The 113,347-nt window shown below is 33.2% G+C and overlaps 8 protein-coding genes across 11 annotated transcripts; 6 read left to right on the top strand and 2 right to left on the bottom strand.

The window, feature by feature from the left end:
- Positions 1–13,217: 13,217 nt before the first annotated feature.
- LOC143144920 (amine oxidase [flavin-containing] A-like) lies at positions 13,218–17,031 on the top strand. The gene is made up of 7 exons (XM_076307802.1): positions 13,218–13,364; positions 14,032–14,188; positions 14,442–14,560; positions 15,219–15,358; positions 15,837–16,301; positions 16,486–16,629; positions 16,750–17,031. The coding sequence occupies exons 1-7, from the start codon at positions 13,218–13,220 to the stop codon at positions 16,832–16,834; spliced, it is 1,257 nt and encodes a 418-aa protein (XP_076163917.1). The 3' UTR covers positions 16,835–17,031.
- A 431-nt stretch (positions 17,032–17,462) lies between these two features.
- On the top strand, positions 17,463–27,689 carry LOC143144174 (P protein). Of its 2 annotated transcripts, none has more exons than XM_076306293.1 (18): positions 17,463–17,592; positions 18,663–18,773; positions 19,330–19,486; positions 19,684–19,758; positions 20,032–20,164; positions 20,446–20,518; positions 20,674–20,861; positions 21,311–21,423; positions 21,662–21,821; positions 22,093–22,164; positions 22,270–22,401; positions 22,789–23,043; positions 23,314–23,448; positions 24,278–24,472; positions 24,696–24,929; positions 25,815–26,073; positions 26,661–26,754; positions 27,344–27,689. In XM_076306293.1, the coding sequence occupies exons 2-18, from the start codon at positions 18,680–18,682 to the stop codon at positions 27,429–27,431; spliced, it is 2,457 nt and encodes an 818-aa protein (XP_076162408.1). In that variant the 5' UTR covers positions 17,463–17,592; positions 18,663–18,679; the 3' UTR covers positions 27,432–27,689. The 2 variants fall into 2 exon arrangements, with proteins under 2 accessions (XP_076162408.1, XP_076162409.1); XM_076306294.1 differs by having other exon boundaries at positions 19,371–19,486.
- A 3,803-nt stretch (positions 27,690–31,492) lies between these two features.
- Positions 31,493–37,474, bottom strand: Eloa (transcription elongation factor elongin A). Its single transcript, XM_076306350.1, has 9 exons — positions 36,985–37,474; positions 36,262–36,530; positions 34,903–35,885; positions 34,459–34,631; positions 34,140–34,309; positions 33,991–34,082; positions 33,608–33,807; positions 32,524–32,803; positions 31,493–32,264 (listed from the first exon to the last, which is right to left on the bottom strand). The coding sequence occupies exons 1-9, from the start codon at positions 37,051–37,053 to the stop codon at positions 32,185–32,187; spliced, it is 2,316 nt and encodes a 771-aa protein (XP_076162465.1). The 5' UTR covers positions 37,054–37,474; the 3' UTR covers positions 31,493–32,184.
- A 10,079-nt stretch (positions 37,475–47,553) lies between these two features.
- LOC143144921 (uncharacterized) lies at positions 47,554–64,745 on the top strand. The gene is made up of 3 exons (XM_076307803.1): positions 47,554–47,797; positions 48,603–48,942; positions 64,604–64,745. Exons 1-3 carry the CDS (start codon positions 47,554–47,556, stop codon positions 64,626–64,628), a joined length of 609 nt encoding a protein of 202 aa, XP_076163918.1. The 3' UTR covers positions 64,629–64,745.
- Positions 64,746–65,168: 423 nt separating this feature from the next.
- On the top strand, positions 65,169–92,250 carry Dsb (scavenger receptor class B member debris buster). The gene is made up of 9 exons (XM_076307179.1): positions 65,169–65,362; positions 85,478–85,569; positions 87,054–87,214; positions 87,929–88,067; positions 88,211–88,414; positions 89,310–89,454; positions 90,044–90,298; positions 90,423–90,541; positions 90,701–92,250. The coding sequence occupies exons 1-9, from the start codon at positions 65,182–65,184 to the stop codon at positions 91,130–91,132; spliced, it is 1,728 nt and encodes a 575-aa protein (XP_076163294.1). The 5' UTR covers positions 65,169–65,181; the 3' UTR covers positions 91,133–92,250.
- A 2,063-nt stretch (positions 92,251–94,313) lies between these two features.
- Rab14 (RAS oncogene family member Rab14) lies at positions 94,314–97,297 on the top strand. The gene is made up of 7 exons (XM_076306033.1): positions 94,314–94,856; positions 95,598–95,710; positions 96,063–96,189; positions 96,309–96,426; positions 96,580–96,698; positions 96,892–96,960; positions 97,070–97,297. Exons 2-7 carry the CDS (start codon positions 95,605–95,607, stop codon positions 97,212–97,214), a joined length of 684 nt encoding a protein of 227 aa, XP_076162148.1. The 5' UTR covers positions 94,314–94,856; positions 95,598–95,604; the 3' UTR covers positions 97,215–97,297.
- Positions 97,298–99,232: 1,935 nt separating this feature from the next.
- Positions 99,233–101,986, top strand: LOC143144390 (uncharacterized). Of its 3 annotated transcripts, none has more exons than XM_076306740.1 (5): positions 99,233–99,251; positions 99,612–99,687; positions 99,844–100,166; positions 100,229–100,428; positions 100,533–101,986. In XM_076306740.1, exons 2-5 carry the CDS (start codon positions 99,614–99,616, stop codon positions 100,632–100,634), a joined length of 699 nt encoding a protein of 232 aa, XP_076162855.1. In that variant the 5' UTR covers positions 99,233–99,251; positions 99,612–99,613; the 3' UTR covers positions 100,635–101,986. The 3 variants fall into 3 exon arrangements, with proteins under 3 accessions (XP_076162855.1, XP_076162854.1, XP_076162853.1); XM_076306739.1 differs by lacking the exon at positions 99,233–99,251 and adding an exon at positions 99,354–99,440; XM_076306738.1 differs by lacking the exon at positions 99,233–99,251 and having other exon boundaries at positions 99,459–99,687.
- A 493-nt stretch (positions 101,987–102,479) lies between these two features.
- LOC143144922 (uncharacterized) lies at positions 102,480–105,309 on the bottom strand (the record flags this gene model as incomplete). Its single annotated transcript, XM_076307804.1, has 4 exons — positions 102,480–102,586; positions 103,435–103,780; positions 104,149–104,180; positions 104,229–105,309. Coding segments are annotated over 4 exons (1,566 nt in total), but the record flags the coding sequence as incomplete, so codon positions are not given.
- Between the last annotated feature and the right edge of the window lie 8,038 nt (positions 105,310–113,347).

A 113,347-nucleotide genomic window follows, 5' to 3' on the forward strand; every position in this document is an offset into this window, starting at 1 on the left:
TTTCACGCTATTCTTCACTCTCAGATTCCAATCCAACTGACCAACACAGAAGTTGAGTTTGCCATTCTTTTATCTCGGCCTGTGTACAGTACAACTTTCTAAATACAATAAATACAAATCAGATCTACAAATATCACGCGCAACTCTTGCAACGGTTGCTTTTAGAAATTCATCGTATCTTTTTCCTTTCGCTCATCTTAATTGCAAATATTAATTTATTTAATTTTACAAATACTTTTCCTCGACGACACGTATTAGATCTATTTTGAAACCAACATAGACAAACAAGTAACGTTGTAACGTATTTGTAACATTTTGAATATCTAACAATGATGTAATTATCGTGACAATAAAAATAATTGCTTTTTGGTACTCGGAAATTGCAATTTTCAGAGTTGCTGTAAACTTTATTCGGAATAAATTCGACAGATTAATCTTTACTGAGGTATACTTTTCTCGTAAATGTCTGTAAATAAATAATCGTTGCTACAGTTAAAAATTTATTTCACGCAAGATTAACATTTTCAAATTACCGAAGAGAAAGAAAATTAAGTTACTCGTTACAGTAAATTGACGATGGTTGGACATTTTTACAAAATTTGTTACAACTTAGAATAAAGGAGAACTAGACAAAATGTAAATTCGTTTTTTGAAATTTTATTTACTTTACGAGGGAACGAAGTAATCGAGATGAATTATCTACTCGAAAATAAAAATTTCTATTTTACATTTTTAATTGCATCGTCGTAAGATTATTATCTACGAATTGGCAAGGTTTTTCTAATGGAAACGAGCCCAAACTCGATCTCGTTCGGGCTAATTTACATACTTCGAACGACCGTATCGTGAGTACCGGCGCATCAAACATGTGTAATTAGAAATCATCCGAATGAAAGCGTGTTTGGACTCATTTTCATCGGAAAAACATCGAGAATCCATTGATAATTGTCATGAAGATACAATGAAAAGTATAAAAATACAAGTTTTAATTATTCGAGTACACGTGTACAGACTGAAAAAAAAACAAATTAAAATGTGTTATCACGTGTTTCGCTTCTTTCTCGTCAAAAAAAAGATCCTTCATTTCACCTAACACCCTCTGACCCTCATTGATTCGCATCGCTGTACAATCGTTCGATAGTGCAAAACATTCCAAATATTCTAACAAATCTATACCTCATTAGAATCATACCTCGATTCGAATTCGAACAATTTGTTTAAACCAGAATTACAAAGTTTCTCGAACCTCGACAAACTCCTGTCATCTACCAAAGGAAATGGTATAAGTTGTTGGAACAAACGACACAATCGCGACATCTTTACTTTATCATTTATACTATTTACGTACGTAAGATAAGTAGGTATATGCATGTACGTATGCGTATGTTAATTAACCTTACCGAGAGCATTTTTATCAGCAGGTCACTTCTTCCGTGTTGTGAATCGAACATCAGCTTAACAATACAAATATAAAACACAATCAAACAGTGACGAACCACTGGCAAATGATCTGAAACCAAACACAAGTAAATAAATATCTGAACAAGATCCACCCTACGTTGCTTAAACGCAAGAATCATCCGTTCGATCCAATAGTCGCAACATCGAATCAGATTCGTGTCGATTCTTCGAATCGTGTTCTCGAATCGTCGTTTACCTCTCGTAACGCGTTACATTTACGAACGTTTCGTCCACTGCTTCTGAAACGCGCAATTTCGGTCACGTAGTCGTCGGTTACATTCCAGCTAGATAAAGGCACGAAATTGAAGAAAGAAGGGACAGTTGGAAGGAGGACAGGTGCAACCAGAGCATCCTAACGGTATAAGTAGCGATAACTTTATTTATCGGGCGGGAAGGACACGGACAATCGTTCATTCGAGGGAAAAAGAAGAAGCGGCGGAAGAGTGACGGTGGTGTGGTTTGCGCGACTAGACGGGTCAGCGGAGGGAAGGCAGAAAGGACAGGGCAACGGTACACGAGACAGAGCGTGCACGATGGAAGAGGAAGCGACGAGAGAGCGGTGAGACGCGAAGCGGCGAGAGATGCGGGCTGGTGGGGCCAGGGGCCAGCGAGTTTGGCGGCAGTCGTTTTCCGAGGGATGTTGGGCGGAAGGTTCCCGCGGGGCCTGTGTTATCGCCTCGGCAGGATGACCAGCCCGCGGTATCAAATATTAAACCTACTTGCACCGGCAGCCTATCCTCGACAAGGTATCCAAACCTTCCCTCCGACCCGAACCCCCGACTTCCCCTCGTCCACGGTCCACCACCGACTCGCCACCGCTGTCTGCCATCAAAACCTACGCCTAGTAGGTTTACTGCCGCGTCTCGATCTCTCCGGTTCTCTCCGTGATGCCTAGGCCGTTTCTGCGCTTCGCTTCGAACGACGGAACGTGGTGATCCACCTCGACGAGAGGACTGTTCCTACGTCTCGGACCAAATTGATTCCCCGAGCTTAAGGAAGAATGCTAACACGTATCCAGGATTCACCGAGCTTAAGGAAGAATGCTAACACGTCCACGGGATTACCCGGGACCGGTTCCACCGAACCAAGGAACGATGGGAACGGAGTACGTCGACGCCACGAATAACACCGTTCTCGATTTCTTTTCCATCGTTGCGAGAGTTTTGAAATTTTACAGCCGGATATCCATCGCTGAGATTCACCGAGCAACGATGCAACTCGTCGTTCACTTTCCCTTCTTCGATCCGGCTGACTCGTCTTTGGAATCTTATTGGAAGAGTTCCTCGATGGGGGATGGTATCGCACTGACACTGTCGCGAAAGTGACGTTGCTATTGTATTATGGTGAAAGTATATTCGAAAAACTCAATTGGAAAATATTGTGGGAACGTAACGAAATTCATGGACGAAGTAACTCGTCACTCGTCGTTCACTTTCGCTTCTTCGATCCGGGCGAGGCGTCTTTGGAATCTTATTGGAAGAGTTCCTCGATGGACGTGAGAATGGTATTGTATTGCTATTATTGAAAAAGTGACGTTGCTATTGCATTATGACGATTAGAAAAATTCAATTGCAAAGTATTGGGAGAATGTAACGAAATACGTATGATTCTGAGAAAATGTGAAGCGTGTTTGGGATGGACGAGCGAGTGAAGTGTTTTCGAGGCGCGAAAGAAGAGTGCTTGAACAGAATTACAGAATGTACGAACTAAGATGCGAAAGACGAGCAATTAAGATGGCGCCAGATTAAGGAATTTTGGGTGACCAGATGCATGGAGTGAGAAAGATTAAGGATTGCAAGGTGCGCGAGAAGCGCGATTAGAACACTTGTTAGAGATGAGTCGAAGAAAGTCGAAGAAAGTCCAGCGAGAGTTACTGCGAGCGAGTATTTTCTTTTTAAATAAACATAAGTAGAAATATTAAAGGAGTTTCTTTGCTCTTCGAACCTCTGAACCTTAGTCACACGTTATTTAATAAAGACAATCCCTATATATTTTAGTATTTGTAAAAAATACTGTATCATGGCGAGTTAGCTCACTCGATTGGGACACTTGTTAGAGATTTGTCGAAGTGAGTCGAAGTCGAAGAAAGTCCAGCGAGAGTTACTGCGAGCGAGCCTTTTCTTTTTAAATAAACATAAGTAGTATTATTAAAGGAGTTTCTTTGCTCCTCGAACATCTGAACCTTAACCACGTGTGATTTAATAAAGACAATCCCTATATATTTTAGTATTTGAAAAAAAAAACTGTATGATAGTGAATTGTACAAAAACTGTATGGTACTCAGTTGACACTGGGAGTACCGCGCGTTTCGCGTGAAAGGGAACGAATTGGAACTCGAATGTATATAATCAGGCCCGGCTGTCGACTGCGAGCTGCGGTTCATAATTTCGTTCGAAGGCAACAATTACACTAGAATAGCTGACCGCCGCAGTTGTTCAAAAATGGGGTAAATGAGAACGAACGTGAAATTACGCGACCGTGACATATTATTTTTCTAATTGACAATACAACGCACGGCTGAAACCTCGAAGATTATACACGCAACCATCATTTCGCATGAAATATCTCGTGTGGGGATAGCTATAGGTGTACATACGAGAGTAACGTTACGTGTCCTTGTGTATTGCTAGTTTATTTATTGGCAAGCATTGTTGCTACAACTGAAAAGTGAAGTTAATGCTAACACATCGCTGGCTGAACTGTACCGTGTTAACGGTAGATTGTGGCAAATAAATGGAAAATCGAAATTACATCGAGGAACGACCGTTTAGTATGTGCCTGTGGTTAAGTTTGACGTATACTATCGACAATTAAACTGCTCAGCAACGTCCATTATTTCTTCTCGATTGAACAATTTACTCGAGGATGACGATCGATCGACATCTTCCGCTGGAATAATACATCGGAAATAAATGTTCTTATTTGTACTCTGATGAACTGAGAAAGTGAACAGAACAAAGGAATAGGCGTGTTTTATTCGTCGTTAAAAAGATAAATAAGTTGCAAGAGTCATTCCACGAGATATAAAAAATAAATCGTATCGTACGGAAAAAAATTCATTTCACGAAGCAAGTGAATAAAATTGTTGAACATACTGAAAATATCTAATAAAAATATTTAAATGTGAACTAAAGATATAATAACCCAATTGAACGTGAATGTACGAAAAAATATAAATAAAATTTTTCCACGTCGATTAATAATATTGTACACAAATTTCTATTCTGTACTAGAAATATTGAATTTCTTCAAACGATCTCGTCTAAATTATTAATATTTCTAAAAGTAAGAATACACTTATAATAAGAAAGTAGGTACCGAGTCTTCGTAGCTTAATATTGTGTATTTAAGAATTTTGTACTTCCAACTAGAATACTCGATTCGTTGCAATCTATATTGTATCGGTTTTATAACAATTTACGTAAATTTGAAGAATATCGATTATTTCAAATAGTTGAAAAGCACCTGTTAAGTAAATTCGACTCCGAGACTGTCATGAAATATAAATGTTAAAACCAGCGCGTATGTTTGAAAATGAGTGAATTTCGAACGTTTTCATGCGTGAATCAAGAGATTGTGGAATTAAGCATCGAGAAGCAAAATGATTGAACATTATCGGGAATGTATACTGTTTCATTGGATAATATAATTTGAACGTACTATCGATACGCTCGAATCAAAATTTTCACCATATTCGATAATCGCAGTAAGATTTGTTCTCGATTTAAAGCACACGACGCGACAGCTCATACGACTGTCATTTCTTCCGCGCTTAAACAGTTTTTCACGCACAGCATTCCCTCGTTCTCGCTCACAGGATTTCTCATTTATTCAAGCGTCGTTCGTTCACTTGCTCGTGAATAAAAACGTCGAGTAAAGAGTTTCGTGCCACTTGGGCCAACGACACCTTACATTTGTTGCACAAATCCCTAAAAATCTTTAACGTTCGACATAAAAACAGAGAGTGGCCTGAAATATCTTGAAAATGATTTGTCAAACGATTATAAAAACGAGCAGTAAATGAACTTGAAAAATAATCGAAATTACATTATTTTTCTCGATGGTTTATGCATCAGCTAATATAATAACTTTTCACACGGAAGAGAAACTTCCGTTTGGATTGTTTTATGATTCTCCCGCAAAATTCTATAGAATTTATTTTTGCCCATATATGTATGATGATTCAAATTACATCATTGCGTTAATGAAAATATATTATCCCATTAAAGAGGAACATGGATGGCTTCGATACGCTTAACAGAATTATTTTCCCCTTCAAAATAACAATCTTCTTTCGTATTTTCAAAAAGAAACAAACGTATTTCAGAACCTGCGTTAAACCAAACACTCTCTATAGATAAATAATACACTATGTGTAAATAATACACTATATATAAACAATAGTTTCATCGTTTCATTGATAATCCATATTAAACTTAAAATATTGCGAAGCTATCGGTAATTATTATTTTATAGCGATTCGTGCGACTCGTCGAAAGTAAGTGGATCAGTCCCGTGTATGTCAGACGTTTCCAAGGTTTGATCCGTTTCATCATGCGGTCAGCGACATAATGATTCTGCGCAGCTACGTAGCGCAACCATCAAACGCCTTAAGGTCCGATTTCGCGTAACGTAAAATCACGACTTTTAATGCCAATTGCACCACAATATTGAATGTCACGACATTTGTCATCGTAAAAACTTTAAATGTCACGTTAAAAGTAACTTCCTGTCAGGTGAAATCGAACTTCATATGTCGAGAGGCAGAAGAAATGGCATTAATATTTCCTTAATTTAGCATAAATTTCTGTAACGGGGTATATATACATAATCTAATTAACTTGTCACCAAGCAATTTTAGACAATTAGCACCTGAAAGGTGTGTTTCTTGATATGTACGTAAATATGTCACTCGCACAGTACAGAATGTAGTTTTCTAACCAAAGGTGTAAACATTGAGTGTTCACAGTACAATAAAGCACATTGTCTGGGTTAGGGCTCACTTTAAAGCTAATTAAAATCAAGAAGCTAAAATATCCCTTTGTATATTTGAATTTCTTATTCTAACATCGCTAACATAAATGAAACGTATCTCTTCTATAATCGAGAAGTGAAATAAACTTTGTGTTCGTTTAATTGGTCCAACTTCGTATTACAATATCAATATTTTAAGTTTAATACCGTATTATAATTGTTAACATTGCAAGCTAATGTTACAAGTTCCAGCTAGTATTATAGATCGATACAAATATTAATTTATCATAGATCCTCTTCTAAGGTCTTTCTTATAGGTTAATTTCGTTCAGACAGTTGCATTATATCTATTGCACGAAAACGTAGAAACAGAAACGATCATGTACTAAATAATAACAATTACGACTGTGTTGTACGCAAGACGAAACAGTTCTAGTAAAGCAGGAACGGTATAAATCGAGCAAAGAGGAAACAAGTGATCAGAACAGGTACAATAATTGACAGCAGTGAGAAAATGTTTCTTAATTTTTTTAATTACGATTTACCTCGATCGAGCGATCGCTCGCGTGCGGTAAACGCCCGCGAGCGTTCAGAATGCACGTACGCTCTATGAGCGAGAAGATCTCCCGCACACAGCTCGTGTTTTGCCTCGAAGTCATCCGTGGTCAAAAGGTTAATAAACAGAGAAGCTTGAAGCTTGCTTGCAACGTGCGACAAGAAGTTACACAAGAAATTGAAAGTATTGCAGGGGAGTTGGAAAGACGAGCCTTGGAAGAAATTGCGGGTCGTACTGGGTCAGACGTTCTACTCAGCCTTCGTAAGGCCTGCAACTAACAAAAATGAGCCGCACTGTCCACATTCCCCTTGCGCATGGACCATATTCCCCTTAGCACAGGCCTTATCTCGTGCGCGTTCTTCAACGCTAAACAGTTTGAGAGACGACTGAGCTCGAGACAAGGATATGGTTCATTTTTACAACAGAGACAGCGACACACCGTTAGAAAATAGAACAGGTAAGATGGAAACGACGATTTAGCACCAGAACCGCTGTATTCCTATTTGTATCACAGCATGCATGTACCTTCGAAGTTAAACGAGGAAAGGACAAATTAATTTACGAGCACCGTTAGTCGTCTATTTCGATAATTGTTCACGAACATTGTAGGCAAAGACACTGTTAATAATTGAGTGATTTTGAAAAGAAGTTTGAAACAAGTGAAATTGATCCCTTTGGTAATTCTAGTGTTAATAGAAGTTGTAACTACTTTATTATTACCTATGTTCTGTTACAACGATCACCATGTGGTGTATTGCATCTCCATACGATGAAAATGAATGGAAATTTTTTCTTCTACAGTCCATTAAATATTAATATGTCTTCGCTTGTTAATTAAGTTTGCTAAATTTTAATTATAACTCAAGTAAAACTTAATACATAATTTTTAATCCAATAATTAACTCAATGATCGATCCATGATGTGACCTCAACCTCGTCTTTTTATTTTCCATTCAAGTGTTCCATTTGTTTCTCCTTGTCACCTTTAAGATGTCTTACGTTCATTGCAAACGCAATATTAGAGCAAAGTTCTTATTTGTGCAGTAACCAAACCACGAAATAGTGATCGCCGAAATTGATAAGAAACGGAGTAACACCCTACGATGTAGCCGACGAGTAATCGATATTTATTATTTCGCAATCGTCGACTTTATCCTCGAATCGATTTACAAGTCGTTCGCGTCCGAGCGTCGAACCGGAAAGAAAAAGTATAAAAAAAAATCCGTTACATCTGTACGAACGAGAGACCGCGTTTCATAGACCTCCGCCGGTCCCCGTACGATGTTCATATCCCATAGAGCAAACGTAACGCGTAACGGTAACAAGCATGTAAAATATGTTGCAGATACTCGTAACACCGTGACCTTTCGCAGAAACTCGATTTCCACGTTCGCGGAAGCTCGTAAATATTTCATAAACGCCGCCGATTTTCGACCATCAAGATCCGCAGAACCGGGCTCGCGGAAATTGGTTTACAAGACACCGTTGAACCGATATCTTGGCTGCCCGTGTACGTATAATCATCCGGGCGTCGTTGAAAATCTATGAAAACCCATGGCCAAGTTCCATCCCCGATACCGTGCAATATTAATAAACCATACAAATCACCGTGGTTCAATTCCACGGTTAAATCCACGAGCATAGGCCATAGATTACAGCAATTGGTGCCGGAAGGTAGAACCGGAGTAGCGGTGGAGCGAGAGGGCCGCGGAGCAGGGGCGAAGTGAGGGGGAGAGGGACAGAGAGAGAAAGAGAGAGAGAGAGAGCAAGGCGGTAGACTTCACCGGTGGCATGAAGGGTAGCCGGCGGAAGTCGGGAGCAAGGAGAAAGAGTCTAGCAGGTTCGAAACACGAAAAGAATCCACGGGAGAAAACGGGCAGATCGTGGGGCGGTTGGAACACGGCGAGAGGAAACGTAGGACCACGTTTCACCATACAATACATACACGTGGAGGGCGCGGGCGCGATCGCGTGTACGCGGCCCACCCATACATCGTATCGCGTGGCACACGGAACCCCTACTGCTTTCACATGTACGATCACGCAGACAGGGATACGGTCACACCGACGCATAGATTGCATACTTATGCCGGCACTGTGCACATAAAGTTAGGGCGGCGCGCGCTCTCCTTCGCTGCCGCACAAGAATAAGAAACACGGTAGCATACATAAACAAGGAGGTTGGGGATGCAGCAATTTAAAACGTACCCCGGAATTCCTCCCAGCGGGGTCGTAGAGCGGCCCTCTATATTACGAATTCCTCCCACCTCTCTCTCTCTCTGTACCTCGCTACGGCCCTCTCCTACGCCACCTTTGCTTCTTCCTTCTGCCAGTGTCCTCTTGCATCTTACTGGGAATTTCGGTTGTATAAAGTGGGACCATAAGCGCGACAACCGGCGTGTATTAGCGAGCACCGGCACCGGGAATCGAGGCGCACGAACGGAATGTAGACTTCGATGATACGTGGCGATCTGTGGCCAGGGACGACTCACTTCCGGTGCCGAGGTGACGATATGGTGACCGGGGCGCACCGCGACCACCTGGTAAACCTCTCGCTCGGGTTTCTAGGATTTTTGAATTTCGAGCGAACTATTATATTTACCAACGAAATGATTTGCGATTAACCTAACTTGGAACGGTCTAATACACACGGGGCTGATTCACTTATAGTCGACGAGTCGTATGAATTGCTATGAAGTTTTATGTTTAACGTAGACTATTATTTATATATTGAGAGCGTTTGGTTTAGCGAGAGTATCTAGGGTATATTAATTTTTCTTTTTTTTTTAAGATACGAAACGTAAAAGAACGCAAAAACACGTGGATGACACGACACGTCCCTTATCGAACTTGAGAGATTAATAAAAACACGGGAATGTGATCTGGCTTTAATACTTGCGAGCATTTTGTCTTGCACGCGTGTGTTCAGTCCTTAAATTATTTTAAACATTGAAACGCGAACAGATTATGAATAGATTTCCACGTTTTCTCTTTTACTGCACCGATTTACATCCAAATGAGAAGAAAAGGGAAATCTAACGGTTGTATGTATAATTACTATTGTTGAATTTTTCTCGGTTTCTTTTCTAAATTACTTCGATATTTATAACCAAAAGAGAAGTAAAACTCTTCTTAGTTACAAACGCATACCACTTTTTCTTCATTCTTGTCCCGAAAATGGTGTACTCAATCGATTCAAATTCGATAAAAAAATAGTCAATCTGTACAATGCACTCCAGTGAGAGAGTCTACAAGATCCCCGCGCGGTTACGCAACGATCAACGTAAACCGATTTCATCGTGTGAAATTAATCAGCCAAGTCGCCGACACGTATTCAACGAGTAAAAGGTGCATCGAATGCACGTTTCACCGGTGAAGATTTTCTTAAAGTTCTCGCGGAATGGTTAATTACTTCCTCTTGTACGTAAATAACAATGTGTCCTAAAGTTTCAAGGGGAGTGGGTGCGTGTGTGTGTGTGTTGTATGTATGTGCAAGAGGTGGAGTCTTAAATCAGGCTAGCTCGAGAAGTTATTCCGACAGGGTTGAAGCTTGAATCTTTTCGGGTTAATACCTATTATGCAGATCAGCGCGGCCAATGCGCGGCAAAGTCAAATAACGTTAACAATGGAGAATTTGCAAGTTGCTTCATCGTTATGAATCGAGCGATTGGGTGTTTGAACGGCGGTGTCGCCTCGGGCGGCTCTGTTTGCAGACACAAGGGAGTCGGGCCTGGCTCTCGGCAAGTCGGGGGAGTTCAATTGGTGGCGGCAATCCTAGTAATGTACCCGTGGGGCACTGTCAAAGTGCTTTCTGGAAGAGAACGATGTTGCATTCAGCATTCGGAAAGTTCATTCTTGGCGAAAGTGCTGTCGTGCGTCCAAATAGCTGCTGCACTCCTCTAGCGTCGCTGGCTCTCGATTGGAGCTTCTTCGATTTCTTCTTGCGAGTTCGCAATCGTCGGGAATAAGCGAGAAGAAAATCACTACCGAAGAACGAAAACGACGATATTTTTAAATTTCTTCGATACGAATGCACGTTCCCGAACCTTCGCCACCCAATGAACTTAGGGTGTTGTTTTTGAAAACTGGCCATTTAATATTCAATAAGAGTGCAAGGTGAAATTTTATTAAAACTTTTATCGAAGGGAGCAATTTGGTTTATTTTGAACCGATAATTGAGGATTCTTTATTATTTTCAGTTTGTGCGAAGAAGTAACTGTATTGGAATGAAAATTAGTAGATATATAGTATGCCTTGTATAATGTAGTTTAACGGGAACAAAAATTGTTTCGGCAAAATGGTATACGTGTGTGTATATCGAAGCTCGAGAAAGTTATTAATAAAGTGTGAAATAAAAATTTCAAAAATTATGAAACTATTAGTTCGATTGGAAATTTGTTCTTTCTCTTGGGTCGATTAGAGTGCTTCAGTCTTTAAATAAATATTTTTATTGTAATATATTCAAATTTTAAGTTGATCAGTATCCAAGTATAAACAGAGTTCGATTCAAAATATTATAACATTGCCTTTATACGTACAATTCCAGTAACACTGTTGGCTGGAGTGACAATAACAGGATCCATGTTTACTCACTCGTTTCTCGCACACATTTGAACAAAAAGGACTGTGGGTTGACGTTTAGCGAGATAACGAGACTTTACGGATTGTCACGACTAATATGTGGTGTCATTATGGTAACCGAATCATTTTTACTGACTGCGGTAACCCAATTGGTTATCCGAGATTGATTATGTAATAGTCCTCGTGTAAAAAATATACACGAATGCTTTCAACGATTAATTTAAATCGAAAACGGAACACCTTTTCGACCATACATTGAAAAGCTACGTATACACGTACACGACACAATGTATCCATTAACGTAAGACGAGAAACAACATTACTTCAACGACGTAGCAACCGCGAACGCAAACAAGTAATATTCCGCTTCTAAAAACGATAAAACGACGTTAATTAAATTACAGAAGATGTAAGAAAGTAGCCTTCGGTGAACTGTACGTTTCCTCTTACCGGGAAAAAGCATAAAACTGCTCGTTAGTTTAAAGAAGAAAAAAAAGAAAAGAAAAAAGAAAAGTTGGACGAAAGTTACAGCGCAAAGTACCAAACACGTGTTCACCGAACGATAAAAGTTTCAGAACTTGACCTTAATCCGATGAATTTGCGGCGAGTTAAAATACGAAATCTAATCGCTTCCTTGTTGAAACGGAGCCCGCGACACCGGTGCCACGTACGTAAGAAAATTGGATTAACGAGGAACGGAATCGTGTTCCGCGCATCTATCACGGAAGCGGATGCATCCTCAATAGTTGTTCAGGCTTTTCACACCTCCACGTCCAGGGACTTAAGTTTAAAAACCGGCGGCTAAATTATGTATATCACAGCGGCAACAGCGGGCGGTAAAACAGTTATAAAAACGCCGGCAACTACGTTAAGATCAATTATTTAAGATATACAGCTCCGTAAAGAGAGAGTAGACCAGTCGTAAAGGGGGCGGAAGAAAGTAACGCTTCTAGGACGAACCGGAAGGGTAGGGAAGAGAAGGAGGCCATCGCGGGAGTTATAAAGGTTGCAGTTAAAAGTTGCTTGAATTATCAAGGGACTAACTGTTTCCAGACGATGGCAACCGTTATTTTTCTGATGTTACGTATTTGAATTTATACGTGAAAGTCGATGTCGTTCTGTCACCGTGACGAAACTGTTGGATCGTGGTGTACCTATGCGGTTTCTGTACGGTGTCACATTTCCACCGACAGCTCAAAACTATTGGTACGTTGCGTTGTTTTCGTTTCACGAAAAGTCACGTTACTTTGGTACACGGGATACTGTATTGTGTTTATTAACACTGGAACTACCGGCTTCCCCTTAGCACAGGCATTATCCTGTGCGTGTTCTTCAACGCCAAACAGTTTGAGAGACGACTGAGCTCGAGACAAGGATACGGTTCATCTTTACAGCAAGGACAACGACAAATCGCAAATTATTTTCCAGGGATCAATTATAAATAGCTGAATCTACTATTGGAGGTACGGTACTGTTCTGCTCATCGTATTCTAATAATTTTCACTTATTTGTATCGCAAAACAGTTTTCCCCTTCTTTAACCGCGTTTGTTAAATTGTCAACTTCAAGTCGAACAACGAAAATTATCGAAATGTTTATCGTGAATCAATTTGGACGGAAATAAACGTTGAAATAATAATAATAAGTATGGCTGCCGATTTTGTCGATGATGAATTCGTTACGGAAGATTACAACGACTTTGACATTATAATAATAGGAGCTGGATTGACCGGTCTGACTTGCGCATATCATATTCTAAGAAGACAGGCTGGGTTAAACGTATTAATCATCGAGGCAAATAGTAATTAGTGTGCTTTGTACTAACATAGGATTGAATTAATAACACCTCTAATTGTATTTAAATTTTACAATATCAAACACTTATAACATAGATACGTCCTTTTTGTTTGAAACCCATACACTTATTTCCATTGAACTAATTTAAGCTTAAAAATTGCAAATACCTTTAATTGCAGTATTACACAATATATTAACTTTAATGGAAACGTGTCGATTACATGTACCTGAAAATAGAAGAGATAGGAGGCCGCATATTAAAAGATTGTAGTGAAACATTTCACGTCAATTACTTGCAAAAAAATGTCACTAGATTGCTCGATACACTCCAAATACAGATCAATCAGGAGCACAATATCGATATTAAGAAAAGATTACTGTACACAAAAGATGGACCCTTACGAAACTTATCTTCGTTTAATGGAGCAGATGTTTACAGTTCCCTCCAAACGGTAATATAAATTAACTTCTGAATCCAGCTTCTGGGTACAAATTTAATAACGGCTGCATGAGAAAATTTAAAATAAAATATAAATTTGAATTAAAAAAAACCCCGTTCAAAATATTTTAATTGCCATATAATAAAATCATCAGAATGTATGAACTTATTGTTTCGAGTAATATATTAGGCATTATAAATATTAATTATAGTTTATTGTTTTAGATTGAAGGCATTGTTTCAGATCCTAGATTTAGTAGTTATACTAGTCACGAAGATGCAAAATACCTTGCAGAAATAAGTGTTGAGCAGTTATTACGTAGCATCATTTATATTCCTTACACGCGTACATTATGTCGAGCATTTATTTGCAGCACATGTGGTAAATCCATTTAATATTACTTGGCCCCTAACAATAGTTATATTCGTTGTTAAATCAAACGGAATTAAATATAATGAAATTTACGTGTTTGAAATTTATAAGCTGAGCAAACGAAACAAAATTTTCTAATATATCGTGTACAACAAAATTCGATTTCTTACAATTGATAAATATATTGAAAATATTCAATAGTAAACATAACATTTGAAAAGTCGAAATAGAATAATTATACTTAATGTATTATTTTTTACAGCTATGAGAAATCTCAATAATGTTTCGGCTCTTTGGCTGCTTGTTATGTTAAACGGTGCGTCCGGTCTTTTAAATCGATTGAAAGTTACAACGGGTGATAGTAATCAATATTTTGTAGAAGTACGTGCAAAATTTCCTACATTAGATTTATTCCTTTGACGACTGAATATTTCAAGTATTTAATACACGAAAACATTTGAATATACTTTTATATATTTTAACATTCCTTCTTTCATTACCATCGCAATTAAAGAATTTTAATTGCAAACAAAATTTTGTAGAAATATTATACTCTGACTACCATATTTAAAATCATCAATTAACGGATTGTGTTTGAAATAATATCTTAATATTCATAATAATATAATAATGTTGAGGATAAGTTAAAAAAGAAGAATAATTTATTTTGCTACATTGGTTTTACAGACCAATTTAATTTAATCTAAAATAAACAGGTTAAAAAAAATTGTTCCAAATTTAACTTCAGCTGAATAACATCGACATGAGATTTTTACCAATATACATCTAGCTATTCTTGCACGCTTATCTATTTTTATCCTTCCACAACGGTGCTCCATAACATCAAAATTGAACGAAAAATAATTAATGAAAATACTGTTATATGTTACTGCTATTTCTTATCATTATCTGTGTAACATTTTTATCGATATTTGATGTGAAACTATAAATAGATGTTTACGTACTAATTGTATCTGAGCAATGTTAAACAATTTCTATAAGCCTGGGAGTTAATTCGAATCATTTGATTCATTCGCAGGGTGGCATGACGAAACTTGTGCAAGCATTATTAAAAGAAATTTTAAAAGAAGATGGAAAAATAAAATACGTAGAAACTGTTAATGAGATCAGATTTAACGACGATCGAATTTATGTGCTGACAGAGAAAAATAATCTCAAGTAATATTTCTAATTTAATACTCTTCAATTGTAATTATACAATTTTTGTTAGTTACACTACAATTTGCTCGAAATAAATAACATGTCGTTAACAAACTGATTATTAAATCTTTTTCTACATGTAAGCTAAAAATCGTGGAATGTTCTAAAATATTTCAAAAACATAAAGAAAGTACACTTGCCTCTTTGATACCCTATTAATCGTTGAGGTCTGAAATACCTTTAAAAATACAAAAAATCAAAGATTTCGTTAAATAATAATATTTTATGTGAAGTAAAGTTATGTAAAGATTAATATATTATTCTTTATCTTAATATGCACCATTTGGTGACTATTAAGAAGGAAACACCATGGTTCACACGTAGTCAAAAAGGTAGTCAAAAAGGTGGTTCAATAAACGATACCATAACTGAATCTTTCACTACAGCGTTAATTAATACAAACCGTATCATACAAAGACGCCATTTTCTTTTGCAGATGCGAGTACGTAGTCGTAACAGTACCCCCGCCATTGCAAAATCGTATTGTCATCGAACCACCGTCATCGTATACGACTTCACTTCAAAACCTGTACGCGGCTGGGGAAAACGTATTTTTTAACATTATTTACAAAACACCACCATGGAATAACGACCAAAGAGAAAACATTATAACCACGTGGGATGCCAGTACCAATTTAAATATCGCTTATCATGCAACGCACGGTGATACAACATTTGTGCTCGCTGGATTTCTTGCTGATTTTAATACCACTTATAAGAAAAATCTGTTCGACGTGCTCGACGAATGTTTTGGAAACACTCAAGCTCGAAATAATGTGAAATACGACGAATGGAGTCCTACATTTCCAAACGTGGAACAAACAGTTAGTAGCCCTATGAGTGTAATGAAGCCAACTTCCATCTCTAATCACATCAACTACATCGGTAATTCTCATAACAGGTACGTAAATATTTTAAATATTTGTGCAGAGAACGCAAGTATTTAAAAATACGTTCATAGGATATGAGACAAGTTTTGAATGCTAATATAAAGAATTGTTTATACATAGAATGATCATTAATATCAAATAAATAATAATAATAATTAATATATATATTTCTTAATAATGAATCTATTTTACAAGGATTTTCTTTGCCTCGAGTGAATACGCAGCCAATTGGCCAGGAACATTGGATGGTGCAGTCGAAGCTGGTGAAATCACTGCCTACTCGATTTTATCCAGAATTAGACCACAAGCACTTACTTTTCATGAAATAAGCTCTCTTACGTACGTATCTTAAACAGCACTAATAAAATATTACGGTAGAAAAACTAGAGAAAAAAATGTTCGTGATATTTACATATTATATTCTGTGTTCATAATAATTCATTTTTTTTTTTTTTTTAGTCAAATTGATTTTAGGTTGAAGACGCAAATATTTTATATAGTACTTTCTATCATTTTCATTTGCACGATATATATATGTATATAATCTAATAAAAGAATATCGTGTTAGGGCGAGATCGAAAACAATAAAACGAGAAACTTCTTTCAAGATGTTTGCTATTCAATACCTAGGATTGGCTCTTCATATAGGTGTTTTCGTGTCTTTTCTAAGAAGTGCTTACGATTACGTATAATTTACTTTGTAAAATGCATAAATGTCCGTTAAATACTTGGAATACAATATTTATTACCGTATACAATATTACTTGATTAGATAACTTTTTTTCATTTATTTATCTTAAATTAAAAAGATTATCCGAACACCTTATAACTGGTAGACATAAATGACACTTTTATAGCTTTGAACAAACAATTATATCGATTATAAAAATTGTAGCAATAATAACACAGTGGAATGAAAAAAATGTCAAAATATGTACTTGGTAACGCCAAAATATGTACTAACATATGTACAAAATATTATTTTAAAATAAATATTATTTTAAATTATATATTTTATATTCTATTTTAGTATCATGTCCAACTAAATATTCAACTAAATTTTAAACACTAAGTACATCAAGCATGTAAACACGTGAATGTGATTTTGACCGCTATAATGAAGAGGAAAGTTAAATTCATAGAATATCGAACACAGTTCCATGTTCGTACGCTTCCTGTTAACACCTGAATAGATCAGTTCTCATCTACAATAATCAAAATTCTTTGAAAATTCACCGATTGCAGTGCAACTGTGTTGTCAAGAAATTGAAACTGTTCTGTTTAACTGTTCACTTCTTCACCGTAAGTAATATTAAAAATCATTTATTCAAAAATGTCTACCTTTCAAATATTGCCGAGTCTTGATTCGTACAAATTATAATAATAACGAATATCGTTAAATTTATATTTCGGAATTAAACGATACAAGTTTCAACGCTATTAAAATTACGTTACTATAAATTTCTCCTTTTTAATAAATCGTAACACTTATTCTGTGGAGAATATATGTACATAATGTACAAAATGGTAGTTGAAATAATTTATTCTACAATTTTCCGTTAATCGATACTTTTGTTATCGGTTCTCGAACTATGTAATGACTAAAATTTAATAGTTGAAAACTAAATCGTAACAAGAAAACATTGTAGGTTTGAATGATTTTCATGTGCTGTGAAATATCTGCAGAAGTAAAATTTAATTGACTATTATTATACGCATAAATTTTTTAAGATTTATCGAAAAATTAGTATTTCAGAAAATTATATTATTTTATTTATATTTTCGTGTTACGTAAATACACTTCGTGTTTTAAACAACTCCTTAGGTAAACATTTAATGAAATTGTATGAAATGAACGGTTAAGGGCAAACGATTTGTCTTCGTAAATTTCATTCAAATATTTGTTTACGGTTGATCGCGTAAACAAATTAAGAATAATTGTACAAATATTAGTGCCAGACAACTTAATAATAATGGTAACGTAAATAATTCTAACTTTTGTTGTGACAAATTTTTCTGGTGATATATTAATTTTTCAACAACTATATACCATAATTTATATTATACATTTAATATATAACCGTATGATATATATACCATAATAATTTTGTATACAGAATAAAGAGCAGGGTTATTATATCTGCATTGTTGCACCCAAGATAAACATTTCCTTAAAGATAGTTTTCTTTAATTAAATGTTATCGTCTACAAACTTTCTTTATTTTGTTCGAGGAAATAATTTCTTTCTTAACTGTTAATTACCGAGATGACTCAATATTGAACGATAATGAAAAGGAAACAGTTTTCATGTTTAATTAAACATCTAGTGAACAACTTTCACTACTGACTAACGAAAGAAAACGAATAATTAGAAACAACCAACATCGAAATGTCGCAAAACGACACGACCGAAGATGACATTACACTACTACGAACGCCGATGTTTCTCAGGAAGGGATCTCGGTGCAGTCGTGGAACACCAGGTACGTAAAATATTTATAATTTGTCTAATTATGCATTAACGTCACCCTAGTCGCTCATTTTATCTCCATTCGTACATTTCTTTCTTAAAGTCTTTCACAGAAAACAAGGTAAATGTGATGCACATTTTAGATCTTTGCTTTTGTTACTATAATCAATTTCCTATATCTTTCGATCCTCTATATGTAATTTGAACTTTTTCCCGTTTTCGTAGAGCTATTTGCTCGTAATGTTTCACGTTTATTCATTTGTTTGGAGTTTTAATCCTATAGTTTAAAGTTTAAGTGACACGTGGTTTCTTTGCATCTAGTTTGCAATATTCTCGCCTTCACCGTTTATGATACAACGATAATAAAGTACCGATCCGTACGTTTGTTCACGACAACGGTTCGTGACAGAACCTTAAATATTTAACGCAAAGTGTTTGGTAACTGATTTAACGCTACATCTAGAGCGATTCAACTTCTAAGATTCACCCTGGTTGGAGTGCAGAACGAGATGCAATGTGCGTAGAGCGATTTAATCTCTTCCTTTAACGTTTCATTCGTTTCACTACAGAAACTCCGTCATCTATATCGAGTTCGATAATGTTCGGTCAGATTCCAGAAGAGGTACTCCGTGCTTGGAGTCAACTACCAGAAGCAGTGCGTTTGGATCCTAGCTTGGCAGTTTTTCAAAGAGAATACGACCGAGTTCATCAAACTGCGGAAGGACAGTTGGTATTTTGTTCGCTAGATTCGTTATATGAAATGGAGTAGAGAAAACTGACTCCTAGAGTTCTCAATTAAGAAATTTCAGGGACCTTTCCTGTTCAATTAATTTAAATAAATACCTGTACCGACTTTGTGAACGTTATGTCGGATTGAACGAAGGTATAATGTAATTGTTCCAAATTTTTTTTCTCCTCTGTAGGTTTCCGGATGAAATAAAAAAAGATTGTTTGATAGTGAACATGTCTTTCGAAACACAGCCTGCATTTCAACAGAAGTGAGTACACATTCTTGGTCTCTGTTTTCGTAATTACCATAAAAGGTACGAGAAATGTGTGACATTTCACGTGTGAAATTTTATTTCTGTAAATTGTTCAGTCGATAATTGCAGTAACGTTCTTTTTCCAAGCCAAGGCAAAGTTCATTCTTCGAAGTTTATCTTATTGAATGTTTAATGTTAATTATATATTACCGAATCTATATGGAGCGAAATTTAATTCACGTATAAGGTCTCTTAATCTTATACTACTTTAATGTTACATATCGATAGTGCAATAAAAGATCCACTTCCCGATGAAGATGGACATCATGATATTATGCCCGAGTCTCAGGAAACTAAACAGAAGCCATTTTATCGTTACTTGAAGTTCGTTGTATTGTGTTGTTGTTGGCTCGTATTTACTGTAAGTGTATTTTTGTTTAATTTATACCTACATTATTTTTCGCTTGGATTTCTTTCATTCGTAGAATAAATTAATTAGAATGCACGAAATAAGTGCACGCATCGTATACTAATACTCTCGGTGCATTTTATTCGCTTTCCTCGACAAAATATTCGCGAAAGCCAAGTCTCAGTTATCTATTCCGATTTCAAGTAAATTAACGATCGTGATTATGTCACTCGAAAGCAGGAAACCATTTCGTACACGCGATGATAATGTATTTTCGAATTTTGTACTTTCAGTTGCTACTGATGCTCAAGAGCGAAAAGATCGAAACGATGCATCAAATTTCAATACCCAAAGGGCAAATAAGACGTATCCTTTTTTTCATTAATAAGATAATATTTGAATACATGTGTGCCTGTAACATTTCGTTCCGCAACGTTAAATGTTTTGTCAAGAATGCACACATTCAATCACAATTTATTTACATAAAGTTTCATTCCTTGTATTTTCATAAATTTTCATAGATTACAAAATTCACGGTGATATTTCTAGCAAACAAATCACCGTAATGATTGAAGGCTCTTTACTTCCACCAACTAATATTACGGAATATAAAAATGTATCTGAAAAATATTTAATGGTGTGGTTAGAAGTAAAACTTTTCGAAGAAAACTATACGAATCCGTTGTTTCAGCATTCTGAACAAATTAAGGTAATCCACTTATAAGAAAAAATAAAGTAGACCACAAAATGCAAACTTAATAGAAAAATAATACACGATGAAGAAAGAGAACGTTATTTAAATTATTACCAATTATCCATATGTCTGATGTTGGTTATTTAAGAAACTATCGAACAAAGGTTCAACATTAAGATCTTCTATAATTGTTAATAATTATTAATAACGGTAAAGAAACACTTTCAATCGTTTCAAAGTTGCACTTTGAAACACGGTAAAGAAACACTTTCAATACTTGCTACTGAAAATATGTTGCTCTGATTTTTACTGTTCATTTTGAATAAGCTTTATAAATAAGAAAAGCTTAAAGAACCGCTTTTTTTCTTTTTATTTTTTTATTGTTCACGAAAAAGATTGCGTTTTCAGAATTTAAAAAAATCAAAGTAAATATTTTTATTCGTATCTCTTGTTTTATATTTTAGATACAAAACATAAGCGATATGTGGATGTTACCAGTTCTCCCGGAAAATCTAATGGATATTTTTCCTGGGCAAAGGCATCAAAAGTCTTTTGATTTGGAAAATCTCGATAAAATGTACGTACAAATGACAATGTCCTTTCTGCTCTGTGATTACCAAATTTTTAATACGAAAAAGATACAACTTGAGTGACTGTAAATATTGAATTAACTCTTTGTACGAATAGTTAACATTTATCATTTCTTAACGCAGTGCTAATCTAATGAACCATATTCGTATATTACTTTTTCAAATATCAGATACGGATCATGTAACGTGTTACTTTTTCAAACATTTTGATACTTTATTTGTCAGGGCTTTAGAACGCGGCATGATGTCTATCAACTTCAAAACAAACCTGGAATCCAGTTTGCCAGTTTCTATGAAATACGATTTGTCATTAATAGACAAAACTGACGGTATAATATACGCCGTGATCATTTTACTCGGATTGTACATCTTAATAATATTCGATGTAATTATCTCCACCAGGTCGAACACTGTTTGTCCGAGTTTTTTAACAATGAAAACAACAATTTTTACGTTAACGAAATATCAAAGTGACCCCAAAGATAGCAGAAAGTTCTAAAGCGGGTGTATCATTTTTTGGATACTGTACTTGTGAAGCAAAAATGAGTTAAAAAATGTTTTGTTTGTTTTTGAAAAATCCGGACAAACTTATCACTTAACCTTGGTATAATACATTATGAAATGGGAAAATTTCTCTCGTGTTGAAATAATTTTAGGTCGTGCACAGAACCCTTGCTGCCATGCTGGCGTCCACTATGTCTATTGCAATACTAGCAGCCTTGAACGAGGTATTTTAACTAGAAATAAATAACAGAAAAGCGGAACGAGAATGTAATATGGATTATTCGTTAAATACGATTAATTCGCTGGAATGAAACATTTTTTTATTACAGAGACCAAGTATGCGTGAATTGATTTCCTGGATAGACGCCGATACACTGCTGTTATTGTTTTCTATGATGATACTTGTCGCTGTTGTCGGTGAAACAGGAATATTTGACTGGCTGGCAGTGTACGCGTATAAGGTGAATTTCAGTTCATTCGGAACAAAATTCATAAATTAAAATTAAGTTAATTGTTCGCAATAAAGGTCGTGATAAATTCATTAATTGAATAAAAAGCTTTTAATTATGACACTCCTACATATTTCGAAAGTTATTCTCGGTAATTCGAGTTAAATATTAACGCACCAACGATAAATAAAATTTTACAGTAACCCGAAAATGTTACTCGTATTTAAAAAAATATAAAACATATATTTTATTCTAAAAAATAAAATCGACCTTAAAATCTCTATCGTGTATCCATTTGCAAATAAAACTATTGCACAAACATTATATAATTTATATAATTTCAACTTTATTTCTATTATTTATTAATAGAATATATATTAATAGAATTCTTATTTTCAGATAACTGGAGGAAAATTATGGCCGCTCATGCATACACTATGTTTGTTCACAATCTTCGCCTCGTCCTTTTTAGATAACGTTACAACGGTACTTTTAATAACACCGGTAACAATCAGATTATGTGAAGTAATGGAATTAAATCCAGTACCAATACTGACAGCGATAATTGTTTATTCTAACATCGGTGGTGCCATAACACCAGTAGGTGACCCGCCCAACGTAATTATCGCGTCCCATCGTGAAGTTATAGAAAATGTAAGTACTTTTTTGGATACTGATAAACATTTCCACCGATAATTTCGAATAAAAATTGTCTATTATCCCAATCGATCACATTCAAGTGTAGAATTGAAAGTAACAGAGAATAATGACGAATTACTGAAATATTAACATCTCGAGAAACATTATGTAATACTTAAGTAAATATCATCGAAGTTCTAATTGCATTACACCATTTTCGAAATGTTATCTATTTATAATACATTTACATATACGTGTACGAGTTGTATGTTGTGTTTCATTTAGGGCATCGATTTTAGTACATTCACGTTGCATATGAGTATCGGTGTTACATTCGTAATAATCGTGGTCTATGTTCAGCTACGGTTCATCTTTCGTGACGTGGCTGTTCTTAGATTTGACGAGCCACAAGATGTACAGGTATGTATATTTCTAACTGTTCATTCAATCTCTCGTATTAAGTCTTCTAAAAATGGACGAGTATCGCTTAAATTACCTCTCTTACACAATCTTCTTTTTGTGTGTAATTTTGTATGTTCAATCCTCGAGACACGTTACGATTAAAATATAGATTTTAGAATCGAAAGCACCAATTATAGAGACCACAGACGTAACGCTTCATCGTAAGATGAGTCTACAGGACCAAGTGCAACAGTAGTTGTACCGACCTGTCGTACACTCGGTTACAGAAATTCGTGTTGCATCAGGGGAATATGATCAGCTTGACGTTAACCCTTCTCTTTCCCGATTCGTGTCTCGGTCCCGCGTATAAGATGCGTGGGGGCTGCGTAACACAGATGCGCAGAATCATTACGCTGTCGACCGCCCTACAGAGCGGCTCGAGCCTCCCATTAGCATGCGAAATTAAGACAAGAAGAAGGGATAACGTCAACTTGGCCATATTCCCTTAATTTAACATGAATTTCCATAACTGATTGTACATACCTTCGAAAAATCTCATCGAAAAGTGGTAGATTGGAACATCGATTATTGCAGGAGCTAGTATTTCTGCAATAATCGAAAGTTCGATGCAACAAAATAACCAATCCAATTCGGAAGGGTCCGGTTTGACTCTTTTATTTCAGATACACGTACACACGTCCCAATCTGTCATTCGTCGATTGATAATAATTTATTTACACGATCTAACAATACAAAAATACGTTGAAATCTTTGTATGTACTTTCTGTAATTATTTTGAATTTAACAAATGTATCTAATAAATAATTGTTATCTCGTTATTATGTAGGAATTAAGGCATGAAATTGTCATTTGGCAAAGAGCTGCGGCAAGTTTATCGAGTTACAGCAAGGACGAAAATTTAGTAAGGGAAACCTTGATGAAGAAAGTTCAACGGTTACTCTCGCAATTAAAAAAGAAATTGCTAACAGGTAGCGTAGCGCTTGAGAGATACAAAACTACACTCGAGGAACTTCAAGAAAAGGTAGGTGATAAATGTATACATACATGTTTAGATATATGTGTTCAAATTACCAAATACATTCTTCTATTATGTGAATCAATTGTATATTAATATTATTCTTGCCTCTCTTTAAATTTAAATGTACGTACTGTTATTAAGATCCTTCAAACATTTTTCCATACAAAGGACATTGATTATGAAATCAAAAAACATAATTTTAATTCAATTATATTTCATTTTGCAGTATCCTATTCGAGATAAATGGTTGCTAGTGAAGTCCGGGTTCACGTTGATCTTCGTGATCACCTTGTTCTTTTTGCACAGTATTCCTAATCTGCATTTATCGCTAGGTTGGACCGCCTTGGTTGGTGTTCTTTTATTGTTAATTTTAGCAGACAGCGAAGATTTGGATGGACTTATGGCACGAGTGGAATGGAGTACTTTATTATTTTTTGCATCGTTATTTATTCTCATGGAGGTATACAAATTATTAAGTACCATTATTATTAAAATATTAACTAAAACACAATTATCAAATGCAATCAAACCAAACGCGTTGTATATTGATCTATTTAATATATAGATCATCTATTAATGAAAATAAAAAGTTTCATATACTTTATTCTTTTTTCACAAAAATACTACCAATGGATTGGCGAAATCTCGATCGGAATATTTTTAATTATACGTTATTCGAATCTCTTTTGAAAAAATTCAACTACCATTAATTAAGAATAGTCCAAATAGAGTCATTGTTCAAACTCATTTTTTATTTTGCATTAGCAGTTGACACACCATTACGAATGCAGCATTGCTTTAAAGTTTTAGGTGTCAGGTGAATGTAATACAAGACACCCTCGTTGTTCTATCTCAATCACTCTCGGTGAATCTTACTCCCTTTCAGCGGGTGATAAATGTCTAATAAAGAAAATTTATTTCAAAAAGTCGATCTTCCTGAATGAAAATAAAAGAATTTGAACTCAATGTGATTGATAACTTCGAAGACAAAAATTTTAACTTTAATCGTCTGTATTTTTGAAACAAATTTGAAACCAACAATATGATAACTTAAACCTCCCACGTAATTTCATATAGGCTACAACATATTTTAACTTTGTCAAAATTCTTGATCTCGAGTACAAAAATTGATCGATTTGGCGTAAAATATGAACATATATGAAGTTCAAGTAAATTTAAAAATTATCTTTCAAAAAAAGTGCTATTATTTTATGTAAAAAATTGAAAGGATGTCTATTTTATATTCATTTCTTATGTAATACGAGCATTGTGCATTCAGTAATTCATATATTTTTTAATGATATTTACAAAGACAAACTTTGTTAACGCATTCCATACGTTACAGGCTCTTTCGCGTTTAGGTCTTATTGCTTGGATAGGAAAGCAAACGGAAAATATTATCCTATCAGTGAACGAAGAATCACGATTAGCAGTGGCTATAGTATTACTACTATGGGTTTCAGCAATTGTAAGTGCATTCGTTGATAACGTACCGTTATCGACAATGATGATTAGAGTCGTAACTAGTCTGGCAAAAAACCGTGAGCTTGGATTGCCACTGCAGCCTTTAGTGTGGGCTTTAGCCTTTGGCGGCTGCATGGGAGGTAAGAAATTTGTAAATAATAATAATAATAGTTTGAAATTCTTCTTATATACATATTTATGACACTTCGACTGCATTGCTGACGTTACATGAATTTGTTATACATTACATTACCGTCGGCATTTGTTAGTGATATTTCATTACTGATATACATTGATATTTCATTCAGATACACTTGTAATCTACAAAAAATATGATTGGTTTCATTTTAAATACGTTTTTAAAAATTGAATTCTTTACACTAATATTCGACATTCCTATGAAAGTTCGTTTTAAGAAAATTACCTCTCAATATACTGGGAGTAAATGGTAATAATTAAAGAATTAAAAGTCTCGTGATAATTATTGTTTCATTGATGTTATTAAATAATTAAAGAGAATATGTTGCATGATCCCGATTAAACTTTAATTACGCAGATATTTTATACTTAGAAATTGAATTAAAAGTTTGTTTAAAAACTTTTAATGGTGAATCAGTTCATAGTATTGCTCTATGCTTGTTCATTGAAAATAAATTAAATCGAGAAAATTCAATGAAGATCAATACTGCTATTACTTATGTGGTTGAATGGACATGTATATTTGCAGGAAATGGAACTTTGATTGGAGCTACTTCTAACGTAGTTTGCGTAGGAGTTGCTGAGCAACATGGATACAGATTCAGTTTTATGCAATTCTTCAAGTATGTACACTTCAGTATTATTTGCGGGAAAATTAATACAAAATTGTCAAGTATATTAAATTTCTTATTTCGTACATATGTATATAATGTAAAATAGGACAAGTTAAACAATAATATAAAGTGTCTTACACATAAGGTGACCAAAACATATAATAGATTATATTCTTAAAAAGTATTAGAGATACCAATGATAAAATTATTTTTGCTAAACGTTGACAAAAAATTCATTATGATATATCATCTTACAATTATAATGTCGTATACTAGACTACCGTGAAGCTATAGAAATTTATTTTGTTTTCTAATCCTTTCGGTATTTAATTTATTTCTAAACATATATTATATTTGTGCAAACTTTGGAATACTTCAATTTGTGCACTAGAATTATACATTGACGAAATTGAAGTTTGAAACAAAATAACTGATCCAATATACTGTGTCAATATTATGTTTAAACTGAAATTTCGAATTCAGGTTGAGTAATAAATCGTAGATAAATTAACTTACACAAAAGCTCACCACTAATTTATTCGTCGTGTCATAATAATTTAATTAATTCGACAAATAAGTTTCAATACGTTCGTTTCAGAGTGGGCTTTCCAATTATGCTGACGAGTTCAATGACAGCAACCGTATACTTAATGGTCGCTCACGTTGTTTTCAATTGGAACGGATAATGTAATCGTTGCGACTCGTATTTGATTTAGAAAAACATTCAAGTTTTGAATGGCGTCTACATAATTGTAATTAAACGTATTTATATCCGTTATAATATTTTATAAATTATGCATCTGTAGTAGTACAGTATGAAAAACTAAAACTCATTTTATAATAAATTTAGCACAATAATTATTAATATCAATGTTGAATTTACCGTGTCTTATGGTAACAACCCTCTATTTATTTTTCTTGTATTCAACATGCAACACAGTTATGCACGCTTGCTTCTATTATAATTTTGAATCTATATAAAAATTTTAAAAGTCATAAAAAGTACCTAAGGATAAAACGCATACTATACATTTTATTCATAAATCATATAGAATATAAATATCTTCTTAGTTTGTTGATGTTAAATTTCATAATTTATTAGGAAACAGTAATACAATAAAGTGTTTTAAAATACGAAAAGTATACTTATTTCGTACACTAAGATAATTACATGTTTAAACTTAACATTTCATTTATATGGCATAATTAAATTAAACTTGATTTCATTTTTAGCTAACTACTAAAAATTCTCATTTCTAACACGTTAATAGAGATTATATGATTAGTTATATTTTCTTAATCATAAAAGAAAGGTAATACTTATATAAAAACTTATTGTTAGAGTACAACAAGGGAGGTAAGTATGAAAATTAAACACTGAAAAATGAATATTGAATAAAGTAATTGTGTGAAAGCAAAAAATATTTATTTCACTGGTGCAAATTAATATATTCATAAATATTGATTTTGATTATGACAATAATCTACTTAAGATTGAAAAAGTGGTAAATATTGACTACTTTACTTAAGATAACATAACAAACGTTGCACAATGAAATATATAAAAATATTCACATAATAAAATTCAGAAATGATATTGATACTGTATATTAGTATGTAGTAAGTATATTAGAAACTGAGTTGCTTTTAGAAGTTTCAGAAAAAATTATTTAAAATTATTATTCTCGTGATTTCAATATTCTCAGCATTTATTTATTTTATGTACGTTTTATTTAATTAATTTTATTAATTTCATTCATCTAACTATAGATATCAAATTCTAAGAGGAAGAAACAAAAAAACCAATATATATTTACTTAAACATAATTTTTATTTTATATACTGTATTAAAAGACTACTTAAATGTGCGCGCTTTTTATACATATTTTTGTATTTACGTTATTTAAAATCATTTCAAGTATATGGACAAATTTCAGTCTTGTAAAATATACACTTTAAATGTATTTAAATACAAGTGAAAATATTTGTAATGATTAGACTCAATTGTCTTGTGACAAGGAAAGTAATCAAAACTTTAATGTTTACTACAGTATTTAAACAATTCTAACAGAAAATGTTTATTGATAGTAATTCAATACATTAAATTGAAAAATAAATTATGTAGCAGTATAGCTACACTACTTATCAAATAATCTGCATACAGTTTTTAACTTAGTAGTTTAAGTCAAAAGTTTGAGAATTATCAAACTTTTATTATTTTTCTATATGAAAATATTACCTTTTGAATTATAATACACTAATTATGACAAAAATGTCACTTCTTCTTTTCAATTCGGCCACATTTGTAGATGCAAAGCAGAATATTTTACTTAATGTTTAAGTAATTTTTAAATTCTTAACACTGTATTGATTAGTGAAACATATCAATATGTGTTTTAACATCCGTGTGTAACCCGTGTATTATATTCATATTAATTATCCAAATTTTACTGAATTGCATATAAATGTAAAATTTACAGATAAATGAACAAAAATTTGACAAGTTAAAAGTATCATAAATGTCATTTCTCTTTTCCAAACCAAACTAATATTGAATAAACATAATTGTGTACATTATTATAAATTACACTTAATTGATGTTGTACTATAACCATATATATATATATATAATTCATTATACCATCTATCAATATAAATCATTTTTATAGTATAACATTAATCAAATGTAATTACTTATATTGTACACAATTCTTTCCATTATTTTTATTTTTATTCTACAATTTTTGTTGCACATAAATGTAATCATACAAGAAGTTCATAAAAGAAATATACTATCCCTATGTAATCTAGGTTCTCCTAGTATTATATGTCTTTATTAGATTTTATAAGTACACAAACAATCTGATTTAAACAGATATAAATAGTAAAATACTTCATTTATGAACATCATTGTACATTATATATTACATTAGAGTAAAATCATGGTTATGAAAACGAGACAGGTACAAGAATCAATATTTGTTAGAAACATAGAAGTATTTAAATATTTTTCACAAATAGTATAAATTCTCCAAATTTGCAATTTCAAAGTTTTCAACGCCCACTTACTAATTCTTAGAATTACAATTATAAAATTAACATACTTTACAAGACCACTAAATTTGTGTATTATAAATAAAATACAAATACATCACCTTGAATGCCACTATGTATATGAAATTGATTACATACACAATTATTGTTTAGCTCTATATTGGCTACAATGTACTAGTTAAACTTAATTTTTTAAAAATATAAAATAAATTCAATAAACTAAAGGGGCTTGATTTAAAAATTGACTTTAAAATATATAACAAGAATAATATTCAATTATCTAAATACTCATTTTCTTTTTTAATTTTTTCTTTTGGTTACGAGTTTCATTTTTTTTTTTAAGTGTATTCTTTTTATTTTTTAATTCTTTCTTTTAGTTACAATGTTTTCTTCACACTCTTAATGTATTACACATAATAAATATAAAATTATTTGTTCATTAAATTGTACTTGAATTTATAGAATGGAATTTCAAACATTAAAACATAATTTCACAATGGTAAAACAAGTCAAATGTTTTTGCGAATTATGCAAGATTACTATTGTTGCAGTACATTATGTATGTACATTGTTACATGTATGAAACTTTAAGAAAAAGAAGTTTTCCTTAACAGATCAACATCAACTGCATGTAATTCTATTTATTCTTCTACATAAAATGAATAACATACAATCCTCTACGAACGCTATTCTAGTATAATCTGATTGATATATATTTAAAAACTGTGTCAAAATTATTATTTAAATCAGGCATATGTAAGCTCCAGAGGTTAGACACTTTTCTTTACTCCATTGCCTTACCATGGTACAGTGAACTCTTTCAGTGTGTCATTGGCTCAAAATTGGGCCATAACAATAAAAGAGAAGTATATGAAATTTAATTGTTTAATTGTTATCTTTCCTCAAAGTGAAACTTACTTGAGCTATATTTATTGAAAAGAAATGTTCAGAACAAGTAGGATACAGTTATATTTGAACATTGCATATCTTTTTTGCTTTTTGCCAATTGCCATCATAGAAACTTTATAAATTTGAATACAGCAATTTCATAATGATAAAGTAAAAGATGTAAAACTTTTACTCATGTACATGCCTGATTTAAATCATACATTTCTGACAATTTAAGCTGACAAAAATTATTTATAACAAGAATTATATAAAAAAATCAATGTTTTACACTAAATGTAGATAGACAATTCAAACTCTGCATAAACGTACGTATATCAAGTATTAAAAAAAGTAACATTAATTTCACACAATATTTAATTAATAACTACCATACGAACAAAAATTTACAAAAATATTATTATGCAGCATTTAGATTTATTTATATTCGCAAATTTAGCCAACTATATATTTTTTAAATCATTCCATGATCTTAAACTACATATAAAGATCTACCATATCTCTTAATATTCTTTCAAGAACATCTTGAATGTAATTTACTTCTAATTACTAAAATAATTCAATGTTATAATTTTCTAAGCATTAATAATTTTAATCGGTTTCCTTTATTGTTATGAAAGTATTTTGCAATGCATTATCGTATATTTAATTTACTTCTTATAAATATACATCATTTTTATATAGATCTGTGATGCTTGATATCATCAAGAGTTTAGATTTATTATGAATCATAAAAGAATGCAAAATACACATTACACTCTTAATACTAGTGATCGTTATAATTTTATTCGGCTTTTAAGATATTTATTCTGTTATACATCTTCCTAGATCTTTTCTCAAACAAATATTTACAATTACAGTCTAATGAAATTAATGAATCACAGCAATAAATGGGACATATTCAGTATATACGCAACTTTGAATTTTTATGTAGAAGGGTACTTTTTAAATAGATAAACGTTACTAAACATTGTAATTATGTCAGTCATAGAATGAAATACAATGAATAGATGTAGATTCTATGGCTGCAAGGAATATTTTACTTAAATTCTGTATCTGTGCAGTCAAGCTATTGAACTGTAAAATGTCTTAATATTGTTACTTAAAGATGAACAATTACTTTGAATAAAAAACGTCATAATTATTTGCTTTATAACATCTTGTATATACTTGTATAAATGATTCAAAATTTAGATACTTGTACCCCTCTCTCCTACAATTTATGAACCTGATAATAATATTCATAATAGATATGAAAGCACTACATGATTAGTTTGACACGATCAATTTGATAAATCTCGGAATGCCTAACGCAGCATGCGAACGTCGTAAACATATTTCTGTTCAGAATACATGTTTTGTAAGTAGGTGATGTAACCGGAAGTGTAAACTGATATGACTCATGCATAAACACAAAATGAATTATGATCAGATGCATGACTTATTTAAGTAGTTGAATATTAATAAAAGTTTTATAAACTACCGTTTGTAACGTCCTTTTATTAATTGGAGAGCTTTTGCCATTAGTGGTGCTTTTGTTTTCTTCACACTACCAGACGCTGAGAAAACAAATTAAATTTTTTAACACAAACAAATATATTTTTCACCCTTTCATTGCTATCGAGGCGCTTGGTGAGCGCCGTGCGTTCAACTATGAAAAGCTTATACTCTTATAAGTAGTATAACTTTAACATTTTTAAAAATATTAATTATACAAGCATCTATTATAAAAAATATTTGAATTCTTAAAAACTGAAGTCAGCTTTTATGAAGGATAATTTTTCACATTTAAAAAAAATCAGACATAAAAATACTTACATGTTTTTATACGAGATATAGGTGGCGGCGGAACAGAAATATTTGTTGCAGCTGCAGGACCTCCACCACTAATTAATTTTTTTTTCAAACTAGATGCAGTATTAGGTACACAATTTGCAGTACCATACTTGGCCTGTTTTTTAAGAATATTCCTTGGAGGTTTTACAACATTATCCACATATGCAAGTTTAGTAGATCTTACAGGAACAGATTTGTCAATTGATTGTTTTATATTAGCAGTGAGTGTTTTTAGCTTTGCTTCTCTCTCATCCAAACAACGCTAATATATGATAGAAACAGTATATAATACAAATTAAATAACATTATGTTCATAATATACAGGATAGACCATTTAAATATAAATATCCAAATGTCTCTCTTCATTATTGATATACAAGAAAATTGCTCAAGAAATAGTTAAAATATTCAAGAATTCTCTTGCAGTTACTAAAAACATATCAATTTATAGATTTATAATAAATTGAAAACAACATATATTTCTTGCAACATATAATTTACTTTTTTCTATTACACTATATATGAGAGAATGTATGTAGTTTCAATATGACAAATGCCTGGCAATTACTTTGGAATTACAAGGACAATATTAGATATAAATATTACTTTATATTAAATCATATAACAAAAAAACTGTCAAATGACTAATCTCTTTTGCATCAGTTATAACATAGTGAACAAAAAATTTAAGCAAATCATTGATCAGACCTAATAAAATATAAATATATTGAAATTAGACAATTAGAGTGGTACAGTACTACAATTTCTTGAATTTGTCTTTTTACCTCCTCTAGAGATATAAAAAAGTATACAATTTTATTAATAAAAAACATTGATTCTAAAATTTAGCAAAAAATAACTTTGGAGAAAATGATTTCTTATTATTATATTGTCTTTATATATATTTTAACTTTGTTATCCCGAATAGTTTTTTCATATATCAATATGTAAAAAATATTTAAGTTGGCAAATTTATCTATGTTATAATTATATAAATGTCATAATATAATACATTAAAATTATGATAAAGCTTAATTGTTATAATAATTTCATAGAAAGTACATACCATATACATCTCGCGCCATGTTTCCATTTCCTCCCTCTGTTTATTTCTAAATTCGCGATTACTATGAAACTGCCACAAACAATCTGTATCTTCAATTAAATAAGGATTATAATGCTCCAACATAAACAACTGATCTGCTGTTGCACGTTCCAAAACAGGTTTTATTATATCAAAAGGCACACCACCAGTAAATTCAAGTGCTGTACATAGTAAACAGAAAAATTATTTAGTAAATACTTTTTGAAGTATTATATATTTAATATTTTATGATATTAAGAATTCTACACAGAAATTGTACTTTAAGTACAAAAATAATTGCAAATCTACTACTACACTGCATTGTTTCATCAATTATTTATAAATTTATTTAACAAATATCTTACCATCAATATTCTCTATTAGTACTCTTGTACACATTTCAAACAAAGTTGGTACAGATGTATAACCAGATTTATTTCCTGAATACACTTTTGTCCTGCAAAAATCAATATATTACCAATTCTGAACATCTTTACATTTAATGAAAAAGTACCTTTGATTTTTAACATAAATGACATCTGTCAAAGCTTTATCTTCTTCTTTACGATTCATAGGGTTGATGTATGGTAATGGCTTATAATTAGGACTAATTTCAGGCAGTGTAGATGCCAAATCCACGCTTAATGGTTCTAACTTTATATTTGATGATAAAAGAGATGGAGGCTGTAATTGAAAATATTATATTTCAAAGTTCATAAATTATTTAATATCTCTTGTATATAATATTTATAGTAATTTTCTTATAGTATAATTAAATAATGTAGTCGAAATAAGTTAAATTGATATAAATTATGTTGTGTAATTTAAATTACTTGTAAAGGATCGCTACTCGTCGGTTCAGTTTTTAGTAATGGTTTTTTATTATTCGGAGTTGATTGTTCTGGTTTAATCAGTTTTGCCGAACTTGAGTTTGAAGAATTACTACTACGTTTTCTAGATGGTTGGGTCATTGTGCACATACCAAGTGCCTCTGCAAAACTGGCACCTATATATAACAGTAAAATATAGATAAGCATTTATTTAAAATTTTAAAACTAAAGAACATATGTTAATACAAATAGTGTTGTAAAAGGAAGTATTTTTTTAATACACCATCATTGTATAAAAATATACTACTTTATTTTAAAAAGTTATTATAAGCATATAATAATACAGTAATAAATCAACTGTACTCAATACTTTTTAAGTAAAAAAGACAAACAATTATAAAAATATTTTTTAGATATCTTAAAAGTAATATATATTTTCAAACTAACCGGAATTGCAATCTATTCCTTCATCACCATTAATTTCTTGTTTAATCTTTACCAATTCCTTTGGTTCCTTTGACCCATGCTTGGAGTGCTTTGAATCCTTACTATTTTTACTTTCAGATTTACTTTTTCCTTCTTTACAATCCTTTTTCTTACTTCTATCTTTACTTTTATCGCGATGCTTATCACTAGAGGAACTATTATGATGCTTCGACTCTAAAGATTCCTTATTGGGATGATAACTTTCAGCTTTCTTAATTTCATCTTTATTGCAACTTGTTTGAGTTTCACTTCTATGCTTATGTTTCTCTCCATTATCTTTCAACTTGCTACTAGATGAATCAGTTCTATGTTTACCAGATATTGCCTTCAATTTTTCCTGAGAGTCTTTCTTTTCAAGTTTAATCTCATTTTTATTCAATGCATCTTTATCCTTGGGTTCTTCTTTTACTTTAATCATACTAGATGTAGCATTACTATTATGTTTTTCAAAAGTAGAAGATACATGAATTTTACCTTCATCGCTTTCGCTTTCTGAATTTCTTCTTCGTTTACTTTCCTTTCTTAAAGTATTTGAAGCATCAATTTTTCGTTTCTTCTGATTCTCTTCATTACTTTTAGATAAAGTATTACTATCGGACGATTTATTACAATATTTTTCCAAACTATCAGATTTATTATAATTCTGATGTTTGGAACCATGAACTTCATCTTTCTTAAAGGCACTTTTATTATCCTTTAAACATTCTTTTTCACTCCTCGACTGATATTTATGGCTGTGTTTGTTTCTGTCATGCTTCTTTTGCTTTTCTGTTTCACTCCCTGAACTTTTGGCAACATCACAGTTGTTTTTAGATTGAGTTTTATCAGATTTTAGTTTTGTTTCTTGTTTGGATGTGTGTTTACTACTATGTGCTATGTTTGATATTTCACTTTTTTCGATCTTGTGCCTGTGCAAATGTTTTCCAGTTTCTTCAATTTTATGTCTGAAAAATCATATTACATACATGACTCTATTTGCTTTAAGAGAACAATTATTATTTTATTGTTGTTCATTAAAAATAAAATAATAATTCTAATTCATCAAAAAGTTAAACTTAACATTCCCTTTTGGTAATACACGTTATACTTTTAAATACAACAATTTATTTGAAAATAAATATTATTCCTAATAGATTTTCACCTTTTTCTCTAAAAACAATATAAATAATATAATATCAAATTACTATTATACTACATTTATGACATTTTATACATTAAAATTATATGATATGAACTTGAACTTAAATTATGTTAAGAACATTCTTGTTTCTGCATTAATATAAATCTCAACATGAATAAGAAAATGAAACTCCATTATACCTGACAACATTTTCTTCGAATTTTGGAGATTCGCGACTGTCGCTGTAACTTTCAGGTGCATCAGGAACACATGCTTCATCTTCGTCCTCACCTTCGCTAGTTTCTTCACTAGCGACCATCACTTTCCATTTTGCAACAAGCGCCTTGGCAGCATCTCCTATACCACCTTCATATTTCCTTAAAGCATTTACTGTGCGCCCTACGCCAGTCTCTTGAAGGTGCTGTACTGTCACCGGCAAGTTGCATAACTTTGAAATACAATGTAATATCTGTAACATATTACAAAAGCGGTACATTAAAATGAATACACTAATCTTATATACATATACATCAAATAATTATGAATATCAAATATTAAACAAGAAATTGACCAAATAAAAGATGTGAAACATGGACATAAATACTAAAATTGATAAAAATAAAGTTAGTTATGGAAGGACGCATATTTTCCTAAAGAGATTACCTTTATTCCAGGAATAAAACAAAATGAAAACAAATTAGAAAAATATTAAACAAATTTATTTATATTTAGAACTAAGAATATATTTCATTCTTTTATGATGTACACGTTACATTTTTGACAATAATGCATCTGGTTTAGATATCATTGATTGTGTTTAAACATCACCGCGAGGTTATATTCAAACGCTATTAATCTAATTGAACCATCGTATGCATCGCTACAAATTCGAGGAACATGGAAATTAGCGCAGCAATACATACTCTATCCTCATTGTCATCGCATTTTTCAATATTTCGCTGATAATGCTTAATTTTATCCACAACAGACATTATTGCGGCTGCCAGCTGCTAACTGCTGTTGTCCCGTATTCATGGACAGATGGATACGACAGACGAGAAAGGTAGTTTCAATAGAAATTTACTTCTATTGGCCACGCGTTAAATTCCATTGACTGGTTTACACTCGTAATTAGATTAGGAAATAGAAAATATTATTTTATACAATGTAAATAAAAGTGATTAGTGATCATTTTTACCGATTGAATACTGTATAAGTCGTTTGTAAGAATTAACTATGTGATTAATAAGACGGAATTAATAATTAGAAATTACTATAAAATTCCTATGAAAACAGTAATGTACAGTTTATAGTAAGAAATACAATTATCAAACGAAATTAATATACAGCAAAAATGGCGAAAGGTGTATGCCAATGATTCGTTTTTAACCAGCTAAGAAGTTATAACTTATACAGCACGTTATACTTTAGCCTTATTGTCGAATCGTACGAATATGCAGCAACTATGACGTGCGAACACGTCATATAACATTTTATACTTAATATTACAATGTTTATGAATTCAGTCATATATAGAGTCAAAATACAGTTCATTAGAATATTTATACTTTCTGAGTTTTAATTAATTTCAATGTTAGTTAACCTTAAATATTGCGGAGAATGAAAAGATAATGTACATAGTGACAAGAGTTTTAACTGGGGGTAGTTAATGTAAAATAGACAAAAGTAATCATTGCCTTCATTTTACTGCACATAATTTACTTTCCAATTGTTAAAGACTTAGGAGTACGGATATTATAAATCAAAAGGAATTTCTTTCATTTTTATCTCAAACAAAATATTTTCTATGGGACTGTTTTTATCCTCTTATGGTATATCAAAACCTAAATAACGTTAAGAATATGAATATTGGTAAACATTTATATTACCATTTGTCGGTAGTTTGAAAAATAATGTTTTCATTACATCACGCTCCATCATGTGTCAAGCAATAGTATTATTTATGTCGCTATATAAGTAAGAAAACTAATTCTCCAAACACTTCAAATTATCATATTCAAGAGAAACTGTAAATGCACAATATAATTCATCGTAGTAAAGCATTATGTTTAGGTATACTCGTAATGTGTATAAAACTTAAACGTAAAGTCTTTTATATACGATTTTATGTAGAATTTTTAATTGACCCTTGCATATATAACGCGAACCCCACGTGTACGTCTAAACGCGTTTATATTTTGTCAGCTAGATTCTAATACACGATCCAACAGTACGTACGTCGACATCTAGCGTTTTCCTGACAAACTATTTCTCGACAAACTTGGACGTTTTGCCGTAGATGGTGCCACTTGTGCTTTTCGGATTATTTAAATTTTGAATTAAAAATTAAGTAACTTTTGGATTTGTGCCTCTGCACAGAGTTAAGAAAAAAAAATTAGTTTACTTACATGTAAAGTCTTTAATATACAATTTTATGTAGAATTTTTAATTGACCCTTGCATATATAACGCGAACCCCATGTGTACGTCTAAACGCGTTATTTATCTCTATTTTTTACGAAGAGTTTATATTTTGTCAGCTAGATTCTAATACACGGTCCAACAGTACGTACGTCGCCATCTGGCATTTTTCCGACGAACTATTTCTCGACAAACTTGGACGTTTTGCCGTAGATGGTGCCACTTGTGCTTTTCGGATTATTTAAATCTTGAATTAAAAATTAAGTAACTGTTGGATTTGTGCCTCTGCACAGGGTTAAAAAAAAAAAATTAATTTATTATGCCTAAATCATATCTGTACAAACATTATTATTCCTTCTTAGTTAAAAAAAATTTAGAATTCTTGACCTGATCATTCCAGCAAGCTCTCTAAATACAATTTTTAAAGCGATGAAATGTAACTTTTGAAATACAAATTTTTCATAAAAAATAGGTATGAATAACGAATTTAAACATTCATCGATTTTCAAAAATAAGAGCATATGCCGTTGATAAATATTATTTTAGTTTGAGCTTTTGCGTTATTTCCTGAAGTCAAAGTACAGTTTAAATTCTCCACCTCTCTCTAATTTTATTTCTTACGTTTAGTACTTGTCTATTTTTTTTTTTTTTTGGTATTTCAATTTAATTTTAATATTATTCATTTAAATTGAAGTTTATTTAGTTTTCTCTTTAGTTTAATTTCTTTCTTTGTCCCTTTCCTACACTAATAACAATTTTCATTGGTAAATTAACTTCCAAGCTTAGTTAAGTACTAAAAAATTACTTTTATTGTTTTTAATTTTATCCTTATCAAATCTTTTTTCTTTTCGCTTCTACTGAGCATGCGAGTGTAATTTGAAATCAGACTATTAAAATTGTACCATGTATAAATTCCAATAGACTGGAATTAAGATTATTCAAAGCGCAGTACCTCCATGATAAAAGTCACAAATTCGAATATTTTTGAAGACTTTTAACGCATATGGTAGGTAAGTTTATTCTAGGAATTTTACAACAACCCTTTTTATCGTAACTCGATTACTATTAACTAATAGTAGTAACTCGAAGCTAAGTGTCGCGTATAACGCCTGATGAGAATGGTTGGGATACACCAAGTGCAAAAGAGATAGAGTATCAGCAAACAAGTAGTCGAAACTTTAAAACGATGCTGCACACACGTGCCAACCACTAATGCAAAGTTAAAATATATTTTTCATTTATATTTTCCCGAAGTATATGATTCTAAAATTTATATCGAGGTTAAAATCCAGTCTTTTAACGAGGAATTACTAGATTGTATTCTAAAGAGAAATAAAGATCAGACCTGGAAGGAATTGCAAGTTGTATTGGAGAAGATATTTTAGTCAGTCATTGCAAAACTTGGAATTAAACAAAAATTATTCAATAGTATTTATATTTTACTTACTTTTGGTACCACATCCTCCTTAATTCGGGTCTGATATTTCTCTCTGGAATATAATTTGTTCGGATGGAAATCACAAAGGACATTTCGAATCCTCGACTACTACTGATAGAAAGTAAATCATAATTTTGTCGACGATTACAAATACAAAAACGAACAGAGCGAGTGCGACTTTTGATCAAGTGTACGAATACCTAACGAATATGAAAAAAGGATTTTATTTCACAATTTTGATTCATTTTATCACAAGGGATGAACTTCTACTTGCTAGTATTAGATGTGCTAATATTAGAAAAATTTGATATTGGGTATTGTAATTGGTCAGTGTCCAAAAAGTAGGTTAAAAATACAGATCATGATTATACAATACAGGTGAGAACACCTGCAGGCGACCACGTACTTTCACCTTTTTAATTGCATTAAAAAAAAGAAAGTCGAGTTCAGCGTCACCAGCAAGGACGAACGATGATTCAAACTAAAATCTGGTAAAAACCTCTTATTTTACATTTTATAATCATACTAGACACCGAGTACAATTTATTATGATCAAAAAGATCCAGGAACAGTTTTTTTATGCGTTTATTTATGAAATACACAATAAGATCCTTAAATGGAAACGTATCCAAAAAAAAAAAAAAAAAAAATTCTGAAAAAATGAGCAATTTAAATTACTAAAATGAGTTTGAATAAAAGAAATGCGTTGTTGCTGTTTTGCACATCAAGATAATGTTCCTTTGCATTTGATGATAAAGGTAACATCAGTATTGACAAGTTGCATAATAAATGTATCTGCTTACGCAAAAGCCTTTGACTTTGTCCTTCAACGATTGACGTTTTCTCTTGTTAATAGTAATCAAATCATACATTCACTTGCAAGATCTAATTCTAAAATATAATATAATAATGAATATTAAATTATAAAATTCAATGGTAGAATCTTACCAGCAAGGATAAGAAATATACGTATACGGGCGCAGCTTTAATTCTGCAAAATTTTAGTTCCGTAACAATGTTATGTAATATTTTCGTAATGGGTGTTATAAATTTATTCGAGATTGAGAGATGCGTTAACACATTTATTGCAATTGTATAAGAATTTTATTTTCACCGAATTGAAGGTGATATTTATAAAAAAGACCCGTTAAAAAATGATGAACCTTGATAGGAATTCATCATAAGCCCGGACAACGTAAAATCTACAAATTGAACGATGCATCATTATTATAGGAAACAGAATTCTGTTATTGCAATATGAATTCTTTTACCACTCGCAATCCGCCGAAGGAAGTAAATGTCAGATAAACATTAACCAATTAGAAAATTGCACGCATTGCGTCGACAAAAGTAATTGTTACTCGATAAATAATAATTATTGTAATAAGTCAATACGACGTATACGATGTGTCGTCAATTTGAGTAAATTTTAATAATTGTGTATTTATTGCGTCAGTGTGTGCACTTAAAGGAAATTAAGTTAAGGTTACGCTGTTAATTTTTATCGCGGTAAAAAGATAATGTTCTCTATCGTTACACTGAACAGGATCCATGACGTCTAAGTAAATAATAAAAAAGAATCGTGGAGCAATGGACACCGTGCGTATTTATAATTCGTAACAGAGAAAAACTTCATTACTTCGAATCGTGTCTCCTCGTTTAATATCGAAGGAAACTACGAATGAATGATAAAAAAAAATCGCAAAGCAATGGACTTTTTGCGTATCTATAATTCTTCGTTGCTTCAAATTATGTTCCCTTCTTCAATATCGAAACGAAACTCGAGTTTCTTTATTTTTGATTTTGTAACTAGGATTGGTTTCACTTGACATCAAGAGTTTGATGTTCAATTTGTCTTCGTGTTTCTTGAAGCTAGAATTCGGCGAGTCAAATAAAATTAGTGGTGAGAAGACTGGTTTAACTCTTTCTTTCTAAGAATTGTGGCCGGTCAGGGTTATTGAGGGGTAGGTAAATCACTATGCCCCTGTCGCTGACCTTTCGACTCCTGGCCCCGCGTATGCTTCATGGTCGTCGCTCGATTTACGGTCCTTCTGTTGTTTGTTTTAAGAAGAGAAAGCGGGCCTTTCAACAAAATTTTATCAAGTATGAGTTAACCTTTAAATAACGATTCTTCGAGGAACAGCTTTCCACTTGCAAGAGATTGAAATATCGATGTATTAATTAATTACTGAAAAATCGTACTTCCGTACGGTGTTACTGTTTAATAAATTTTACATGTTACAAGATACTCTCGGGTGATTAAGTTTCGTTATTACACATAAAACACGATATTAACATAATTTTCTTATTAAATATTGTTTCACATCATCCGATAAAACTAAATGTACGACTTGAAGTTTCCTCGTGGATTTTATTCTGTTTCTATATTTCATCTGATAACAGAATAAACATGAAATATAGGATTCGGATTAAGTATCATCGCACCCATCGTACAAAATTACATATTCATGAGTGGTAACGATAAAAAAAAAAATGGCATAAATTTGAAAATTGAGAATGCAATATAAATGATTAATTAATATTTATCTACGCGCAACTATCTTCGTTTCTGGTAACGGCTTGAACATTTTTCGTACAGAATAATTGAAACGATTTCTTTCCTTCGATGATAATTTCCAAGCAAGAACGAATTACACCGTACGAGCGAATTTCAGCAACGGAAGTACACTTAATTGATTACTTAACGCGAAACGAGAAAGTTGCAATGTTAATCGTTCCGCAATTTTATAATCCGAATACTGTATTTCGATCGAAGAATCTTAATATATTTGTGCAATCTCTTTGATTTACCGTTATAAACGTAATTATCGTTATATACGCGATACGATTAAATGATATTTTCCTGTATTTAATCGAACGATATTATATAAAAGTAAATAGCGTTGTTAATTATATAAAAGGAAAATAGTAGATTCGTTCTTTAGAAAGCGTACGTCTGTCAAACTGCACGTTTACTACAATGTTTATCGACTTGAGGGATGAACAAAATAAATTTGAAATATCATTTAGTATATTTTCGTATGTATTCCATCGTGAGATACGGAGTTCCGCTTAATGTTATCTTGCGAGTGTTCTTATCGTGGTAAAAGTTCTTTAATGGTCAGAAGCGACAGAAAAGTAAAGTTTCTGATTTTCACGTTAACGTATATTTTTCTGGGATTCTTGGAAGCGAGTCTTCTGCAACTCATTGTTCGTACGAAACATACACGTACTCTGATGTATGCAATACGTATCTGTCTAAGAATCCTAGTTTATGGTGTGGCGGACAGTACATGGTTTTCAAAATTTGCGAGTCCTCTGCTCTGTGTCGCCACACCAGTTGTTAAACAATGGTTAGTACACAGCAGTTGTTAGTACATAGTTAAAACGAGCAAAAAGTGAAATTTTAGTAAATTTAGTAATATTGTATGATATTAAGGTTTTTCCGTTGAAGATAAGTCCAAACACGACTATATTCTGACTATTTTTATTTATATGCAATTGAAGGATTTTTCAAAAATAATTTGTACAACGCATAAGTAAATATACTGTCATCAATTCATTGAAAATATTCTTACAAAGGTACAGTGAAAAATATACAAGTTTTACAATAGTTCACGCGTAGCTGTAAGTTGTGTTAGTTCGAGGTAAAAATCGTTACTTACCCCGCTTTAAAGGCAACTGATCTTGATTAAGTTTCCAATGTAATTAAGCACGTGTAGAACTTTACATAATTGACAGATACCGATCAAAAACTCGATAGTCTTATGTCTCGATAAGTCTCGAATAATTTTAAGACATTTACACTAACGATGTGATGCAAAAGTATCAACTTCAAACGTAATTAAATCAAATCACTAACACCGGTTATACCATTGTAAAATTACAAACAACTGTGAGGAATCAATTGCATTCAGTGTGTTTCACATATTTAAAAGTTTTGCAATGATCGCGCCGTTCAAATTTATTTTTCAGTCGTAATGTATTTGTCCAATGACAATGTATTCACCTTCGAAGACATTTTTTCTGTTTGGCGTTTCCTATATAAATATAAAATATTATGATAATACCGACTTTAGGTTTTACATCGATATTGACACTTTTTTCAGTTAAGTAATTTCATTGTATAGCACGATTGTTCAACTAATACTTGTTTCTGTCACGTGAAATTATTTACTTTTTAAAAATGTACGAAATGACGTCTTCTAGACGGTAAATATTAACTATCACGGGTTTTCGACGTCCTAATTTCATACGAAAAATGTTATTCGCGAAAAGAAGGAAACGAGTGACAAGTACTAAGAACATGTCAGTGAAAAATAAAAAAAAATGTCTAGATATCGATTAATTTTTATTGATAAAAGTAGCTAAACGTATTTGGTTCGTAGGTGACTGAATTTGTACTTTTTTCTCTATTTTAGAATTTTATCCTTAAGGATAAAAACAGTTGTACGTTTCTGCTGTAAAAGCTAGAGTAAGAGAGATGGTTACGTGATGGTTGACCTCGTGTAACCTTGAATGATTTTCATTTATGGGTCATTGTACTTATCTTGAAACGCTCTATCAGAATGTATCAACGTGGCTTGCGTACTTGTTGTTTCTTGGTGACTAAAGGTTGCAATGGTTAACTTTAATATTACCCTCGTATCCTTTAAATTGGCAATTCGATCCAGAGATTTTTAATTTAGACCGTCTGTGTTTTAATTTAAAACACTATTTAAAATAAGTATCATACTTATAGTATATATAGCAACGTCTTACGACGAGTTTCTTTATCGATCAACTTCAACGACCATCCTGGAACACGTCACTCTGATTTCAGAATCTTGATCCGTGAAAGTTTGTTTCTCATAACTAAACTCCTCCGATTGAAGGTTTCTACCGATTTAGGGCCTGCCAACCTTGAAATCCCTATATTGGTTACATATTATTACCAAATGCTTGTTGCAACACACAAAAAGTCCAGTGAATGTATTTAAAACAAAAACTGCTCGATCAAAGTCGACATTTCAGGGCAAGGTAAAGAGGCACAAACATGTCTCCATATTAGGACGCATAACGTTTAGATAAATAGGTAGGATTAGATAGGCCAATGACACAATAATCACGTAATAAGCAACGAATGTATCCGCTACACTTAACTTATACGATAACGATGCATTTGTTGGTAATACTATTTCGTTTCATAAGTCCCCGTGTTTGTATAATACATTTATGTAAATTTTATTTCAGGAGAACGTGTACACATTTACAGAAATCATCCACGAAATGTTCTCGTAGGTTTTATTCCTATTTCTAAATTGACTTGTCGGTGATCTATTCGTAGAAAATAATTTATTCGTTTCCTAGTTTACCGTTGGTTTCGATATGTCAAATTATAAGAATTTTTTCAAATGGAAATAAAATTAATTTGATCGAAACAACTGTTGCACACTCTATAAATAAATTAGATAATTTTAGTTCTTTTTATCGGAAGAAACAAATTGAAGAGACAGATATTGCGTACAAATGTGGCTGTAATTTAAATCAATATGAATAAAAAACACTAGAAAGTTGACAAAATTATACCACCTGAAAGAAAAGAAATTAATTTTCTTCGTCGAATTTTATAGCTTCTTCGCACGGCAAAACCTTTTTTCGTTAGGGCGTTAGAAACGTTTACTTTATGCGGGTGTTAAAATTGGAAGCAATAGGTTTATTAGTTTCCGAAATATTACGTCAATAAACTTGAAAACTATCGTTCCGAAAAAAAAACCGGCTTTGAAGTTTGCCGTAAGCGTATAGAGTATACAGAAAATTGAATTGAGGTCAAGGTCTTGCAATAGTGTCAATTTTTTATATTTCAACGCGATTTTTTCTGCGAAAAAATTTATAAAACTTGAATTATTTAAAAAATGCTTCTCTACTTTAAAACTAGATAAACTTCTTAACACAACATGGCAATCTTCCCATTACGTGAACTGTTTCGAATTTCAAAGTGATTGCTGTACAAAATGCCGAAGAAGCCAAAATTATAAAAAATTTGAACAAATTCATTGCATTTTCTGTCAATATAAACATACTGAATAATAAAAATTATACCGACGACCAGGGGAATCAACTGCGATTCACTTGGAATCGTATCCACTGTAAGGAAAAATTGAAGAAGTCTAATATGTATTTGCTAATAAGAAGAAGTTCAACTTAGAGGGGCTCGATGGTTGAAGTTGCCCATTATTTTTATGATTTGCAGACAAAGGCTACTTTTAAGTCGTCGCCAAATAGCAGGCAGTTGCGTAATGATGTGAACAGAAATTGGCTACCGCAATAAAACAGACATAAAGTTTTACTTCGGTCGTGCGAATAGTATCAAGTGTGTATCTACAACATCTCCAAGAATAAATAAAAAAGTATATTGTACGCATTACAGTTACGTGTTTGGCAATGGGAATCAACTATCGCTTTTTGCGATACAAAGAATCAATTTACTGGGTTGTTTAATAAGTTTTGTCGTTCGATAAAACTTATTGAACAATATGGTACTAGGTTTCTCAATAAGTTTTCGAAATCTCAATAAGTTAAATCGAACGACAAAACTTATTGAACAACCTATTATATCTTTAATGTATTATATCCCTTGTATTCAATTTTTTCTATCTTTAATAATGAAGATTAAGATCGAAGCTTTATGAAAATACGAGATTTTCCGATATCGTACACAGAGTATAAGAAGTAACGGGAAATCTCATTACCAAAATGATCGTGTCAATCTCGGTCATTTACCTTGATCGAACGAAAGTTTCCAATGACCATAGTCAAGCTTTTATCCGATAACGGTATACTGATGTGAATATTTATCATGTAAATGCGAAGAAGTTCATTAATGATATGATACCGAATTATTTACAACGTGGCGCAAATTTATATAAATAAACACGATCTGTTATGCGCTTGTAAAGATCCTAATCCTTTGTTACTTTCAGTTTTTAAATGTCACAACGAAGATCGAGCAAAGGGATAACGAAAATTAAACAAGATTCAACGGATTTGCGATGTCTTATGTATTATTTATAAAACGGTTTAGTAAATATTTTGAAGGTTATCATGGAGAACGATTTTCAATGCTAAAAGCTCATATGGTATTAAAAAATAATACGTTCGACGTGCTAATATTTGCAAAACATGTTAATTTTTAATACTCGAAGCAAGTAGATTTATTTTTTGGATGTTCTAGGTTTTTTCGTATTTGTTAAGATCTCTGTGTACGTTGAAATTATCTAACAAACAAAATAAGCAGTAGATTTATACACTTATTCATATGGACGCTTTGTTGTCAATGATGCGTAATATTGTCAAAGTAAACGTTGAGTGTTTTCATAGGGCTAATACGACACACATGTAGATTTTTTCAAAAAGTAATTTTCTTTTAAAACGGCTAAAAGAAAGTTTCGGTACTCTAAATCTCAAAATTACATCTCGATGAAAATGTAGCCCACTCGATTTGAACGTTCTTAAGAACGTAGCCACGAAATATTCCAACGTTACGTATCCTTCGAAAGAAGTTCCGTTCAAACGTTCTTGCTTCTCAAACATACCATGACCAGACCAAACGATACGAGTCATCGACGATTCTAACCGTTCGTGAATAAACGAAAATGCTAATTTTAAGCGTTGCTCTCGTCGCTGGTCTAAACGTCACCTCGAAGAATCGATTTCGTGGAACAACGATGAGACTTTTCACAGGTCGAGGCGGTGATCGCAAGTGGCACGCGAGGCAAGGTGATATCGGTTATGTTCGACCTCACGGAATTTCTACCTTGTGTATCGGCGTTCAAAGCATACTTAGTCAGCAGAGTCGAACGCCAGGAGTCATTCATTTTGCGAAAGAGAGGCGAGGCGGTGAGGTTCGATGCGCAACGTAGACAGTCCTCGGGACGTACGTTTACCTGGTGTCCCTACCACTTTCTTTGGCCGGTTGGTGGGTACCACGTTCTCGTTACCCACCGTGGTCCATGCTGCACTACCGTTCTACTATCTCCTCATTCACTTCGTGATTCGACAAGATCGAAGAACACGCGCGTATTTCGAGTCACCTACGTGCTGGAACTCTTGAGCTTTTTCGAGAACCAGCGAATCCTGGAACGCGATCCTTCGTACGAAACGAAGCGCGCGATCCGGACAAGTATCTTCGTTTCGTTTCGTTCTCTTTCGTATTTTTTTTTTTTTGTTTTTCTCGTATTCGACGACGCGCCAGAGTGATCGATTCGACGCAGAGATACCTGAATCGCGGAGGTTCGCGAACGAGGTGATTTCGAAAAGTCAGGCGTCGGTGCATTTCACCAATTCGACGAAGTTAGAATTGGTACTGGTCAAGGAGGCGCAGAAAGCGGAAGAAAGAAGAGAGAAACGAGAGAAACACGAGAGAACGAGAGACGTCGTATTTTCGACGATCGAAGGATTATTACGAGGGAAACGCCACTGGTGTCGCGATCGGGAATATTGTTGTCGCGAGAGTCGTACACGGTTGAGAGTTTGGCGTGCACTCGCTAATGTATCGTAAGTGTCGCTAGGTACTTCAACCTTCCTTGGGTTTCATCGATCGATCGGGTCTCGTTTAACGCGAGTCACGAGGGTGAGGATCGATTTCGATTCGAGCGGTGACATCGACGCGCGGGTAAGAGGGTGCGGATTATTTCGAGGTGAGAACGTGGTGGTTCACCAGACCGATCGGGAAAAGAACTCGGCTACCGGTATCGCGATTATCGTACTACGAGCAAGCATGGAAAGGATGCGAATCCGTTAAGGAGGACACACTGCAGGGGGATCGTGACCGAGGGAGAAGCGGCGGATCACATTCTAAACAAGTACGGCCGACGAAATGTGTGTTGCACCTTGGCGATAGAGAAACCTGCCTCGCGTGGTACTCGTCCTTCCATTCGCTCACCTCCACGAAACTGTTGTGTGTTACATAAAGGCCGATTTTACCGGGCAGTTAATGAACCCGGTTTTGCGCGCATACGGGCTACGTCTGTCAGCGACCTTACGTAAGTAAATATGAATAATTTCTCATCCGAAAGCAGCGAAGAATGCGAACGACGTTGCTCGGAATGGTGCAAATAGTACGGTTCGTGCGTGTAATTTCACGATACGTGATTGACAGTCACGTTTATGTATCGCGTTCCCGCGACTTCGAATGGTCTTTGACATCGGTGTCGTTTCGATGATAACTCGATCCGTTGGATAACCGTACGAACGAGTTTTCGTGGAAACGGTCTCGCGCTCCTCGTAACTTTGTCCCGTTTTATGGTGATTACACAAAGGGAGGAGTCAGAACAAACGTTCGTTACTCTTACGCGTGTGCTCGATGATTTTGATATATTTTACGTTAGGTTACGTTTTACGCGCTCAAATTTTCTACCGGGTTTTGGAAACTCGTTTACTTCGTTTGTAATTGTTCTATTGCTTTCTTCGTTGTATTCTGAAACTTTTAAGCGTGCGCTTGTCACGCAGAATGTTAGGGAAAGATGATTCAAATGTTTGCGTGTAATTGCTCAACGAATCGTATAACAAATTTCTTTTTATACGCAAACAGAATTTCCACGTGAAACATTTTGCACCCATTGACAGTTTATCGCAAGCTTATACATTTTCTATGTTTTTAACAGTTTGTACGCGTACGAACGCATCGTGGGTATTTTGAAATAATATTCCGATACACTTAGCTACCTGTGGGGAATGTCTCCGCAGGTATAAGAAACTTCGAATCGAACATAAATACGAGGTGAATATAAAGGGTTCATGTGGATAAATGACAGGTAGAACATTCTATGCGTATTTTCCAAAGGTGCATATTTATTACATATCGGTCGAATGACAACTTGTCCATTACGAGTTGACTTTTCAAAACGATAGGTAACAATTAACGACAGGGATCAATTATTTAGTGCAACGTCAATTTCATCCATATTTTGCCAGATAAAAAAAATTAATATCTATCAAAGGAAGCATAAAAGTTTTGAATGTTTCTTCATGCAACGATAATACGCGATCAGTTTAGAGAGTGACGTGAATCAAACCTTTTCAAACTGGATCACTTGTAAAAATACAAACGGAAGTTTGTATAAGAGAAATTAATCGATTTAACCCGAGAAACGAAATTTCTTTCCACGCGAGCTGTGACGTACTCGCGAATTCTTTCTTCAAAAAGGAAACTTTGTAAGGAATTTATTTCTCAAACATTTATATTGACACGTCAAACTTGGTGAAACTTCATTGTAATTACGAAAATATTTAAGTAGCTACTGACAGCGTTATGAGACTCTTGATGGATTTTTACTTGCTTTTCAATTATCATGGTCCTTATAATGCGAGCCTTGACATCAAAATTGCAACACGATGATAGAAAAAAAATAAACAGTATTCTCCAAATAATCTGTACACCACAATCTCGATGCAACGCGTTTAATGTGAATTATAGAAAAATATAACTTTTTCCTTTTTTTCTGTACACGATCAGCGTCGCATCAATTGTATCCAGATGGTTATTAGCTACGATGGTTTAATATCGCGTACTTTCGTTCTGCATCTGTCTACGGATATTACGTAACGCGGAAAAGATATTTCAGGTAATTAAAAAGGAATACGATCTTTTACCGTGAACAATTCGAAAGAGGGTATATCTGCCATAGAAATTTCACTTGCTGAACCAGACTCATTTGCATCGACGTATACAGCACGTATATCTCGTTGCATTCGATTCGATACGATTTATTATGTATGTAAAATATACATGAATCGATGTACCATGAATACATACAGATTAACGTATCTTATCATCGTAGGATTAATGCCATTTATATATTTACTCTGAAAAGTAAAGTTTCGGCATAGATTAGAATAATCCGCGCTACGTGCGTACGTGTTACATACAAGGGGTTACAAAATGGAATATGACCTTTCACCTTAACGAATACCGTAAAGTTCAAGTAAAATTTCTTCCCATTTATTACGTACGTAGGTATGTACTTTTCTGAAATGGTGTTAAACTCTTGCCGCGGTGGCTTTCTACGAATTAAAAAGTAAATATTTACCTCGTAACTGACGCTTCCGAATTTGTTACATCATTGTCAATCACTCTATTATTTTTTTTTCTTATTTAAATAACCAACGTTGTCTGTAACGTTGTTTCTCAAATTTATTTGAAGTGAACGAAAGTTTTAAACGTTCTTAATGTATATGTATCTTACGAAAGTAAAAAATATTATATTCAGTATAACGTTCTCCATTGATTTTTTGTTTCTCATACGAGTCATAATTTTTTCCTTAATTTTATTTCCAGTAATGTGAGTTAAGGTTGTAAACTCTATCGATGGTTTTTATTAAGCGTACCTTCGAACATCCAATTAGGTGAGATCAAGTGGTCCATGCACCACTTTCTGTTTTTCTACGTGTAACAGTATCCAGCCACGGTAACAAACGATTATACTTTTTAACTTGTAAGGAACTATCGAAGCGGACTTACCTCCTTATTGTTTACTTGGACATGTTTTATTCTGTTATTACACGGTACGTTAAATCGAACTACGGGAACTATTATTTGATATTTAGAGCAAGTTCAACTGCTTCGCAGTGTTGATCAGTCACTGCCAATCGTTTAAGCGTCATGGTAAATGTCAAATATAATTATTAAACGTTTAACACTGTTTCAGATTTCCCAAACAACTACACGTTTTTCACACATTGAGAGAAATATATTTTTATCAAATGAAAAGGGCAAGGAATCGTATGTTTTTAAATCATTATGACAAATTCATTTTTCGTTAACAAATCGTTAAATCATCTTGCAAATTTCAAGAAGAGTTTTGGCAAAGATTACAATATTCTCAGATTGTACATTTTTCTGTATCAAATTATTATGTAAGACACGCAAAAATGTAGAAATAATGAAAGTTATGAAAGTCACTTTAATGAATGTTTCGTAAAAGTGACACTTTTTATGAACCCATAATTCTTAATTACTTGTCTGCTTAAGTTATGTAACAAATCTGTTGAATTTATAACGATCAATTATTTTAATACGGTGTGTTCAATGTGAATCACGACAAAACCTAGTATCAATGAAGTTAACACAAAAGATTATCAAATTATTGTTATTTAATCGAATGAAATTATGTTTGGTAACCAAAACGATAAAAAGTAAAGTAAAAGGAGTAATGTGAACCCTGGAACAAAAAGTTTTAGATTGATTTTCGCAATCTTTAATTGTGTAAAAAGCGAAATAAAAAAATATTGTATCTTTTTGAATCGATCACTATAAAAAAAAAAAAAAACTTAAGAGGAAAGTGATCACAGTACGTGGCATTTCGAAAACGTTCGCGAAAATGGCATTAAAATGGAGTTACATAAAATAAGATGCTAAAGGTAGAGCAACATCCAGGGGAAAAAAGAAACTCAACTTTCTCTTTATTTTTAAGTACCTCGGTAACGCAATGCATTTTTAGACCTTTCAAGTTGTAAGTCAAAATAAATTTGACATATCGAAATGCGTCCTATTATATAATCTCAAATATACGTTAACGTGTATGTTCAGCTCATAACATTTGAACGTGACTTTGTTAACTGTATTATTTGCTTACTGTTTACATACCCTAACTGCAGACTATACAGTATACAGAATTTTCCAGATTTTTAAAATCATAGAAAATTAGCAGCGCGTTAAAAATACATTTTTCAAAAATATACGAAATTTGAAAAAAATTTACACACACAGTACACATTCGTAAATACTATTGAAAATAAATAGTGAAAATAATCAAGTTTTCCACATTTATCCTGAATCACACACTTGTGAAACAAAAAGTGATCCAGAATGTATTGATTCTAATGTCCAGAGGAAAACTGTTTTTATCCTTCGTGAAAGAGACGAAAAACACAGAAAAAATGATTTGTCACTCGTTTAGGTTTCCTGTACGAGAAAAATCTACGAACCGTTTATTTAAAAAACGGTACCTTATTCAGGTCGTATATAGATATCTTGGGAACAAATGATTAAAAACATCGAGTTCGTTTCCCTTGAATTTGACAGTTATTATTACTTAATTAATTAGAAAAATTAATTTTAATTGTCTTACAGAATTTATTTAAAATATATAAAAAGATATTTACTTGTGTAAAGTTATTTGTGTTATTGGAGATGTACTTAATATCATTAATTCACTGTCACGAAGATTCCTTGAACGATGCTCTGAGTAGTTAACGCATACGCGGAAAGTGTCTTTGCAGAAACAATTTCCGGATGCCTTAAAGTAGGATTACTTGTCATTAAAACCAGTTGGTCTTTCTTTGAACTACAAAGTTTCTTTCCGCAGACTCGATGCCCGTAACGTTCTACCTGTAATCTGCTTCTTCAAAACTAGTCTATACGAACCAGACGTCCTTCAGCTTTTCTTTCGTCTACCGATACTTTTAATCTTCTGCGTTACATTTCTCCATTCTTCGTTCAATTCTAATATGGTCATTCCACGTTCAATCGATCACTTTTTGCAATCTAGTTTAGGAATTTTTACAAAACTGAAATACATTGTAGTCCGTGCAAAATTAAATAGGGTGTAAAGTCATCACTTTGTAAATTTTGAAGTTTGAAGTCTTTGCATATTTTCGCGAAATTATCAACCGTGTTAAGTTCTCTTTTATTTCGTTTCCTTCACTAAGAATGGCTTTATGGGATTCATTTTCCATTAGTCAGAACAATTGTTCGCACAACGCGGAGATGATAAATAAATTTCTAATTTTGTAAACTCCAGGTCGAAGTACATCGGTTAAAAATTCTGATAAATATGCCCTGATTGTTCGAAACTTTCTTCGCTAAATATGTAATTTATAAACTGGGTATTTCATAATTAACATCCCAATGAACTGTTAAAGGTCACGGCACGGGATGTTTCAGGTAACTGACCCACGAGCTCCGTTGCTACGGTCGGACAACCATACTGCTTATGCTGTATACAAATATTGTTTCATTGATATTTACAATAAAATTTGAAATCGGCAAGTCTCGTGGTTTATATTAATTTAAGTAAGGCACGTATCCGTGATTATTTATTCCGCGTAATAAAATGCTTTTTGTTTCCCTTTTACTTACCTTTTATTCACAATTTTTTTACAAAGAAGGAATAAACTAAGTGGTTGTCGGGATTTTACTAAATTAAAACTTTTCCCCAATAGACTTCTACATATATATATGACCAAGTATTATATTTGAAAGTATTTCAGTCTTCGAGAAACTTTCGTGTGGTGTGTTTCTGCTTTCTATAAATCCGTGAGTGCATTTTTCAAGATGGCGAATTAGAAGTGTAACGATCTCCGCAATTAGGAGAATCGTCGTCGACATAAAAAGAAAAAAACAACTATTTGGAGAGTGACATTGAAAATGAGCGAACCATTTCCAATTTTTATGGAAGGTGCGTAAATCTGTGACGGTTGTCGCGTGAAATTACACCGTGAGAAAAAAACGGAACGAAATTGCATTATCTGAACCAAGACCATCTCGAAAGTCACCGGTGGTGAATACTATATTAACGATATCTCGATAGAAAGCAAGTCGATATCGATCGATCGCGGTGAGTTTCGATATTTTCTTTTATTTGTGTGTAATAATTTAAGATTTAAGAAACGAACAATCGAAGAATTAGTTACTATGAAACTTCTTCTGTTCAAGATGTATATTTCATATTTCTGTTCAGAAGTTGTAGTTTATTAACGGGTCTGTTTTTCAAAACGACACACACTTGCAACAAAAATTTGCATCGTTTTGTGCCTTCGTATTAGGACACATGGACTAATGAAAAAATAAACATTTTAAAAGATACACATTTGAAATAATGAATGCGCGAATAGTATAGCATACTTTCAATGCAGTCGTAAAAGAAAATCGCAATCGTGGCCAGCATTAAAATGGTAGATACGACGAGAGCCGTGGTATTAGGAGTACTTACGAAACGTGTTTGCTTTCTAGCAAAAGACTATTTTGTTTGCTATTGCAAAGATACGTGGACACAGGAGAGGTCAAATGTGTTACTGACTGATGAAAGAGGATCATCGATTGTACAGAAATTTCACAATATTAACCACATGGATCGAGCGAACAAAGCGAATTACCTGCCAAGTTCATTATTAAAAGATCACTTTACAGATGAAATTAAACGAAATATTTGAATAACTTAAAACTATGTACAGATACATTATATATGTTAAACGTATACAAAATATACAAAAATTGAATATTCATTATAATTCTAATCAATTTTTCTACGAAAAATTCTAGTATTTTAAACAAATATTACACGATAATATTTCCATACAATTTTGTTCTTGTTGCTTTTGTTACCATTCAATTTACAGCTCTAAAGAGAACACGATTTTGAATCCGTATTAAGAAATTACGTATTAGATTTATTATAATTTCAGTACTAAAAATGTTATTAGAATACTAACATACACCTATGTTCTTAGTAACGAATTTACGATAAGTAATTATAATTTACATTTAACGAAAATAATCTGAATTTGCGTAGTACCTTTTAATGTCATAACGTAATATCACTCAACATCGCGAATAAACAATTCGTGTTATACTTCACTAACAAGATAATCAATGCAATCAAACGAATAATCGTTTTCGTAATAACATTTTTAAGTCAGAAGTTGTTTTTATATAATACTGTCACTATCCGTATGACAGCTTTTGACGAGAAATCAAAATTCACTTTCAAAAAGTTATGCACGTATTTTTAATCTGAAATTGGACGTTCTGGTGAACGTAGGATGGGGCCCAAGGTTCTCAATGAAAGCAAACTCGCAAAAACTTAACCGGATTTTGTTCGGTCACATAACTGCCCGTGAAAGTTCATTAATTCAAAGACGATTCAAACTGCAACGGGTCAGACATTTGCCTCGAGGGCTCGAAAATCTGGCCGAGTGTATCGTCGTTAACTCGTTCTTACGTAACGCGAAAGAAATATTGGACCTGGTGGTTTCACCAGCGATTGAAACACGAGTTAGGGGCAACTGAACTTGGAACATTTTAGCTCGCTAATGGCATACCAATGGCTCGTGTTGCAGCCCCGTTGAGCTCGATTTCTTGCAGTCCTGTGACAATTCTGCATTTGGGTGAAAAAAAAGCACCGATCCTCTTGGTAATCGTGTAAATTGTTCGGTGAATTTCTTTCAATTTTCTAACTCATTTAACCAGGAGAATACAAAATCTATTTAAGCTTATCAAAAAAGAAATTAGTTCGTGAATCAATCAATATTGAAACTAAAAAATGAACTAAATATGTTTAAAATAAAACGTTAGGTTCAAAATGATAACAAAATATATTTGTACATTTGTTGAGAGATGTGTTTCGTTAAGTTAATTTGTCATTTGTTGTGACGTGTGTTTGTCATTTGTTAAGTTAATTACATTTCTCTGTATTACATTCTTCTGATCCATCTTGGATCGAGTCCCTATATAGACGTTAAAAACAAACCGAAAACACTGCAACAGAGTATCAAGAAAACTCGATTCGATGTGTCTAGTTACTTTCACATTTTCCTTCGATTCGGTAAAAATGAATTGTCGTAAAATAAATTCCTCGCGACGAGAAACCCTCTTAAATCGATTCAACCGTACAATTTGTTGCGAGTACAATAACAAACTATACCTTTGATGATGTTACAGATCAGGTACAGGATAATTTTGAACGTCATTCGTGTACGAAATTAATGTTCATAGAATGTAAAGAGGACAAAAATAACGAATCTGTGGTTTTAGATCGAAACCACAAGACCAGGATAAATACTTCCGTGTTAGTCCTTTCTACAATGCATGGAATTTCTATCCTCTCCGAGTTTCCAACAAGTTCTACGTAGCAATGTAACACGCTTTACGTGCAGACATCTATTCCGCTCGACATAATACTTTGCTTTGAATTGTTGAACGAGAATCTGCTAATTATTTATCGTGTTAACGACCTTACCGATTTCAACGACCGTAAAGTATGTTAGAAGGGGAAGATCAGCGAGTAGCCTCAACGCATGATTAAACGTTGCTCGTATCTAGTTTTGAAGCTGCACGCGTTCAAAGATAAAAGGGAAATAATACAGTAAGCGATTAAAATTTACTTTCACGCTCGAATTGTTTAATAATATCGTTATTATCTTGAACTTAGATCCAGACTCAAGCCAGACAATTACTCTTCGCTCGGCGATCACTCATGGACCTCTCCCTTTTGACATACTTTAAAGTCATTGAAATCTGTGAGATCGATGTAACAGAATCTTATATGAAACACATTTGACTGCACAACTTTTATTTATCTATTTTCTTTTACGTTACTTATTTTGCAACACTTTACACGTATATAAATGAATTTTATACGGATGAGAGCTACTGTTTTTAATTATAAACAGTAAACGGATCGTAAATGTTAAATAGAAAGTAGTTTAAGAAGGAAACAATGGATTGATTAAAAACTCGTTACAGATGTATGAAATGGAAAACCATTATATCATACGGCGTACGATTGTCAATTTTCTATCGATTCGCACATTCGTTGCTTATAAAATGTACAATGCATAGAGTTTTCGTATCCGCGAGCAATTATGCAGATTGTTGATTCAATTAAGATTTAATTGACAAACGTCAACGTAACCGATTAAGAGAGAGATCCAAGGCATTGCGTGCAATGAAAATTGAAATTTTGCAAGAAATGATCCGTAATGATTCTTCAAAACAATTTATTACCACCACTATCGTGAAAGCGTTTCCTTCTCGTCTCGCTGCTCATACTAGTACAAGTCGTATCAACGGCCGCAATATAATGTGCACATCAAGCTAGATTGTTACTGCAATCTGGCGTACAATTTACCGCAAGGCGGTAGCACGAACGGATGCTAATGCACGATGTAAATGAGATGTTCGATTGGGCTAACACTTAACCGAGGAATGCATGAGAATATGCAACCTGGCTACGAAAGTGATATTGTAACTATTCAAGGAAGACGCTGACAAAAAAATTAACCCTTCATTGTCGACGATTCGTGCAAATCTCATTTCTGAGATAATCACTCGGAGAAGATTGCTCGGATAGATGGAAATATTCTTATACAAATTAAGTAACCACAAAGTTAAAGTAACTGTTGCCGTATTGTCACGTACGATCTCTTACGGAATGAGGAATTAACATTATTAAGAGCATATTGCAATTGCAACATTAAAGCACTTCTGAGGTTATTATTATGCTGAAATTCTACACAATAATTTCACTATTATTAGTCTGGTGTCCTTTTTAATACAATACATTTATTCACCAAGTGTTACAAATTTCTATCAAAAGTGGAACTCGTTAGGACATTTAACTGAAATTGTTGCGATGTTTAGAAAACTGAGATTTTGTGCACGTTAAGATACTTAATTATTGCTTTTTCTAAAGAAATTTTTCTTCGTTCTTCCACGTTGAAAGTTCAAAAAGATTCTGTCTTTTTTTTCACATTTTCTTGACGATTTAGGCGTTAGAATCATGTTTGTCCATCGCGTTCCGGAAGTAAGATACGAAGAAAAACGTTATATTTATTTTGTCACCTAAAATCAACATTTTTACACTTTTTTCAATATTTAATGTTCACCGTTTCTGAAACCGTAGTTTCGAGAAAATCACGTTTGCGTTTAAGGTTACACATTTTTCCCGTACAAACTTTACTATTAAAATTTCCACCGCAAGAAGTTAATCTCTGGCACGAATAACTAAACGTTGAAACAAACAAAAAAAAATGATTCTATATATATATTTACGTGCACAGTGTTCAATTGCCATTTCGTCCATTATTGGAATTTTTCGATAAATCGGAGCTCACAGTGCGTGAGAAAACTCGCGGCCGTTTGAATACGCAAAAATGACCAAAGATGGTAATTTCGAAGATCTTTAGGCCCGACAATCAGCACTGTTTCTCGTTGGAATTTTTCTTGCAAATTCACCGAAATTATTGCACCACGAAAAGTGTCCATCTGCTCATATCGCCCCCTGTGATTTCACTTCTTTTGGAAACACCGAACGGTTGTGAAAGCACGATCTGGTTTATGTTCTCGGTGCAATAACAAAAGGAAATGTGCGTCATACTTGTTTCTATCCCCACCATTCGACACAAATGGAAAGTCTGGAATCACAGTTCCTCCTTCGTAAATCAACGGCCTGTGAACTCTATCTCGAGCAGTCCATTCGTCCTTGCGGTCATTGCATTTCCGCTGCGCTAGCCGCTAACGGATATAAAACAATACGCGTTTTTCTTATGAAAACGGTTTGTTGGAAACGACGACCAAATCCACGAGGAAATCTTCAATAATCTGCTTGGCTGCTTTGGTCAACCTTTGAAGGCCTATGACGTAGCAAAAATTACTAGACACTGTCCACATTCCCCTTATACGGGTTACCACATTCCGCTTAACCTGGGAATCATCTTTCCAGCTCCCAGCTATAACTGTTTGAATATATATCCTGCTTATTTCGTATCATTGTAGGTAACTATTATACAGTGAATCCTCGAGTTACGCGGTCTCGAGTTACGAGGATCCGTAGATACGCGGTTGTGTCCTCATCACTTACGTCCTTACATATATATATATATATGTATATTGTACATATATATTTATATATCGAGTCAAGTGTTCTTTTTTTCATTTTTCTCCACACGAACAATTTCTATTTCAAATATTTATTTCAAGATAGATATCCAACAAACATTGAATTAACAAAAACCAAATGTGAAGTATGTTAGAGTGTCAAATGGTTACCAGTATTTATTACTATATGATTACCAATTGCAATATTTCGAAATTAAAACGATATTTCAGGGATAAACAGTATTGAAACAATTCTACTAAAATTTCAACGTTAGATTCGAATTTTAATTTCATTTCTAAATATATCGCAATGTAATAACGTAAAGGTTAAACTTGTTTGCCCTTGTGGGTATTCAAGATATATATACCTGATCGAGTAGTCTAGTATTACTTACGTATTTAATTTCTCTTTTCGTGTTAGATCGCAGAATGTTTCTTCCTACTTTGAAATCTTTCATATATCATTTATTTCATTTATTAGTATATTTGTTACTGTTTTTAAAAATGTAACCACACTTGTTTCATTTATGTTCCTGGACAGAAAATATTATTACAATCCTCACCGTTCCTCGCAACAAAAGAAACAAACAATAAATATGTAACAGCGAATAGAAGATAATTTATGGAACATCAAACGTCCTTAGGCAATCGTTTAGGTTTGTCTGTGTACAGATCCAGCACTGATTACAACGTTAAGGATTGAAAGTACCGCGTAGCGTATTTGTAGCAGTAAATTTAGGCTGAAATGCGTTGCACAAAATCACTGTTATTGCCAAATTTCAGAAATCGTTCACGCTCCAAATGCGCAAGAAATGACAGACTTCAAACGCGCTCGTGCTTTACTATTATACTTTCTCCGAAATTTTCTACGCGATTTAAGTAGAGTAATATTGATATCACTTTGGAGTAAGTCATTGAATAAATGTCTTCTTCCTTTGACACTTTTTTCTAACTAAATTGACAATGGAGTTATAACTCGAAACAATTAAGTGAATCACCCTGTATACATTGGACACTGATTGTGAGACATACTGTGTATGGTTATTCACGGTATTTGTGATAGCAATTAAGTCAAATAGCAATACCTTAAACGTACTGATGCACACTATAATAGGTTGCTCAATAAACGACAAAACTTATCGAACAACCTAGTATATGGCCATTCGCGGTATTTGCTATGACAATTAAGTCGAATTAAATATTAATACCGTAAATATATATATTTACTTGTATCTAATCTTAGAACACGTTCTTGTTACTTCGAACTTGATTGGTGTTACGTTATCTACTATTTACAAGAACAGGAAGCAAAAGCAGATGTTTATATCGAATTTATCGTGCATCAACTTGTAACGATTCAGGCTATTCAATGTTACTGAAGGTCAATTGCAAAGAAGAATATTTTATTTCGATGAATGAATTCAACGATTCAATTTGACAATTCACATGTACACTGTTAATACAAGTGTTCTAAAATCGTGATCTTAAAAACGTAACATACGATGAAGTAAATTAAGACGACAAATACTCCAAATTTCATTCGCATCTAGAGTAGCACAAATTCTTTTCAAGTGTCATTGTATACTTGTTGATTTAATTTATCCTACAAATGAAAAGTGACGATGTCGAAACTAGGTGAACATGAAAACCAGTTTCAATCTTTCTGTAAAGAGAAACCATAATTGTGCAGGGTACTTTTTGTGTTAATACCACATGGATTCTCAAGGGCGTACAATGGATTATTTATTAATAATTGTGATCTAAATTCTGTTAATGATTGTGCATACTTGTCAAAGAGGAATACAAAGAAATGGATATTTTTTTGTCAGTATCGAAAACCTAAACTTTTCAACGAAACTAACGATAATATGTTCGTATCAAAGGTTCGTACCACATGCGTGCGTATGTACACATATCATAAAAATTATTAATATTATTATAAATAATAATTGTAATTGACAAACTTCGGTAAAATTATCGATTAAAACAATATGTTTACTTGCATTCGAACTAATTTTAAATTGCTTTGTATATTTTACAATGGTCATTGTAGCTATGTGTAACGCAGATAATGGGATATTATATTATTATGAAATAAATGTGTTTCTACTTTCTCAGACACGGAACTATCTAGGACGTGAATAAATACTAAGTACTTGTGCTAATAAGTAGTGAAAGTGTGTGTACTACCAGTTTTCATAGTTGATTTTTTTTTGCTTTAAATTCTTCATATAATTTTATATCATTCAACCTTTAACCTTGTTGTTTCTCTCGGGTTTAGTTGACCTAAGGTGACTTTCATATATTACGAAAAGACTATTTATTTTCACTTTTTACGACAATACTTTTTTCTTTCACCTTAATTTCCATTTCTAAGAATTTATTTCTGAGTATTCGTATCGGTTAATAAATAAAAATCATTTTCGATCATGTTGAATAAAATAGTAAGATTAAAGTTTTGATCCTCAAGTTTGTTGTACGTCTTGAAAAGTGGTGACAGATATTTTTTTCAAAAAGAGGTATACACATGTATTAACTTTATTATTACTACACAATAATAAATCGCGAATTTCGGTTTAAAATCTACATTAATCGGAAGATGTGTTGGAGACAAGTTTCACTATGGCCTTAGGCACAGTTTCACGTACAGTTAGTGGGGTAGATACGGTGAAAACGTAAATTAAATGAGGCGTGAAGAAAGGTGCATGCAATAAGTTCGATCAAACAAAAATAAAAAGAAACAAGCAAGGTTACCTTTTCCTTTTCTTGCATTAACTGGCATTGACTAACCTGTTCGATGGCCAAATCGAGAATTTCAAATTTCATAGCACTTGAGTATATCTCCTTCTACTGTACCTAGTTGCAATTTACTGTTGAAAGCGGCTTGTGTAAACGAATAATTTTATAAGGTACTTTCTTAAATTAAACCTCGTAGAAATCAAATAATTTTTGCACGAATAATTCTTACGTTTTATTAACACGTGACCTTTTTAAAAAAGATATATATTTTTTCGAGAAATCCGGATAAAAATACAATAATTGTTTTAATCATCAAATTGTATCGTCGAATGTGTATACGTATTAAGTTTGATGAACAAATTTTGTTATAATATACACTAAAAATACACTACGCGATTACGTTACACGAGATTTCCCAAAGTTACAATATTGCAACTGTTTACGCGGCTGTTGCAAGTTTATCGGATAATCCTCAATAATATTAATGACGTAATCAATGAGGAATCGATAAACCTAAAAGACAGTTATGCAATATAAACGACAAACAACTTTCTTTTTCATAACGAAAGTTGTACGGATACAAGCATAAATAATTGCGTGACTGTTCCCCCTTAACTCATTGCGGTTAACACCTTAACGATCAATTATCGTTTTTACACGATTGAAAATAATACTCGATCTAGCGCAAGATATCTAAAGGTATTATTAGGTATACGACTATATCGATTCGTCCAAAATCGAAGAATTTATCCAATCTCGTTTTTTTAGCTTTCTAATACTTTACGCACCAGAGTTATTCATTATAATAAATTAAGCACCATTAATTGGAACACATGGAACAAATGAACGAAAATTTAATAAAATTCGATGGCACACAATCAAAAATATCTTTATCGTAAATAGTAATTGATAACTGTTATTAACAAATATTTTTTATTCTTGGTGTGTCAAAGACAAGAAAATTAATTACAGTAAAGGAAGTATACAAATGTATAAGAAGTATAGAAGGTCATTTTTTTTTTAAGGAATTAGAATTTATTTTTTTAGACATTTATCTTAAACGTTTGGAAGATACGATTAGAAAATAATCGATTTTAATATAAGTTTAAAAATAATAATTATGTATAATATTATTTTATTTTATTTGAACTGTGTAACATATATTTGTTATTACAATAATGTTTCGTAATTTGATTTTACCGTTAATATTCGTATATTGACATTCACGATATTACATTTACGTAAGCTTTGCAACCTAAATTTTGATAAAATGATTATTCCAGTTTCGCTAAAATATGCGATCGACATAATCACGTCGTGAGATTTACAATTTTGAAATTCACTACATTTACGATCACAATTACAAACTACGTACTGTATAAAACGAAACATAGTTAAAGGTTTCTAAACGGTACTAATTGCGCGACCCGTGAGACGAGTACAAGTTTTTGTTATCAGTACCTTTTATAATTTACACGTGCGTTGCTGATCAAACTGTCATTAGTTTTATTTCCTAGTAAAGAAAATGTCACTTTTTGTATTGTAATCATCCTGTAGAGGAAAGAACGCAATTATTTAGTTTGTTTTAAACAAACAAAGCATAATAACAAGAATAATAAATATTTACACGATCTTGTGTGAAATACAATCTCTATGTACAGGACTTTGTTTCTGAAAAAATCGGTTCATCATTTAACGCATTCAAATCGTAGAATCCACACTCTTTGTTAGTCTCTTCTTTTGAACATAATTGATGCCACTATGCAGGATGTTACCGAATGAGTAGTATTCTCTCATTTCTCTATATATGCACTATTATACTCTATATGCACACAAACTTTCATTAAAACCAGTCTTACAGATAAGAAGAATTTCCTTATAATACAACGTGAAAATATTTTTTGGAGCCACTCTCTCTCTATTGGTTCAGAAGATTATTTTATATACAGGGTGTTACCAGATGAATGATACCATTGAGAAAGTAATGATTTTACATGTGAGAATAAGTCGAAAAAAAGGAATAACATTTTTCCGTTTGAAGTGGTACTCAATGGTACCACTCGTTTTGTAACACCTCACCCAGAAAGTGTTCTGATTTATACCAATAGACCATTGTTGAATATTTTACACTGTCAGTTCGATTATTCACAAACTGAATATTTGAACGTTTAAACGATATTCTGATAAATGATAATCTGCTGTAAATTGCAAAAGTACTTTACGCAGAACTCTGAATTCGATGCTTTGCTTAAAAATGTCCGTTTGGAGTTACGTGCTTTAATTGACGTCGATTTATCTTTATGTTTCAGGGAACGACAACTCGAGAATCAATAGTGAGCGCGCAATCTTGGGGGAAAATTGCGGGACAACGTTACAGACAAAAATAGGAGAGGAAAGTTTTTACTCGAATGAAGACGACAGTGAAAGTGTAGAAGAAAGGGATAAGAAAAATTATAAAAGGAAGAGGGAAAATCGATTCCGTTGCTGTAAAAAGTAAACTATGTTCGTTACCGATGTTTTAAGAACAGATCGCATGGATCCCCGGAAACAATGTTCGGAGAAGTGACGTGAAACAATACTTTCCAAACGTAACACATCGTAGATTAACTGTAACCAAGATTTCTACGGTGCGGTGACGACAAACAGAGCACGAATTATCCAATTAACTTAATTATCGCATCTTACTAGTGAGACGTAAATGAAACAAGTGTTATCATTGTCGTAATCTTGGATATTGCCCAGTATACTATCCTAGAACGTGATACTGTTCGTAACGTACAAGGATTTCAGCAGAGGGAAACGGTTATGAGCCAGTTAAACAGTGACGAAATTTGAAGAATTGGAATTTTTGTGATTCTAACAACCACTGATTGCTCAAGAGTTCAAGATGAAGTTCATAGGGTCTTTGTTCGGGATCAAGTCGCCCAAAACGATGGGCAAACAGTACATGAAAGTTGGACGAAACGCACTTTTCGGTCTAAGGACAGATCAACACGATAGTCTGTGCACGGACAAGGTCCCTAAACCTCTTTCATTCCTCATCTCCAACAACGGGAAACTTAAACACGGTAAGATATACCGTGACTATTTATTAGGTTGTACGGAAAGTCATTTCGTTTTCCAAAACGGAGAATATATAATTTAATGAAATGTTTGTACACTCTAAAAAAATCGTGTTTCATTTTCACCAAAAAGAAAACGAAACGACTTTCCGAACAATTCAATACATATCTATACACCCAATTAATTTTAATTTTACAATGTGAAACACCGCGGCTGTAAAAATCGCACCTTTCAATTTTCATACAGTAGTAATGATAGTTATTATAATTACTTTACAAGTGAAACGTAATTTTAATATTGATCGACTCGAGGATTATATTTCAAATTGTCAAAATTGGACAAAAAAAAAAACATTGCTGCACACAATACCGAAAAAAATACTTGTATAAATCTACCGTTTCCTTTTAGAAAAGCCTTACAGTAGCTTCCTTATTTCCACCTCGAAAACAGGAAGAAATTCTTAACTCTGTTAGAGAAACTTGGATTATCATAAGTAGTTCTCGTTTTCTCCATCGCAAGGAATGCACTTATTAGGTGGTTTCAGCACAAGTGCTCAGTCAACGAACGAGCTCGATTAACGCTATATAATATTGTTTCAATGAACTTGAAATTAGCCTTTCAATTAATTTCGCATCTTACTACATCCAACGTCCCTCCGAACAGCCATTATCGTCCGTTTCTCAGTAAAGAGGAACACGTCCAAATGACGATCCACCCGAAACTGAATCAGTGACAATAAAATTGGTAAACGGTTTTCAAAGCATACGCGAACATTCGTTGATGCTTAAAAATACATCGAAAAGCGAAAATTTGTCAATGGATTTCGATTTGCACGAAGAGTACGAATGAAAGTGCACACATAATTTAACGTCGATTCGACAATTGTCGATTCAACCTGTTCCTTCGAGATCGTTAGAACCTTTCTACTTTTTCAAACTTTTCATACTTGATTCAGTGACCGTAATTGTGGCCTAGAGTTTCTCCCGGTTCGATTGAAAAGTTTCAAGAGAACGGATCCAATCTCCATCGTTACACGTTGCATCGTAGCCTGAGACCGGTGGAACTGGCCGTAACCGTAAAGCGTGTTGGTGATAGTGAAGCATAATCGGAATGATGCGTAACAAGCAATAGTGGGGCAACCTGTCCTGTATCACGTGTTCCACTAACCTACTGCACCCCGAACCACGTTATCGTACGTTATTCCTCGACAAGGTATTGTTCGATTCACTGCCATCGTGTGTTTCTCTTTGCTTGAACACGCGAAGAAATTGCATCGTGCATTTCTATAAATTGCAGCGAACAGCTGACGCTAACTTTTTCCAACGCTTTGAGTTGCCGTCTTTGAGTTCGAGCAACGTCTCCGCGGATGCGTTTCCCTCCAAAGAAGATGATCCTCGAAGATCAACGGACATCGTGAAGCTTCTCAAGAGAAACGCATCTCGATCCATTAATAGTGTATTAAGAATATTGAAAATTTTCATGGTGCAACGTGCATTCAAAGATTGGTTCACTCGATTCTTAGGCTATGTAAACGCATTACCAATACGATGTCGAGTATACTCGTATTTGATCAATTTGATCAGATGCGTTCAATAGATTTAATGTTATGGAACTTTCTTCGATTCCTCTTTGTAAAATGTGTAGAGTTGGAGGAAACACGGTGGATATCGTGAAGCTTTTCAGGAGAAACGTATCTCGATCCACTAATAGTGTTCTAACAATGTTAAGAATTCGTATGGTGTAGTATACACACATACGTGTAGGTCAGGTATTTTTATATTATTGTTAGCTGCGTTAATAGACTTATTGTTAAATATTACGAATAGGCAAAGGTCAACTTGTGTCTTCTGTTACAATAAATTCCACTTTCCTTCGGAATGATTTTCCGATCGTTCTTAATTTTTTTGTCATTTTTAAACACTGCTAGTATATTGACGTCTTTCGTGGAGCAAAACAAGATATAAATGTCAGTTGGGAAAATATCAATTACTTAAATTGTGTTTACATATGTTGATAATTATAACAGATCTTCATTTTAAAAAAGTTATAAGAAGCAGCGTTTACTGTCATGACATTAAACTTCTCATAAGCCGAAGGGAAATACCACTTTTTCAAACTCTAAGAGTAAAGGTTTAATGACTTACGGGAATGTAGGTTTCGATCTTGCACTTGTTAGAATACACTGCTTGTTTTTCTTACGTAATCTTACTTCAACGGCGAAATTGCACTTTGAACAAAACAGCTATGAAATATCACTTTTTAAGAAAATCTTTAAATAAGAGGGGATAATATACGTGAAATCAAAGAAACTAATAGCGTTTCGTAACAAGAAATTATTAATGAATACGCTCTTTCTGTTGCTGTATACTTTCCAATTTAATGTTTAAACCGAGTGGTTTGTCATTAAAATAGAAAATAAGATAAAAGAGTATTTTGCAATCTTGTCGACATACAAAATAGTAAAATATAATACAAATTGTAAATGTTTTAAATTAAAAATTAAATTTCTCTTAGTACGAGTAACACGAATCTCATTTGCTTAGAATATTTCGCGCATCAATCTGAGTGCCTAGGTAATTAGTCTTCATAAATCACATCTTGATACCTGATTTCCGAAGCGGAAGTTGTTAAATCTACATTGGATATTTAAATCACTTGCAAACAAGGTATACAAAAATTTTTGATTCATTTTTCCACGTTACTGTTAAATTTGTAATGCAAAATTGGAATGCATTTAATGATCTCCAGTAGGAAGTACGAGAAAACATTGTGCAATGTAGAAAAGTTACTCGCATTATTAATATTGAATTGTCAAATTTTAAAAAAACATGAAACGCTAAATTTTAAGTAATTCAAAATTTTGAGAGGAAAACTAATCCATTATAAAATTATTAGATACTCTTAGAATAGTAACGTGTGCAGTGTTATTAACACGAATACCATATATCCGCCTTTCTCTTAATAAATTTTCAGGAAGGTTATATTTTTACATTTTTATACCAATTACGCGCTACGCCCACACATTCCTAATGCCGATATAAAATCATTCGAAAACAATTTCAAAACTTCCTGTACTCTTGCATAAAATCAGGCGATTTATTTATGTATTTTAGGGACATTGTGACACCACGAATCTTTTGAATATGAGGTTTCAAATCTGTTTCCATAATTTTCACTTATCGATTTAAACTGCGAAATATTTTTATTTAAATAATTTATCTATTTAAATATAAAGATTTACTTTACATAATTAACAAATACAAGTATATTATTGCTTCTTTGATTAGATCAAAACAAATTATTTAAACGTTGAACATACGATCTTAACTTACTGTAATATTAAAATATAACTGAGTAGGAGTCGGAGAACAATGATAAGTTATTCGTTATTTTGCTATGTGACGAAATTGAGTATGGAGTATAAAGAATACGCATAAATTCTAAAACTGGCCTGTGTATTAGAACGTGTGTATTAGAAGAAAGTGGGATAATTCCGGCTATGTCGTCACAAAATGCTATAAAATTTGACCTAGTTACTTTTTCTACATTAAATGATATCTTGAAATGTTTAGTTTGCATTAGTATAGTAAAGAAAGCATAAATTTATGTTGTAATAAATTATACTCTTAAAACCAAAAGAAGTCATTTGGCTTCATTTTGGCCATGATTTTTTATCTCATTTTATGAAATAGGTAAAAGAAACTATTAAATTAATTAAAAAATTGTGAAATGTTTCGTTTTAACATGCTTCGTTATTACGTGAACCATAAAAATTATAAATATAACCGTCATGGGCATCCCATACTGAACACTTTTCGTGTGCCCATTGACCTTTCTTAATTCTTTCTCGAAGCGTGAGATAGGATGTTCCAAACAATTGTGCTGCCTTGTGAATGGATATTTTCAGCTCACTAATCACCTTCGTGATCTCTAATAAGTTTTTGTGACTCCACTCTGCCTTTTTCGTAATTCGTTTATATAATACACCGAGTTTAAATATCATCAAGAATTAAATGTGAGTTGAAAGTAGAAAGTGAGTTGAAACATTTCTCTACTTAACAAGGTTAATACTAACAATTCATATAATTTCTAAATACTAACTAACCTTGTTTGAATATAAACCACCGTTATAAGGTTAAGTTCAGGAAGAAACGCTTACGGAGTAATTTGAAACAAAGATTGCTAAAATCACGAAAAGAATGAATGAATATTAAAGAATGAATATTAATTAGTCGCATTGCTAATAAATAGCAGTGATATAATAAGTCAAATTACGAATTTTCTGTTTTAAAGAATAACAATGATTGGAATTATTTCGTTTTCTTGTACCAGATGCACAAAATACTTTGAAATATAAACAAAAGTATCATGAATCCAAAACATTCACATATTATCGATCTGTCTGTGATTAATTTTTTCTAAACATTTGCATCTTAAGTGCAATGCGTGGAATCAGGTGGACGAACGAAGAATCAAATAACGGTAAGCAATATCTAAAAAGTAACTGCACTTTGCAACAATAAATTACTCTAGGAATTTATTGTGAAAGTAAATGACAGGAATGAATTTAACGCAAGAAGTTGTCAAACGGTATCTGCACAGAAAATTTGCCGTCACCATATTCATCTCCTGTGACTATCGACTTTCTAATGCAGTATTTGACATTGCTATATACTGATGACAAAAACGCATCATTCGAGAATTGCATTAAAAAGCGTTTTACGCTTGACGCGATTAAGAGTTGTATTATTTCTTATTGCGTATAATCTTCAAAATGATCGAGTAAAATTTTGAGCTAAAATTTAAAGAATCGACAAACTAATGAAAGTGTGAACAAAATTACATTTATTGAACCCAAATAACTTCGAACGCAAGAAAAATATATTTTTCACTGAAAGAAACAAATTCAGAACCGAGAAAGTGAGCCAAGAAGATCATTTGTTGAACGTGTTCAAAAATTTGTATCATTCTTATCGTTATTTGGTGTTCAATTATGATTGTTTACGGTATCGGACAATATAATTAATATGCTTGATAGTTTATAAAAATATTCACTGAGACTCTACATTTCCAATTTCAAACACGCGATTCTTGAATGTTAGAACTCATTAGCACAAAGCTTGGACACGTGTCGACTTATTTTCAATGTAGTTTCATCGTATGCAAATTGGTTGGTAGTTAGCTATGTTCTCCTCTTATCGATGTGATCTTTTAAAATAAGAAAACTCTCTCTTGTTAAATATGGAGTTGTCATTAATTTACTACACGGTTCGTATTCTAACTGTAACATACACACTGTTTTATTTCTTTTGGTACATACCTAACATTCGTTAGAAATGCATGGAATGTTTGTAGCATCCGTTTCTCAATATACTGTATAAACGAAAAGAATGTCAAATAAAATGAATATCAACAAATTGAGGTAATATCATTCGGTTAGCGTGTACGAGTACAATATTCAGTCGAAAACACTTTCTGAAAAATTTATAAACGTACAAAACTACACACACTGAAAATTATTTTAATACTATATATGGGATATGTAAATAGAGGTCATCACTGAGGAAGGGGCAAGACAAACCGTTTGGTCTACATCACAAATGATCGAGATAAACCAGTTTTCTTCTGTAAAAACTCTATGGAATTAATTTGTATGTATATATAAAACAAATTGAAAGCTCCTTTAGAATTTTGATTATATCTACCGTCTGTAATTTCAGCACCATTGCATTTAACAAAGTCAACATTATATCATCGGTAGAGGCAAGAAAACAAATAAATTAATTATTGATATTTCATAAATATTATAGGATAATTTCATAAATATAAGAAACGTTACCTTTTGTAATTTTGACAATAATTCAATGTGATACATAATTATAAAAATATAATAATTTAATGTCAATGTTAAATATCATAAATAAATTCTTTGTTACTCTTACGTCAATCACGGTAATCATATTTCTCAGTAAAGTACTATGACTTTGCAAATGCTATGAATTTCTTAGAGCTCGAGTAGATGTTTGTTTTCATAGATTGAAGAAATATAACAATTATAATTGCAATACATGCTCGCCCGGGGAAAAATTTATAATGTATGCGAAACGTTTAAAAGCTTTAAGATGATGGTCCTTTACGACTATCGAGGCATCGACATTCGTGATTCATTCCTGACATAAATCTTGCAATCGTTGGAACAAGTGATACATGAGAGAATAGTCGAGCTTCAAAATGAAAAGAATCAAGTTTTCCTTTCAACCTTACATTCCTAGAAAATGAATAACATTAATTGTTTGAAATTGACATAATCCATTGTTCGGTGAATGTTTTGTCAAAATGTCATTAAAAAAATATTAATAATCGCACGGGTTACATTCAATTACGAAAAATTAACGATTCGTAGAAAATTTGTCAGCGTATTCAATACAATTTAAAAATGTATGTTTCTCGTGTATCGGGAATGGAATACGAAACAAAATTTGGTCTTCATTTCACCAAGAAGAATCGAAATTTGTTCCTTTCTTTTCAAATTCAATGTTCGATTTGCCACCAACGCGTTCTAAAATACTCTTTTCAAGCGCGGGTGCAAAAATTTCGAAGAAAGTTGTTCAAACGGTTTTCGACATTCGATGTCCACCGTTTCTGAAAACGTACCTCTCGTACGAAACTAATTGATTAAAATTCGATTTCGAGGATTTAATCCAACGAAGTCGTAGCCAGTTTCAATGTATACGTCTATAAAATTTCCATTAATAGTAGTCGATCTCTAACGCGGCTGAGAAAATGTCGAGAAAAAAGATATCACATTTATGTGGTTGCGTGCATGTCTGAAATTCGGGTAGGTTGGAATATGTGAAAGTCTGAGGAACAGGTTTTCGATTTAAGATTCGGGGCTCGACCACCCTCTCGATAACAGTGTCGACGATTTCACACGGTAAATGGCAACGCTACGAAGCTTTCGTTGGCCGATTGTCGACGGACCCTTCCGTTGGAATGCAGTCAGGGTTACAAAACCGCACCTGTCCAAACATTTTTACACGGAGAGTTGCAAAACGCAGGAGCCGTTATTTATGAAGTATAAACTGGCGCGTACACCGAAACCGAGAAGGTACACACGTACACGCACTCAAACGGATTTCGAGACTACTTTCACTCTCGGTCGTTCAGAGAAACGCTGGAAGAAGCACGGTCCAGTGGAACGCAGACATTTTTGGTTCGATTCGCTGGCACCGTCACGTCTTCGATATTACGTATTTCAATGGCCATTAAGTAATCGTAGTGATGAGATCATACCAGGACCTGCAACATCCACACCTGATGTTCCACGTCGGTATTACGCTCTCCTTCGCAACCCTAATGCGTTGTTTCGTTACCGTGACAACTTTTTCTATGGAGATTTTTGTAATTTTACATTTTACGCTCGTAGTAGGATTGTACGGTCATCGAAATTAATGACCGTGAGAAAAACAAACATAAACGGCGATTTCATTGATCCTCGAGTACTTGTTTCGTCATTCGGTAATGTCATTATGGGATCAAGATGATCAAGCTATTGTTATTTTTGAGTACATATTGTCAATTAAAAACATATAATTAGTAACGCGGGTGTGAGTGTTTATTTATTCGAAACCTTCGTTAAAAATCGATGTTATCGAATAAATGTCAATTTGAATAATATTTGAATCGCATTCGGAACAAACATTCCTAGGATTGTAAGTCTTCATTGCCATTTTGCGTGAGTCCTCTGAGACACCCCTACATCCTACAGCATATCCTACAGCACATCCATTCTACAGTAAATCATTCACTGGTATATCTTCGTACATGAAACGGATTACCTCTTGTACCTTATCATTAAGGAAAGGTTCGTGAGAGAACTCGTAAAACCTTCGTTCGATCTCAGAGCCAGTTTACATCAGCTATCATTTCCGGCAGTGCAATAGTCATGCTAGTCTCATCGGTTGGCCATTAATGTATCGTAAAAAGTTGTCCAAATGGTTTTGTGCAATGTCCAATTGAGTTCGGATATCTTCGTATGTTCAATTTATAATGCATTGCAAGGTCTTCCATTAATTTACAGGTTACATTTACAGCTTTTTTTCTTTGAGTGTCCTTACTACCCTTCTTGGCAGATTTCAATTACGTAATCATTCTTTTCCGAATGTGCTCCACCAATTCTATTTTTTTTTTTTTGTTGAGTATTGACACCATGTAGATTCGAATTCAGTGAATTTTTAAATATTTAGTATCTGCATCGTCGATGTATCTCTTTTATTTTTTGTCCATACGACGTTTCGTTCAAAGTATCACAACCGATATACGAATATGAAATGCATATGCTAAACATATCCAAAATATACATACTGATATGCAATGAAATATTAATATTATATTAGATCATATATACCATGAATGTGTAAAGTAAGCGGTTTAATTATATATTTATCATTATCCAAAATTTTCTAATACAATTTTACAAACGTGCACTGTATAATTTTAAAAAACGCGTTGCATTATTTAAATCCTCTGTATTGAAAATACCCCTTAATCTGTTTCTCGATTAGTCAACTAATGGATAGTCCCTATAGGTATTCATCGGAAATGGTGCGTTCCAGACGTCTGCTTCATAAATCCTGCCTCTGAAATGTCCAAACAAACAACGATGAGCTATCATTAGTTAAATGTTGTTTCGAACCGCGATGAGATTCTCCTCGGAAAGATATTTGCCAAGGTCGTAACTGTAAAACGAATTAAACATTACATGGAGAGATATATTATGGTCAAAAAGAGACGTTTTATTTACCAATATAAAATTAAACGATTTAAAGTACTCTTTTTGACGTGAAAAATCATCTGTGTCAATTCCGTTATTAACTTATGATCTGATTCTTATAAAGTCTACCAATAAAAAAAAAATCTTAATATACTGTCAAATTACAAGGTGTCTCATGTAAATTGAGAGATAGTTGTATACGAATTGAGATATTTAAAATAGGTTACTTGAATAACTAGTTTCCTTTTCGTAATAGGTAAATATGCTCCAATTAAGTTTCGACTAGTTTCAAGGAAGATAATCTGACGCCGGTAGGTTTTTTGTAGGTGAGGTGTAAATGAAACACGAAGGTCAAATTCATTTTTCTAAATGGAACAATATAGTTTTCTACATCTTCTCTAATAGAATCTTTGAAAACGCGTATAATGACCTACGATTCGTGATTTTTAAAGATCAATCGAAAATGATAATAATTGATTTAATTTCAAGAAATAATGTTCTTATTCAACATGGTGACACCGAGCATGGATACGTGCTCTGAAATGGAGAATTTGACTCGATCGAGAAATCTTTGTACTCACTCGGACGACATTAATCATCAATGAATACCTTATCGACTCTCTCCGCTTTGATATATGATACTATGAAAGTTTCGATAAATTCACAAAGCCCCATTTTTGTCATTATCGTCTCTCAAATTAAATAATATTTATGACTGAACGCAAATACAAAAATGTGCAACAACAGTACGTTATTTAGAATTAGAAACGAGTTTATTCGGTGAAATGATTAAATTGTAATAGGCTACAGTATAATAATTAATCTTACGAAAACACTGTGACAGAAGTAAATCCTGTAAATGTATCGTGAACAATCGTGGATCCACATCGTGGAAGTGAACGTTTTAGGAAGTTAAACATTCTGGAAAAGGAAACTTCAAACTTAAGTCCTCTCGAATTAAGAAGCGTTTGCAAGTATCGATTATACAGTAATCATATTTCACGGTACTTACTAATAAAGTCATCTTTAAACGTTATTGGAATGTTTTGCAATAGAGTGCTGTTCGACTTGGAATTCGAAACGATTCAGGATCGTGCGCGTAACAAATGAAATACGGGCAATGCACTCTAGAAGAATTTCTTGAATATATTGTGCGTAATTCTTCTCTAAAGCTTCCACACTTTCTACAGCAATCGATTTCTCAATCGTTTGCAGGAAATTGCGTCTATTGGAACGAACATTGCCAGATAAAATTAATTTAAAGATTATTTCATTTTTAACTAAGGTATCGTTTATAAAAGTATGAAAATTTCTCAGCTGGAAGAGTTTCAATCAAATTTTATATACTTCTTGCACGATTGGCAACAACATTATCAACGATGTGGTACTATTAATAGTGAAAAAAATAAAAGCGTATAATATATTAAATAATTTTATTTGAGAAAACATACGAATCTTTGGATAATGTTTGTGTGTTTGTATTTTCCATTAACAGTCGTAAAGTATCTAAACTTACTAGCTTGGCAAACAGGAAACAACACGCGACCCCGTTAAGAATATTTCCCATTACGCCTGTCTTATAGAGGACTACCGATGCTAAAGTCGACAATAAAATATCAGTTTCACGGCTACGTAGTTATTATTCTTTCACGTACCTCTATAAATACCATCTTCCGTTCTAGAATTTCTACAGATGCATATATTCTGCAAAAACTTTTACCGTTTGAGAAACTAACAAAACTAATGACAGTAAATAGTAATTACAGAAATGCGTGCATATACTTACTGTTAAATGATGTGTATAATTTCCTTCGGTTTCTCACGTAGAACAGTAATAAATTCTGTTTAAAAAGCGAATAAATAAGCAAGAAATTCGATTCTAATTAAAAAGTCTATTAATTGGAAGAATCAATCTTTTCCATTTTTGTTTAGTTGTTCATTTGGTGATTAATTTTCGTTCATTATTTCTGAAACTAATTTTCTGATTTATATATTATTTATAGAAAAGAAGAGAACGTTATTATATTGTTATTAAATAATTATTATACAGTGTATGTTCAATTTACTATACACTGAAGAGAGCAGAAAACTTGGAGTCGAAAACGTTCTACCAAATTGCCTGCTCGGACTACTATAGTGAATGATTATATGTATTATAAAGTCGCTCGTCTGAATTTGAAACAGTTTATTGTATCTTGTTTTAAATATGGTCAAAATCAAATCTGACTCTTCGTCGTAAATATCACGAAACAACTTTTTAAAGGCAAAAAGAATCACAAAAAGAAATTTCACGAAATGAAAAATTAAAGATTATATAAATAAGAATGTTTATCACTGTCTGAGTGTAAATGTGCCTAACTACTGAATTATGAAAAGAAAAAGGAAAAGTCTGAAAATTAATTCAATTAGAAACTAAGAAAAAAGTGAAAAGCGGAATAAACGTTAAGAAAGGTAAAAAAAAAAAAAGAGGGGGACAGAAGTAGAAATACAATTAGATCGTTCGAGATAATTTTGTCAATTTTAGTAGCGTACTTAGAAACGCAAGACGCTTTTAGAGAATTAGTTATATCGTAATGATGGTAAATTCCAAATGTGATACTCTTAAAGTGGAAGTTCAGTAGTTGCTATAGAGTGCATACTTCGATAACTTGCGAATGTTGGATCTTGTGCATGCTTGTGAATCCTTGCTGTATGTTTTGGTTGAGAGAAAGTTATGTGTGCTGTAGCACGAGTGTCCTAACACCGCGAATATCGCTGGTTCTTGATGAAAGTTGTTCCAATGGTCCTCTTACTTTATCCAATTACATATTTGCACCGTTTTTTTATAAGATACTTTTTTTAAGATATTTTGTTTATTCGAATGTTGAATATTTTTATCGATAGATTTGGTAACCACATTGAAGGATCTGGTGCATGTCGATTGGCAAAAGAATTTATGAGAAAGACTGTCGATCTGTTTGCAGTGGATAAAGAGAGAGGGATGAAAATTCCGGCGACTCGAATAAAGTTCTCGCACACCGTTACCAAATATGTTAACTAGGTCGTCACGTGTTTGGGCTTGGTCTATGAATTAATTCCAAGGTGCATAGAATACGAAACGATTAAAGCAGTCGACTACATTAGAATTGGGGGTGAAACAATAGTGAAACTATTATAAATGACTAACTACATTTCAAACGAAATTGAGTTCGGTTAAATAATGGAAGATACGTTCCTATTTTCAAAACTATTTAATGAATAAGTAATACTTTTTAAACAAATTCTGTATAGTTTTTAACAACAAATAGCACGGTATATGCATTGATGAAAAAAAGTTAATAAGGAAGTTAAAAAATCACTTGTAAACACTGTCACCCGCGTTACTAATTATATGTTTTTAATTGACAATATATACATAATATCAATTTTTTGTACTTTTTATATCTCTCTTTAGCATTACTTGCCGTTAAAAATAATAAAAACTTGGTACGCTATATTGTTTTTGGTTGTAAAAATATTTCGCGAATATTCTTTGTCAATAATCTTACCCACCTCGATATTTCATAATATTCTGTAAAAATACCACTGAATTTTATGAAAAACATTTCAAGCGTAATAAAGGGAAGTGTGAACAATGTTGCAAGCATAATTCGTACGTGTTCTGTTCTAAATTTTCCAACATAAAGGAAAAGTAAAAACTAAACCGAGTACGCTTTACCAATTATTGCATATTTTCCTAATAACAGCACGTGAAGTGTTGTTGTAACCATCAACTTAAAGCAAGCGCGAGACCTTCGTACACATGTCGGTTAAATATTTTTACGTTTCTTTCGAAACTTTGCGAAACACAGAAAAGTAGTTCTAGTTCCACCGGATGAAGACGATTGGAAACAGGTATTAAGAAACAACAATATTTTGATTATTCCTTAACTTTTCAGCGATAGAATATTTTCTATTACTTTTTTGCGTATATTGCACCTTACAATTTCAATTGAATATTATAGTAGCGTAAGTTCGATTGAAATAATTAACGATTGAAGAAGTAGAAGTTCAAATTTGAATTAGTTTGTTATACACAATGAGAAATAGACTATTAACGTTTCTTTTTGAATTTAACAAAATCAAATATTTAGTTGTGGACTCTTCTAAGAAGATAATTGAAATCGTAATAATTATTAACACTATGGCGTACAATACATTTTATACAACAAAATTACTGATCATTTTCGAGGTGCTTTATAACTATAAGAATAAGAGTGTAAATTTGTTGAGAAAATATTTGGTTCGTTAAAACTCACATGATCGTTATATAAACGAATTGTGCTTTGCATTAAGTCTTGATTATTTCATTTAAAATTCTAAAAATTTTTAATCACAAATTGAACAAGGTGTACATTAGCTTTAACACTTTTTTTTATTAAATATTCAAGGCGAAACTAATAACTAATAGTAACGCATTATTTATTTTCACAATCCTAATACAAATTCCTGAATTTGAAGCAGAATAAACGAACTTTACTAATAAGAGTAACTTTCTAAAAGAGAAAGAATTTCTAACAATAACGAAAGAAATGTATATTTATGAAAAAAGCACAAAAATGTTGTTATAGCACTATTTAGTGCCAATTCCGTTGCACATTCTTCTATAATATCTGTTAATTACAATTTCACAACATTCTACAATTTCACGTTGCACGTGTTTTACATTCACTAATTTGCAACTTCTAATTTGCATCCTCTATTATCATATCGAGCCATTGTTTCTATAAAGATTTACTTCAAAGACGCATGAATTAAAATTTTTTAGATATTACTTCCATTAATTTTATTGTAAAAAGTGACATTCAATAAAATGGTACTAGAAGTATAAATTATCCAACAATTACCACGTGAATGTCAATTGATAATCGGGGAACAAAACTCTTTTGAAAATATTATGATAAGAATAGAAAACTAACTATATTTTAGCATGTACAAGCTATAAGTACATAATAGTGAAAGATAAATTATTTCGCCAGTTGATTCCGCGATAATCCATTAATGTAATTAAAGACAATGAAATACGCTGTACCTAGATAAACGGTGAATGCATACGGTATAATTGATGTAGACGTATAAGGCATAATTGATCAGTTATAAATTCATACCTTTCAACGCGCGTCGTGTAAATCATTTTGTATCTGTCTATTATCATTACGTTCGGTAGATTTTATAACTATTGTAAATTTTTATAGGCATGTCTTTCTTTCCTTTATTAAAATCAATTTTTTTCAAGTACAAGCCACGTATTTAACGAATTTAATGTGAAAAGGGAATAATTATCGTATAATTATAATACACATAAAAGGAGTTCTTATGCATCATTCTGTACAATAAAATATCAGACCTGTGTTGATCATTTTCTTTATCCAGAATTTTTTATTTCTATATTGATATAATTTTTGACACTAAATATTCTATCATGCATTTATTATTCTTCTACCGTAATTCATTTTCCGCATATAATTGCAATTACTCCCTTTGAAAAATTTTACCGAACGAATTTCGTTTCTTACTGTCAGTTTTGTTCGAAAGTATCCATTTTTTCCATGCATGATGGATTTCATTAGATTTACGTTAATTTACCGCAAGTTAAAGAATGTCGATTAGTTAATTGGCAGAACAGATGAAATTTGATTGATATGAGAAAAATACATCACAAAATGTGAGCAAACTTCAAGTTTCATTCCTCGGAGATAGTTGCCGTTATAGCATGCAAAAGATGATTGTAAATCTAGTCTCCGTTCAGCGATCCTTGACGAGCGAGCAATTTTTTAAACCATCTTGATTACCCTCGATTTAAATGTTATTTTCAAATTCCACAGCGTTCGATAACCTTTTCCGTACAAAAACATTCTTCCAGTTTCTTGTAGAATGTTCGTAAAACGAATCGTGAGTGAATCCGAATTTATGTTAACGTTGAAAGATCAATTGAAAGAAAAACATTCGCGACATGGTACATGTGCCCACGAAATATTTTCCTTTGTATTTGTCTATAATAAATTATCTGCTGTTGTTCTCTTTATCTTATGATAAAAATTTAAAATACAAAAATTGAATCTGATTGATTGAAACGAATATTTGTTCAATTATCTACACCACGTATATTATGCTATTTACCATTCACCTATTAGTGTAATTTACACAATAAGAAGATAATTATTTGCAATCGCAAACAATATTTTAAACTCTCAAGTGATATTGATGAAAATACGGATTCAAATTTCAAATTAATTTTATTTCGAATACATAAAATTTTATCAAACAATTTACAGTTGTTAATATTTTCGAGAAAATTAATGTTGTATTTATCTATGTAAAAAAACGAACAAATACGTAAAACATAGTAAAAAATTTGATTTCTCTATACATCTCAGAAAATTTGTTTTCAAACAGGATGATTCAAATTCACAAGAAAGATTACTTTTTCTATTAAATTTACGAACGGTACTTGTATCACAAAATGAAGACTGCTTGTAAAAATGTTAAGGTACGTTATAATTTTGTTATCGATTATTACCCGTATGAACATGATGTCAAAATATTTTCAATCCGTACTTCAACCTCATTGAAACTTTTACGTACACACGCGAATAAACATATTTACCGAAACGTCTCAAAATAGCACGTGAAGTGACCATTTTGCGTCAAGTTTGGAGATAGATTTATTTTAAAAAAAAGGAAAATTCTAGTACGACGGCATTGAAATCACCAATGTGAGAGAAAGCGTCGTGATCAAGTATAAAAACATCACTTCTTGCCGAGGTACTTATAGCAGTTGCCATTCTGATCCTCTTAGTAACGGTGCATTGGCCTATCTAAAGCCCCGGTTTAAACAACCAACGCTTATTTTAAACCAGACTTTTAATAAGATGGCGCACAATTAAGGAAAATCAAATATTAATAAACATGTATTTGTAATGGCCCAACGAAAAGAAAGTGCAACTTGAAAAATATAGTATACATATGTATAAAGCATCTCACACTAAACTTAAACATTTTAGTATCGCTGACAATACTATATAAATGAAATGCTACGATTAACCAAATAAAATGCGTAATTTTTTGTACACATTTCTAATAAATAAGATTCTATTCTTCTATGGTAGTAATCGATAGTTGTACAAGAAGTTTTGTTTTACCATGCTCTTGATAATATTGACGATTCACTTAATGTAAAACAGGTGGGAAATCCGAAAAAACATACGTAGTCACTGTGAATTCCCATATTCAGGAAGACGTAAGATTGTACAATAATGCGAATAGCTGGGAAATATTATTCCCAGGTACACAATAAGTGTAACCGAAAGTAATATACGACATAATGTAGGGAAAATGCATATGTAACGACCAGAAATGAGATTAAGAATGTAACGAATAATATTCACTCATCGTAAATTACGTATTAAACTTATAAGAATACTTCAAAATATAATAGCATTTCTTCAGTGTAAAATCGAAATTAAAAAGAAATAATGTTCAAATTCGATACACGAATACTCGGAAATATAATGACGTTATTTGTAAGTAGAACTGGAAATAATAAAAATATGCTTAAATTCAGTATGAATACTTCGATAAATGAGAGCATTATTTATAAGTGAAATCGAAATAGAAAAAAATGTATGTACTCACCCCCTATATAAATAAATAGGAAAATAATAGCCATACTTATTATAGGTTTGTAACCATGGTAAATTTATGACTCACTGTGACAGTGACGGCGATTAAATATGAATGGAAACATTCGAATGAGGTATCTTGACATCTTATCATAGAAGTTTCCATAAGATTACGCAAAGTATAGTTACGCATCATTGAATCATCGTAGATATTGAGAAACTTTTTTTCTGAAAAAAGTATTACTAGTGGAAATAACTTTTCCAAGGGGACATATATTATTAATCGGTTCTGTTGTAATAGGTCGAAGTTATACTTCATTAAACATAACTTACAAAAACGTATTACTTAAATCAACAAATTTAAAACGCATCCCTCTTTATTCGTGTATCTTGTAAAAGTAAATTAACAAATATGGCATACTTTTCACACTTAATAATCCATACACTAAAAATTATACTACATTACATTACTCGTCGGTATAACTTTTTCACTCATTGAACTTACGATGTTTAATTGTATTAAATTTTTAATATTTTTAGCGACAAACAAATAAAAATATTTTACTTTCAGCGTAAAGTAAATTTAAAAATAAGTACGTTTCGTACAATTAAGTAAGTAACATTACTTACATCGATGCCAGATCAATTTGTTATAAAATTATACATTGTAAAATCAACATGTGTTCATCAGTATACATTTATTCGCTACACAGCCAATAATTTACGACAAAACAGCACAAAGTAGCTCACAGTTAGGTAGTGATGATAAAAAATTGTTATCGTATCTTCCTATAAATATTACGCACTGCAAGGCAATCGATTGTAATGTAATTCAAAATTAATTTGAACCAACATGACTTTCTTAAATGTAGTATTTGTTTCCAATATCAAATTCTGTTTGACAACATAGCGATACGTATTATCAAGGTGGAAAATCCGTTTCATAAATATTCACTAGCAAAATTTCAAACAGTTGTACATCGACGAAGAAATTATCACCGCGTTGAACGTAAACGTGTTTGGATATAACTGACCGACAAATTTTCATCTCAAAGTTCTCATCTATTCGAGGACACGCGAAGAAAGCGAATTTTAACGAAGGTGTTCAGCACCAGCGTCCGAGAAAGGAGAGATCGTAAAATTATGCAATGGCTTCTGTAATTTATACCGTTGATGGCTCGCGAACATCGTGTATGTCGAGCATCGAAATTACCATTCATACTTTTATCGACAGTGTATAGCGTGTTTAGTTTCACTTGCACCGGAATCATCAACTGACCTGTTATCTCGAATTTGTTAAAAATTTCCAACTAATCGTCCAATGTAAGAAATAGTAACGCAATCTTGCTTTACGTTTCACTTCCTTTACTTGCATCGGAATCATGTATTGACCTGTTATCTCGAATTTGTTAAAACTGTCCAACTAATCGTCCGATGTAAGAAATAGTAACGCAATCTTGCTTTAGGTTTCACTTCCTTTACTTGCACCGGAATCATGTATTGATCTGTTATTTCGAATTTGTTAAAAATGTCCAACTAATCGTCCGATGTAAGAAATAGTAACGCAATCTTGCTTTACGTTTCACTTGCACCGGAATCATAAATTGACCTGTTATGTCGAATTTGTTAAAAATTCCCAACTAATCGTCCAATGTAAGAAACAGTAACGCAATCTTGCTTCTTTCACGACCCTTTGAATTTCCATATCGTTAACAGAGATGACGGTACACACGAGTGAGTCAGGCTTAACCAAACTTACATCATATTCTCAAAATTCTAATTTCCAGATAAGAATCTTGGGAATTTCCGTTCCGTAAAAAGTAATATTGACATTTCTGTCTGGCATTGAAATCCAGTAATCGGTACTGTTATTTCTTGAACGTACTTCACCCTCGTTCGTTGAAACTCGTAATAAAACTACATGGTTAATATCGTTCGAAAGTTGTTTAGTACTCGTGAGCAAAATAGACTAAAATGCTAAAACCCTCGCTATTTAATCCAACATACGATTATTTACAACATAGATGGCTGTATAAGTAATATAGCCGTCACACGGACAGGATCTTTAAATATTTAAACAAATTATTAATTTTCTTCTTCTCTACTTGTACAAATGAAATTTAATGTCGAAAGATTGTTCTATTATTCGGAAAACACTTTGTGTCTTATAAAAAACACTTAATGTATTTTTTATAATACTAGTTACAGGAACCGCTATTGCAATATCTCGAGAGGAAGTAAAAATTGAGAATCCACGAGATTTGATTATTTGTGGAACATTCGTACTCGAATTCTAAAAATTTATACACTGTTTACTAGTTTCGTTTCATATTTTACAAACACGTATCGACAAATTTTGGAAATACCGTCAAAACCAAGGTCATTAAACGCTGACTCAATGAGAAAGTGAACGAACGGATTTAACGGATTTTCAAAATGTGTATCGAGTGTGTCGCCGTATTTCTTTGGAATTCTGACGATTAACCTTGAAACGAGTGTGAAACTTCTCGTATGTAGAAAAAAAAACGAAACACTCACAATGACCGCGCATTAAATCAATCCATGTTGATATAAAATCGACAACTTCTGTTATGTAACTGTAGTATTACATATAGTCAATCTATTTTTAAAACGCGTTACTAAAAATATAAACGACCTCTCAATTATTCACTGTATCGCATTTAATAAGCTTACTATAGTTCTTGTGTTTGTTGTATGAAGTTTTTATACTTGAACTTTTGTATAATTTAATAAATGCCAATACGCTTGTTTCACGTTATACGCATTAATAATTTTGTTTAACAACTATGTACTTCTATTGATTAATTTGTAGAAATACATTGACAAATTTTCATTGTGAAAGAATTGAAGTTTTTCTAAAATCGAACATATTAAATCGTTTTAAAAAAATACAGCTCGTATGATATTCGTTAATAAATTAGAACGAAAGTTCACACATTAAATCGATTTCGAATTGTAGGAAATTTTGTTTCACTTAACAACTGTTCTAATCGATTAAAGATTTTTTCTTTGCAGAATTATATGATCATTATAATGAATATTATTGTATAGTAAATGGAACAGGAATTTAATTATTGTTACCGATGTATTTCATCATTTTCATGTGTTACTTCATCAATTAAAAAAAAAGTAATTTTCCAATATATTCTCGTATATATTTCTCAATTCATGTTACCAACATTCTTAATAACGTTCTTGTTATTACATTTCACCGCACACTACTATAAAAGACATATATGAATATAAATTAACGAGGCACCGTTATCATGCTAAATCTGAGTATAAGAAATAAAGCATAAATCATATTAAACATGTTGCTTTCGTTTGTAATAAACTTGTCTCTTAAAATAAATAATTACTTGAACTCTATTTCTGAAGTTTCCCTTTTACTAATAGCTATATAAATAATTGTCTAACTTTCATTTGAATGTCGCAACGATTCATTTAATGATACACTTATGGCAGTTCAGGTAGTATTAGGTGTCTGAAATGAATTCTTTACTTACAGTTACATATTCTTGTAACGAATTCTTAAATTGCTTAAACGAAACAATTGTCATTTTAAAGTTCGTTATAATCGATGTATTGACGTAATAACAAAATAAGCAACATCTTTATTGTCTGAATTGTATCATTTATTTAATAATCATACTCATGCTACGTTTAAAATTTCTTTTATTTTACAGGTAAAGTTTCAGCAATTTTTATAGGAATTCTAACGCTCGTAATCGGCATTATCTTAAGTAGTATACCTTGGGTGGATTACATTATTTTAAAGGTACGTACAATAATCAGTCTTCACTAAACAAAATACAAATTTTTTATTTCACCAAAATTTGATTATACTCTTAACGTACACTAGTATTGATATGAGTATTAAGTATAATTACCTATAAGGTAATATTAAGAAGGTCTGTGCACCGATAAATCTTACAAACTTTCTAAAATATAAAAGAAATAGTGTCGATTAAAAACTTCATAAATACTTAGATTGTGGGTGGAAATCATTTGAAATATTTTATAAAATGCAGCATTGAACTTGAAGTAATAATGACATCGCATAAGTCCACTCAACTTTTCCCATTAGAAATTATCATTATCTTCATTTACCTGGGAAGATACTATAGCACGTTCCAGTTTCTAATACACTGCCTACACGGTAATTTTTTGTCATTGATTTCTCTCTGTCCTCATCATGCGTGGGAAAACGTACCACTGAAATCGAAAGTGTGATATTAGTTCTAAAAGAAACTTCGTACACGACGTGACATTACATAAAAAGTTTAATTGTCTAAATTGATAGTTACTATTTTTTTCCCAAACGTATGTCTTACGATATAAAGAAAATAAACGTAACATTGTGAATTATTAGTACTTATAGACTCATTTCCGTTAACGGCCTTGCACTTTCTCGAGAAACGAGTTTCACAGTTTGCACGTTTCACTCGCAACAAAAGTTATACTTATAAGATCGTACAGTTCTTAAATTTTCGAAACTTGATTCTATAGGCACAGTTTCAATGCACTTTGTACTGTACCGATTTTATTTACTTTTACTTTCGATCGTTTTTCGATCTCATTGGCTCCTCACGACGGAAAAATGTTTGTTCATGTTTATTTGTTTACATCGATTTGTTGTATCATTTTCACTTGAAGCCATAGAAATATTGATTTTCCCTTTTGAAACGATCAAGAGATTAAAAAACCCGTGTTTCTAGTTTCACCTCGTCAGGTATTCAAAATTAGATATACACGAGATATTCATACTCGTGCGTAAGTAACAATTATAATAACATTGGCAACACACGTGCCAGTCGTGTTTAAAACATCTCCTAGTTATATGAAATTGAAGTTGGTTCGTTAAAAAGTTTTTAATATTAATGAAGATAACTCAACCAAAGTTACATGACGAGACTTTTAATATCCCATCTCATAATTAAATATTTAATTAATCTATATTTTAGTTTTGATCATTTTCTGTCATTTTACATGTGTAATAACTGTGCCTCGAGGAGTTGAGCGAGAAATTATTGTACGTATGATACAGATAGCAATCAATGATTTTTGTCACACAACGAACGAATTCTTTCTGATTGTGCAACGAGTCACTCGCTTCGAAGAAACATAAACATTTGTGAAAATGATTTCCTTTCGTTCAGCTGAGGCAAAATTATTTTATATACACAAAAGCTACTGCACCGTGTTTATATAAAATTTGATTTTGACGAACAATATTCATACGATTATTATGTTTATCTTCAGCAACTACGGTTATGGAATGGTTCGCTTTCTTTTCATTACTGGCAAAAACCCGGGGTAGTTCGACTGACCAAGGTGTACATATTCAATGTAACAAATACCGAGAACTTTTTACAATTTAACGAGAAGCCGAAACTGCAAGAAGTCGGTCCGTTCGTTTATAGGTACGTATTGTTTAAATTAATGAAAGTATATTGTAACCGAAATAAAATGCATCTTTCGATGCATTTCGATCGAAATTGTAGGAGATTCAAATATCAGGAATTTATTTTGATCACGAATTCAAAATGTTCTCGTTTCCTGTTTTTATCGAAGCTTACATTAACACTATTATCGTACAGTTATTATGAAATGTCGAATTTATGTAATCGGTTGAAAAAAATGTCAGTGTTTTTTCACATAAAATGCAATTTAAGCATTTTAACTGTCGCGATACTCTTTGAATTTTTCAAATAATATCTTTCGGAATGAACATTGTACCATCGAATAGCATCGTAACCAGATTTCATCCTTAAAGTTGCCTCTTTCAAACATTTTGTGCAGTTGTTACAAATTTCGATGATTTCTTTGAAAATTTTTTTTGTTATGTATACAATTAATTCTATAGGATTTGATAATAAAATAAACTCGACAATGTTTACCTGACCGTTGTTAATTTTGTAATTCTACGCGAGAAACGAAAAGAAATTGTACAGTTGTAATGTGAAACGGAAGTAACGGTAAAAATAATTTCAGTAATTGTTAGATAAATTTACCACATCTGCGGGAGTTTTATCGGCGTGTCGAAGAAAATTATATCCTCGTTTGCTTATATACGCAATTACAACTGCTTGTTGTAGCTTAAATGAAAGGATAAGTATGATCTTTCTGTATTACAGGGAAGATATGGAAAAAGTTAATATCGTTTTCCATAACAATGGGACTGTAAGTTATCAGCACAAAAAAATACTAAACTTTGTACCAGAATTGTCGAAAGACAAAAATATGAGACTAATGGTACCAAACATTCCATTACTAGTAAGTAAATTTATCGTAATATGTAAATCTATGATTTCGAGTAATGTTTTAACGGTTTAGAGGTAGTAAAATATACAACATGATTCCATATATAGTAAAATTAGTAATCTGTTATCACGACAAAATTGCTTCATATTTTTCAGACTCTATCAACACAAAGCAAGAGTCTACCTCGATTTATTACTCTAGGATTATCCATGTTTTTGAGCGGGATGCACATGCGTCCTTTTGTTCCTGTAACTGCTCAAGAACTTGTTTTCGGATACGATGATCCATTAGTTAGTATTGCGCATCGATTCTTTCCAAAATCAAGGCGGCCCATGAGTCAAATGGGACTCCTTCTTGGGGTACGTAATAATTTCGATGGCCCGCGAAGTAAGAATAATTTTGAAATGAATTTCACGGCAGAGTAATTAACATTTGATATTAAAAAATACAAAATTTGGACTTCCAAAAGTAATCATGGAATGAACTCTATACTCCGCGTTAATTTTCCAAAAAATTAAATTGTGTGTGTCATTAAGACAAAAATTGTACAAATTTAATTTTCCATGTTATAATTAAATACATATGTGGATAATTACCTCTTGGCCCGTGAAGGTTAAACTTAGCCGACCTCTAATTTAGACGAATAACGTATTATTCGTACGATAACGAATAATATACCGAATTGTGAAATGAAATCTCTCCATACGGGATTCTGTTTTCGAAACAATTTATTATACGATTTCTTATAGTTTCTAAATGTAACAAAACGTGGCAATACGATGAAAAATATCCTACATTGTGAAGAATTGACTTCATCCTCATTAAATTAGAAAGTATTGAAGATCTTGCGTACAATTAGTTCGCTTGAAGAGATTTCTTACTAATTTGCTACGAATTCGTTTCAACGTGTTAAATAAGTGAATAATTTGCAAAAAGTTTAGTATTAAAGTATTAAAGATACAAATCGACAACAGTAAAAGTATTCTAAAGCAGTGCTCTTAATACTTTTAAATGCGAAACAATTATCAGTGTCTACAGTATTGAAATAAATAACATTCTTGTAAGTTATTCTTGAAAAATTGAAAAGTATCGTGTTTCCCAAATGTTTGATATTTTCTTGGAATTTTATATTTTTCACAAAAATACTTACTGCAGTAACTGTATCGATAAGTATAAAGTGCAAGTCTGCGACGTGGATTAAATTATTTTTAAGTTACACGATAAAGATGATAATAATGATATTTTAAATTGCAGAGGAACGGTACGTTAGAAGAAGTATCTACTATTTTTACGGGGCATACAGACATGAAGGAATTTGGATTAATAAATCGTCTAAACGGTTTAGATCGTTTGCCGTATTGGCCGGATGCACCTTGTAATTCTATTCGAGCCTCGGAAGGTAAATTCCATCGAAAACTATGAAATTATAATCAATCAAAACTAACGTTAATTTAATTTTCGTCGATTAAACTTTTACTTGACATTATTAAACGTTTCTACGTGAAATGAATGTCGCTGAGTGTAAAATATAAAATTATTACACTCGGTAGCATAATTTAGTATTCAAATTAAAATTTCTTAAAGTACACGCAAAATTGAAATCTAACGAGTCGCATATTCACATCTGGACATAAATTATTAAATTTTTCTTAGAAAGTTTAATAAATGTCTTACTATTCTGCTTCTATTGTGTTTCTTTTTTTTACGATTCTAATTAGACTAAATATTTTTTCAAACGTTGCATTTAAATAGATTATTCTATTATTAATTCGAAAATGCGTGTTCGATGTGTATTGTTTGAAATTAAAGGACGGATGTATTTTAAAAATTACTATCTGTGTTTGATATTCTAAAAACATTGATAATCGTTAATTTCAAACTAACTACCGTCAATTGAATGCCAATAACAGCGATTGTATTATTAAAATAATATAATATTATTTTCTTTATATTATCAATATAATATCGATGGCAATACTGTTACAAAGGTTCCTTTTTTCCACCACGTGAGAAAACTGGCTCCGATATCGTCCATCTTTGGGATAAAGATATTTGCCGTACCTTGCCTCTACAATATCGCGGCCCCACCGAAAAGTCAGGAATTAAAGCAGACTATTACACACCACCAGACATTGTGTTTGGACTGCCCAATGAAACAGCTCCAGAAAACGTGTGCTTCTGTTCCAACGATATGTCGACTTGTTCTTCAAACGGACTCCAAAATATTAGTCCTTGCCAGTACAGTACGTATTATGTGCATTCAGTAATTTTTTAAAAGGAAAGATCTACTATTTCTTATACGAGCTCCTTAAAAGGGTATGGTCGCGCTAATGGTTATCCTAATACACAATTTTTGTTCACGTTTAGGTGCGCCAGTCTACCTTTCCTTCCCGCATTTCTACAAAGCGGATCCAAAATTACTAGATAGAGTCGAAGGATTGAAACCGAACGAGGAACATCACGGGACCTACTTCAAAATTCAATCGGTAAGCATCGTTTTGTAATCGCTCGATTCGACTTCAATGAAGATAACAATGAGAACGATACTTTCGAAAACGATACTTTTTTTCATTATTGCAACATTCGAAAGAACCGCTAGAGTCGATCGTTTAAACTTCAACATAATGATTTTCTTCGTTTTGCAGAAACTCGGTGTACCGATCGAAGGAAAAGTCCGGTTGCAATTGAACTTAAAAATCGAACACCAACCACATATCAGTGTCGTATCGAATTTCCCCGACATCGTGTTCCCAATTATGTGGCTCGAAGAAGGTATCGAGGAACTGACACCTTCTATCCGTAGATGGATCTACTTAGCAACGACGTTCAGCGATATCGCTGTCCCTTGTACCTCGTATGGATTAATTCTAGTCGGTATAATAATCATAATCACCGTTTCCGCGAAAGTCTATAACAACGCGGTATTCACGCACGAAGCGATCGAATTAGGTAAACGAACCATCAGAAGAGGTTCGACGTTGCTGGTGAACGGACAGCACCGATTATTAGCGACACGGGATTCGTACGTTTTGCTCAGCAACAGTAACGAAGATAAACCAGAAAGGATAGGGGTCTAGTTCCCATAGTAACAATTTTGTGGATAAACACCCAAAATACGTTTTAAGTACATATGTATGTACATTGTGTTGTGCGACGTTAAATCGTCTCGCATAGTGTTCAATCGTTTAACACTGTACACCAAAGTTTTCCTTCCAATTACCTGAAGAGGACAATGATACGTATCAGTTACAATAGCACGTATTTGGCACAAACATCTGATCATTTCTGTACGAATGACGTTCGAAGTTACGTACTTTTTTCTATATCTGTGATTTCACTTCTTTTTTTTTATTTATATCGTCTGTGTACTGCGGTACGAAATATATCGTGCTTGAACGAACCTAAACGGGTAACGAATGATCGAGGAAACGCACGAATAAGCGTACAACGAGCTTGCTTTCGTAAAATATTATATATATCGCGCGGATCACCGCGTACGGTTCACGCACGATCAAAATCTAGTACAATATTAGAACTTATCTCGTAGATATTAATGCGAACGATTTATCGAGCAAAATATTTAAACTACGCGTTAAACAAAATTCAATGTTCGCTATTTGCGTTTAGAAAGCTGTAACTGAAATCTTGGAAAGACACGGATCATTTTAAACTTTAAGCAACGATTTCTCGACGAACCTTTCTAATCTTTGATCGATCGATGCGATTGCTAATATTCTGAATCGAAAGCAAAAGGTGCACCAGAAAACGTATGTAACGTCGTACGTAATATTTTGCACTCGATGACCAATAAAATCTATCTAATGGGAAAGTTAAATATTCAACAAAATAAAAGTATTAATTAATACAATTTTGTAGAAATGATATATACGTGTACATTGAATATGACTTCTGTACTGGAACTATGCCTTATTAATTGAATTCCTAACATTCATAAATTAGTATGATATTTAATTTTTATGTAAATTGTGTTTGCAATTAAAAACTTTTGTATTTGAAAATATATCTGGGAAAATTTTTAACTGCGATGAAAAGAATCAATGCACTCAAGCACGGTATGATTTCTAGCGGTTTATAACAATACGTTCATTTTGTGCTCCTGTATATTTTAAGTCATTCATTATAATGTAAACAAACTATTATTATTGATAATAAAATTTAATTCTATAACTTCAAACGCTTTATATTTTGCAACTCCAGTATACTGAAATGTTGTTCCAAAAAATTTATCTCCTTTTGAAAACTACTATACATGTTCAGTAAATTATTGAAATTGTATATAGTTTACTGTTATTATATTGTTATACGTTATTGCAAGGAATGGTAAAAACCTAAAACTAATGTTTCGTAGTGATCATTTTAAAAGAATCTGCAAAAAAATTGACCAACTATCGATAAAACAGATTAATTTGCAAAATTTATTATAGCGCTAAATTTCGAATAGTCGATATGAAATAGATTGAAGAATTAAAAGAAAAGTTGAACGAAGAAGATTCTTCTATTCTTGCACAAAACAAAGGAAGACTTACAATGTAACCGAAGAAATATAAATTATAGTTTTCTAAACAATATTATCTGCCCCTCAATAACTACACCGTAACCCTTGATACATCCATAACGTTTTAAAAGACAAAATAGTATGAAAATATCTCCCTTCAACATATCCTCAAAATGTGTTAACATTAACGTATAAATACGTATTATTGCACAAATATTTATAGAAAACAATTATTATTAACTTATACGAAACGTACATTTATGTTAACAAACAAAACAAATTCAGAGTATTTTTGAAGTGCTTTTTATTTAGACCCATCTTTTCCTTTCTTTAAGTTATTTGATTTAACTGAGAAAAAGTACGAAAATACATTTCAAACTATTGCTAATCTAAAAAAAATAATTATTCGTAAAATTTTTGGAAATTAATTATTACTTAAACAAAAATTTATATTCGTTAAATATCTTGAAAGTGGCGTCACAATTCCAGAAATCCGTAGAATGGTGCCACCTGCTTGACTATCATGTTCTCCGGATATCAAGTTTAAAAATCGAACAAATATCTTAAATAAAAGTAGCCATCTCACCAATCAGCATTTTATTGCAAACACTAAATATACAACAAATAATATGAACAACTTGTCTGCGACCTTCGTTATAAAATTAATTATAAATGTAACTTGACTGCTGGATATGTAAAGTAAACTGTTTTATTTTTCCTATTAGCTTAGACTTTAGAATCTGTTCTATCTGTTGTAACAATCGGAAAATCATTTCATTGTGTATTTAATTTCCGCGCAAAACCTGATACAGATTTTTAGTGCGTCCTCTGAATTCAAATCGACCCTTTTAATTAATTTCAAGTAACTTTCGATTTACTTAGTTTTAAATCTCACCGTTTGTAGCGTTGAAATCTTATTCTATTTTGAATCGATAACGTTGGATGTGACACCAAAATGGTAAAAGGCCTGAGAGCCTTCAATCCATGTGACAGGAAAAAGCATTGCCTGTAATATCTATTTTATATTTCGTCTATAATTTGGTTACCGGATGCTTTCATCTCGCTGAATGAAGTATAATCTTGCAATTGGAAGTTTTATTGACTTAGTCTCGAATTTTATCAAAACATTATGATGTGATACTTCAGGTTTCTACGGTGACAAATGTTATTTTATGTCACATGAAAACAAACCTTTATTTACGAGTATTGATGCGATATCGGGAATCACAGGAAATACTCAAAATAAAACTAAACTAACCTAGACTATTCCATTTTCTATTAGACCTAGTCTAGTTCTATTTTCAAGACAATAATGATGAATAAATAATTCAAAGTTCAAATTAAATTGTAATTGCTTATTATTTTATTTTTTTGTTTGTTTTTTTCACCAGAACACCAAGAAATATATCCTTTTCAACATATACCAAAACTGTTAAATCTATGAGAAGGTCTCTTTTGTAAACAATTATCAAATGTCCTAAGTATTCAGCTCACGTACATCGTACACTAATATGTGAGATGGTGTGGGAAATTTGCTGTAGCTTCCTGTAACACTGGGTATCAAATCTAATATTACCGCCTGTAACTTCTGATATTAAATTTGGCATCATTGTCCATGACTCCCGATATTAAATCTGGCATCAGTGCCTGTGACTCCCGATGTTGAATCTGGCATCACTGTCTAACAACAGTACTGACGAATCCATCAACAATACCTGGTAGTACCTGATAATACCTGAACGAAATACCAACCTTATTTTATAATTCTAATTATTGTACTCTGAATAGACCAAATAATGTACAATTTGTACAAAGTAGTACATTAATTTCATAATAACGTAATCAATATACCAACATTTTATTAAAATCGGAGAGATCATAAATATTAGCGAAATAAATGTCTTCAAACATTTGACCGCTACTATATATGTATAGTATTACCGCCACTACAGTTAAATGGTACCCATCTTTGTCCATCTTTCTATGGTCTTATAAAATTGTCCAATAAAATACATTGCATTTGTGTCTGCCTGCTTCATTTTCAATCACTGTAGAAGTTGAACCGTTACATTAAAGATTAAATTCTCAACGTATGGATATAAGACATACGTAGAACAGTTAAAAAGCCAGTGACAGGTGGTTTGACGTTTATTCGCCGCCATCGTTATTAGCGACAGTGACCTGCCATATTGTGCGTGATATAAAGACTGTAGTAACAACAATTTGCAGAAGACCTCGTAATTCAATTTGTGAAAAAACATTTCACGGTAGTGAACTGCAAAACGGTGAGTAGAGGCTGTATTGTTGACATCGGAACTTTTTTTTATCGAACAGTTGTCATTAGGAACTTGAGTTTAGAATGCTTGTATTTACAAATTTAAGAACTAATATCTTCGCATCTTTTTAAACTAATATTTAGCAATTGTAATACTCTGTGATGACAGTAAAGTAATTACTGTATAAGCTAATATTGTTTCAATACTAATGTTTTGTTGTGAAATACATCTTTAAATGAATATTTCTATCTTATTTTATTTTATAGTATGACATATGCTTTTGCAAAACATGTTAGTTCCTAGAAATAACTGAAATTAATATAATGTTGATATATAACTTTGTAACAATGTTATCCATCGGTAATCAAATTTTGTTATTAGAAATCCATGCTACGATTGGAAATAATATTTTACCTGTTTTGTTATAATAATAAAATTATGCAGTGATCTAATATAAATCTATAACATTAATGCATTCATAATAAAAATATTATTTTCAATAATTTTGCATTACATGTATATCAATTTAATATGTCATACTTATACAAATTATACTTTTAAGTAAGTATGTTTAGTAAATTTGATTTTGAATAACATATTGATAGTTTATCACATTTTAATATGTTTGCATATATCTTATTTCATATGTTTTATTTATAATCCTCCTATATTCTGACTATGAATATAATCTAACAGAATATACTTTAATTTATAGTAAAATTCAGCATTTTATAGATTATTTACTTACAGGTACAAAATGTCAACTGGTCCTTATAATTACTCTTATATCTTTAAGTATATCATCGTAGGAGATATGGGAGTAGGAAAATCATGTTTATTACATCAGTTTACAGAAAAAAAATGTAAGTTACCTCATTGCATGAATTAGAAAAAGAATTTAATTAAAAAATTTTGTATTAATTTTATACTTAAGTTTTGTTAAAAATATCTTAAGGTTATAATGGTATGAGTAAAATATATAAGGATGATTAAAAATAATCCTTTTAAACAAATTAGATTTATAGGTATAAGTATTTGTCATATGTCTATTTAACCGAGGTGACAATAATGTGTTTACAGCATGTTAATTTACGTAAAGTAATACTTATCATTTATTATTTTAGATATATTATTTTCAAATTAAACTATTATTGATATTCTATTGTATGTGAAGCTCTATTGTTAAATAATGTAAACATTTATTCTACATTATAGTTATGGCAGATTGCCCGCATACTATTGGTGTTGAATTTGGAACACGAATTATTGAAGTTGCAGGACAAAAAATAAAATTACAAATATGGGATACTGCTGGACAAGAACGTTTTCGAGCAGTTACAAGGTGTGAATATGTCCATTTGTTACCTACATATTGTAATATTTAATGTAAAGATGCAATATAAAATATATATATATATATTTATATACATGTATATATATATATATATGTACATGCTGTAGATCGTATTACCGAGGTGCAGCCGGAGCATTAATGGTATATGACATTACTCGTCGTTCAACTTATAATCATCTTAGCAGCTGGCTTACAGATACGAGGAATTTAACAAATCCAAGCACTGTATGCAAAATATGATATTTTACATAATGGTATTTACGTCTGTAAAGTGTAACTTCATTGTGCACAAATGTTGAATGATGTATTTCTTATATTATATGAATAGTAAATTTACATTTTGTAGGTAACAAAAAACTTTACATGTTCTACTTGCAGGTTATATTTTTAATTGGTAACAAAAGTGACTTGGAAGATCAGCGGGATGTTACCTATGAAGAAGCTAAACAATTTGCAGATGAAAATGGTCTTATGTTTGTAGAGGCTAGTGCAAAGACGTAAGTTATTTATATTGTTCATGAATCACACTATATGAACAATTAAATTTATTATACAAATGTTACATTTAATTCTGAATTACTAATACTACTAGATATTGTATTCATTCATTTAAATTATATGCCTACCTTTCACACCATGCATAGTACCTAACAAGATTTACACATCAAATTTATTATCTTTTTTAATTAGAGGACATAATGTTGAAGAAGCATTTTTGGAAACAGCAAAAAAAATATTCCAAAGTATACAAGATGGACGGTGAGTTAAATAAATATTTCATAAAATAATTTCTTTATATACAGTGCTCTTAGTGCTCTTTTCTGTTGTTTTATGTACAATGTTCATATGATGATTTCTTTATATACAGTTTGGACTTAAATGCAGCAGAATCTGGAGTTCAACATAATCCCATTCAATCCAGTCAATCCAATCAACACAGTCAATCAGGTCGTACCAATCTTCAAGGAGTATCTAATGGACAACAAGGAGGAAAGGATTCTTGCTCCTGTTAGGTCTTTATTTGTTCGTATATAGATATATGAATTCATCTGTACTATTAATGCATATATGATTTATACTAAGTATAGAAAGCAAATAGTCTCTTGTCTTTATCCCTTAACCTTTGATAAGTCAAACTACTTAATGAATGATATCAATTCTTTTCAAGTTAGAACTAATTTGCAAAGTATGTTGTATGAATATATGACTCAGTATAAACATATACATGTAAATTGTGTTAATAACAATGATTCTGTATTGACATTGAGATTGACATTTCAATGTTACAGCTTTTGTATGATTATTGTAATTTACAAATATGTTCCGTAGATCTTATATTTTGTTGCATAAAAAGTTTAATATTAGACAATATGTTGTACTCACAGACTTTATAGTACACACGTACAAGGTGCAATATACGAAATATTTACCTAATCACATGAAAATATGATAAATATGAATGTGACGCAGTCAAATAAGATAAATATTTACCACTGTAAATTAAATTCGTGTAACAAGATCGAGCACGTCTGATTCGTGTTTGTTATCTAGTTTACAGTTTGGAAGCTGTTGTACTATAAGCTTAGGAAAAAAGATTGTTGGTAATACATTTAAACTTAATAGCAAGAGAAAGTTATTATAAAATGACATAATGAAACAAGATTAATATCAGTTGAATTATTTCATAATTGCAACACTGATTTCATATTGTATGGAGTGTAAAAGTTCTACAAATTGTAAAGTTATAGTTTTCGTTTTATGCTTGAAAAATATTTTAATTTTGAATACAAAAGTTGCTAACTTTTTGCAATATTTCCTTGTTAGTAAGGAAAATACTTAGTACATTGTTATTGTTACTATTATTCCGAAAATTAGAAATATCAGAAAGTAATATTTTGTGTAGAACATATTCTTGAATATGATATATCACGTTTACCCACATGGTTTTCATACAGCTAAAACTGAAGTATTACATAAATTTATATAGTTAATATTATATGTTTTTAAACTTCATTTATGTTTAATTGTACTACATTGCTTATGAAGAATCTAGTTACGAAATTTAATATAAATATTTCTCGATTAGTTGTAATTTTAATTATTTCTTAAACACCACTTTTACATGTTATCAGTAATGCAAAATTTTTAAAATAAATTTATTGAAAATGATATAAAAGAGAAATTAAATTGGTGAAGAAGTGACTATAATTTTATTCTATTTAATGTATTATAAACACGTTTTGCATTTGTATTGGTAAAGAAATGTAAAAGCTCACTTCAAATAAATTTGACTGAAGCTTTTCGAGACTATTCCAAACTAATTGTTCTCCTATTTATAATACACATGTATTATAAAGTCTAAATGCTTTAAAAAGCAAATCAATATGTAAAGTAATGACAATATATACTTTTCATTTAATATATATTACTATTATTTAAACATATTTCAAGTTTTAATTATTCATCATCATATCTTTCATATTTTGTACATATAAGTAATTCACAGTAGAAATAAATATTTCTATTATAGAAGTAATAGAATTATTAACACCTTATCCTAAATAACAAAAATGTAATCAAATTTTAACCAAAATATTTTAATTTCTATTGTAAAGTATAATTGTTAATAATTCCTTTATTTAGAACATTTAACATTGAAGCAAATATTTTGGAATAAATGTCATATGGCCCCTTGTTCTTCTGTTTCTGAAAATTATGTAAAGGTTTTTAGGAATTCAATAAAGAGCTTAAAGTAAAATGCAGTGAGGTAAGGTGCTTTTTAAATTTAATACATTTATACTACGTGACAAAACAAAACAAATTAAAATAAAAAATAGTCTATATACAAGATTCAATTACAATTATGAAATGTTATATAAATTACTTAAAACATTGATATAAAAGATAAACTGACTAGGGAAAACATCTTAAAATAAATGTTTAGAGAGTGTTGAAGAAAATACTATATATATACAAAGTTAGGTTAAATGATTGAAGTAAAAAATATTGTTATTAAAATTTAATTTCAATATTTAATATATTATTTCAAAGTAATATATTTGTATTTTAATAGTAGCTAAATTAATTGAGAAAAATAAATACACAGTAGGATAGAAGTACGGGTATATGTAACTGAATAGTTTTGTGTTCAAAATTATTTCAATTATTGTTATAATATTTGATAATTTTATATTATGTTATATTGAGCAAAGTGGATCGTATAAAACAACAATTAACGTGTAAATTCATTTTTATTTCATTTATACTGAATTCCCTAGTGTAAACGTGTATGTTTTCATGTACAAACGTATGAACGACACTGAAGAGCAATAAATGTCATATGTGTATTCTGCGTAGCATTGATGTTGTGGTTAACCTAAACATGAAATAAACAAAGAATTCTTTCACAGTTATGGCAAGGTATTCCAGTGAATCAGATTCGGATCACAACAGCAGATATCGACGAAGACGTAGCAGGAGATCCAGGTAATTTTATATGTGTAATTTCCTAGACCTATAATGATACGATGAGAATGATATTGAATGATATACAAAATCGTGAGTAATAGTAACGTACTTACTATAAAAAAATGAAATCTGAAAATAAATAGTTTGAAATATTGAAATTATATTTTTATTTAGATCATCTAGTTCAGATTCCAGTGATTCATCGCCTCATCGAAGAAGATCATCTAAACATTCAAAAACGAAACGCAGACATCGGTCGCATTCTAGAAGTAGAGGTAGAGACAGAGATCATAGTCAAAAAAGTTACAGAAACTCCAGAAATAGTAGTTCAAAAGGTAGAGAAAGGCATAGATATCATTCCAAATCACGCTCTTCTGACCGCTCAAATAGGAAAGTTAGATCAATTTCAAGAGAAAAATCAGGCAGCCGTTCAAGTAGCTCGCAGTCAAATGTAAAAACTACTGTGCCTGAAAAACCTAAAAATGTAGTACTAAAAGGTATGATATCAGTCTTTATTTTCTTATTTGATTTAAACTTGATACAGAATTATTTTTTACAGATGATTTTCCAATCGAGCCACGTTTTAAAGAGGGTGTTTTAGAGGAAATTAACTCTGAAGGTTTTCAACCTAAACAGTTTATATCTAATTCAAAGGAAAAGAAGTTTAAAAATATTGTTATAGATATTACTGCAGACACTATACATGTTCCCACAGTGGCTGATGTTCCTTCTGGGTCGGAGAGTATTTTTCATTCGTCGGTAGTGTATTTTCTTTTATTTATTTATTACTATTATTATTAATTATGTTGTATATAAATGTAAGAATCCGTATAATTTATTGTTCTTACGTTTATTTGTTTTAGATAATGCTTGATCAAGATGCAAGATTTGACAGATGGGTGAAAAAGTTATATACTCTCAGACAGAAAGCTATAGTAGATTTAATACATTCAAATGTCTCTTAATAGTTGAATAATTTAGTTCTATTAAAAATACAACAAAATAAATAAATATTATTTAAAATTAAATAATATGTATAATATTAAACTGTTTCTTCATTCACATTTAGCTGTATAAACTGCATTAGTATGATGCAACTTAAAAATCGATACATGAATATTTAGTTAATTTTATCAATTAATGCTGTACACACGGTTAGTAAATCATTGTTAATAGTCTCATGTGAACTAAGAATATTTTTAAATATTTTTGCTGCACTGATAGAGCATTTAAAATTGTTGTTGCAATCATATATTATAAATCTTTGATTGTTGCGTTAGCTGATACCAACTATTGGTTATTAATTAGGAACCTACAGTTTTAGTTGGATTCCGGAGCACCGAACATTTTTTTGTGTACGGTTAAAAAACTCAATTTCGACCATAAATGAAAACTTATTTAAACTTTGAATTAACTTTTTATGAAATTATTTCGCTTTTAATTGTAAGAAGACTTTTGACTTGCGTAGTACGAGTTTTCACATATATTCAATTTGAACGTCATTTCAAATATTAGTTTATCGGTTTGTAGAGTTTATTTGGTTCAAAATGTGTACCGTGTTTCCTGATGTTTTCTTGTATTTCGTGACAAATTTGTCTTCAGAACTGAAATTCAATACTTGATTTTGAGATACAAGTAGTACGTATGAAATACAAAAAAAAAAAAAATAACTTACTGTTCTTTCGGTATTGCAACTACCTGTTTCTTTGACGGTTGTATTTCAAAATATATTTATTGTAATACCTTATAAACCGTCACTTTTTACCGTGATCTAATATAAAATTTAAAAATTCGATTCGCAAGCATAAGAAAAGATTCCACGCGATTGTCTAACACGATAACTACATTACAAGAAAATATTCGATCGATATAAGGATAAGGATAAAGTTAGTGTTACAATATTATTTATGCCACGCACATCCATACAATAATTTGTAAAACGCGTTTACACAGCGTGAAAGGTGTGAGTGAAAAACTGAACACATTATGGCCTACCGCAACTTTTATTTATGCGGACGTTCGTTTCTACAACTACATTTTAAACATCGTTAAAATATACATAATATGATAAATAGTAATAAATACAAAATATACCTTAACAAACGTTAAAACTTAGCGTACATCTAATTATGGTCGTAAACTCGTAGGTAAATTGACGTAAGTTAAGAAAAAGAAAATATTTTCAATGCTCTATCAAAGAACACGAAAATCGTACGCGTGAAATTACATAAGCGTACATACGAAAGTAACCAATCGATGTGTGAGCCTTATTGTAAATGTTAAAAAAAAAAAAGACGTTAATAAAAAGAGTCAATGACGCTGCGTTTGCTAAGTCAATTAAGCGGCACCGTTCATATTATCGCAACGTATCATTTTATCATAAACATAATGCATAATATGTATGCAATTAATATAGAACGGTATCGTTTACTCCTAAGAATCGACTGTGAGGTGTTTGTGTGTATCGTATGAATAATTTCTTTCTTTATACTATAGTAATACTATAGGATACCGCGTCTGAAACAAACGAAGCGTTGCGCCTTAAAAGCATGCTCGTTTTTACAGTCAAACGTTTTCTTCCCTCCATATTCGTTAAATCGGAAATATTCTAAAACGATCGAGTACATTAGACATCGATGTAAGAATTCAATCGTGCTAAGGTAATCATCACTTATAGTTACAGCCGCATTTCTACTGTTCCAGACGTAGGCTATCCTATGCGTTATGAAAAACGTTGCCCTATGCATTCCCTTTTTGTAGTATAGGCGACATATGTACAAGTACATATATCGCTACACCTAGATGGATATTTAATATTGGTATCCTCCGTTGGCCGCGGCATCGCCACCACTTCCGGATGGATATCCTCCATTACCGTTGCCACCATTACCGCCTGGTCTTCCAGATGGATATCCACCTGAGAAAGAAAAACACCAAATTCGATGCATTTGTGTAAATACATACTATTCACACTCGTTGACAATCCTTAGCGTTCTTTCGAAGAAGTTACAAAACCACTTGCTGCCTGTTAAAAAATCTAAATTGCGTAACATTGCGAGCTTGACTCAAAGGTTGTCGTAACTTTGCAACTATATCATATATTTATCGAAAGTTGTAAATGGATTCAAACGGATCAAATATTGTGACATTATTTTATCTTGTTAAATTCTTTGTCGTATTTGTACGTATCTCTATAATGAAAATTTACACGAGGAGATAAATTGTAAAAGTGTTTAAAACATGGAAAAAATAATAGAAAGTCGATCGTGTAAACGTAGAAATTTCTTTAATTTGATTCGAGATTTAGAAAGTCAAACAGATAATATTTTTATGTTCGCGAATGTACCATACTGTTGTTTTTATCTCTTCTTTGAAGCATACAATTAAGTCGACTTCGTAAGGATTTCCTTAGCTCTAAATGTGAAATTTGCAAAAACGCTAAGACCAATGACTTAATTACAAAGTGTATAGAAGCATTGGGAAAACGATATTCGATGGTTGCAATTAATAACGAGCTGTACCTTATGTTATGGAGAACAATTTTCACCATTTTCCATTGTGCATCCTCGAGTACGATTCGTTTCATTGTACCTTGGAAATATTATTTTCCCAAATTTGATCAAACAATTCCGAATAACGACAATTTGCGACACAAAGCAGTTATCTTTTAAGTAACCTACACCAGTACTGGACACCGTTCTCTAATATCATAATTGTTGAAAATTAATCGAAAAATGCTCTTACCGTTACCGCCGTCGGATCCACCGCCGTTACCACCTGGCCTTCCTGACGGATAACCTCCATTGCCATTTCCGCCGTTTCCGCCATTTCCATTTCCATTAGGACCACCGCTCGGGTATCCATTATCTCCACCGTTTCCACCCGGGCCGCCAGAACCGTATCCTTCGGCGTTTGCTTCACCCTCGTATCTAATCTGAGGTTTGAATCCATCTTGATCGGCCTCGTACTCAACAATTTGCTTTCTTCCATCAGGAAGCAGAACGTTGAACTCTCCCTGCGCGCGATCTCCGTCTCTGGTTTCCGTGTGTCCATAATCAGCTCCGGATTGTTCGTCCTTCACTTCGTACGAGAACTCGTATTTCGCTGGTTCCTAAACGTCAGTCACCATTTTCTTTTCCCAATTGTTCACGACAGTGAAAAACGCGACGAACGGTACAACAATACGTCTGTTACGGATCTCGAGAATTCATTTGTCGCAATACGTATCACACACGTCGTTACTCTATCGATTCGTGAAACGTTACTTCGACTTTGTATTTAATTTACGACCTCTCGCGAACCGTTACTTTCGCGTGGCTTAAACGACACGTAAGTTTCAGGGAAATTGTCACTTAACGTTCAATTTAGAATCTGATAGCCAAATGTCCGTAACGTCTTTTAAAAATATTGTTCTCCCTTCGCCGATGAAAGTGGACTATTCTATAAGAACAAAGTAGACATTTACGAAGGTTTACTCACGTTACTTTCGTCCTGTCCATTTTCGCCGTAACCTCCGCCATTGCCGTTTCCATTTCCACCCGGTCCACCAGACGGGTAACCGCCATTGCCACCTCCGTTTCCACCTGGCCCACCTGATGGATATCCACCGTTGCCGTTTCTATTTCCACCGGGTCCACCGGATGGGTAACCGCCATTGCCATTTCCACCTGGTCCACCGGAGGGATAACCACCGTTTCCACCTCCGTTACCACCGGGTCCTCCAGACGGGTATCCACCGTTGCCCCCACCAAAACCACCACTGCCACCATTGCCACCGTTATATCCTCCATTTCCACCACCGTTATTTCCGTTTCTGCCTGGTGGCCCGTAAAGTCCCGATGGTCGTCCATTGTTTCCAGATGGTGCACCGTAGCTGCTCGATGGTCGTCCACCGTTTCCACCGTTCCCGCCGTTTCCACCGTTTCCACCGTTTCCACCGTTTCCACCGTTTCCGTTCCTTCCCGGAGGACCGTAGAGAGCGGAGAGAGATCCAGCACCGTTGCCACCGCCAAAACCGTTACCACCTTCGGGAGCTCCGTAGCTGCTCGAAGGGCCGCCATTGAACTGGTTTTTACCGGAACCACCGTTGCCACCACCGCCGAATCCGTTTCCTCCACCAGGTGCTCCGTAGCTGCTCGATGGTTTTCCATTCCCTCCACCAGGTGCTCCGTAGCTACTCGATGGTTTTCCATTCCCCGAACCTCCGTTCCCGCCAAATCCGTTGGACGGTGCCCCGTAAGTGCTGGACGGTTGACCACCCCCGAAACCGTTCCCTCGGCCGCCACCGTTCCTCCCGCCGTTCGAACCGGATCTTCCATTCCCAGAACCGCCGCCATTGTAACCGTTATTTCCACCGGTTGGTACCCCGTAACTGTTCGACAAACCACCACCACCACCACCGCCGCCGCCGCCGCCGCCTCCGTTGCCTCCTCCGTTGCCATTCTGACCGTCGAAACCAGGTGGTCCGTAAGTGTTCGATGGACCACCGCCGCCTCCTCCACCGTTACCACCCCCAGGACCACCGCCGCCAGGTGGTAAGTAAGAGTTCACCGGGGGCTCGGAGCGCACCAGGGTGAGGGCCACGATGAATACTGCTAGTCCGATCTGTAAAAGCGTGATTTCGGCAAGTGTACAGATAAACGGTTAACGGATAACTGTAATCACGCGGATAATGAAATAGGAAGAAGTATCGAGAATCACGAATGTATGAGATTTCTGTTCGTTGGAAAGTGTTAACCCAATCCCGATCGATCGACTCGATCGTTTCGATCGGAGCGCAACTGGTTCCGAGATCCGTCGTTGTCGATCTTGCGCGGGCGATCTTAAATTATCCCTGCGAGCGATCGAGCGGGGCACCGGGTTCACCGTTATTTAAACACAGCCACGGGACGACGCGATGTCGCAAATATTCTAAGAACACGACAATCTACATTCTCCATCCCTCCGTAGACAATCCTAGGATCCCAAGTAATAGAACGCGTGTTTCAATTGTCCTCGTGGCGGAGACTTCGACTTACGGTCCCGAGCGGTTTCGACATAGAGTACAACGACATTCCGGCGTACAGGCAATCCTCGCCGCGAGCTTCTTCCTATTCGATGCTTATCAGTTGCAACAGATATAATTTCCCTTCCACCTCTGCCCCCAGTTTCCTCACCTTAGACATGGTGCTGAACCGGTGGGTCTCTCGTCGAACAATAAACCTCGCCGACTCGTTTTCCCTCGTTTATCCTTGAGAAGGTGAGCCTGAGGATCACACGAGGTGCTTGCCACTAGGTCTACTCCTGTGCTCCTGCGTACGGTTCTACCTTGACTGTGTGCACACCTTCCACCGTAGGACGGTGTCGAGGGAATGACAAACTTTGGTTCTAATCCGCTTTATATATCCCGGGATTCATCCGTGTTTCTAGATCATGGTTTGGTGCAAGCGGTAGGATTTACAGCGAGGCACCGTGTAACTGTGTCACGGTGGTGTTGAATCAGTCGGTGACGGTAGTGATGGTGGAGAAGAGTGGGACCGCGGCATCAGCCACCTAGAGTACGGGTTCGTTCCATATTTCACGGGTTACGAATCCTATATTGTAACGCAACGCAGCGCATCATTAACTTCGAGCATCGCTCCACTCGTGGTGGTTCTCTGTCGGAGACGAGCGGTCCGAAGAAGGATGCAGGACTCCGTAAGGATACGGACCTTCTAAGGATGGCAACTTCGACCGCTCGTCTTCGTTAACCGGCTTGATTAATACTGTTCGTCTTCGCATTCGGACTTTCACGAAATTGTTCGATGCCTCGTGCTCTTCCTCGATACGTGCCGTCGAATAAGACGTTGGGCAACGTTAAACGAGTGCGCTAATTACGGGATAACCATCTAATTAGGAGCCGGAATGTTATCCACCGATGGATGATCGATCGGGAGCGTTTAATTGTTAATTAATTGACCGGTAAATTCGTGGTTTCGGTTCGTGCCCAGAGTCTACTGTACACGCTCACAGCTGTGCGACGCTTCGTTTAATTTTTTTTAACCAATCGTGGCGAAGTACCCAAAGTCAAAGGGGAAATAATATCGAAATATTTTTACGGTCTCGCGAATTGGATACATTTTAATCGTGGACGATACTCTTGAAATTAATAGGCGAATGAGTAGATAAAAAGAAAAAAACAACGGTTAAAAATGTTGAAACAAGTCGATCGGTTCGTACTGAGAATTGTAAGGATTGATCGTATTCGATCGTATTATGTACAGTCGTGCACCGTTGGACGAATTATTTCTTTTTTTTTTTATAAATATATACATGTACGCGTACGTGTAATCCGTAGGAAAAGAAATACATTGATGTCTTTTTAATTATTACTTCCACGATGTTAATATTTTGCGCGCGATTAATCACACGCTCGGCACGGCACGGTCGACGTACCGAAACTCTTTCTCTGAAATTTATTTATTGTTTCGCGCGAAGATGTACCTATTCCAGTCAAATTCATCCGGCGTAAGTCGAGGATTTGATTAGTTACGAAACCAAATGACTCGCGCGTTTAGCGAATGCTCGGTTGGTCGTCGGTCGCTCTAAAAATGCTCCAGTCTTAGCGAGCATCCATTTAATTTAGCAACCGGCGAATAGCCTTCGACACGAATGTCATGGATTTAATACGGTCCAATTTCTGCGTGGCGTAATACACTTTCCCTGTACTTTCAATTTGGTAATCTCGCGATACATGCAACTGTGGAATGTATTCTTCGGTGTTCCCTTTTCTTAAACGGCGATGTAACTCCGCTTCGCGGAATCTTCGAATATAATTAACCAATAATTGCGCTTTATCGATCGTTAACGAACCGAAATCTGATGAAATTTATCGCACGGACAGAACAAACGATACAACAAATAGAATTAATTACGAGGAAACGATACTCATAATCGTAAAACTATCTACCGGATGAACAACCGTGGAGAGAAACTGAGAACGGTAGGGTAAACGTAACTGGGTGGGGTAAACGTAACTCGGGTAAGAGAACAACTATGACTATTTAACTCGATGACCGAATCGGAGGTAGATCTTCGTCGTGTGAATAATTAAGGGAACGGTGCATCATTGTAACGGTGCCAATTGTTGGAAGCATCCGGCATTTTGAAAGTTCCTGTACCGTTAACATCGATGGCTTTGACAGTTTTTCTAAACCACGAACGGGGACAACAAGACCTTTAAACTTCTAACATTTGCACGGAATAATAGATAGCTTCTCGTTTACCCGTTGGCAAAAAAATGTGTACCATCTATGTGCACGAAACCGGCCGAAAGATTCTATAAAAAGTAAGATCGCGTAATTCATAGAGGGAGTACTCGAAAAGGAAAGATGGCAATTAAACCTATTATGTCCCGCGTGGTTAAGGCAACGATGTACTTTCTGCCGGCGAGACTTTCTCATACGTTTTTACGAGATAGACGTCATTGAGACATGAAGGGGTTAAGAACATCGCTGCTTAAAATGTACATACGTGAATCTTGATCAGCTTCGAATCAATGCATTTTAATCATATCCTTTAGCATGGAATTATGGACTACGCTGGATAAGTGAACGGATTGAATGAAGAGATGCGCCAAATCCTATCAAATTACACAACGTAACTTCGTGCTCGCATAACCGACGTTAGTTTCGAAGGAATTTACATCGTTCGATGCCACAATAATTATTTCGTCTTAACCGCGACGCGTTCATAAATTCGTTGGTTTTTATTTTCTTTTTTTCTTTTGCTATCGCTGAAAAGATAATAAATCTTCAAAGAATTTATACATACGGTAAGCGTGTTTATAATATACCGTATGCATAATAAGCATCATTTGTCCATTGTTCTTATTGCAAGTTTCAGATGGAACTCATATCTCTCGGTGTGTAATAATTATTTGTAACATATCTGAACAATATTTTATATCAATAAATATTATAAATTTTAACTATATTTATCAAATTATAAATCTCAATTTATAGTATTCGACGCTCGTAATAATTATTTCGTATCGTCCGCGATACGTATGTGTATTCGATAATAATAAGAAGCTTTAATACCATTCGTACCCCTTGTTGTATATAATATTGGGTTGTTCGGAAAGTCATTTCGTTTTTTTTTTTAGTGAAAATGAAACACGATTTTTTTAGAGTGTATAAACATTTTATTAAATTATATATCCTCAATGTTGAAAAACGAAATGACTTTCCGAACAACCCAATAATACTTATTCAATACCGTACGTACCTTGTCTATATCACGGCTTCGAGTACGCTATTTCAATTCTCGAAGTAATGTACACTGTCAATTTCAAACGCAGTGATTATTTTACCTTGCGCGTATTTCTCATCGTGATCATCGATCGATCGCAAAATACACGCATCAACGTTCCAGCGACGTTCTTCCGTGGAAACCGTGCGACGATCGAATTTAATCGAGCGGTGTCTTAATTAATTTTACGCGACTAATTAAGCCCGATTTATATAATTGTACCGAAAAATGTCGCGTCTCGGAATTAGTGGGGTACGCAGACACACGGATTCAACTGTCCAACGTGTACACACGCTTGCATCCTGGATGCAGAAAGTTTGTGCAATCAGTGAACTCGTGCTGAATACAGGTGGTGGCAACGTGGGATGTTGGTTAAGATAGGGATACATTATGCAAGATTGCGTCACAGGTTTATTGTATCAGCACCTCATCGTACACGAGTGAGATAGCGCGGCGGGTACCTTGGATTTTTACGATCAGAGATTTATAGTGTTCGCGAATCCTGAAATTCGTCTTAATCGGTTTAGAACAGTTTCGATTGTATCTCGCCGTGTCCGTTTTATTATACATCGGCTACGTACCGCGGCGCGTTGCGAGACTCGGAGAATCCTTGTGCATAAATTGCATCGCGCAACACCGCCACGAGTATTCAGATTTAATAAATGACCGGAGGCGAACTGTTTTATGCTTGATAAAGCTGATGCTCCCTGTGGCATTGATGCATCACTCGGGAAAAGCTGCCGTCGAAATTTGCACGGAACGCGTTGGAAAAAAAGAAAATGAACGCAGCTTTTACTCGCAACGACCACTTTCGTGTCGTTGGATGATGTTGTTCTCGTTCGTGCAAAACAATACACTTGCACGTTGCTCGAGGAAAGCTGTGGACGAAATTTGCAACCCGTTGGAAAAGAGAAAGGTAGACTCGCAACACTATTGCAACGACAATCTTCCGTGTCACGCGTTCTTTTTATATTTAATTAAGATAGCTCGTTCTCGCTGATAACTACAGTTTCCTTTTTATATTAGCTTCTTCGAAAAGTCATTTCGTTTTTTTTTGGTGAAAAAGGAAACACGATTTTTTTAGAGCGTATAAATATTTTATTGAATCATATATTCTCCATTTTGGAAAACGAAATGACTTTCCGAACAACCAAATAAAATACATTTACGTATCGGTTGAGAAAAATTGCGATTCGTGTTTGCTCAGAATTTGTCGGGAACAAGGATAAGGTCACAATTGTGGGACAGTAATTCAGCAGCATTTTTGACGCTACTTGATCTTAAGTTTGAACTTTGGTAGTAATATTCTAACGGAGAAGAAATGTGTTCGGTCTTAGGAATATTGTTTTATTTGAATAAAATTGTACATTTCAATCGTAGATTCGTCTATCTACAGCCGTGTTTCGAGTTCTTTTATTTCGCTCGTTTTTTTGGAATCAAATCTGGAGATTGATATTCTCGCGGAGCAAAAGGTACGGGTTAATCGGGAACTTTGGGAAATTGAAGATTCTATTTATCGAGGAAGTATTGGATGTGAAATTAGAAGAATTACCATTTAAACGCATCGCGCGAGGTACGAAGAGATTAATCTCTATTGTACTCGGAGTAAAAAGACATTACCGGTGGGGAGAGTAAATGAGCAAGAATAAATGAAATTACGAATGGCTAAATTAACTCGAGGAACTTGCTTAATAGTTTTTCCGATGATTATCTCCACAGCGGTGCGTCAACGAGGAAAGATAGCAAATTGGTTTCGGAGATAACTGTTACGTAAAGCAATTGCTCTGCCTAGCGTACGTATGCAACTTTTGCAGTTTTATGCACCCCGATTGTTTCTCCACGACATCGTAAGCGCACTTCAAACGAGCAATTTATTATGCTCGTTATATCGCGTACGCTTTCCTCCGCAAAGCGCAACTTCTGCAATCGCTTCTATCTCTTAAATGCTTTATGATTTTCTTCTTTCTCTTTCAGCGTGATTGATTCGCTAATAATAAATACTTGCTCCCGGTTACTTTTAGTCTCTTTCGTGATTATCTTCTACTAAACGTAGTTCGGTTCTACGTGTAAAAATTTACAATTGGACAAAATTCCTAATTCTCCTGAATCTGAACTCGTGGCGGGTACTTTACGTTCTCAGATACAGGGGCTCTAAATGAAATTGTAGTAACAATGTTTAGCCGTCTTTTTATCATAGTTCAATACTGTGTATAGATATTTAAAATTGTTTCAAACTTTTAACTCCCTTCTGAATTTGAAATCTTGAACAGTCTTTCAATTCTATTGTAAATATATAGATTGTAAACGAATTAGAGGAACAGAGTTTAGGGTGTAGTAGAAATCACTGTAGAAATAAAGATCTCTGTACTTTCTTGACTGTACTTAACTACACATTCTATAGAGCGACCGATATTTCATTTGGCGTGTAAACAACTAAGCTTTCGGATAGAGTATATCTTGTCACGGAATATCGTGTATCGCAACTGTAGTTTCGTACGAATTATTTCAACGAATTTCTTTCTTTTCAATTTCATTCTCGATATTCGGTCCGTTGTTCCAAATTTCTTAGCCCACGATTCTCCAATTGTTCGAAAATACACGATGGTGTCGTTCGATATCGAGCGCGGTGTTACGCGAAAACTTGATCTCGGCACGTAACGCAAAAGTTTCGTCCCGTTCGCAAATAATTCCATCATCCTCGCCCATTATTTATGGAATTACGACCGCGGCTTGCACGACACTTGGAAAAAGCACGGGGTAGGTATCGCGAAGCGGCGATGGCTCGCGTTCAGAGGGGATAAAACGAGCTCACGGCACAAATTTAGCAATTCTAAGCACGTTATCGCGATACCACGATCGATCGCCGATAGCGATACTTTTATCGGTGGATATATGCACATTATAATAGGATGCATCCGTTCTAAACAGCGGCCATTTATTCCGATGATTCAGAGCGTGCTTTCTCTGGCTGAGCAAACGCGATATATACCCGTTCGATGCACTGGTATAATCGGAGGAGTTTCACCACTTCTATTTGATCTGTGAAAGTGTTGAAGGCCTGCGCCTGAAGATGAGCGCTCGTGCTACAGTTAGGTAATGTTCCTTTGCCCGATCTAATTTACTGTCCCTACATCGATCTACAACTGTCTCACCGAATTGCAACACCCGAGCCGTTAACGATGCAATGCGGTTAGGCGCTTACGCTTCTGATATAACGCCGGACGACTTATTGCCGGTTAACAATGTTACGCGCCGCGCGTTTCTTAAGTTTCCGTGATAAGGGAAGTTTTCGCGACACGGGAACACCAGCGGGTATATTTTCGATAAATTTGTGCAACACTTTCCTACGTTGAGGTTCGCGCGTTTTCAGCAGCGTTGGACAAATTTTTTACCTGGATAACGACTGAACACACGAGATCAACTAGTAATGTTACGTTTGTGAGTCGGAAATTCATTTTTTCCTCCTTCGAACGAAAGTTTTTTTCCCGAATAATATTCATAAACGTATACGATAAAATTGTATTTTATGTGCGAGTCTGTGTGGTATATATGCACTTATATTGTATAATACAGATACGTATTTGTGTCTGTGACCATGTGTCTGGTGGTACGTACACCTTTTTAGGATGCAATTCAATTTCGGCAGTGATTCGTGGCGTCTCTGTTGACGTAGACCAATGTCTTTGTACATGATTCAAGTTTATTCGTACAATATTTATTCGTTATGTTAACGATAAAATTATATTTTATACCGTGACGTTTATGCGATTTGTGCATTTTTGTATATTATTTGTCTACCTTTCGTTTTCTTCGAAAGTTAAGGATTCTTTCGAAATGATCGGTGGATAGGAAAATTTTACGACGGTATCGAATCAGTTTCAATTTTCCGCAAGTGTCCCCGCTGTTCTTGTTGCAAGAGGTATTCGATGCCGAACGAAATGAAAGTGTGTAACATGGATGCGCTGAAAGGAACGTTTGTTAAAAATCAATATATCTGCTCCTTTAACGATCTCTTTACGATTAAGAAATCATGCGAATGCATCGGTGCAGGATCTCCGTTAATCTATCGACTGAAATAACGTTTCCAGTGCCAAAGGTTAATTTCTATAATCTTGCATTGAGCAATATCTCCAACGAGAATCCTTGCACTCGAAGAAGACAGTGAAATTCTATTAGTTGCCAGTATATACGTGTATAAAAAAAAAAGAAAAGAACGATTGTTACTTTTGCCTGCGCGATGGCTCGCAATCATTGTGTCACGTTCCACGGAGCATCGAAGGCTACTTTGAAGCCAATGTAAAATCCGTCTTCTTTCTCGTAATACGGAGTTCAAGGCAACAACCAATAAAGGATAATCGAGATGAATAGAAAGGGATACACGCGATGACGAAAAAACTTAGGTTTAAGT

Source organism: Ptiloglossa arizonensis, chromosome 3 (assembly GCF_051014685.1).
Source record: "Ptiloglossa arizonensis isolate GNS036 chromosome 3, iyPtiAriz1_principal, whole genome shotgun sequence".
NCBI lineage: Eukaryota > Metazoa > Arthropoda > Insecta > Hymenoptera > Colletidae > Ptiloglossa > Ptiloglossa arizonensis.

Coding starts and splice junctions, on each gene's coding strand:
- LOC143144921 (XM_076307803.1), top strand. CDS start 47,554: ATGCTAATTTTAAGCGTTGCTCTCGTCGCTGGTCTAAACGTCACCTCG. Junction 47,798..48,602: donor TGCGAAAGAGAGGCGAGGCG/GTGAGGTTCGAT, acceptor TTTCGAGGTGAG/AACGTGGTGGTTCACCAGAC. Junction 48,943..64,603: donor ACGTCTGTCAGCGACCTTAC/GTAAGTAAATAT, acceptor TTTATGTTTCAG/GGAACGACAACTCGAGAATC.
- LOC143144920 (XM_076307802.1), top strand. CDS start 13,218: ATGGCTGCCGATTTTGTCGATGATGAATTCGTTACGGAAGATTACAAC. Junction 16,302..16,485: donor ATCGGTAATTCTCATAACAG/GTACGTAAATAT, acceptor CTATTTTACAAG/GATTTTCTTTGCCTCGAGTG. Junction 16,630..16,749: donor CATGAAATAAGCTCTCTTAC/GTACGTATCTTA, acceptor TTTTTTTTTTAG/TCAAATTGATTTTAGGTTGA.
- LOC143144174 (XM_076306293.1), top strand. CDS start 18,680: ATGTCGCAAAACGACACGACCGAAGATGACATTACACTACTACGAACG. Junction 21,822..22,092: donor ACATCTTAATAATATTCGAT/GTAATTATCTCC, acceptor AAATAATTTTAG/GTCGTGCACAGAACCCTTGC. Junction 22,402..22,788: donor TGGCAGTGTACGCGTATAAG/GTGAATTTCAGT, acceptor TCTTATTTTCAG/ATAACTGGAGGAAAATTATG.
- LOC143144390 (XM_076306740.1), top strand. CDS start 99,614: ATGGCAAGGTATTCCAGTGAATCAGATTCGGATCACAACAGCAGATAT. Junction 99,688..99,843: donor AGACGTAGCAGGAGATCCAG/GTAATTTTATAT, acceptor ATTTTTATTTAG/ATCATCTAGTTCAGATTCCA. Junction 100,167..100,228: donor TAAAAATGTAGTACTAAAAG/GTATGATATCAG, acceptor TATTTTTTACAG/ATGATTTTCCAATCGAGCCA.
- Rab14 (XM_076306033.1), top strand. CDS start 95,605: ATGTCAACTGGTCCTTATAATTACTCTTATATCTTTAAGTATATCATC. Junction 96,190..96,308: donor CGTTTTCGAGCAGTTACAAG/GTGTGAATATGT, acceptor TACATGCTGTAG/ATCGTATTACCGAGGTGCAG. Junction 96,699..96,891: donor GTAGAGGCTAGTGCAAAGAC/GTAAGTTATTTA, acceptor TTTTTTAATTAG/AGGACATAATGTTGAAGAAG.
- Dsb (XM_076307179.1), top strand. CDS start 65,182: ATGAAGTTCATAGGGTCTTTGTTCGGGATCAAGTCGCCCAAAACGATG. Junction 88,068..88,210: donor TACCAAACATTCCATTACTA/GTAAGTAAATTT, acceptor CATATTTTTCAG/ACTCTATCAACACAAAGCAA. Junction 90,542..90,700: donor CCTACTTCAAAATTCAATCG/GTAAGCATCGTT, acceptor TTCGTTTTGCAG/AAACTCGGTGTACCGATCGA.
- Eloa (XM_076306350.1), bottom strand. CDS start 37,053: ATGTCTGTTGTGGATAAAATTAAGCATTATCAGCGAAATATTGAAAAA. Junction 36,531..36,984: donor GCGATGACAATGAGGATAGA/GTATGTATTGCT, acceptor AATATGTTACAG/ATATTACATTGTATTTCAAA. Junction 33,808..33,990: donor ACTAATAGAGAATATTGATG/GTAAGATATTTG, acceptor TACTATGTACAG/CACTTGAATTTACTGGTGGT.